Consider the following 144,179-nt stretch of genomic DNA (forward strand, 5'->3'; position numbering starts at 1 on the left):
GGTGAAACCAATGGAGCAACGGTGTGAGGTTGTCGGGCAAATTGAGAGGCCGCAAAGTCTGCCCTATGTGACAAACTTGTCATGTAGTTGCATAAAAAGGGTGGCCAACACATTTTTTTTAACGAGAATGGAGTCACCTCTTAGTGTCAGGTTCAAATAGAGGGAGCCACAGAGGCTAAACTCCTAAAGCGGTTATTCACCTAAGACAAAAAATTGTAACCCTTCCATGCATTTCTCAAGAGTTGCCACCACAGTTCGCCCAGAGACAATCTCTCCTTGTCATTCTAAAGTGGCAGAGAGAATGACAAACGTCCTCTAGTGGAAAATACGTTGGGTCTCTGATTTCACCATGAGGCGTATCGTAAGAAACCTGTCAGTCTTCCAGACAATGCTACTTGGGGCGGTATAGGGCGAGTAAGTGACAATAGCGGGCGATGCTGTCAGAGCTGACGGCTGTATTATTCACCTTGACTAATGTGTTTGAATAGGAAGAGGATAGGAAGTCATGGATCAAACCACCCATAATCCAACTGTGCCACTATAATCCTCATCCTCTCAAAAAGTGATGGACAAGTCCATTATGGCACTCCAGAGGCAGGGTCCCTTCGCTGAGTAAATTTGGCAGACGAGCTGGAATATGTGGGCTCATGCATAAGAGGAGAAGAGCTGCTCTTGACATGCCTGACATCAATTGTTAGAGCCGAGGGGGGGGGGGTGGGGTGGGGAGGGGGGGTTGGGAATCAGACGGTTGGAGAAATCACAACGACAGTGGCAGGAATAAACCATTTTACTTCTGCTACATTCCAAATAATGACCCCACATCCAGATAGACATTTATTCTTCGCAAATCACATGTCAACAACTGGCAAAAACAAAGTTCAATGACGTGAATGCATTTTAGTTATCTCAAGTAAAATAACATACTATTTTGTTTCCATAAAGCTGATATTATATAGCCTATATATATATATATATATATATATATATATATATATATATATATATATATATATATATATATATATATATATATATTAAGGGTGTCACGATTCTCCAAATCCTCGATTCGATTACATTTTCGATTTTAAAGTCGCGGTTCGATTCGATTCTCGATTTAAAAAAAAAAATGTGTTAATTGTTAATAATATTTTTAGTAGTCACTCCTTAACACTGATTGATTTCTTTATATTTGTTTTATTTATATCTGTTATTTGTTTTCATATACTGACTTATACATGTTTATGTATGTATGTTTATTTGTATATATATATATATATATATTCCTTTTTTTTTTTTTTTTTTTTTTTATATATCTCGTTCTTCAAAGTATGTACTGTGATACGTCCACCCAGTTACCTTTACATGCACACACGCACACACAAAAACGCACGCATCTGTCAGTTCCTGACTGTATTGGTTTTGCTTTGCTTGTTTGTTTGTTTGTTTATTTGTTTTCCCTGTTTGTGATCCCAATTTATGTACATCTTGCATATTCCAATAAAAAAAAAAAAAAAAAAAAAAAATTGAAAGCACAAGCTATGCCATTTTTAGACTTTTATGCAATAGCCTATAATAATATCTGACCTTTGTTCGCAATGTACCACACACTACATTGTCAAATTTAAAACGTTTATTTACAACATAATGTAACAATAACTTATATCTTAAGTCAATTGGAAACTTAAACAATATAACCTATTACCTATTATAGTCCCGGGGCTCCCTGGACTCCTCAGAGCAGTCACAGGCGAATAGCACGGCGTTTTAAATTGGGTTCCCACAGCGTTTGCAACGCAGTACGAGAGAACGTTCTCGTAAGGGAACGTACGTGCGTAACCTCGGTTCCCTTACGGTACGTTCACACGGGGCATCAGCGTCAACGCTTCCCATTGACTTTGAATGGGTGACGTCAAGCGTTGCCGAAAAGAATTACGGTACGTTCACACGGGGCGTCAGCGTCAACGCTTCCCATTGACTTTGAATGGGTGACGTCAAGCGTTGCCGAAAAGAATTGTGGATCCGTCGGCGGCGCTTCACTGGCGTTGCTCGCGGCAGAAGTTGAGAATTTTTCAACTTCTGCCGCGAGCAACGCCAGTGAAGCGCCGCCGACGGAAGCGTCAGCCAATCAGATCGCTCTATGCAAATACAGTAGCCAGGCGGCAGCCAATCACGTTCATCCTGTTCAACAGCAGCAAACTGAGGATAAATTTTAAAATGGAGGAGAAACTAATCATTGCGATGGGCAATCACCCGGTCCTTTATGACCATTGAATGACAATGAAGCTTGTTGTTGAGTTCCTGTCTAATTTCATTGGCTGACGCTGCTATGACCATGGCGTCAGTGCCAAACTTCAGCCACGCCTTCCGTCAAGCGTTGACGCTGACGCCCCGTGTGAACTCACCGTTATGGATCCGTCGGCGGCGCTTCACTGGCGTTGCTCGCGGCAGAAGTTGAGAATTTTTCAACTTCTGCTGCGAGCAACGCCAGTGAAGCGCCGCCGACGGAAGCGTCAGCCAATCAGATCGCTCTATGCAAATACAGTAGCCAGGCGGCAGCCAATCACGTTCATCCTGTTCAAGAGCAGCAAACTGAGGATAAATTTTAAAATGGAGGAGAAACTAATTATTGCGGTGGGCAATCACCCGGTCCTTTATGACCATTGAATGACAATGAAGCTTTTTGTTGAGTTCCTGTCTAATTTCATTGGCTGACGCTGCTATGACCATGGCGTCAGTGCCAAACTTTAGCCACGCCTTCCGTCAAGCGTTGACGCTGATGCCCCGTGTGAACGTACCGTTAGAGATAAGGGAACGAGTACTGCGTTGCCTTGCCGTGCTATTTCGCTCATACCAGGTACTTCGCTTCAGTCGATTTAAACCTAAAGTCCTTTGGCGAGTTTTCTCTGAATTTATACACTTCAGCCGTGTCCAAATTGGCGCGCTCGAGGTTGGCAGGGCGCCAAGCGCTCCCATTGGACCGCACGCCACTGCTAAGTCGCCATAGGTTCGTGCAGTTGCCGCAGCACAGCCAGGTCGCTCGCTCCTCAGACGAGCTATGATGCTCTCGCTGTGCAGCTGCAATGCGTTTTAAAATAAAGGCTTCAATATTCTCGAGAAAAGGAGTTTTACCTATTACAGGCAAGCCGAGCTGACGTAACATATGGGGCGTGGCAGCATCGACGATTCCATTTTTTGATTCGATGATCGAGATTGAGCATTCATTTTGATCGATTCCAATTTAAAATCGAAATCGTGACACCCTTAATATATATATATATATATATATATATATATATATATATATATATATATATATATATATATATATATATATATATATATATATAAAATTTAACATCAAATTAATTTCAAATGTATAATATATATTAGATCGATACATTTCCAAGTCTAAGGCTTATGTAAAATTGTCTGTTGAATCAAAGGAATGACTTAGGGAAATGGCATTTGATCCATGTCCACAGCTGAATATCTCAAGCATGATAAACAATCTTGACCTCTCCTTGAAAAACAAAATTGACCTCTCCTTGAAGACAGACAATCTCAAACATTTTGAGATCACAGACTAGAACGCACCATGAGTCTTCCACCACGCTCGAATCAAAGCCCTCAGACAAACCACACATAAAAAAAAAGAGACTTCATACACGAGTAGAAACCACAAAAGCCACAGACTTGAGTTCAGCTCAAGATCACTACTTCCCAGGAATATACTTCTGTCAGTTAAAATAAAACAAGGGGAATGGATGATGTGTTTTGTGGCCCTGTGGGTTCCCTGCATGCTGTTAGGATTCATTAGACTGAATAACCCCTATGGATTAGCTTTGCTTCAGGGTTCTGGCACCAGGCCTGCCACTCTGACAGGTCATTATTGCGCATCAAGCTGGGACCAACTGCGGAGCGAACCGCAGCGGCAAGGCCTTTGAATCGCATCCCGCTCTCTCTACCCACATTTCACAGGACCGCAGTGTTCCAAACGTCCTCTCACCTGCACCGTGGGGCTCTCGGTGGGACGGCAGTTCGCTACACCTGTCTTTAGGTGCCACTTGAAGAAGTACGGCTGACAAAAGCATGTGACGTCAGAATAGATGAGACGGAAACAAGGGGAACTCCTGATTATACATTAACAGCTGATTTCCCTGGACACAGATTAAGACTGGGATTGCATGATGCTGTCAATGGACAAACGCATCTAGATAAATAATAAATAAAATAAATATAAATATTGGTCATTAAAATCAAATACTGAATATTATATAAAAGTCAAAATCAAATGTATACAAAAACCATGTGTGTGTGTGTGTGTGTGTGTGTGTGTGTGTGTGTGTGTGTGTGTGTGTGTGTGTGTGTATGTGTGCCCTTGTTTATATTACATTGTGGGGACCAAATGTCCCCATAAGAATAGTAAAACCTGAGATCACCTACATTGTGGGGACCAGCCAGCGGTCCCCACTTTTCAAAAAGCTTATAAATCACACAGGATGAGTTGTTTTGAGAAAGTAAAAATGCAGAATGTTTCCTGTGATGGGTAGGTTTAGGGGCAGGGGCAGTGTAAGGGGATAGAATGTACAGTTTGTACGGTATAAAAACCATTACGTCTATGGAGAGTCCCCACAAAGATAGTGAACCAGACATGTGTGTGTGTGTAAGAAAGGACACCCTTTCTTTCTATGAATTCTATGGTTTTACGTATCGGTACATAATAAAAAAAAAATCATCTTAAAACTATGTAAAAACAACCTCAGATGAACCACAACACATGACATATTAAACTGTTATTTATTTAACAAAAACTAGGGCTAAATTATAGACGTCATGGGTGACAAACTAGGATTTGATTGCTTGTAGAGACACTTTTAGCAGCAATAACTTGAAAAGAATAAAAAGAATCATTTTCTGTATGACTTTATCAGTCTCTCACATCGTTCTGGAGGAATTTTGGCCCACTCTTCTTTACAACATTGCTTCAGTTCATTGAGGTTTGTGGGCGTTTCTTTATGCACAGCTCTTTTAAGGTCCCGCCGCAACATTTCAGTCGGGTTGAGGTCTGGACATTGACTGGGCCAATGCAACACCGTCATTATTTTCTCTTTCAGCCATTCTGTTGTAGATTTGCTGGTGTGCTTGTGATCATTGTTCTATCGCATGACCCAACTTCGGCCAAGCTTTATCTGTCGAACTGATGGTCCCACAATTGACTCTAGAATACTTTGAGTCGACCATGAAGTCGTCTGTCTGTATACCAAAGACTGCAAGATGCCCAGGCTGCAAAACAAACCCAAATCATCACCCCTCCACAAATGTGCTTGACAGTTGGTGTTTGTGCTGACATGCTGTGTTTAGTTTTCGCCTAACTTGGTGCTGTGCATTATGGCCGAACATCTCCACTTTGGTCTTGTTTGTCCGAAAGAAACTGTTCCAGAAGTCTTGTGGTTTGTTCAGATGCAACTTTGCAAACCTATGCAGTGCTGCCATGTCCTTTTTACAGAGAAGAAGCTTTCTCTAGGAAACCCTTTCAAAACATGCCATACTTGTCCGTCTTTTTCTAATTGTACTGCCATGAACTTTAGACTCAGAGTCTGAGGTATAGTTTTTTTGCGATTTCTCTGAGCACTGAACTGTCTGACCTTGGGGTGAATTTGCTGGGACGTCCACTCCTGGGAAGATTGGCAACTGCCTTGAATGTTTTCCACGTGTGAATAATCTTCCTCACTGTAGAATGATGGACTTCAATCTGGGAAGGGTTATATGGCCACTTCCAAACAATTTGATGGCAGCAACAATTGCTTCTCTAAGATCATTGCTTATGTCTTTCCTCCCTGGCATTGAGTTAACACGCACCTGAATGCTCCAGACCAGCAAACTGCCAAAACTTCTGCTTTTATAGAGGTGGTCACGCTTGCTAATGATCAATTAATCAAAGGCATTTGATTAGCAGTGCCTGACTGCTACTTACCTTCTTAATTCCTATTGAAAGCAGTAAGGGTGTACTTAGTTTGTCACCCACGGCTTCTCCATTTTAGCCCTAGTTTTTTGTTAAATAAATAATGACACGGTGTAATATGTCATGTGTTGTTGTTCATCTGAGGTTGTTTTTACCTAATTTTAAGACCTACCAAGGACCAGATGATTTTTTAGATGGTGTCCTTTCTTTTTCACATGATTGTATATACAATATACACTCGTCTGTGAGTGTCTATTTAGTACATTCTAATTTCTGTTCTGATACACTCCTCCAAGACACTGACCTTTTAAACTATTCAATATATGTTGTCAATAAATACTGGTATGCAAGAGTGCTTTTCAACAAAGCTGTACAGAAATTCCTTCAAGTAATCATTTTACAACCTGCAACTCCAGTTTGATATCTTCTTGTTGGCATATCTCATGCAGATAAAATCAGCCACTTCACAGGGTCAGAAGATACAGTGGCGGGAAAAACAGCACCAATAATAAATACCCAGATACACAGAAAATCAATAGGACTTTTGTGTGGGTTGATATTAACAATTGACAATGTCATAGAGCTGCATGCTGTGCTGAGGAGGTACATGAAGGCAGATGGTATTGATTTGTTCTCCTGTTTAAACAAAGCTCTGTAATGCAATTCTGAGGGTAACTGACAACCAAGGAAAAGCTATTATTTCTCAATATTGCAAAACAAATTGTAATTAGAGGATGGGGCCACAGACGATTGAGAAACGGCGTTTGCACGGAGCACTCCGAATCGATCAGCTCTTTTTCACTTGACCCCTCATAAACGGCTCAGATTAATACGGTTTAGATTATGAACCCTCCCTGCGCTGGGCGTTTGATTGGCAGTCTTTGCTGAGAGGGGCTGCAGATCTCCAGAAATGAAAAAGAGCTTAACCCAAAGACTGCTTTCAGGGGCCGCTCACCTCTAGAACGCACGCCTCCACTGCACTTGGCCCGGTTAGCAGAGACTTTAATAATAAAACAGTGGAGAGTGGGATTTATGAACAGGTCATTTAGAGTGCACCGGAAAAGTGCTCTCAATCACACAATATTGAGAGATGATTAACGATGACCTGTTTGAACTCGAAGAAATCCGTGATGAAGTCATCACAAGAAACACTCTCGTATTCATGGCTAATTAGCGTGCGGCCTGCCAATCAATCTGACAGCTCAAGTCATGTAAAGTCAAAAATTAGCTGGAATTCTAAACTCATAAAATTCCAGACTAAGTTTAGAAATAGTTTAGGAACAAACCTGTTGACAAACCAGGCAGAATGTGAATTACTTATTTGACTTTTTCCAGGTGCAAAAATACCTATAGTTTTTACTAAATTGCTCTTTGGTTGCACTTTGGTTACCGCCTCAGGTGAAAGTCTGTGAGTATATATTTAGTGCATTCTGATTTACCAAAACAATCTCCTGACAACTCACAATAATGAAAATGAAACTGTAACATAGCAGTACAACATGGCTTGTAGGAAAAAAGGTATTGAGTATCAGGTATAGTGTTTGAGTAAAAGGTTAGACTTTAATGATTAGGTTTATCATCTTTAATGATTATGGTTTAATGAAAGGTTAGACTTTAATGATAAGGTAGACTTTAATGATTTAGGTTTAATGATTAGGCACCATTTGTAAAGGTGCTGTATTTAATTTTTTTTTTTACTGTACTAAAGCATAATACCATAATATGTTTGTAGATACAGTATTTAGAAAACATGCTAATTTCACATTCCGTGTTGGAATGTCTGTTTTTGTTTTGGTCTACATGAATTTGCCCACTGGCAATTTACCCAATAGTATTTCGACAGCACGGGTTGCCAGTTGGCGGAAAACACAGCGTATTGCAGCCATGGACGCCAGTAAAAAAAAACTGGTTCAGAGATCGCAGATTCTACCCGACCTAAAAAGTCTAAGCATCCATCTAAAAATCTCTATGAACAGAAGCATATTAAAACGTGGATAAATCAACTTGTCAACGTAAGTCTCTTCGCCTTCGCCATTGTCAATAGCGTTCATTCCTGTTAATTCCTGGCAACCCATGTGAGCAACAGATGCCCAACTCTCTCTCTCTCTCTACAGAAACAACTTTCTAATATTTTTAATTTGGACTGCAGTACCCATTTCAACTGATAGCTGTCAATATTACATACTGCACCTTTAATTTCACAATTTTGAACAATTATGACTAGAGACTGGGTTGGACTTCAGTAGTTAATCATAGTAGTAGTAATAAAATGTTGGTATTGCAAGATAAAGAATAAATATTTTTGCAAACCTCTTGCCATTTAATATTTTGTTTAGTAACAATGTAATTAAACCCGTTGTTGAATTGCAGGAACTGTAGCAAATGCAATGTCATTTTCTAAAGTTTGATGTGGTATATTGTATTTTGACTGAATAAGATCAAAGGTCATGAACAGTCTTTCAGTGTATAGGTTGGCCCAGGCTGATTACTCCTCTTTGGCTCCATGTTAAACTCAACTGTTGATCCAGATTACTATGCCGATGGCGGAAAAAGTCAAATTCTTAATCTGGACGTACAGGGTCATCTCTCTCTGCATTACAATTTTAATTGTTCTTGATTTAAGGATTATATCTCAAAGACATTGGACTGCACACTTAATTCTTTTGATATTAACTTTGCCACACAGAAGACACGTGAAGGATTACATCAATTTCTGCAATTACTGTTTGGCTTATAGTTACTACACAATGCCTCTGAGTTTACTTGCAATTTGATTTCCAAGCCAATGTTCACTGTAGGAAAATCCCAGGATGCCTCCATAATCTGCAGCCAAAATTCTTTTTGACCGAGGCTGCACCACTGCCAGAAACTGTCTGAATCACTTGGGCCGCGGTTTTGCAGACTTAATGGTTATTTCGAGTGTACAAAACGCCCAATTCAATAAACGACTGTAATTCCACACATAAGTTGCAAATGGGCGATCGAGGAATCATTAACTAAAGGAATTCTTCAGACTTAGTGGCACTCTGAGTTCAAATGTCAGCCATCTTTTCAATCTAAACTTTGGAAATGACTGTGATGAATTTTACACTATGTCAGTTCAAATACAATTCTATCCTTATTACTTGGGTATCAATTTACTCCCTCTGCTCTTCCAGAGGATTCCACTGCTCATGTGAAGTGTTTTTCCAATAGTTGCCTCACGTAGTAATAGTCTCACACACACTGACACGCTCACACATATTCACATTCATTGGTATGCTAGATGTGATCTTACCAGCATCCTTTTGAGAAAACCTCCCACCTGCTTAAGGAGAATGATGAGACATTAGGAGACGTGTTCTGTTCAATAATTCATGTTATTAATAATGAAAGCTACAGACATATCAGTGGATGAGAAATATCGTTTCTGCTCAGTAATTTTATGAGGCTGTAACATATTGCCAACTGTGCCATATTGCTGCCTTGCCACATTTTCTAGCTTTTGACTTGAAATTAGCTGGGCATGAGATGCATTGATAATCTAAACCCTGTCCAAACAAAATGGATTAATTTGCACAACAGTTACGGTCTTCTAATTCAAATGGCCAAGCAGAGTTTAAATACTGATATTATTTAGTGGAACAGCAGGGACGCTTCACTCTCTGTATCACTCTGCATGGCTGTGTTGTTCACAGCATTTAAAGCAAGAATACGTGAGTGGAATAGCAACTGAAGTGCCTACTAGGATTGTGAAAATTCAGAATTAAAGAATTGGCTTTGAAATCATGAGTTTGAATTGAATTGGTAACACCCCACAGGAAGTTCAATTGGAGTGAAAGAAAGATACATTTATTGAATTGAAATTTGAAAAAACTTCACCACAGGTAATGCATTCAGGGAAATTGCTCCAAGTGTTCCTCCTCCTCCCTGGTTTGCAAACGTTAATTTAATAAAAATTATGACATTTATAAGCTGAATACAAATGTATATGGTGTTTCAAAACATTCAAGCAAGGCTTTGTCAAGCTAACATGTATTGCTATTGTAGTTAAAAATAGTTCAATTCATTATAACTCTACCTAGTCACATTTAAATGGCAATTCTGTATACTGTTTGTAACCTTTATTCAAATTCAGGACGTTCTCAATTCAGTTTTGAATTGTGCACAACATTGGTTGACAAACACTTGCTTAAGTATATTTTTGAACTTATAAACAGGTCATGAGCGTGAGTTAAAGTTATCATGCCATGCTTCACTGACAAAACCTCATTTTCAAAGTTCACCATCATTGATGCCATTCAAAAGTGCAATGGCTTTTGCTCTGGTATTTTGTGTGCAGTGTTAAGCCAATGACGAACAAGCGTTTCACAGCATGGCTCTGGGCAAACAGCCCAATAGATCCCTTTTCAGCAGCAAATATAGATCTTTGTGCCCCCATTCCATGTCCTTCTTTCACTCCTCCTGAGTGAAAACCCATCTGGGATTCTAACAACAAAAACCTGCACAGGATGTCTTACAGCGCACACAAGCTGACTAAGATTCAGTACTGAAGGCCAACATACAGCTGGGTAAGAATCCCACTGCAGTCATGTCAGCCCTGTTTGGCATTCAGCGAAGGAAGGGAGACGTATTAGTCACAAAGAGTCTCAGAGGGAATCGTTCTTACACATTCTGATCACTGTCCACCCCAATGGCCCTGAAAAAGCCAAAGCCAGGATTTATACATTTCTCTTAGATCGCCATAAATTCTTTACACCAACACAAATATGTCCGTCGGGAATAAGCAAGGTTACTGCAGATGAAATAAGTCGAAGATTCAGCTGGGCTTTCAGACAGCACAAAAAAACTAATGAGATGAAGACCAGCTCTGGCCTTCATTTTGTCAGCGCTAAGTTAACCTGAGCTATACTTTAAGATGTGATGTTTGGAGGAGGTAAAGCAGTGACTTTATGATTTCAAAGCACAAAAGCTCAAAACACACTACACATACACAGTACATAAGGTTATTTTACTTATTTGTAACTATTTGCTCGATATGCAGCTACATCCAAGCCAGGCAGCCGGGGCCCATTAGGGGGCCTTAGTAAACTTCCAGGGGAGTCCAACAAGTCATACAATTATTTAAATGAATTTATATTAACATAATTTGAATAAAAAATAAAATAAAAAAAAGAAGTACAGAAATACAAAATTAAACTCAAACTGATATCATATTTTTGAGTTTATTTGTTTTTATTGCAACAGAACTACTAGAGTTACATATCAGCCTAGATAGAGGGGCCTTCGAATGTACTTGGAGTCAAAAATATAATTTTGAGCACTGAATCATCCATTATAAAAGTTTCTCGTAATTACTGTGCAGGCCCTCTGAATGGATGACCCTGGGTAGTTGTCCCAGTACAGTGGCTCCAAATAGTATCTGGACACTTAAAAAAAGCTTTCAAAACGATATTTCAAAATAATTGCATTATATAACAAATATCAAAACAAGTGACAATTAATTTTAAAACTGATATATATATTTTTTTATCAAAAAGTTTTTTGGGTTTTAAATTATATATAAAAAAATTATATTGTTGAAAATGATAACAAAATGTTAATTTCTGTCATGACAACTTTGGGAGTGTTTGTCATGGTAATGAATATGACAATGTTGATATGTTTGGTCTTGGCGGAATAGATCTGCTACGCTGCTGCTGCAGAGCAAGTACAGGACTTGCTACTGCCAACACATACACAGAAATGCTGCTGTGAGCAAGCAAGGCCCCGATCACACCTGACGCGCTTTTTGCAGTGGGAGGCACCTTTTTTCAATTGTTTTCCCATGGCAGTGAGCGTTCTGCGCTCTGTTTATGTGCCTGCTGCACCGCGCGTTTTTGCAGTTGAAAAAAAAAGCAACTCCGAGCAGAAAAAGCGCCCGAAGTCATGGCGTTTTTTTTCCACTGTCCAATCGAATGAATGGAGAGGCGGGCCTTCCGTTGTAGTGATGAAAACTGCAGTTGCTTTGAACGCCCGGAAAGGGCGATGATGGAGGATAAACTTGTGGTGCTCTCGCGGGTTACCAGGAGCTTAACGACTTAACGAACCGTAATTACCACAATGTTAACAGAAAGTAAATAAAGTTAATAAAAGGCTGATTTGACGTTTACTTAGCTGTCCTGTCAGACGTTTCAGTGGTTGCCTAGCAACATAAAAAACGCAGCGTGCTCATTCTGTGTGATCGGGGCAGTGCTGTGCGGCTCGCGTTTTCGAACCTGAAAAACGCGTTAGGTGTGATCGGGGCCTAAGACATGCTGCTGCTGTGCAATAGCATACATGAATTACCCATAGCAGATCTATACAGGTGGAGCTGGGGAAGGTGGAGGGTTTCTGAAAGCGCGCTGCATTGCAAATAGGGCTGTCGCGGTGAAGGATTTTCCCTTGCGGTAATTTTGAGTGGCTCAATAGCGCGATATGCGGTTTTACCGCATTTATTAATTTATTTTGATTTATTTATATTTATTTGTTGCTATATAAATAATCAGCATGCACAAAAACGAGTACATTTTTAGTAACCAATAAACCGAAACTAAACAGCGTCTCTCCGCATTGAAAGCCTGTCACTCAGCGCGCAGTTGTTACGGCAACGGACTGTCTTTGAGTGAGTCATTAAACTATTCATTCAACAACACGTTCAAAAACGCTGATTGATTCATTAAAAGATAGTAATGAAACAAGGTTAATTATTTTTTAACTTTGAGCTCCACTTTTCAAGGCTCAGCTGACCAGCAATGCGTCGCACGGGTAACACTGAAGCAGAGCCCGTCTTATTAGACATTCTCTGACTGAAGCTTCACTTAATGGAGACAAATGGCATTGATTCAATGCGTGACTCACTGAGTTTTGTTTCCCGCGACCGCGAGTTCCTCGTGCTGTGGATGCTGACCAGCGCTGTCGCTGATGCCATTCATGGTAACCTTTATTTTAAACGTTAAAAGGATGACAGGACAAATATTTAACTTTCCTTGGACACGGCAACCTTTTCACGAATATATGACTTGACCTCAAAGACAGACGCAGGTAATCGCACGCACTCAGTCGATCACTCTCATTCACTGTCTGTTTAGGCAAATCCACGAAGCCTCAAATCACCATGATAAAACCATGATTGCCGCGTCTTATTATCATTATTAACTTATTTAACATTCAATACATGCACGAAGTTCAAAACAAGAAGGGTATAGCCTTATGAAAAAAGAAAACACGTGAATATCGCGGTTGCTGCGGTTACTTGAATTCCTCTGCGGTTGGCTTGTCAGTAGCGCGGTACTGCGATATTGCGGTTATCGCGACAGCCATAATTGCAAAGCCAAATGCTAACCAAGCATTTGAAGGTTGAGCACGCAAGCTCATTGGCTACTGATACAGCAGGAACCAATCAGATGTGCCCTATAGATAACGATGTGATTGCAAGCAGGTTGAGTTAAGGACCCATTAGCCTGCGCCATCTAGAGTTTCATGAAAGAACTATTTTGTACACTTTCCAGTTGTAAGGATACTGTTACTTGGTTTGATACTTTATCTAATGCAATGAAATTCATACATTTATGTCTGAGTATGTTTTTTTTCAAACAGAACAGACTGCGGAGATAGTCACGTGTAATTTAGTAAGCATTTTCTGACAGGGACAAGAGCTCATTACTGAAGTCTCAGGTTAGATTGAAATGGTGACCTTTGTGATGACTCTCATCAAAGACATTAAACATCTATTATTCAAATGAATTACTTCACCTTCTCTCCAAATCTTACTCATTCGGACAACGTCATGAAACTTTCAGGAGTTGCATGCATGAAATATTTACAGCGAAGCCATCACTCATTCCATAATGAATAAGCACACCTTGCCATTGACACATTTACTCTTGGAGCACGAAGAGAGAAAGCAAGTTGTGTCCTTCACCGGGCATCTTAATGCTCATCCTCCGCTTTATTCACCACAGCAAGCAAATTGTTGTTGGGACACACACTGATACTGTGACATCAGAGAAAGTGATATCATGCATTCTGTTTCCTACAATGACAGTTTAAAGCATACAAAAACAATAGCACAACTGTGCAACTACACAACGATAGACTTTTCGTCTATTTTTAGATCCACAGCTGTCACATTTACCCTGTTGACTCTCTAGTGCTTTACGTCACTGCAATCCACCTTTCCTTTCACAACATACCGGTCCCAGCAGCAGCTTGACGTGACCCTTTCCATAGGGATGGGCCACAGTCATTTTGTACATTTTGAAGACCATGAGAGCAGACAAGAGTCAGCATTCATGATGTTTGTTTGGCTCCTGCTGAAACAGTCAGTGTGCTTTAGTCTCGGAGAGGACAGCTCCTACCTGGACTCCTAGACTGGGTGGACGGATGCCCCAAACGCCCCATGACCTCTCCGGTTGTCATGGTTATTCACAAACACCAGGGCTGTGTCACAAGGCATAAATCTCCAGCACTCACTGAAACAAAAAGAAAATAACTTACATTTGAACAAATAGAAGAAAACTCACAAAAAGCATAAAGGGCAAGAATAAATTTATGTTGTGATGTGAAGAGAATCTATATTTATCATATGGAAAATGACAGCTGGTTTCTAGCTGGTCCAATAGGTCCATTTGCTGGTCAAACTGGTGTTTGGAAAATTCTTGTTGGTCTTAAAATAACATTCCTTACAACCCATCAGATTTTAGGGTTAGATTATCACATGGGTTAGAGCCTTAAGGATTTTGTATCAGTCTCTAATTTCCCTTTTATTATTACACAATATATTATAATAATATGAGATTTATGATATTGGCAATCACAAATACAAACATACATTTACATATGTACATTTATATCTATCCATCCATCCATTTATTTCCATCCACACAAACACATTACCACACCATACCCTACCTACACTATCAACAAACTAATAAAGTAATAATTTGCAAAGTAATAAATTACACACATACTATGCAAGTGTTGTAGATTTGAATTGCTAGTACTTACTGTTGTTGTTATTATTACTAATAATCACAAAGTATAAGTCAACAAATCCTGGTTGCATGCAACAGGTGTCATGAAGTTTGTTGAGCTAAAAAAGGCTCACTCACAGACCATTTCAAATTCGTCACAAGCTCGTTTTGATTCGAACCAAAAGTTGTGGTTTCTGAGTGGGTGAGTTATTTACTTTGAAACATAGTCTATCAATTTCCACCAGTCCAGTTCATCCCATCCAGTTTCCGATTCCGAGTCCGAACCAGTTGTGGAATTGACTGAGTTCACTCGAGCAAGAGGCACGGGCATTTTCGTGTTGACGCCAACGTTATTTTTTTACAGACTATGGTTGATGCCAATCAGGGTGAAGAAGAGAACATGCGGGCAATATTACATTAATAGGGTAATCAGCCAAACAATACGAAGTTGTTAACATGATAGGCGGGCATTATGGCAGTTACAGGTTATTGAGCCAATCGTAGCGCTCAGTTTCGCTATGAGTGTTTCTGAAATTTAAAATGAATTTTAAATACATATAGGCCTGGTTTCTCAGACAGGGTTTAGATCAAACTAGGAGTGGGCCTTAGTTCAATTAGGACATTTAAGTAGCTTTTATAAACGTGCCTTAGAAAAAAAAAAGATTAGGCTACTGGTGTACTTGAGACAAAACAATAGCACTGACATATTTTAAGATCTGTCAGTGCAAGTTGCTTTCTGTTAAAACATGAATTTTAGTCTGGCTAGGCTTAAGCCAAGTCTGTGAAACCGGGGGATAGAGTGCAATGTGACTTAAACCCACCTTCAGTAGCTTGCTAATGAAGATATCTTTGAGTGTCGGTCCTTTTCAATAATATTATTTACCAACCAAATGATATATGGCCTTGACCAGGGGTTTTAATACTTTTTATTTCCACGGACCCCTAAATATGATGCTCCATAATGATAATAATATATATTTTTTACATTATTCTCTGAACTTTTTCACAAACCCCCTAAGGCACCCTGGATGTCCTCGGCCATAGACTAAACCCTAGGGAATCCCTGTAGCTAAATTGAACCACCAAGAAAAATCCATATATAAATCAGGACTTGTCTCCACATATTTTATGTGGGTGGGCCACCTCTTCCTTTTGAGCATGGGACAGTTGTCCTGCCTAGGTTACGTCCCTGACAGAAATGATATTTATCTAAATGCAGATAACCTCATTAAAAATGTTCTCCTTGTATTAGAGCTCTGAAGCCCTTTGATAGCCTCATTGCGTTCCCGCTGTAGGTAGAAAAGCACAGCCATGTCCTTTGATGTGTCCTGCTAGGCAGTGTTGTGCTGTGGGCTCATGGTAATGAACCGATGCGGCTCCTGCAGGTGAAGATCTACACAGACGTTGTCATCAATCACACATGTGCATCGGGCGGAGGGGAGAAAAGGCACTCGACCTGCGGCTCGTACTTCAATGCCACCCGTGAGGAGTTCCCATCTGTGAGATACTCTGCCACTGACTTCAATGATGACAAATGCACCAGCTGCCATGGAAATATTGAGAATTACCAAGACATTTATCAGGTATAATTTCAAAAGTGATAAAAGGGCCCTTGTTGGGAATGCCATTGGACATAGACAGAAACTGGATTTTTTTATTCTCATCTAGGCGAAGCAATCAAGAGTATTTGAATATCAGATGGGCTTCATATGATCCACCACAATCATTTTCCATATGTTTACATCAAGGACGATAACTATAACATAAAGATATAAGCTGTGTTCCAAATGACGTACTATACACTATGCACTCTTTGTACTCAACCATCTAGTGCAGGGTTCACCAATCTCGGTCCTGGAGGGCCACTGTCCTGCAGAGTTTAGCTACAACCCCAATTAAACACACCTGAACCAGCTAATCAAGGTCTCACTAGGCATACTAGAAACTTTCAAACAGGTGTGTTAGAGCTGGTTGGAGCTAAACTCTTCAGGACAGCGGCCCTCCAGGACCGAGATTGGTGAACCCTGATCTAGTGTATGGTGTAGATGTATGGTGATTTTGTCATCCAGCATCAGAGTCTGTTAGTATTGTTAGTATTTGTTTCTGCAACAGACTTTTTTTCCTCGTGATTGCAAGTTTATATCTTACAATTCTGAGAAAAAAGTCAGAATTGCGAAATAAAATGTCACAATTACCGATTTAATTTTGTGAGGGAAACAAGTAGTTAGACCCTCCCCCTCTAGTATGTAAGTGCATATAGTGTGCAATAGTCTGGTTCGGGAAGTACACAGTCATGGCTTTTATCCAAAACATTTTTTATATATCCCTATGGGAGAAATAAATGGAAAAATACTTCCGGAACCAAAGCAGCTGAAAAAGGGGGTGGGCACTAAATGTACTCAATTAAAGGTGTGAAGGTTGAGTGTGTGGCTGTGTCTGAAATCGCATACTTACTATTTTGTAGGCAAAAAACAGTACAAGACAAAAGAAGTATGCCTGTCTGAATTCACAATATTCACATAAGAGTAGGCAAAAATTACCTAGATGAACTACTACTTCAGGTGAGATTCTGAAGTGTGCATATAATGGACACTTTACTGTCCCATGAGGCCACGGGAGAAGATTTGTGAATGGCAGTGAAGCGATGCAACTGATGCTGGTAGATCACATGAGAACAACATGGCAAATGTAGTACGTCCAGATTACTTTCATACTACACACATTCATACTATATAGAACATACTTAGCACTCGCAAAGTGTGTGCTTATTCAAAATAAGTCCCTACTCAAGAGATTATGCGCTTTCAGACGCAACATAAGAAGTGTCTAATATTTCACGCTTAATTTAAAAATGCATCATCCATTTCGTTCTTGTTGTTCAATTGGTCTTAAACTTACGAAGGGTTTTTTTTTGTTTTGTTTTTTTTATCCCATGGACAGTGGTTTAATATTTTAAAAGCAGAAAATCTCAAATCTCATGCAATGTCAAGAGCAACATGATTGATAATGAAAACCAATTAAACATTTGGAGTCCCAAAAATCAAACCTGGTGCAATGCATCTTGAGAATCTTAGATCTCAGAACTACAGTCTAAAGTACAATAAACAAATAACAGCTAATCTTCCGAGTCGAGCCAGCCCTGGTCACAGTCTTTCTTGTGTATTGTTTGTGTTTGTCTGAGCTCTGCTGTATTGACAGCACCATCTGTTGCTGTGCTGCTGGAAGATGAGCCGGCTGACTGATAGCGACTTTTAAATTTATTCCCCTTCACTTCAAAGGCACATGTTGTGCGTGCAAAACAATACTGGTACCATTAAACATCAGGATCCGACCTTTTGCAACCTTGAGCGCACAAACAACCCAGATTAATAACAATATTAGACATAAAAGTATATATAAACAACGTAGCTATGGTCTTGAAATTGGGCAGCAGTTTCAATGAAGATGCCAGATGGCAGTATTATTTCCTTTTATTTTACTGTATTGCAAGACATATCAACAAAATCAGTTCCTAAAAAAATAAAATAAAAATTACAATAGATGATGATGAACTTCAGCCCAACAGGACTCAACAGCTGCAGTCTGCAATACAATAGAAGGGGAAATATGTGAATAGTAATAAGATTTATGTGCGACAATGAATGAATTTTATTTTATGCTAAAGGACAGTGCTGAGGCAGAAAAACATTGCTTGACATTTGAAAGAATTCAGTTATTATTACCTATATATTTTTTGATAAAAGCAAGCAATTTAAATAACTCTTTTAAAGGATATTTTAAAGGATATGAAGTAAAGATGGAGCTCCCGTAGGCTCGTGACTGAGGTAATTTGACGCAACATCAACATCATCTTAAACAAATGGAAAAAAAAAATCAAGCTTAAAAATCTAGAAGCTATAATAATAAATATTCAGTACATTTTCACCAACCCACTCCAACTTACGGACAGCTTGAAAAATAAATACATATAGTGTTGATCTCAAAGTGATCCTTAACCCACCAGTTTAGTGTTTTTTCCCTCCTTTCTTTGAGTCAGCAGATTCCTGTTTAGGTTTTGCAGATCTGGCGAAGTGCTAAAGTTTAAGTTAAGGCATACTGTTATTTGACAGAAAAACATTTGTAATAATAAATCCTAGATGAACCTAGACAAAAACATTAATTCCAGCATGTCTAAAAACAGCTCAAGTGGATTTCTACATGAGTCTCTTCATCTATACATGTCTGTCAGATTGTGAATGCAGAGAATGGCTGAAAACAAAGGATACCACCACAAGAGGTCTGTCGTTGAGTATATATCCATTGGTTTCTTTTAAGGCCTTCTCCGCGCTTCTCTCGCTGGGGAGTTCGATGAATGCCTGACCTTTCATCCTCCCCTCTCTCATCAAAACAATACCAAACCTGACGGGAACAAGCACGCTTATACATCAGCACATGTTCATGAAGAACTCGCCTTTATTCATCGCTCCTGAGAACAATGTTTGCTTTTCATTGGCTTTGATAGTGATTCGAGGAGTTGAGGCCTCAGACAAGGGCCTGAGGCATTAGACAGTGGTGCTTACATGTTTCTCTCCTCCTCTGAGGAGATGTCGATATACCGGCCATAGATGAACTTCAGATCCTGTGGAAAAGATTGAGCTGGGTTATATATCTGGTACTAAAGTGAGAATTATGAGCTGTCAGGCTGTTCTAGACACATGCTGATGAAGTGGTATGTGATCTTAAGAATTTGCTATATATAGAATACAAATATATATGGTATATTTGGAGTATACTGTAATGATAAAGAGTAGTGATATCGGTTGCACTTTATTTTACAGTCCTGTTCCGCATGTACATACTATGTACTTATTATAGTTATACCATAACCATATTATTAATAATTATAGTTATACAATAACTGGGTAATAACTAGGTACTGACCCTGAACCTATCCTAAACCTAACCTTAACCCATGTAGTTACCTCATATTACCCAGTTCTTTCTTAGGTAAGATACATAAACGTGTATATATTTATATATATATTTATTTACAAGACTATTATCCAGATACTTACTTTTTCTTTAACTTGCTTTGCAATATTCTTAACGTAAAGCCTGCAGGTTGGTTCTCCGGGTTCGTAATTTTTAAACACAGACATTTTCTTTATCTCTGTAAATGTAAAAGAATCAATAACAAAATAAATCAATACAACAGACATACACAGTCATGTGAAAAGTAAATCTGAAACAAAGTTGTTAAAGGAATGACTGGCTGACTTAAAATAAATACCTGCCAGTAATCACTAGCAAACATCTGAAACATACAAACAGTCATATGACGACAGCCTGGTGTGCTATCAAATATTAATTTCCTCTTTAAAGACTGACTGCATCTTTCTTGTGAACACTCGAAGCTAAATTCTTTAGTAGAGCTTCTCAATTCTATTTGATGTTCGGTGTACTACAAAAAAGAGAGAGTTTTTGCGTGCACAATTTGAGAGTCTTTCACCGTCTCTGGAGAGTCTGCCTCTCTCTAGCTCTCTCCTAGAGATGAACTCCGAGGGGATGTCCTCATCTTCCTCCTTCTCTTCCTCCTGTCTGGGGACCTGAGCGCTTGGGTAGATCTTCCCGAACCCTTCTGAGGCTTCCTGAGCGGAAACCTCCTTCTCTGCCGTGTCTAGGAAGAAGTTGCATAAACATAATTAGAGCGTGTTTTGAACTGTCACGGTGCTCAATTTCAATCTGTTTGTGAAAGGCTGCCTGTTGCAGATTTCAATGATGACAAGTGAAAGGCGGCACCGAAGTCTTGTGTGAACAACACGCATCAAAACGACAAGCCTTTGACTCTTCAAAACAAACTAGAAAGCACAGGATTGTTTTCTTGTCATGCAGAATCAATACCTGTAATCAATAACAAAAGGCACGTAAATTCAGATAAAGTGGAAAATCCAAGCCAGAGGAAAAACAGGCGAGTGTATTAATCTCGGAGGGTGACACTGGTGTGTTTGCGGGGGGTCACGCTCCATGGGGTTTCCTTTCAGGTTCTTTCATAGCGCAGTTGGAGATGTCACCTGGCAGTTGGCAGTAAGCCGTAAGCAAAAGCGTATGAGGAATTATGGGAAGCAGCGAGGCTACACAAATCCTCTGGAAACTTGTCTGACAGATCTATAGTGCCTAAAGTGTACTAGAGCAGGAAGAGCTGATAAGTTCCCTCAGAGAGGTGGATTTCTTTGACGTTTCTCGTCATTTAAACATCAGTAGAAAGCGAGTATAATGAAAATAACTACCGGCCCTGTACTCGGTTTTTTTTTTTATAAAGAGGGTTAGGAAAGCTCTTTGACTTTGAATGGTTTTCATCTCCGTTTTTGGTCATAGACATTAATGGAAAACAAACAGGAAGATAAGTAAACAAAAGACCGGGAATCTCAATTTGAGAGCAGAGGATGACTTTTATTTGCTGTGTCTGCATGTGCCAACATTAAATAATTGCTAAGATGTATTCGCACCGAAAAGTTTAGTGTGCGTTTTATTTAAGAGTTCCGTCATTCATGATTCCTGAATTAGGTTTGCACAACAATATATCAAAATAGAACTGATATCATAATAAGGCTTAGTGCGATTATCAAATTACACAGGCTGCGATTTAATTAAGTAAATATATATGTGCCACCGGTTCAGAGTGAACCACATCATTTACACACGTGTAGTACATGAAACAGTGTCTCAGAACAGCTTGGTTCATTTACTGTGAATAAAGCTGTTCTGAGACGCTGTGAGCTGCATGCGTGGAAATGAACATACAGCGCATTCACTCTGAAACTGCCAGCACATTTGTTTATTTGTTGGCTACCCGTCAAATTAAAAGCTTTAAGGTATGCAGTTGAACAAATTAAGAAGTAAATACTAGTACTGTTTTTTTTATTAGATTTATTAATTTATTTTTTATTTTAAAGTACAATGGTACTATTACAATATAATTATTTTGTTTTGATTTATTTAATAATAAATCACAATAAAATAATTATGTGTGAATGTGGCCTGTGAAAACTCAAGTGGAAAGAGATTTTTTTTTTTTACTGTTAACTTTATGAGTTTATGATTTTGCAAAGAGTAAACACAAGTACATCCACATCATAATTATTTACTCTGAAGAATTTATTTATTTTATTTGTTTTCCATGCAGATGCACTCCCCAACAAAATCACCTAAATTATTCTAGAATTAATCATTCTTTCCAAATAGAGTTATTCAAGTCATCTGGTGAAACTTCCTATACTTGTTCATATTGCAGAAAAACTAAATATTGCTATTTTGACGATTTAATGAGTTTTCTTTCCAGTATCGTGCAGCCTTATCCCGAATAAAGTTTCAGGGTTATCCTGACACAGGGGAGGGTCTCGGCGCCTCATGGTGAGAGCAGCTCGGTCTACTGACAGCCCGATACATTAAATCTTCTCTCCAGCTGAGTCACTATTCTCAGGGCTAATTGCTGTGTTAATTGAGCAGGTCCGCTCAGGATGGATGGGTGAACCTGGGGCGCATTCGGTGATGCAGGCGGATAGATAAATGAATGATGGGATAGAAGGAGTGGCGGGGGACCTGCAGCCTTACCTTCAGTCGCATCTGCAAATTGCCGCTCTTGATTCTGTCCAGGCCCCTCGAGGATGGTGGACGACTCAGCCGATATATGGAACTCAATTTTCTTCTGTCCGAGCATCTGAGGTTGCTCGAACACGTCTGCTGGCTGCAGGGCTGGGCCTGAGGGTCTGAGAGATACAACATTGAGCTTTCAGCAAATCTCTTTGTATTATAAGGTGGTCTTTTGAAACTATAAGGCGTTGCTTAATTTTACTTAATTAATTATAAAGAAGCTTATGGTTGAGTGAAATGTAGCTGACAGTTTACCCGTGGGAATCCGGTTTGGGAATAAACAGGAAGTCTTTTAGTTTGGGTTTCTTTCTCTTGGAAGAAGTCTTTGCTCTCAGCGGTCTTTTGCATGGCTGGTTAACAAGGCCCATCAGTCTGATCATCCTTTGTGGAAGGCAGGGAGAAGAAGTGTGAAGCTATTAAACATGTATGGCTTTTGAAAGCAAGGCAAAATACAGCAATGAAACAAACAAACTGAACACTTTGCAGCTTTTAGCTGCTGCCATTCTGGAGGCTGACAATCTGTCATGAGAAAACATGCCAATGCTGATGATGCATAGTCAAAAATACTATCACATTTATTTTTAGGCATTTAGATTTTAGACATGTAGCAAGCACAATATTTGTTAGTAATCTGTCTGTCTGCAGGGAAAACGCCTATTAAGGCCAGAAAAATTTGGTTTGTTTATTATTGTTGATATTTTGATATTGAACATTTAATTGTACATGCTCATTTCTCATATTTTTACATTTAGGACTCTGGTTAAAATATCAATTTTAGCATTGAATAATACTGTTCAAAAGTTTAGGGTCAGTATGATTTTTAAATGTTTTTGAAAGAAGTCTCATAGTAAAACGAGTAATAGTGTGGAAATGCTACAATTTAAAATAACTTTTCTTTTTTAATATGTTTTAAATTTAATTTATTTATGTGATAAAGCTTAATTTTCAGCATCATTACTTGTCTGATGTCTGATGTACTTGACATTACTAGTTTTAAGTGTCACATGATCCTTCAGAAATCATTATTTTCTGCTCAGGAAACATTTGTTATTATTATCAGTGTTAAAACAGTTGTGCTGCTTAAAATTTCGTGACATAAATGTCTTTACTATCTTGATCAATGTTTTGATCAATTGAATGCATCCTTGCTGAAAAAGATCATGCAGGTTTGCTATTAACATGTTCACAGTTTCTGAGAAACACTGTTGATATTTGAAATGAACCCAAACAAACACACTCTCCCTTCTTTAAATCTCCCTCTTGCTCTCTCTCTCTCTCTCTCCTTCCCCATCATGAGTGTATAGGCCCCCTACTGCTGATTGGCTGTGTGATGTGGTACGTGCTCGGTTCAATCCACTTTCAACAGCGTTTCTCAGAAATCGCTTTAACTTTAACCAACTCTATAGCTATTTGACACATTCAACATACTGTACTATTGATTTTCGAATTCAGTTTGGATACATTTCAGAACACAACTTGCTTGCATACACTGCGCTTCAGACATCATTTTGATTGCACGCATCTACTAATTAATGTCAAACTAATTAAACAACTTGTAAATAAAATAGAAAGATGGAAAGCCGGCTACCTCTCTTTATCTTCCTCATCTCCACTCTCATACTCGGATTCTTCTTCACTGCCCGACGCCCCCTCCTCGTGCTCCGGCAGAGGAGGGTTCTGTGGGGGGAAGGGTGGGGGCATGGGCGGCAGTGGGCCTGGGGGCATCTCAAACTGAAACGGTGCAGATGAGTGGGTTACACCTTTGTGTAGCTCATCAATATTAGCATAGCACTTATATTGATGGGCTTCAGTGAAACGCAAAGCATCAGGGATGAGGTTGACTTTGAATTCAGACTTCAATTTAAGATAAGATAAACATTCACAAAAGCGCATATACCAACTCACCATTGGCGGACGAGGCGTCACCGGGCCGAATGGGCTGGGGAGGTTCATCTTATTCATCAAGTGAAGAACCTGTGGAGGAACATGTTCATCTGATGAAAAAGTGAGTGTGTGTGTGTGTGTGTGTGTTGTATTCACACACCTGGTGCTGCATATTTCTTGGGCACAAACATTAATTGTGACCCTGGCTCCATATGTAACCCAGATTGCTGCATTGGAATATATTTAGGCTCAGTGATGGCTCTAAAACGGAGCTCTGAGCAACAGATTTAATGTGATTAAAACACCAGCCTGTTAGAAGAAAGCTAGCGCCACCAAAAGGCAGGCCAGATTATATCATGCTGTTTCACAAAGTGGTGCGGTGTAGCTTAAGGGAAAATGTTAAATACATCACTCATCCCTCCCACATGAGCGCGATATTAATACCATCAGAATAATTCCCTCCAAATATTGTGGTTTGATGTTTTAGGGACTGGACTTGATTCAGAGAAATCACATTAGTGCCACTCTGAGAGCTGTGAGAACGCTTTCCTATCTTTTTGACCTGATATGACCTAAAAACCTGAAAGAGGGAGAGAGATGCTGGTACACAAGAGGTAATCATATAGATGTGCTTGTTTACACATTCCCAACATGAACTGATAAATAAAACAACAGAAAAAGACAGGGGGAAAAAATACTTTGTTGTCTCTACTCACTTGAACGTAGAACTTGGGTACGCTCAAAAGTGTGTGTGAAATGTTTGTCAAAATTCCACTCGAAGGAGGAGGGTATAAATATTTCAGCGTTGGATTTGTTTGAAATTTCAACCTGCGGGAGGAAAGAAAAAAAGCATACATGAAAAATTGCAAGTCGTTCCAGAAATGCTACCCATGACAAAATCCATGAACATAATGGTGAAGCATAAATATAAGAACAAGGTACAAATATTTGGCTGTGTTTGGTAAATGCCCACGCCTGCATTCAGGAACGGGTGAGCAGCTACCCTTAGTTAGCTACAGTTACAGCTACAAGTTACAAACAAAAAGTAACTTTTTTTTTTTGTGGCCAACATTTTATACCTACATTTTATATTTTATTTACCTACATTTTATATTTTTATGATTACAATCAGGTTATGCCAATTCTGTAAGAATTTACACACTCAAAGTAAGTTTGTACCATCATAACTTTTATTATACCACTACTCACCAATACTGAATATTAATACTGTAGTACTTAATTTAAGGCAATACTTAAAATATTCATAATGATTTTGCTGGTAATATAAAATTAAGCTTTTAATGTATTTAAGTCTCATAAAGTCGCCATTAAACTAATTTAATGATCGTTGCCAGTATGAGAGCAGTAAGATTTTAGCAAGATATTTAATTATAATATTTGTAATAATTACAATAAAAAAAAAAAACTAATTCCATTATGATTATTATTATTTATTAATAAGTTTGAAAATAATAATAAAAATGAAAATTTAAGTGTCTGCTATTAGATATAAATAAATAAATCAATTGTATATACTGTATACATATATATATATATATATATATATATGAAGAGTTCAGATGCAAAAGCATCTTTAAGTGAAATTACTGAACTTAAATATACGAGCTTGATAAAAATGATCATTCTAGAAGAAAATTTCAGATGGCACTTAGAGGCTTTTGCATCTGATCTCTTCATATATATACTGTATGAACATACACTGATGAGCCAAAACATTATGACCAATCACAGGTGAGTCACAAGGGCCAAATTGTTATGGCAAGGCAACTGGGTCAGAGTATCTGTGAAACTGCAAGGCCTGTGGGTTGCTCCTGGTCAGCAGCAGTGGTGAGAATTTACCAACAGTGGTCTGAGGAGGGACAAAGGAGGGACAAACCACAAACCGGCAACAGTGTGTTGGACGCCCATGGCTCATTGATGCACGAGGGCAACGAAGGCTGTCATCGAGTCAACAGAAGGTCTACTGTGGCAGAAGTCACACAAAATTTTAGTGATGGGAGGAATGTGTCACAACACACAGTGCATCACACTCTGCTGCGTAGTCGTAGACCAATCCTATGTGCCTATGATGACCCCTGTCCACCTTCGAAAGCCCCTACAATGGACACGTAAGGGTCTTAACTGGACCTTGGAGCAGTGGAAGAAGGTTGCCTGAACCGTTTTCTTTTACATTAAGTGGACGGCCATGTACATGAGCACGGTTTGTGATGGCACCAGGATGCACTGTGGGACGACGACAAGCCGGTGGAGGGAGTGTGATGATCTGATGATCTGTTCTGCTGGGAAACCCTGGGTACAGCCATTCATGTGGATGTAAATTTGGCACGTGCCACCTCCCTAAACATTGTTGTAGACCAGGTACACCCCTTCATGACAATGGTGGTCTCTGGTGGAAGTGGCCTCTTTCAGCAGGATAATGCATCCTGCCACACTGTACACATTGTTCAGGAATGGTTTGAGGAACATGATGAAGAGCCCTGGCCCACAAATTCCCCTGATCTCAATCCACTTGAGCATCTGTGGGATGTGCTAGACCAACAAGTTCAATCCACAGCAGCTCCAGCTTGCAACCTACTGGACTTGAAGAATCTGCTGCTAACGTCTTGGTGCCAGATAACACAGAACACACTGTTGGGTCATGTAGAGTCCATGGCTCAGCGGGTCAGCGCTGTTTTGGCAGCACGCAGAAGACCAACAGCATATTAGGCAGGTGGTCATAATGTTTTGGCTCATCTGTGTGTATGTGTATACATATATATATATATATATATATATATATATATATAACAAACACACACACACATATATATACTGTATATTTATTACAAACACATACACACCATCATTTTAAAAAAGCATATTTAAAATGTAAAAAGTAACATAGATACTGTGAAAAGAAAGTGCTACCCACAACTCCAACTCCAAGATCCAACTTTGTAACGTACTTTCCCTCGCAAGCCAAATGCTTTGAATGTCAAGACTCTTTCAAGTTGAATTTGATTGCATGTTCTATCATGGAAACGGTCTGCACCTCATTCAGAGCATCACAGCACTGAAAAACACGCTTTTCAAGCCACCCTGGTCTGTGCACGAGCTGCTCTGGTGGAATTAAATAAATAAAAATCTGTCACAGCTCCGCTCGTTAAGTGAGGGTGAAGTGCAGGCTCCTTGTGCAAAATTATATCTTAGCCCACGGTCTCTTTATCAAAGGCCACCTGGTGCTACCACATGGCAAGAGCAGACGGGCTGTCACCGCAGAACAGACACTCTGAGACATGGGCCTGTAATTGGACATGAGACGGATGGTGACAACCACTCGCCAACTTCCTCTCTCCCTCTTTCTCTATTCGCTATGGGCACTTCCTACAGGATTACCAGGGCCTGAACTACTGACACCAGGTACGGGATGTCAGCCGAGAGCGTTAGCCTGTCTCAAATCTCCAGTGACATCATAAACACAGTGACACAGTGAGATCGCGAATGTGAGAGGAAGTCAATGTGCTGATCAAACAAACACAGACACGCATGTGTACACCTACCCCAGACTGGGAGCAATGCTGTTGTCCATCATAGGAACATTGTGTTGTTGTTGTTGTTGTTGTTGTTTTTCTTTCTTCCCCTTTTCAGCTTTAGCACCAGCACCACTGAAACAGAAGGAAAACTATTATGGGGGGCGTTTTATTATAAATATAAGCAGTGTTGGGGGTAAGGCATTACAACTAACGCAAGCTACAAAATCAGATTATTTTAAGTAACTAGTGAAGTAACACTACTTTTACATTTACAACAAAATATCTAAATCACTTTTTCAAATAAGTAACACGGGTTACTTTGTTTTCCCATTTATTGACTGACACCTCTCCTGTCCCCATGTTAAGAGAAATTGGAAGCAAGTGCAGAGGCGTTGTGTGCACTGTGTGAACATGATGGTTATTATGGATCTACTAAATGTGAGAATGTATTTATCTCTATGCATCTCATTTGCATAAACAGATTCAGTATTCCTCAAAATGAATAAAAGTAGTGAAATGCAAAATCAGAATACGCAAACCTGCAATAATTAAATGTAAATAAAACAAATATACTTTATGCATTTAATCTCACTTGATGAATCAATGTTTTTGCTGCTGACATTCAATAATCCAATTCAAGCATGCCAATCAGTAAATATGGCTTTAGATAAACATCACATTTGTGTTTTATTTTTTTGTTTTTCCTATTTTTCTGCAACACAGAATGGTAGCACAGCTGAAAGGTTTGTCAGGCATGAATTTCATTCATCATTTCATTCAGTCTGATTTGCTGAAAATAGAACTTTTAGTTTTTATTATTATTATTACAAAACAAACAAGCAAACCCAGCCCAGGTGAGGAAAAAGTCATGCTAAAGTATAAAAAGTAACACAATTATTTACTTTTTTAGGGAGTAATGAAATATTGTGATGTATTGGACTTTTCCCCAACACTGAATATAAGGGTGTTTCTTCAAATATGGACTATTTTTGATCATGTGAACTTGTAGAAAATAAACTATCTTAAAACATATGTGTCATAAAAACTAGTTTAACTTGTCTACTAACGATGTTCAGCAGTGTATGTACATGCATTATGGGGAAATTTTAATTTTTCCTGAAACAACATGAAAATTTCCACATCATTTCTAATTATGAATTGTGTTTAATATGATTAGCCTATGTGTTGGAAATGATATTTTTAACATTTTTAAAATAAAATAGCAGACTATTATGTCTTGCTAAGGCTAATTTCATAGCTATAATTTTATGTATTCTTAGATCCTATAAATATTTTCACTATTGCTGTTATTTTTGGCATAAAAAAAACCCAGATTGATTAGAAATGACACACAACAAAAATATTTAACCTATATTTACCTCAATTTTTTTCTTCACACACTACAATTCTCATTTTACATTAAATAAACTGACAATTTTGTCGCAACTTTTAATAAAACTTTATTGACAAAATTGTTGGTCAGAAATTAAATGATGTGTAGTTTTGTAAACAATGTATATAATCTTTGTGAATATTATCAATGTTTTTAAAATATGTAAGTCAATTGACTTTTTCCTGAGACAAGGATCATGCAAATCTCTTCAAAAAAGGCATTTGAAAAGTAGCCAAAATAAATGATTTAAACCATGAACAAATAAATTCCAAGAGAGTTTTAATGTGAACTATATATAACTAAATTAAATATGCTTGTTTAAATCAACCCCTGTCACATAAAAGTGCCCATATTTGAAGAAGCATCCATAAACACACAGTAATGATAAAATATAGAAATGGACAGTTAGCAAATCAGAGACAGTGTGTATTAGAGGAGGGAAGGAATAGGAATAGCTGAAAGTCTATTGTTATGATTGATTTTGCCATTTACCTGTTAGACACAGGTGGGTCTTTCAAAACACTGGCATTGTCTTGATCTTTAGCAAACTCAACCACTAGTGTGTGACCAAGGATTCTCAGCTGATGAAGTCTGTTTAGCGCCTGTGGGTGGAGAAAAGCAATTTGGATTACTAACATGTCGAAGCCATCTCTTAAACCACAAGAGGAGCATGTGTATTTTAATTTTACCTTAGAGGCTGAGGTCTGACTGCTGAAAGTTGCAAATGCCATATGCTTCTGCAGACGACAATACAATCAGGTCAGCTGTATTTATTCATTGCATCATTTACCCACAGCAATTTGCAACTTTTGTACTTCCAAATCTTACGACTTACTAGTGGTCCCTTCTCTGACAGCGCTCTTACGGAGGAGGCACCAAAATATTTCAGAAGATCCTCTTTCTCATCTCTGTTGAATTCTCTGGGAAGATGCCGTACGATGAGGGTTTTGCTTTTCTTTGTTTGAACGTCGGCCTCGTCCGTCTCTGCCATGATTCTACATTCAAAGACAAACAATTAAGTCCATTAGTAACTTTGTTAGTTCATGATGCAAATGGCATGTGCGTCTTTAAAGCGAGCAGAGGGTAAAAAAGCATGTTTTCATTGTAGTTTAGTGAGCCAAAACAAAGACTTGCTGCATTATAAAAGTTACAAGTCACCTTAATTTTGATTTCATGTCCACAGCTTTCCCTTACATTGCACACCAAATTAATGTTTTTAACATCAATATAAATGCAATAATGTGCATGATACATTTTACCAAATGAATGTTCCCAATCTAAAATAAATAATAATAAATGTTTGCAACAAATGACAATTTTTTTTTTTTTTTTCTTGAAAAGCCATTATTTTATGGCAATTATGCTAATTTCCCACACCACATGCCAATACTACAACAGCTACATATATCAATCTTGCCCAGACTCATTAAAAATAGCTGGACTGTATAAAATCTCAACATTATAATATAAAAAAATAAGTATCATTATTTTTTGCATTGGAATAATAATAATAACATGTTTTCACATTAACGAGAACTTGCGAGGGACATAAATAAATACTGTTCATAATAATTGGCTTCAAACTGGATTCATCAAGACAGTTATTACCTTCATTATTATATATTATTAGTATATTAAGTACATATAAAAATTAAATAGAATGCATGGGTTAATGCATTTTAGTTCGTTTCAATACTATGACAGAGCAAACTTTCTGCATAATCCTGCAGCGTGTCTGTCCGGAACTGAAGCTAAGCATCTATTGTTGTTCAGGGGGAATGAAGTCCTGGAAACACAGTATCTGCACAGGCTAAAGAGGACTATTCTTATATCTGACCCTTATCAAAGACTGAAGGATACGTTGAATTTGCATTGAAGGAGTGGCAGGCTTAAGATTTTGTTCGTAAGTAACGTTAAACAGTTTAAAAATTAGCAAAAGCAAGTTGAGAGGTTTTGTTGTGAAGCGAGCCTGACAAAACATTAGCAGCAAGAAAACTCGAGTACAGATAAACGACCGTTTATGGTTAAAATAAAAATGAATAAATAAAGCATTGCGCTTCTAAAGAAATATAGAGCAGCATAAAGATAGTAGCAGCTAAATGATACAGTGATGGGTTAAGAGCGAGAGATATGAGACACACATACCCGGTTCAAATTCACCCTCTTCCGCACTAAGTTTGTGGGCGTGTCTAGTGAGGTCAAGGAAATCGGATACCTGATTGGTTGTTTGCGGGCCATTTCCTTCACTGATTGGTGCGCAATGGACATCAATCACAAACGGTCAACTTCCAGAAAATTCTTCTCTTTTTTTGGCCAGGAGATGGCACTGCTGATAACGGAATTAATCAGGATCAGCATTTTAGTCAGCATGTATTCAGTAAAGAGGTGCTTTAAAGGTAAAGACTATATTAAATGAGCTGTTTGATTTATGTATTCATTTAATTAGTAAAAAATGTAGTATTGTTTGTAAAGTTGCAAGATATATTTTTCTAATAATGTTGGTAACTGGATTGAATGGTTGAGCTTTGAATGCGGTCAACGTGTATTCGTGTCAGTGTGCCAAACACAAGCTGACTTTTATGAGTGCTAATGGCTTCACTCTACTGGTCTTTCTCTGTAATGCTCATACTATGTGGAGATCAGACAAATGTGTGTATGGCTGGCATATAACCAAGCCAAATCTTTGCCTCCCTTCTTCCTTCCTAGTCATACTGCCCCTCTGTCTCCTGAGTCCTACTTATTCAGAATTTTTTTTCCATGACACCCCCTTTTCACATTTTCTAGAATCCATATTCAATGAGCTTGAAAGATAAATGTATCGTGTGGTAAGTTGGCAACAGTTTATATTTGCCTAGGGTGGCCTAGCAGTTGCAGATCTGGATTGGTTGTCACCATTGTGCCTTATAAATACTTTTTTTTTGCCAAATTTCAGTCCCATGACATATTGTCTGTTAGTTTTTCATTTTTGAGTTATGAAAGGTAGCTGGAACCTCATTAGTATACAATTTCAAACTTGATGACAGGTTTTATGAGTTTGTGTTATACTCTGGTAACAGTCACAGAGAAGTGACCCTGGTTTAAAGGCCAACTTAACTTGGAGATCGTCCTCACCATTGTCAGACAGCCTCCAAATTCCAGTGCAAATGAAGTTTTTTTTTTTCTTTTTCTTTTTTTTTCTCCATTGCGGACAACACGGGCATTCCTTACGGGGGGAACAATGCCCCCTTTCAGTCTGGCCGGCTCTGAAATTTCACAGGTGAAGGGAGGAGCGGAAGGTATCTAATCCCTGGCCTGAACAGCCAGAGCCTGAGAGAGCAGGGAGCGGGACTGCCCGTCTCTGACCACCCTGTCAGCTGGCCCGGCTAGTGACAGAAACGTGTCAAGAAGGAAAGGTTTGTGCCCCATCAGCATTGCCTTGTGAAGCATAAATCATCTATCATGCTGACTACTTGTGGTCGGACATACTGTGAACTCTCTAGAAGCCTGTCGATCATTGTTTGATGGTGGTGACGGATATTAATGTAAAGTAGTTTGCAATAAAATATATTATAGACCTAATAACATGGTAAATGTTTATTATATTGTGTTTTTTGCAGTATGTTTAAATGGTCCTGTGATGTTATAAAAAAATTTTTTTAGATAAAGCATGCAGTCTCTCTCTCTAATTTTATTTATTTATTAATATTGTATATTTTGCAGCTTATTTAAATGGTCCTGCAGCATTACAAATTATTTTTTTGCAGGTAAACCATGTAGTCTGTCTTTCTTCAAAAAATATGAAATAAATAAAGAATTATTTGTTTAGTATTTTTTACAGCTGATTTAAATTAGCATGTGATGTTACAAATGAATTTTTGCAATTAACCATGTCTCTCTCTATAGGCTATTTATTTATTTATTTATTTCGTTTTTTTTTTTTTTGCAGCTTATTTAAATGGCCATGTGATGTTACAAATAGATTTTTGCAGATAATCCATGTAGTTTAAAAATAAATATTCAATATTGTATTTTCTGCAGCTCATTTAATTGGTTCTGTGGTTACAAATTAATCTTTGCAAGTAAACCATGTAGTATTTATATATATACAGTGCAATGCATAAGTGAATACACCCATGCTAAAGTTGACTAAAAAGAGGAATAAAAAATCATATTTTGGAAATTGAACTTAATGCCTTAATTTAAAAAATTAGGAAAAATCCAACCTTTAAGGACACCAATTTTCTTTGTGAATGAATAATGTATCGTAAATAAATAAATGTTCTTCCTTAAAATACATGGTGCATAAGTGAGTACACCCCTATGTTAAATTCCCATAGAGGCAGGCAGATTTTTATTTTTAAGTATTTAAAAAAAAAAAAAATTAGGATACTATGCATCCTGATAAAGTTCCCTTGGCCTTTGGAATTAAAATAGCCCCACATCATCACATAGCCTTCACCATACCTAGAGATTGGCATGGTTTTATTTCAGTTAGCCTAAAAGCTAGTTTGATTTGCATTGAGAGATGATCTTATGGAAAGTACCCCATGCCAATCTCTAGGTATGGTGAAGGCTATGTGATGATGTGGGGCTATTTTAATTCCAAAGGCCAAGGGAACTTTATCAGGATGCATAGTATCCTAAAAAAATTTTTTTAAAAATACTTAAAAATAAAAATCTGCCTGCCTCTATGGGAATTTAACATAGGGGTGTACTCACTTATGCACCATGTATTTTAAGGAAGAACATTTATTTATTTACGATACATTATTCATTCACAAAGTAAATTGGTGTCCTTAAAGGTTGGATTTTTCCTAATTTTTTAAATTAAGGCATTAAGTTCAATTTCCAAAATATGATTTTTTATTCCTCTTTTTAGTCAACTTTAGCATGGGTGTATTCACTTATGCATATATATATATATATATATATATTTTTTTTTTTTTTTTCTGATAATTAATTTAAATGGTAATGTGCTATATAATACAAGTGCTATATTCTATTTTATGGCGCTTATTTAAATGGTTCTGCAGCGTTACAAATTAATTTTTGCAGGTAAACCATGTAGTCTCTCTCTATTTTAAAACAAAGGGTAAAATTTTATAGAAATTAATAGATCAAATCAAAATGAATAGATTAGCAGTGGTTAGTGGACAGACATACAGTTGATTTTTATTGAATATTAATTTTTCTAATGAGCTAAATTAGAGAAAACAAACTGATTCAGAACGGAATCCATATAAGAGTTTGAAAGCCAGGATTGAACTGTACCGCTGTGACCATACGCACTGCAATGTGCCGTGGGCAGCACAGCAAGTCTGAGTTGTTTGCTAACAAACATTAATTTGGTGTGGGGGGCTTGAGATCAGTGTAACAGGCCTGTCTGCAGTAAAAGTGCTTTCTGGATCAACACAAGCAGAGACACTACATTCCTCTTGCTGTAATTTATATGACAGCTCTAAAACAAGCCTGCTGTCCTTGCTGGAGGCAAAGAATTCTTAATCCCAAATGTTCAGAAACAGCCGGAGTCCTATGTCTAAAGGAAAGTAAGTAAACAGATAAACAATCACAAATTTCCTGTTTATTCTCTTTGGGAATGTATCTGTGCTTTTCCCATTTTTCATGAATTCCTGGTTAAGACATTTTATCTGATTCAGCATAAAGGGAAGCAGAGGCATCACAGGCTGTTTATTATACAGTTATTTTAAGACGCTTATAAACTTTTATCCTGCCTCACATTCTTAAAGGGATGGTTCACCCAAAAATGACAATTCTATCATCATTTACTCACCCTCAGTTTGTTCCAAACCTGTATGAATTTCTTTGTTCTGCTGAACACAAAGGAAGATATTTTGAAGAATGTTGGTAACCAAACATTTGTGGGGAACCATTGACTTCCATGGGGCCATAGTCAATGGGGCCCATCAACTGTTTGGTTATCCGACAATCTTTAAAATATCTTTTTTTGTTCAGCTGAACAAAGAAACTCATTCAGGTTTGGAACACATTTAGGGTGAGTAAATGACAGAATTTTCATTTTTGAAAAGTGCGTGCATTCTGTTTCTTGCCTTCACCCAAACTTGCATTAAATATGGAATTTTGTGGATTTTAGTCCATGCTTTTTAGCATACTCCTAAACATATTCAAAATTGTTTTGTAGCGGATACAGCATGTGCATTTAAAATGTACAGTATTTTATGAAAAGTAAATAATAATATTGATGACTCATCATGCACCCACAGGTGTTTTTGTCATACAATTCTCCCTAAATGTCCCTGCCCCTAAAAAGAACTACTTCTGATCAGGAATAGCAAATTGCTAAATATTGTTCAAGTGTGATGTAAATTAAAGTTATTGACTAATTTAATTGAGGAAAAAGCATGCATGTCTTTGTTGAAAGTGTGTGGTTTAAGTTAGCAAAACAACTTTAATTACTTAGCACCTTTAAATCACATCGACAGTGAGGCTGACGCAGTTGCTTCCCTTTGCTGTCTTCCTGTCTTGAAAAGTGAAAGGAAAGATTTAATCAGAAATAATTTCACAGAGGAAGGAAGCTACATTCTGTCTAAGTAATTCCTTATGTCATTGTGTGCAAGCATGCATCAAGAAAACAGACGAGATCTACTCTGTGTACCACACTTTCAGGTCTCTCCTTCTAACCTCCTCTCTCTTTCTGTTTCTTTGACTTTCTCTCCAAAAGGCCTTCAGCACCTGCCAATGTCTAAACAACATGCTTTTGACACATAGTGCTTACTTGGGGGTTGTTTTGGATCTCAGTCAGGTTGTAATTACGACAGATGAAACACTGCGCCAGTGGAGTGGATTCGAGTTATCATTTCTTTAATTAGTCCCAGGACAACAGAAAATCAAGTCCATATGATGGTGATATCAGCACAAACCAGATTCCTGAGCAATGTGCCATGCAGATGTGAGTCCAATACAATGGGAACAACCTATCCTTTGTGATGCCTTGCTCTGGTTTTGATATGACAAAAGACGCTGAAGCTTGTGACAGAATGTGAAGCAGACAGATTTTCCATTTTGCAAGACAAAACTGCGAATGGTATTAAAACAAATTCTTTTGTAAAGCTGTGATCCTTTTTTTTTTTTTTTTTTTTTTTTTTCAGTTGGTAGGTTGATATACAGCAGATGTACATAATACCAGTGCTCCAGTGTTTTCAGACAGTGACTTTGCTCCAATGTTTAAAGTGATTGTTTTCTAATGTTTCCAGACAGTCACTGTTGTTGGCTATCCTGTGGTTTCAGATGGCACCTGTGCACCAGTTATTTCAGACAGTAAGCTACCATTATCCAAGTGTTTGTTTTCCAGTAAATTCAAACAGTGACTGTTCTTTTCAGTGACTATTTTGCCAGTGTGAATAGGAATTCTAAAATTCTAAGTAAAAACGTGTAATCTGAAGAAGAATTTCAAGTTTTTTTTCCTCCCTCTCTCTCTTTACCATCAATTAAGTGAGTTATAAGTCCTGTGGCATCATTCCCTTGATCACAAGAGCTTTGAACTATGTTGCTTTGACTGAGGTTATCATATAACTGTTTTGACAGATCAGCCAGGCTCAAAATGAGTCCTGCATTGACATGTAATATCAGATTAGAATCATTTGGGATGTTTTCAGAAAAGTCTTGCCTCATGCACACATTACTCGATGCGTTAAATGACTGACCTTATTCTCATGTTTCAGTGTCCCCTTGTGTAGGATTTGAGTCGAGTTTGTTAACAAGGAATTTGAGGCAGGGCGCTCCACACTTCAGAAAAAATGGGAGATTCACAAATCAAACCATGTCCTTTGGGCTGGGAGGAACCCAGTGTTTTACTCTAACCCAAAGGACTTTGCAGTTTTCATTTTGTGAAGTGGTTATACTCAGAATGCTCATAGACTAGAAGTGATGTACATAATTTGAATTAATAATTTAGATGGAAAGTCTGAACGAGGTTGAATTTACACAACAAAGAATGGCCTTGTTAGTTTTAGAATTAGACAAGACTGAATTATTAACAAGTAAGGAATACCCTTCGATGCCAAACCCTAACTGCAGCTAATTGCTATAGCAATGTCATTTATTACTCAACTTAGCAGTGCATAAAGCTTCAAGGTGACCACAATGTTCATGCATGCGGAGGACATGCTATTTTGGCTTTTGAGCCCCACTAATAAGAGATTTGCTGAGCAGTCTAGCTGCATATTTTCTTTTGATCTACGTTTCATGCACCTCGCCCAACGCATAGGCCCAACCAGGCAGCAATATCCCAGCTAGCAATTATCTCGGTGATGCTGCGCCCCACCCCACATGGACCACATGGCCATGAACACGTTCACCATAACCACTATAGCGGTCTCCTCCTTCACCCTGGTTATACCATTAATAATCACTTTGATGTTGCACACATGATTTTTTTCTCTTTTTTTTTCCTTCCTGAAAATGTCTTCATTCCTGAGTGGGCAGGCAATCTTGAAATTCTTGATGTGTAGACCACCTGCCCCACCTTTTATGGGATGTGTTTGCGCAGCCGTCATGTTCTATAGAGTGGGAACAATAATCAACCAATGCATTGGTTGCAAGATGCTCTGAATTTGATAAAATGCATTTACTGATGTATAGTCTGCAGGGCTGTAGCCTAGCTAGGCTATCCGGGGCCTTGGTGTGGGTTGTTTCTGTGGGCGCCCCTCGGTTGAAATCACATTTTCGTGAAACCAGTTTTCCCCTTCAGTCACTGCATGTCACATATGTCACTGCAAATAAGCTTTCCAACTTAAATCAATACAAGGATGCTAAAGACCTTAGTCTCTATAGCGTCAGTCACTAGTGCACTTCTTGAGGCCAGGGTAGTGAGCTTTACTTGCACAGATCTTACTAGCTGGCCACCGTTACACTAGTTTAGTTTGGATTTCAGTGTCATGCAACAGCATCCTGAAAAAAAGGGTCAAGATGATGACCAGTGAACAGACATTTCAGGAAAACTTGTCCATTAGCATTTAGCTAAACTGTAGCTATGTTGCCATCTCAACCTAGTTTGTGTTTCACACTACTGTACATGCATACTTATTTAGTGACTTATAGGTTTTATTTAGCTGCAGTTAAAACATATAACTATCATAAATGTATACTGCACTGAGGAACAGCCCTAAGGGATTTTAAAGCATCTGCACAGTGTAAGCTTTTACACTGGAAACTGACAAGCATAGACATGCTAGTGGTTCAAGTTTTTTGCAAGATGAGGGTCTGCCTCTTCACCTTTTAAACTGCCATACTTGTTGCTAAAGCCTTTAGTGATGAAAATGTCTGAAAGTTATGTTTCAAAGGGCTACTCCCCCTGTATTTGAAGCTGCTGGAACGTTGTGATTACTTCAATAGAGACATTTTCTTCCACGAGGGGTGTGTTTGAATGAGGGATGTGAATATTATCTCTATCTTTTTTGCCTTTTTTTACTCTTCAAACCACTCATTACCTTGTTAAGGGTCATAACTGTCTGCATGCACATGGCTCCATTCTTCAAAATCATGCTTTTTTTTTTTTTTTTTTTTATTTAAAGCTGAGCATATCTTCTCTGAAGCATTCAAATCATATAGGCTACATTATTACCTGTCAGCATACAATATGATTTTACATAATTTTGTTGAGAAAATGTCTGTCAATATGTACCAGTATAGTTACTCTGTGATTATTCATAAAAAATAGTTTAAATATGTGGCTACCTACAGAAGTGTTCATTTATAGTCTGCCTTACGAAAAGGTTTTGGGTTGAAGCTTTAGTCACTGTGCATCAGGTATTGTTTATTGTGTTATATGTTTAGTTGTTATTTGAGTTCAGACACTAAACTATTATTATTCATGTTTTCTGTCAGATATAAGGTTTCAATTTAATTGTGTGCTTAATTTTAGACAGTACATTTAAATTTTTTTGGTATATAGACAAAAAAAGAATACAAAGAAATTGTTTTTATATCGGAAATATAATATTGCATAAATATATATTATATGCATGTAATATACTGATTATGTACTAGTTTTTCTTAAGAGATGCTGGCTCAATGCAATAGGATGTTGTAGGTCGCCAGGTAGTTGCCATATGACTATATAGGCCATTTACAGTATATGTGGTTGCTAGGGTGATCTGGATGGTTGCTAGGTAGGTACTATATACTGGTTTTGTCGACAACAAAAAAAGCCTTTATGATATTCGTTTGCTCCAAAGTTATATTGAAAAGAGTGGTTATCAGCTGTGTCTTATTTAGTTAATTGTTATCTCCTTCATATACTCTCTGTTTTCTGTCCTCTGTCGGTTATTGTTTTTCGTGATGTGTTTATCTCCAGTCTATTCACCTACATTCATCATTAAAGTCAATTTTGGTTATTCATATCTTGTGTGTGTTGCCTGCTACACTGACACATTACAGATGTCAAAATGTACTTTCTTTTTTTCTTTTTTTTTTAGATAAGCTTTTAATAATTACCTTACAACTAGGTTCCTAACTTATGGGGTTTGTTGCAATTATCCACTTGTCTCTTGATATGGCTTAGATTACCTGATTAATCGCTAATTTTAGACTAATTATATAGTAATATAATTTGGTTTTGAGAGTGACGCAAACCAAAGCCTGCTTTTTTTGCACTGCACCTGCAAGAACTATAATCTCAGTGGTTAAATGTCTGACTGTGTTTGGCAGCGTCGGCTGGGGCTGGAAGTGGTCTGCAGTTGGTGGGGCATGACTGGGATAGGGCAGAGATCAGGCTGCTGGGAGAGGAAGGCAGTGCAGGTCTGAACAGAGCTGAGACAGGCTATGCAGTTAGACTAAGAGCGCGAGACTTGGATTGCCATGGGTCACAGCGTTTAGGTCATTTACGTCAAAGTCCCTTTATGGCAAGTCGACTTTTTTAAACTGACAGGAGGGTCTTCCAATCCTGCAGCCAGCATATTGAATGTTATGATTTTTTGCATAATTTGAACTATGCGTGGTCCTCTTCCTCCTACTATAAAATCTCTGCTGCAGTTCAATAATAAACCATGTTTGTTTTAATTCTATATTTGCAATAGATTTTTCTTTGCACAAGCATTTGTAATTAAGGAACTCTTAGAGTGCAATCGTGGAAAATGTTCTAGAGAGGGATAGTAATTTAAGAGACCGTGATTACAGCCACCCAGTGATCAGCATGTGAGATTTGTTTTTATTTTGGTGACTCTGAGAGGAAAGATGTCATTACTCTGTTGTCTTCACTTCCGTCATCCTGAATGTACAACATTTTATATATACATATGAATATATCTAAAATGTTTTGAAAAGAAAAAAGTAACCCATTTTCAAAAGTTTGCATTTTCAGGCACCCAAAGCACTGTTGTTGTGTAAGGGAACGGCCAAAATGCATAAAAAGTTTTACGTTTTTAGTTGAAAACGGTGTTGTGTAAACAGCCCCTTAAGCTGTTGAGGGTATAGGCAAGAGTTTCTCCCAGATGTTTCTTCTAAAGTATCTTAAGTTAAAGGGGTGGTATAATACCCTTTTCACAAGATGTAAAATAAGTCTTTGATGTCCCCAGAGAGTGTATGTGAAGTTTTAGCTCAAAATACCCCACAGATTTTTTATATAGCATGTTAAAGTTGTAAATTTTTGAGGGTGAGCAAAAACGCACCGTTTTTGTGTCTGTTCCTTTAAATGCAAATGAGCTGGTGCTCCAGCACAGGGGGCGGAGCTTCATCAGCTTGTGTCCTTTTACCTCACACAGACATGCACTGTAAATTTCAAAAACGTTTTGCCTTTTTATGTTCAAACCGAAGTCAGAAAGATGGAGAGACTCAAGAAGAAGTGACAACATGTAGACAACCTTTCTGAATGGTTAGTTGGTGAATTTATGTAACTTATGTGTAGTTATCTTCTAGTCATTGATACTCTGTCTTGATAATCTATAAATCATGTTCTCGGGGGCGGGGTTTATGTAAATTTTAGGGTTAGTGATGTCACTAATCCAGGAGGAAGCTTGTGTAGTCCCTACCAGCAGTAGTCCTTAAAAAGCAATATCTTTAAAATAAAATATCTCCATTTGCTTTGAACTTTGAGCTTTGTAACTTTGCAGATGTTGTTTATGCTCAAACAGCAGCATTACACACTAACTAAAGTTAAAAAAGTGAAATCATATTCAACCACACCTTTAAACGATATTAAACCAAGTGAATAAACCAAGTGAGAAGATTGTTGATGACACACAAAAGCGCAGGGCTATCAGATAAATTCAGGGTGAATAACTCAGATAATTTGGATTTGGACGAATCTGATGAGAAATAGTTAAGTTCATAGTGAGATCTTTGACTTTTGATTACAGACTTTGTTGTCTTGGTCAATCTAAGCACAGTTTGAGATATTGTTGAGGTCTCTTCTGAAACTACAAACATTTCTTCAAAAAAGATACATGTGAGCTAACTTTTTTTTCCTCAGAAAAAAAAAAAACATCTAAGAAGCAGGAGATTTGCTTGATGCTGAAACAACTGAGACATTAAAGAGATCGCTTTTGTGATATTTCTTATAGGGTTTTCTTGGAATCACTAACATCAGCAAGTCGGAGCCATGTGCATCACTCCAAGGCTGGGCAAATATCTCCTGGTGTGTCGGAGTGCTTTGTTGAATCAGTCTGGAGCTCCTGATGTGTTTGATCAGATGTTTCCTGTATCAGTGAGCTGTTGTTTTACCCTCCAGATGCTGCCAAAATGTTCAGTCAGGCTGAGTTTATCAAGCATGGAAATATAATTAGCTGTTGGAGTGGTCAGATACATTCAGAGTTGTTGTGTTATGCATAGGGAGAAGGGTGATAGACCACACCTATGTGTTTTTAACAGTGTTAAAACATGAAGTTTAACAGCAATGCTGCAGATATAGAGAAGATGTTCACTGAAGTTGATTTAAAGGAACACGCCACCGTTTTTTTAAATAGGGGTTATTCACCGTCTCCCCTACATTTAGATAGGTGGGCAAATGCATTTTTGTCTCAGTGCATGCATTGTCTTAGTGTGGCAGCACCGCCGCTAGCTTAGCTTAGCATAATGAATGGAATCCTTTGTTGCCGGATAGCATATCATGCGTAAAGGTGAAAAAACAAAACAAAAAACCCTCTCTGCGCCCAAGTAGCAGTGCTTCCCCCCAATATAGTCCCAAGTTAATATCTGCCTAGGAAATCGCCTAGTCTTAACCGCATAGCTATTTGTACTCGTTGTGAATACACAGGCCACAAGTGTTTTTTTAATTTATTTATTTTTATCACTTTTACTCACAACATGCTATCCGGCAACAAAGGATTCCATTCATTATGCTAAGCTAAGCTAGCGGTGGCGCTGCCAGACTAAGACAATGCATGCACTGAGACAAAAATGCGTTTGCCCACCTATCTAAATGTAGGGGAGACGGTGAATAACCCCGATTTCAAAAAACGGTGGCGTGTTCATTTAATACCACTGTATAAATAAATGGTAATTAAAATGACTTAATGGCTTAAGGGCTTTGATTCATTTATGATTGTCTTCTGGCTATGAGCTTTATGAGTCAGTCTCCCACATCATTTGACTTCTTAATCGATGAGCTGTAATTATATTAAGCAAACTTTTAACCGACTTCATGCAGCGTTCTCTTCAGATGATTGGGTTATTGCATTTGACAGCATCAGAGAGCATGAAATAATTGGCACAGCCACGGCAACTAAACATCATGCCCAGTGGCAGAGCTTGACTATGGTATGTGGCTGCTGAGAAAGGACTGGGTTAGATGCAATCTCCAGAAACTGGATATCAAAAAGAACATTAAAGATAGTATTATTAAAGATGGAATTATGTCTGTTTGTCTGTCTGTTTTTCCAGTTTTCGACCAGTCTGTCTGTCTGTCTGTCTGTCTGTCTGTCTGTTGGTCATATCAGTGTTTTATCAGTCTGTCTGTTTGTCTGTCTGACTGTCTGTCGCTCAGTCGTTCCAGTGTTTGACCAGTATGTCTATCTGTCTGTTTGTCGTTTTAGAGTTTGACCAGTCTGTCTGCCTGTCTGTCTTTTGGTTCCAGTTTTCTGTATGTCTATCTATCTATCTATCTATCTATCTATCTATCTATCTATCTATCTATCTATCTATCTATCTATCTATCTATCTATCTATCTATCTATCTATCTATCTATCTATCTATCTATCTATCTATCTATCTATCTATCTATCTATCAAACATAAAGAGGGAGAGGTTCTGTATGTCTTGGCACATACTGAAGAAATAAGACTCCCATGCTGTTATTGTCATCCTTGATCTTTATTTTTTGTGATTATAAAATGATGTTGAAAATTTTTTTGGGCCTGGGTAATCCTGTGTTGTAGAACTTGACTGTACTTTAAAATATACTTATAAGCATGCTGACAGATGATTATGAGTGTTGCTTACAAAAAAACGAATTCAATTAATGTTGGGATTTTAGGTTAGATTAGGCTATATGAAGACTGCCCAAGAAATGTAAATGCATTTCCACTACCCTGAGCCAGATGGGTATAGACAATGTGTGGTCCCCCTAAATGTTTACTGAGGAAGTTCTTTAAATAAGCGCTTGGAGACAGGCACACTTGTATATGTTTGGATAAATAAAACATAAAGTTTCCAGAGGCACTAAAGAGGCGTCTTCCTTTGTATGTTTGAATTATACACTTGTTAAACTTTATGGGACATATTTCTAAAGTGTATGAGTAAGCAGTGGAGAGAGTGACCGCAGAGAAAAGATGAGGTTAATGGGCTTTACTTAAGTCAGTAATGGAAGAGTAAGTGATCTGATCTTTCATACGATGTCTCTTTTGACTAATTCTAGAGGGTGATGCCAAGGCCCTGACGCCCTGACTCTGGCAGATCATATCGATGTCAAGACCATATTTCATGTTCCAAAAGGCCTGACGAATGGATCTTTCATGCGCTTGTCCATTTCGGCTACTTTCGGGGGTTGTGAATGCCCTCCTGCAGTGCCAGACCACCCATCTACTTTCCCTGGGACCTCATGTCCTGGACACAGGGTGCGTCCTGGTCACCTCACCCTTCCGGCAGTCCATCTGGGATCATTTGGTTTGACCCCCAATGACTGACTCACTGACCTTTTTACAGTTTTTTTTTTCACTCACCATACGTCCTTGGTGCTCCTCAACAACCCAGGAGTGTTGCACAGCTATGTAAAGCCTGGTGCGGCTTGTCTTTGCTGAAACCAAACTGCTTTTTAAATATAGTAGGTTTATGTATGTGTTCTTCATATGGTTTTAGAAGATTGCTGTTGCATACCTTGTTTTATTTTAAACACCATTGAGTCTGGAGTAATAGTCTACATCTGAAGTAATGGGCGTCACGCTTCCTTAGGTGTAGAATGCTTGCCCAGACAAAATGGCATTTGTGAGGAAGAGTGAATGAACTACTGTGAGATTTGACATCTACAACCCAGCTTTGAATAACTGTGAGGGCCCTGGGGTGAGTTTCCAACCACTGCTAAACATGAGCAGAGAGCCATTCCCTCCTGTAATGTAGTATGTTTGTGATCAAGGATCTAAGAACGACTTGAAAAGTGTGGTATATTAATGGAGATTTGCTACCTAGTTTGTGATCCACTTTGTTAGGTGTTAGGTAACTGAAACTTGACCTCCATCAACAATAAACTAAAGCTTTTGATCATGTGGAGGTGATTCATAGGTTTAGTTTGCACTTATATCAGGACCTGAGACTTACATTATATTTGTATCTGTAAATAAGAGGCTTTAAACACTATAAAAAGGAGTATAAATCAGCCATAGTCAATAATCAATGTATATGATTTCTTAAACTTTCAGCATGGGCTTTTTAAATGCTTAATGACACCACAACAAAGTTCTGCACATTTATGAACCTCTAACCAAAGCTATTTTGAGCTTGTGTTGGCTAATTATGTATATTTACTCAAATAAAGTTAGCAGCAGTCCCCTCCTTTGGCTTCCACTATGCACAATGTGGACATTACAGATGTAGACGCTCTTAAAATGGAAGCGATATTTAACCAGTATTCATTCTAGTACCAACCATGGTAGACCACAGTTAAAATAACCGGCTCACAATTCCAGAATGACAGTCCTACCACTGTCTAGAATTTTACCTCAGAGAGTAGTCTCAAACGTGCAGTTTGAGCATTTTCGATTGTTTCTCGTGTTTAAGTTCACTCCCCAGGTTGAGGGAATGTGTTCTGTGGGAGTTCTTTGTTGAACACAGAGCACAGGTTGTATGTTGAGTGACTGAACTCTCGGTCTGCTCTAGTCCTGAGCTGAGACAGAAAGAGCCCTTTATACTCCCTCAGGCTCTGTGTGTTTAGACTCTGATGGACAGAAGCTAGTGGCTGGATAGTGTGTGCCTGTGAAAAGTCTCCCCTTACGATTTCACTTAAGGTCAAATAATAATGCTGAAGGGACTAGTCATATCTAAAAAAAAATCGTAATGTTCTTCACATTAAAGGGATAGTTCACCCTAAAATGAAAATTGAGTCATCATTTACTCAACCTGGTGTTGTTCTAATGTCGCATGCCCTTCTTTTATGGAACACAGAAAGATAATTTTTTAAAAATGTCCTGCTCGCGTTCGTCCATATTATATAGAATAGCGACAGGCATCAAGCTTAGACTTAAAAGTTACACAGAATGATCCCATGTGGCATGTGACATAATATTCCAAGTGTCCTAGGGGTATATGATAGGGTTTAGTGAAAAAAAACTGAAATTAAATGTAATTTAGAACAACACCAAGGTGAGTAAATGATTACTTAATTTTCATTTTAAGGCAAACTTTCCCTTTAAGAAAAAATGTTCTTTTAAGAATTGTTAACTGAAAGTTAACTGTTCTTAAAATATTTTTTTTTTCTTAATGTGAAGAACATTTTAGGAATCTAAAGAACCCTTTTCCACTTTGTTCATTTTCATTCGTTGGTTTGTTTGTCTGTGGTCATACGATCATAAGATTTTGAACCATCTCCTGCAGAGTTCAGCCATGGACAGTCCTGGAACTGAACTGAATTTACTATTGTGAAGAGATCTAGACTGAGCCAAGTCATGTATAGTATCATTGAAGATAAAAATGCAAACACACTAAAAAGTTGCCTCTTAATGATCTTGCTCAAAGCATGCATAACTATCATTTTATATGACAGGAATATGAGAATCTGTTCTGCACACATCTTAACACATGTTCTTGGCAATGAGGAGCACTTTTTATGTTTTATTTATTAATGTATGTGATAACTTTGTGATTATCCACCGTGTTCACGCCAAATGCACACAATATGATAAATAGCCTATAAGAATGCCAAATTTGTTATATCAGAGCCATGTAACTGTCAGAATGTGTTTTGACCTTAGATCTCTGGCAGAGTCCATCAACACAGTGAAAGGTAAGTGAAAATTACTGCATGCAAAATTTTTTGAAATGCACTTCATCATAATCAATTAGTCAAAATATTCCGACAATGTAATCATGATCACAGGCGTTACTGCATGCAAATAATCTTAGGATCTGAAGATCTACTGTGCATGTTTCTGCAGACAGTTCACAGAGTGCAGTTCCAACTTGCCCTGAGGTGATGACATAATGCTTTGTTGTATTTATATGAAGATGAATTATCTCACTGATTTTGTATTAATCATTTTATTGATTTTGAATCTTAATGCAAAATGGCGCAGTCATTTGTTATTGTTTCTTTTTCTTTTATTCATTATTTAATCAATTCACAGAAGAGATCTGGCATGCTAACAAAAAATGATTTCTGGCATGGATCACGAGCTGGCCGCGTGCCATTTGTTTGTAGAGCCAGTTGTTCATTTTATTCATACTACATTTTAGAAGCGGAGCTAAACTAAATGATCATTTACAGGTTCATAAATTATATAATGTTGAGCAATTCCATTTCAATCTATCATGGTACTTACTTTACATGGCTATTTGAATCAGAACTAGAGACATTTTCTGAAATGACTATTGGAATTTCCTGCAAACCAAAGAGATGCCTTTTTTTTTACTGAATGAATGATAGCCCACTAAAAGAAGCATACCATAATTTTATTCATACTTTGATTTGTTTGTGTTTGACTCTGATTTTCAGTCATTATGAGGTTAACTAATTTCTTTACCTTCACGTTGCAGAGTGTGGAGGAATGAAACTGGGAAAAGTGATGGGCCGTCAGTCAAACTTAGCCCCTCCCACACAACCTCCACATGCACTCTTAGAAGAATTAAGGTCTGCTAAACATAAGGTGTTTTCATTTGATTACTTTCTTGTCTTTTATACTTTTTCCTGCTTATTGACATTCAAAGCCACACTGTAAAAAGTGATCAGTTGACTTAAAATTGAGTTAATAAACTTCATGCGTAACTGAAAAAAAATTAAGTTATGTGGAATTGTCAAGTTCACGTAACTTAACTTTTTCAATTCAATAGAAGTTTATTTACTTAAAAATTTTAAGGCAACAGGTTTTCTTACTTGTTTTAAGTTAAGTCAACTGAACACTTTTTACAGTGCAAGAGTTGACAAATTTCTCATGGATTTCATCAAAGTTTCTAAATAACCTTGATGAAATCCATAATAACAATAATAACAGTTGACGAAGGTATGTTAAATCCATCCAGTATGTTAGTTCTATTCAAAATTAATGCTAACTTAATGGACTCATCATAAAACATTACAACACAGCTCTCTGGAATACTTGATTCGGTAACTTTATTTTAAGGTGTTAATGTTACTTCATGCACTTACTATAGTAATAACAGTAAATTATGTATTATTACAAGTAAATAACCCTAAACCAGACCCTAACCCCAACCGTATAGTGTAGTTAATTAATTTTACTCAGTAGTTTTTCTTTACTCAGGACTTGTTTGAGTTAATACAATGTAACTACGTCACCTTAAAATAAAGGGTAACACTGTCATTATTACATATGTTACATGTAGTTACTATAGAAATAATTATAAAGTATGCATAATTACATAAAACAATATAGGCTACCTAAATTATCTGGTATAAACATATACTTGTTTGATATAGGCTACATTAATTATCTGGTAAGCATGCTTGTTTATGTTATCAGAAAAATGATATGGTTTCACCATTCTGTTGGTGATGCAAATATGCCTAATCCGAAAACGTACAAACATTGAAGAAATATGGAATTGCTTGCATGTTCTCTCTCTCTCTCTCTCTCTCTCTCTCTCTCTCTCTCTCTCTCTCTCTCTCTCTCATTCCCAGGCTACTCCATGGATTTTTTTTTACCGGCTTTCGTGGGGGACGCGCAAGAGTGCGACCAGGGGAGGCTTTGGAAAACTGATGGGTGGATCCCTAGCCAACTTTCAAGCCCCGTGATTTGCTAATCGGGGTATTTTTCCCTTGTCATTTTCCTGTAATCCAGGGTCTGGGTCCAGCCCTCTTGACGGTGAGGCGATCGAGCGCTCAGCGTCTCATTTTGATTAAAGCCCGATTCCCTTCAGTCTGAAGGCTGGGCGCATGGAAAGGAGGATCTAAGGGGGCCCGGCGAAACAAAATACCCTTCACATATGGCTGTTTAGAGCAGATCGGGCACATTTTGGGATTGTAGAAGGGAGATCATTTTCAAATAAGCAGAGGTCGCCCCGGGTTTTGTACACATTTGTGGGCGCCCCAACCATGGAGAGGCCAAGGTGGTCCCCAATGTGGAAAACGAAAAGGTGGCTTTTGGATTCCACTGTTTTCAAATTCATCACAGTTTCCCTCGTCCTGGTTCTGCAGGCTCCAAATGTCAGAGCAGGTAAGGAAAGATAGACTTCCAAACTTTTGATGAAGTTATAGGGACTGTCAGATAGGAGATGCGCATTTGCGCCCGCGGATTTTAACGCGTTTAATTTAGACAGGTGATCGTAGATCTGCATCCCATATGTGTGTGTGTGTGTGTGTGTGTGTGTGTTCTACAAGATAGAATAGGCTATCAGTGCATATGAAATCAAAAGACATTGTAATCATGAAATGAAGAAGACTGTATTCTTTGGAATTCGTTAAAATAAAGCCATCAGTTCCCCAAATGATTTCACAAGCGTTTAATACAATTAATAATGCAATTTCATGACACATGAGGTTCATAATGCTTAACTTATCTACAATATGTGCATTGCATGATTGGATCGTGATCACAATGTTAAACACGGAAAGGGTCTGAGTCTGTAATTTCAAATAGTAGTGAAAGTAGGCTATGTAACTACCTACAAGTAGACTTTTGCGCATGACTTTGTTTGTTCTGCCCTTTCAATTTGCATATACCCAACGTTTTGCGATTTTATTATATATTTATATGTTATAGTACACTCAATGAGAGGGTGAAGAGGAGGAATGTGTCAAGAAAGTGTCACGGAGAAACAGTTTAGGATTTACTTTGGGGCAAAAAAAGCTCTTTGTTTGAACCTGTGGTCCGTTAGGTGTGTGTGGACACGGTTAGCATGGTGGAATTCCTCAGGGTTTTACATCCATGCCTTACATTTAAGAAAATAAAATGGAAAAGTATCTTCTTGAATGGTGTGATTGTGGTTATGAAGTTGTGTGCCAAATTAAGTGCATTCAAAGAGAGGCGAATTAAAAGGAGATTATCTGTAATTGATATCAGGCTACTAATTTATGCTCTTAAGACTTCATTGTGAACAAGTGTTCTGGCCGCATTGACATGATTTTTGTGTGTGTGTGTGTGTGTGTGTGTGTTATGAGCTATCTCACAATCTTTGACTATGATAAGAATTTGATTTATAGTAACTGAGACCTGGGAGGTCCAATTTACAATGGGCGTGACTGATAATAAGAACTGCATCAAGTAATTTTTCTCTTTTCAGTTACAGAAATATGGAAATGTAAATAATGCACTTGTAATTTATATATGGTGTAAATGTAACAAATAAAATCTTTCCCTTTTGAAAGTTTTTTTTTGTTTATTTTTATTTTTTAGTCTTGTCCGCTTTACACTGTTCATTAGAGATTGCTGCGAGGTAATGAACTAGCGTTGAGCCCACAGTGGGCTATAGCCAAAATCACCCTTTCCCCATTCACCCCTAGCTCCAACGAAGCCCAAGTGGTGGCTTTCGCAACATTGTGACTCCCATGTCTCTCTAGGTCCACAAGATGAGTTTCCCAGTGGGAATGTTTCTCTACTAAGTGCCTTCCCGTTATTTGATGACTGTCCTCTCTGTCCATCCCTATTATTTTGGAGGCTTCAAAGGGCCCAGAGCCACCCAGGGGCCCCAGTCTGGCCTTATGATAGGTCTCACTCACCCTTACAGGAACAAAGTTCCTTGCAAAATTAAATTAGGCATTTATTTTGTTTGAAAATGACAAAGACAATGGATTGTTGTTGTTCTCTTATTTGCCACATTTATTAAGGCTGCTTAAAAATAACCTTAATCAAATTTTTTTTTTTTGCCTATCAAAATTGATAATAGATCTTATAATGTATTAATCCAATTGGACTTCTGAAGCAATGCATTATATCCTTTGCGGTTTGTGGCTTGTGAAGGCATTTCTACCGGGTGCCCTCTTGAGCTGGCAGTGTACTGACATGTTTTCTCAGCCCCTGGGGCTGAGGAACATCAGATGTGCATTCCTTCAAACAATGCACACATTTCAGAAATCTTTCCGTACTCTTATGGTAGATGGTGCTGACTAGGTATCAAGACCATTTGGGCTATCATTTGACCATTCACGAGTCATGCTTTTGCGAGTTAACTCTATGCATGTTTGTTGTGGTTCAGTCCATTTTTGAAGTAAATGTTACATTTTGATGTTACATATTTGCATGCGGTTCTCTCTGTTGCATCTTAAATGTACACTCTCAAAAATAAATGTTCCTAAAGGGGGTTTTCGCAACGATGCCATAGAAGAAACATTTGGGGTTTCCCAAAGAACGTTTCAGTGCACGGTTCTTCATTTTTATGTAAAGAACTTTATAATCTAAAAAACATTCTTCCACTATAAAGTGCAATGGAAAGGTTCCACGGAAGTTAAAGATTCTGCATGAAACCACAAATGCCAATTAAGAACCTTTTTTTAAAGAGATGTTCAGACAAAATAAACAATCCGTCATCATTTGCTCACCCTCAGGTCGTTCCAAACTTGTATGACTTTCTTCATTTCACAAAGGAGATATTTATGTTGTAGACAAAACACATACTGTACCTGTTCCCCATCTGTTTCACACTAGACCGAATGTGTTTGGAATGACATTAGAGAGAGTAAATGATGACACATTTTTAGCTGAACTGTCCCTGGAATATTAGGTGAACTGAACAGTGTTCTTGAGAAGCAGATGGCTGAAAGGCTTTATTGTTCTTTGATGTTTCTCTACAGTCGTGAGGGAAAAGAATTTTAGCAAAAAATTTCGTCAATGAGGTTGCCTCACGGAGAGCCTGTGGCATAATGCTTTCTTGTTCAAGCGGCACGCATGTGTCAAAGAGGGGAGAGCGAGGGGAGAAGGGGGAGATAGAGGATGAAAAAGGGAGAGAGAGAGAGATTCTGACTGAATTCATTATAAGAGTCTCAAGGAGCAGCAGGTAAAAAGGTCTTCCGTTAATATCATCCCAAAAGACGAAATTCTAAAAACGTTTCTGAATGTATTACATTGCATTCCCTTGACCAAATGAGAGCTCATCCATTGGAACATATGTTATTTTAGCACTACATTTGTGTCTTCCTGTTACCATAAAAGTGAATTTCATAATTAAATAATTTATGCAAATGACAAAAGAAGCCCCTCCCACTTTGTGGTGTCCCTTGGAATAGTAATAATGGCAGGTTTATGATCTTGATGTGCAACTCTCTCTCAGTTAGTACCTCCCTCCACATTCACACTCGATGTCTAATCAACCTTCTTTCCCACACACACAAGCCTGCCTAATGCAAAGAATGAATGAAAGTGAAACAGATCAGCGTGTGTGTTTGCACAGCAGCCTGGTTAAAATCGCACCCGGTCATCAGCTGCGCTCTCCGAAAGGCAGCACATTCTCAGTTGGTATTCTGAAGTATTTAGGAGTATTGACATTTTTCTTTGTCACTTGAATGACAAAAGGTCAGAGTCGAGCGACAGCACCACATCTGGATTATATGAGGCCTGAGGTTATGGAGAACGTCTCAAGAAGATCCCTCATTGTATTAGATGAATTTGAGCTTTTCCTTTTGTCTAGCTTGTATGTTCAGCATAAAGCTCGGTCTAAGTCTCTCAGATCGTGAGGGAGCATTCCACTCAACACAAAAAAACGGCAGAAGAATGGTGTGTCACCTTTTGCTTTTCAGACTTTTAAATGGGGTGGTAAATGTTTTCTCAGCACTGGGAATGCCTCAGCGTCTTTATTATAGCGGTTTAGACCTCCCAGTCCATCCTTTTGTGATGTAGTATGCCTTTATTGTTGGCGGTTTGAGCGTTCAGTTTTATGTGGTAGATGCCAAAAATTCACTCAAGTCCCAGAAGACACATATGGGACTGTTGGTAGATTCTAAAAAACACCCAGATGCCAAACATGTGCCCCTTCATGAAGACATCCTTCTCAATGGTGCTTTAAGGTTTTGAGTTCTTCCTCTCAGTGAAGTTTCAGGGTGATCCAGGGTAAACAGTGTTTATCTTTCATCTCGCTTCGTAAACCATAATGAAACCGTTGGTTCAAGTTTACTTAACCCAGCTGTAGCTGAAGTGTCTCCCAAAGAGTCGAAGGTGATATCGGGAATTTCACAAGGGTCAAATCTCATAGGAATGAAGACTAATGATTTGAGTTTTGATCATATATATAGCCAAGTAAAACAGACCGAATTTCAGACATTGGCCTCTTTTTTGTGGTTGTGTGGTTTTGTTGCAGTCACTCTGGTCATCATTAGGTTAGTTTAGTTCATTTGGCTGTGCAGCTTTCATTAAACTTACTGTCCACACACACGTATATAATCTGTTATATGACTAACCAATTATACAGTAAATATTATAGATACAAAAGTATTAAAATACAGTAGCTGTTTTATATGATTTGATCCTAGATTTGCACTTGATATTATAAAATAATTACAGTATACATATTTTAAAAATGGAATAAAATTGTGTAAATAAATAAATAATATGTAGATTATCCTAAATAAGTCTTCAAAAGCTGTTCTGTTGAAGTTTAAGTTAAAAACACATTTCTAATTTTTAGTTGCAAATTTTATATTGGAGGTTTCCTACAATAGATTTACATGCGTCAAAAAATTATCCTAATATACATTGCACATCACCGATCCAGAGGCTTCCTCAGCGCTTTTATACACAGTAACGATGGTGTTGGTTTTTCTGTATTTTTCCATCTTTTTGACATGTCGACAACACAAACCAACCAATTCCAGGCCTCAGCTACAGCTACAGTGTTTGAGGACGGGTCAAAGTAGACGTCGTTCGCTGTCAGCCAATGAAGACCATTATGTGGCATTATGCAAATGTGTTACATTGTTATGTACGTATATAACAGAAAGTGAGCCTGGAATTTCGAACGACTCGTTTCGGCAGTTCAGAATCTATTCTTTCTTTTAGGAGACAATAGCATTATCAAAGTCGTGGACTTTGATCTTTAAAACTTTGCAGACCTTTTACATTCACAAACAGCTATATTATACACTGCATGAAAGGTAATATTTTAAAAAGCATAATAAAAAAGCATTATTAAAAAACTTTTATCTGCTTAACTATGAATATTTCTAATGCATTCTCCTTCTTTATTCATTTATTTATTCATCTTTTTTGTGTATCTTCTCAACCCCATGCAGCAGAACCTGTGGATGTCCTTAAAGTATTAGATTTTCCCACTGTCCCAGAAGGAGTACAGAAAACTTCAGGATTTTGCACAAACAGAAGAGCATCACAGCCAGACACGGCCTACAAAATAGGCAAGAATGCCCAGATCAGTGCCCCAACCAAGCAGCTTTTCCCAGGTAAGCCGAACCCCATGAACATGTCTCCATATCCTGCCTACGTTTAGCTGCGTTTAAATGTGCCCTTTGTTGCGGTTGCCAAGGCTTTTGACATGAGATGCCATCTCTGATTGTGCAGGGCCATGTTTCACTCAGACGCTTGTATTGTTAAGCGGCAGGAGAACTTGGCTAAAATCTCTTGACCACAGCATGGCTCATCTGCTTAGTTGCATAAGAAATGAACAGAAACGTTTAAAGAGATAGATACAATGTCATTACACATGGCTTTCTTTCTCCCATGAAACAAAACAAAAAAGAAGATTTTTTGCAGAATGTCCAAGCTGCTCTTTTAACCAGGCAATCCCCCCCATACAACTTGTATTCAGTACTACATTCCAAATCCTCTGAATTTAAACGATAAGTTTGAGATGCATTATGTAATTGGAATGTGATCATAATTTTGCAGATGTTTCTTTATAATGTAAAAACAGATGCATGTTTATTGCCGGTTATTATTTCTTCAGCCCAGTTAATTCCATATATCTGATGTTTATTATCAAGGCTCTCGCATTTCCCCTTTTAAGTAGATATAAAGGATTACATCTGTGTTTAAAATGTCAAATCTTCTTCCAATGCTTTTCTCATTTATGGCCTTTTTTGTTAAACAATGTAAATGCACTAATATAACATTATAAAAGAATTAAAGCATGAATAAAACTGCTTCATGAAAGCCAGAACATAGACAGATTTAATTCAAAACAGTTAAATAATAAATCCCGTTTAAATTTGACAAATATATAGATATTTTAGTAAATGTCTTTTTTTATATTTAAAATGTTAATTAAATGTCACAATAAAATAAAATAAAAACACATGCAACTTTTAATCGCTAGCCAATCTGTTTACAGTATAATTTAGCCAGATTCATTTGAAATTAATAAATCAATTGATTCCTTTATTTTATTTTTAACTGGCACTCCTATTAGTCCTCCATAATGGCTGCAAATTCAACAAAGCAATTAGCTGGTTGGATGGACCTCAAAAACTCAATGAACTCTTCAGTGAACTTGTTTCCTGTTTGTGCTGTTTTCTAGATGGAGTTTTCCCTGAAGACTTTTCCATCCTAACCACCATCAAGCCCAAAGCTGGGATCCAGTCCTTCCTTTTGTCCATCTACGACGAGAAAGGCGTCCAACAACTAGGCGTCGAGGTGGGCCGCTCACCTGTCTTCCTGTACGAGGATCAGACAGGCAAGCCTGCCCCGGAGGATTACCCCCTGTTCCGCTCTCTCAACCTGGCTGATGGAAAGTAAGTCACAGACCACAAAGCCGAATGTACAGGGGCTTTTTTTAGACCTGTTTAGATCCATCCTCAAAGAGAAAGACCGAGACTGACTCCAGACAGGGTCAGACGGAGGTCAGTCATCAGCCTGTACCAGCATGAAGTCATTTGTTACCAGCCTAGACTTTACACTGTAGTCCTGATCCATTACATATATATATATGAAGACATTTCTGGGACCGTTTTAGAGTCTTTTCGGTTGACAAGCAGACAAATCAGAATTACAGGTGACTATTGAGGCGTTAGTTATGTGTGATTTCTTCTGCGAGGCAAGCCAGAGGAGATCTCGCTGTGACTCTGGATTGATGAAGTGAAGCGGACAGGGCTGCAGGTGATCTGACCTCCAGGGTTCTGTTGTTTTAGAAAGATGGAAAGTCTGATCCATTGGGGCTGAAGCTTGATCTTAATTAACCTTCTTGGTTACATCATCAGGAAGCTCTTACCAACATGAACAGGCGTTTTTGGAAGCTTGTTCCTGCCTCAAAGTAAAACATAAAAAAGGTTATTGTGAGATAAAATTTGAAATAAGACAAAAGCTCATTTTGAGGTATAATAGTTGCAGTTGCAAGAAACAAAGTCACAATTAAGAGATAAAAGGTTACATTGTGAGATATAGTCACAGTTGCGAGAAATAGTCACAGTTATGAGATAAAAATTCGCATTGTGAGATATAAATTAATAGTTGTGACAAATAATCACATTTACGAGATAAAGTCACATTGTGAGATTTTGTATAAAGTCACATGTGCAAGAAATAGACATAATTTCACGATTAAAAAATTCACATTTAGAGATAAATTCAGTTTTGAGAAATAGTCACTATTATGAGATATAAAGGCCAATTCACACCACACATACAAACACCATCAAATAAGTTGGACGTAGGATTTAGTATTTTGTGAAAAATAACTGTCATGTTCACACTTCCCCAACAGACACCAACAAACGCAATGCCAATTGGCCTTAAAATTCACAATAAACACAATTAAGGGAAAAATTCACATTGTGAGATATAAATTCATAGTTGACAAATAATCACAATTATGACTCACATTATGAGATACTGTATAGTCACATGTGCAAGAAACTGTCATAATTACGATAAAAAGTGTCATTGTGATATAAATTCACAGTTTCGAGAAATAGTCATAATTATGAGATAAAAAATCACATTGTGAGATGTCACATTTATGAGAACTAAAGTCACAATTACAAGATATAAAGTCACATTTACAAGAAATAAAGTCGCAATTTTTTGTAATCTGAGGTCAAAACATGCATCCTTAGATGTTATTATTATTAATGTTTTGCAATGATTATTTTTGCCTAGAAACCCTTTGAGTCTTATTTTGACACCCCCAAGTGCTAAAATGAATTGACAGAACAATGTAACTCAATGGATGTGCTTTGTCTTATTAAGTGTAAGAGGCTTTATTGTAGGTATCAGTTCAATGGGGTGTTTTGCTGCAAAAACAACACTATTTCTGTGAAGGATTAAAGCGCTTATGTTTCTGATAGGGATTTTGGGTTAAATGTACCGTGATTGTGCTAATTCTGTCATTCTTATTCCCTTGTGCTGGAAGAATTATAGTTGCAAGTGACTTTATAAAAATAATTTGTACAGCTAAACAGATTAGCATTACCATTTTAATATAAATTTCATCTGCTTTTGTGGTTTATATTTCTTAGAAACATAAAAATAATTGCTTTTTAGAACGTCATAATGATGGAAATTGTATCTTGAGTAAAGAATCTGATATGCATTTATGAGAAATGTGTAAAATGTGTTGCTCTACCATACAGTACTATAATCGGATAATGCAACAATGTGTTGCTTACATAATTTATGCATATGGTACATGGAAAGATAAATTACACCAGTGTACGTCCTTAGGGAAAATGGGTTATTTTTTATCTAAAAAATGTGTGACTTTAAATCATTGCATCTGGCAAGTCCAGGAATTAACTAAAGTTTTAGAATATTCATAGGATGTTTTTAATACCTTAAGGCATGAAGTACGAGACTGTGGTTTTACACCGTCACTCATCTATCAATCATTCGATAAATCTCTAAGTCTTAACCATGTAAATTGCCTCTTTTTATTCCGTTAACAGGTACTTTATCCAAAACATTGGTTTCTAGCCACAGTAAAGCTAGTTCAAGTTTGCCAAGTACTTTAAAGACACGAGCCAGAATAAAGGTTTTTCTTTCTAATGAAGTGGATTATGGGAAATTGATCACCCTCGAGGGTGCTATTGATACGCCTTTGAAATCTCGCTGTGGCTTCTTACCGCAAGCCCGTCCAACAGTTTCCCTCCCCAGCTCAATGTTTTGACTCTACAGTTCAGTTTCTCTGCTGTACCTTCCTGACACACACTTTCTACAATGTTCACAGTGTCTGTCATGCTGGATAACTCACAGGAGGGGATTTGGTCTAGGGTTTAATGAGTTTAATCCAGTGTTAAACAAGGCCAAAGTTTGAAGGCTGGAATGTGGTCCACTCAGGAATGTTATATCTCAAGAATGGAGGCGAATTGTCTAAGGTTTTAAAGTAAGACACGTCTCACGTGTGGCGGCCTTTAACCATTTGCTGGGTTTGTAATCGCCTACTCTTCTTGTTCCTCACAGGTGGCATCGTGTAGGCATCAGTGTTGAGAAGAAGACTGTGACCATCGTTGTCGACTGTAAGAAGAAGCTAACCAAGCCCTTGGGCAGGAGTGACCGTGCCATTATTGACACCAATGGTGTAACTGTTTTTGGCACCAGGATCCTGGATGAGGAAACCTTTGAGGTAAAGCTGTTTTCAGTGCAATAAAGCACGGATATCACTCTGAAGCCCTAACTTTGTGAGATGCTTGATCAAGTATATATTGATACGTATTTGAGGTGTTTAACATTATGAAAACAACATCTGTTCATTTGAGAACAGGAGAGTAAGCCAGAGTTGGAATTAATAGTCCATGCAGCTCCGGGGGGTTTCGCAAGCTCTGTTCAGCCCATTTAATGACAAATAAAACTAGCATGGGGTATAAATAAACTAGCCTGTAAATAAAAAAAGGTTCTTCTGAAAAGTTTTGGATTGAGAGTAAAATCTGGCTTTTCCTTTTGTCCATCTTTTGGATTGCAAAGCCTTGTATCCGTCACATCTAAAATATTTCACCTTCAAAAACCCACTGCAGCTTAATTTCATCACAATCAATTAAATAATACATGTTTTTCACTAAATATGTGTTAAATCTGCATACAACAACAGCTCAGGTTTTAAACTCTATCACACCAACAAGTTAAGCAGGAATATGTACATTTTGCTATATTCATTCATGCTTAATGTGGTGGCTGCCTATTGGTACCTTTGCTGAAGGTTCAAGATTGAAATGTTCAGGTATGAAATTTGCAAATAACTATTTGGCCTGTAACATTTTTCCTCAACGTGTTTTGTTCTAGATGAATGGCAACGCTTTGCAATTTTGGGGTTTCTGAGGGTTAAACAACTGCCTAGTTGCATAGTTAAGGACTATAAAAGGAGAGTTTCTTTGCAAATGTCACAAAAGTGAAGTTTGTGGCATTTTATGTAGGCCTATGCTTTGTGTTTTCCACAAGCTAACAGCTATTTGCATTAGCATCCCATTCATTGTTTTGTCTTTTATAGTTCCATGAGAAAGATCAGTGTTTACATCTCTATGGCAACCTGTCAGCATATATTTATGTAACTTTGTGGTAACATTGTTCTCTTTATCCTAATGCGGTACTTAATTGCACCTTAAGCAACTAAACTTCGGTTGTTTTAAAGACTATGAAAGTAAATGTAGCCCTTATTTCTCCACATATTAAAGACGCAATACTCAGATTTGACCAGTATTAGAGATCGGTTCCATAATGGCAAAGGTGAATATTTGTCCCTCTGGACTCTGGCTTACTCAGGATAACACAGACAGACCTTGTGTCACTGTTTACCTTTAAGCGGTCGGGTTTTCCCCTCGCTTCCTGTTATGAAGGCTTCTTTCACCTTGTAATTAAAGCTACTCAAAGCCAGAGGAGCCTCTTCATGGAAGAATTGCTCACTGCCTCAGCTGAGGCCTTCATTCGACATGGCTAATGTTGTGAATTTTCTTAAATAAAATTATAGTATCTGCACCATCGCACAATGCATTATAAAGATTAACCCGATTATATTCGTTTGGTGGTTTAAGCTATTAAAAAGTGTTTTTTGCCGAATTACTTCACACTGTACAATTTTTTGTGTGTGTGTGTGATTCAGACCATAGAGATTTCTGGAGGGGTGGCATATGCATGCATTAATTAGCAGACATGACAAGTTACAGGTTTAAAGGAAAGTCAGTAGCCCTGCCATCACCTCGATTAGAGCGGAAAACGCTAATTAATGCTAGTTATTAAAATATTTTCACAGTCATGTCTGCATGTGATACATTATGGCATATATAGATGTGCTCAGAAACTTGTTTCTGCACTTTTTATTCATGCATCTCACATATAAAGTTTGACTGGCAAACTTGTGTCTTTTAGGTATCTTGTTTCACAGTGTTATGTGTGTGTTTGTTCTCTTGCGTTCTTTTAAAAGTCACAATTGAGGCAGTGTGGAATGTGCAGGGTCAGAATGAGTTAAAGCTGTAAATAATGACATACAATGGGCCGATTGACAGGTGATATTAAAATGCAATTCTTCTTGTTAAAAAGGAGGGCTAGCTGAGGCCTTGTATGTATGTTTGCCTGTGTAACTGAGAACTTGCTTACTGGGGGATGGGAATTATTTCTTATTAGCCCATATTGTTGTTAAAATTGCTTTAATTGAAGTATTTTTAATTGGGAATTCTTGTTGTTAGTGTGTGGTGACATTATATATTTGCTTGACCCTTACCCTTGAGGTTTTGCACTATTGTGAATCTTGTTTATGTTACCGTAATTCCTCAAGCATTGTTTCAAAACCTATTTTATGAGAAGATGATGTTGACTGTCAGGTGTTCCACAAATCTATGATGGCTGTGATCATATATGTCAAACTTTAATACTCAGTATTTGATATTTATCTATGACTAGCAGGGGAAAAACAAGATATCATGATCAAAATTAAGAATTCATTCACAGACCGTATTAATTCATGTGCAAGGCTCAGTATATGTGCAACTTCTTTTTAATTATTATTGTGTATATTTTTGCAATATAATATTTAAACTTATTGGGCTTTTGTCCATAAAAGTAGTCAAATGTTTAGAGGGTTGTGATAAAGGTCATTTGGAAGTGGTCTCATACAGTTTACCTGACAGTTTAGAGAGTTTCATCCTAGATATAATCTTAATTTTTTACCTCTTGCAGCATATATAGAAAAGCTATGAGAGGTATGCCCAGTATTTAGATTTGGTGTGTCATCTGGGATTTGTATGGATGGAAACACAGAGTTCTCTGTGTGAGAGCATGAACACCATGACTGTTCCCACTGTATGGCTACTTCTGAAGTGTATTTTGGGAAATATGGGGGAAATACCTGGTCAGACCCGTAGGAACAACATCCCTAGCCCTGGATGAATCGACACTTTGTAGGGCCTGTAGAGAAGCCTTTGATTTTTTGCAGATTCTACATGAGCGTACAATGCAGGATAGTGGTCCAAAAACAGATATAAGTTAAAATATAGAGTTTATTTTTTTTACTGCACTTAGTTCCACAAGTCTAATATCTGTCTCATATTGAATAAGAACCTTTCTTTAAACTACCAGGGTTATTATTGTTAATTAAAACTAAAACCAATAAAAAAACACCTTTGTTACTTGAAATAAAGTAAATGTTAACTGAAATAAAATAAAATGCTAAAAAAAAAGGCTTTTTTTAATTTCAGCTTGTTGCCAAGGTATAATTTCTTCTTTTCAATTAGTTTCCAGTTAGATGATCAATGTTTATATGGTAAAAAAGAAAAGGAAAAAAAAAAGCTTAAACTAAATCTGTTCTTCTAATAAAGTGATCTTGTCTTTTCAGATGACTAGGATTAAAACGCTCAATTTCATATTACAATCTCTTTATAAATGTTTTGAAGCGTCAGATTTTTGGTTGAATAGACTTTCAATGGAGGGACAGAAATCTCTCAGGTTTGATAAAAAATATCTTCATTTGTGTTCCGAAGAGTAATGAAAATCTTATGGATTTGGAACGGCATAAGAGTGAGTAATTGAAGAAAGAAAACTATCCCTTTAATAATAAATAAATGAATAAATAAATATGACAAAAACACACAGCTAAATTATTAATGAATATTTAACTAAAATTAAGATTAACACAAATCTCTTGGATTTGGAATGTAATTGACGGAGTATTGATGACAGAATTTTAATTTTTGGGTGAACTACACTGTAAAAAAATATTGTTGGTTTAACTTAAAAAAGTAAGTAACCTGTTTGCCTTAAAATAAGGTCATTGAAATAAAATAAAAAAATTGAGTTAATAAAAAAGAGATTAGTTTTATCAACAGAAACCGAAAATATTATGTTATCTGAACCACATAAATTATCTAAGTTGATTTGACAAAAGAAAAAATGTGATAAATACAGTGTTTTTTTTTTACAGTGTATGCCTAAATATGACAAAACACACAGCCAAATTAATAAAACTAACTCAAATTAAAGTGAAAATATAAAAATGAAAATTATTAGTAAAGGATATTTCCTGAGTGAATTGTTGCATTGATCATTGACATTTGAATGACAGTTCAGAAACCTATCCACACTTTTTCATGAATGGCCAGGTTGTTCTCTTAATTACTATTGTCTGTGAGGTGAGGAAATAGCGTTGACCGCAGCTAATAGCGTTGGGTGTGTTGCCAGGCCGCTGAGTTCACGGCTCTAGGCTTGCATACATCAAAGTTCACTGCTCCTTTTGTTTCCGATTTGGTGTTCGCCACCATTGGCTCCCTCTAGTTCTGTAATTAGAGCAGTTAAGCACAATTAAATGACTGAGGAAAATTGACCAAATTCTCTCATGTTGTAAAGCTGAGGCATTATGGCACTTAATGAAAGGTTTCCTACTGTGCTATGTTGCTATTTGAACAGTTTACTGTATACTCATGCTGGGGGTCTGCATCTTAAATAGTTTTTCACACACTGGGCCTTACAGACAAACAAGCTTTTTAGTACAAAGCTGAGATGTTTACGAATGACTCATGGGTCATTAGTGGAAAGCTGTTGAGTGATGCTATTGGTTCATGTTATTTCTGCTTAGATTTTCCCTTAAGATTTTACCTAGGTTACATCGTTCTATGGATTGCACTTTATATTGTATGTGACAATAGAGAGAAAGCTGCTGTAAAATGTTTTACAGTTACCAAACAAACATCTTTTACGATATACATTGCAAGCCAGCATTAAAGTCGGCATGAAATGGAAGTTGCGATAGTCTTTTCTTTCCTATTGTGACCTATATCACAGTGAAATTGTTTCTCGAACAAGAAAAAATTGAATTGATTGATGTTTGTGGTATAATAAATACTGCAATATTCCATAAAAAAAACAAGAATTGTCCATTTTGATTTCATGGTGACTTTAACATAAACCACTGGGTGGGCTTGATGTTTCTATAGTTTGCTTAAGTTTGTTTGAACTGATTCAGTGCTAGTCTTAGACCAGGCTTTCATGCATATCTTATTCAGAATAAGCTCTGCAGGGTCCAGGGAGTTGTTAAGGTGCATGGGTTTCAAATGAGGTAATACGTGTCACTTTTATTCAGCCGTTGGCTTGATCTCCCTGTTTTCCCCTCCATCTTGGCACCAGGCTCTAATGCCAAGCCTGGCTTTTGGGGCCAATCCTGGCTTTCATGGTCTGGTAAATGTACTGTATGCTACTGGGCCAACAGGTGATTAATGCAAATACTGCTTGGATTTACTTGACTACAGATTAGTAGTGTGATTTGACTATTGATATTGATTGTTTTTTTAATGAATTATACAACGATTCGTCCACGTTCTACTTCTCTCGTGAACTGTCATGAGTTCGGATCTAGGGTGATTTTCAAGATTTTCACTGAAAAATACTAGTAAAACTAAAGGTAGGATAGGCAATTTTCAGAGAGGCTAGCAATAGCGAGTTAGCTTTGAAAGAATAATATCCGACTCTCTCTTCTCCAAAGCCACGCCTCCTTCAAAACATAAACTTGTGCAGCAGGGAGCAAACAAAAACATCATGAGGGACTGCGTTAAAGTACCTCATGTCTCAAAGCACATAACATTACAATAATAATGAATATAAACAGCTTAAATAGCACTGACCTGTACCAACTGACTGCTGCAGATTCATTTCGGCATTGATTGTGTTGCTAAAACGCATAAATTAGAGTCACGAAGCGCTCCGAGAATATAACATCATGGGTTTCCATCTTTTCCAAATCACAAAAGTTATGGTGTAAACGCAGCATAAGCTTGTTGTTTTGGTTCAGAGGAACTGTAAAAGGTGGCTGCTCTTTCGGTTACGGTGTTCAATGATTGACGTTTGTCTAACTCTGCATAGCATGAAACGCGCTGATGACGTGTGATGTCTGCGCAAGCAGATGCAAATTTAAGTGAGGAATGGAAATACACAGGTTGACAGGCTTGTAGGACATTCGGTCCGAATGCAATGATTGGACGAACATTTTATGGTCCTACGCCTTACGATATACATATAAATACATTTAGACCACTTAACGTAGTGATTGCCATCACGATGTCAAGAGACTTTCAACCTGCTTAACAAAAAAAAAAAAATCTGGAACAAATAACCTACCCTGCCTTTAAATTTCAATCTGTTCTTCACACAAAGCCACCAGATGACTTCATAAGTTGTTAATTTCAACCACTTGTTAATTGGAAGCTTTAAAACCCCTTTTCTCATTCACTTTCATTATTTTAAATGATTGTGTTGGATGTTATTCAAAAATTCACATTTTGTATCCTTCTGAAGAAAGTAAGTCATGTGATGGTGGATTTATAAGTGCAGATAAACTATTCCCTTAGTGTCTTATTTGCGTTAATTAAATAATAATATTAAGAGCTGGTATTTTGTTCAAATAAGGAGGTCAAACACACCTCTATTTTTACTATGGGCACACCTGAGCATTTTGCTGTTTATACAGTTGAGTTTACAGAGAGCGGTATAAAAATACACAGACACACATGCCCCTAACAAGTCCAAGCCTGCTGTTTTTCTTTTTTTTTTTCAGTGGTTGCCTTGCTGCTAAATCGCACAGTCTCTCTCTCTCTCTCTCTCTTTGTGACAGTGCCAAGGAGAGACCTCAGGTTCGAACACATCCCCCAGATCTACTTGTGGAGTACTCACTGTAGAAGTCATGTGTGTTCCTCAACAGACCCTGGTCATACTGAACCAATCTAAAGCCAGCAGCTGAACTGAATGATCTGAATCAGTTACAGCCTATGAGAGACATGTGGCCTTAAAATGGACAAAAATAATCACTTAAATCCAAACCTCATACAGTAAATGATGTTTTTAATCAGTAGGTTGTTGATCATAATGCAGGATGAATGTATGCTATTGTTTCTGACCAGAATAGGGCAAGAAACAGATTTCACTCATTTGGAAGAAAGACGATGTTCGGATTCTTTATAAATGTGTGTTTAATGTGTTGAACAGAAGGTTTTATGAACTGTTGTCTAACCATTGTTGGAGGTCGCATTTTATATGAGAGGAAACTTCCTGTCTGGGTTTCCGTTACCAGGTGTTTCGTGGTGAAACACGTTTTATTTACCTGCTTATAAAACAGCAATTTCCTGAACCATCTGACCGCATTCCTCATTGTGAAAGTGGTTGATGATTTGTTATTGTTGCCTTGACATTCCATCATTCCCTGCATTTCCTGCTATCCAAAAGTGGTATTTTTGTTCTGTTTTGACCAACCACAACCTTCAAAAATAAAGGTGGGATTTTTTACAATGATGCCATAGAAGAACCATTTTTGGTTCCCCAAAGAACCTTTCAGAGAACAGTTCTTAAAAGAACCAATTTTTCTTAGTGTGGAAAACATACCTTTTATAAAGAACCTTTTAGTCTAAAGAACCTTTATAGCTTCCCACTATAACGAACCTTGTGTGGAATGGAAAGGTTCCACCAATGTTAAAGGTTCTTCAAGGAACCATAGATGCCAATGCCAACCATTTCAACCACGATTCCATCAGTATTACGTATAACAATAGAGGTATTTTTGGTAAATGAGCACATGTATCTCATGTATCTTTCTGTCATTTGTTCCCTCAGGGTGATATCCAACAACTGCTGATTGTGTCCGACCCTAAAGCAGCTTACGATTACTGTGAACACTACAGCCCAGACTGTGACGTCCCCCACAAGGACACACTGCAAGCACAAGAGCCCGGGGAGGAGGTTAGTATAGACCATAAGCCTTCCAGAAGGCCAAACGTTTCTGGAAGTCTGACACGTCGTTGATACTTTTGACACTACCGCTCAAACGATTGAACACACAGACTTAGACTTTGTCGTTGTTTTCCACATGTTAGAATTAGAGGGAAGTCATCAAAATTATGAAATAACATTGAAGAACAGGAAGTGACCAAAAAAGTTAATTAAAATCATACTTCGACACATTATTATTCTTATTCTTATAAAGTATGGCAAACTACAAATTTCATATTTTCTTTTTTTAAACATGTCATAGTGAGGAATGATCATTATGGCAGGAATTTTTCTCTCATGCCACAAAGATAATAGATCAAATACATTTTAGATATATATATTTTACACTACCGTTCAAAAAATATTAATCATACCTAAATTGATAAAAAATTCCAGTAAAAGCAGTAATGAAATATTTTTACAATTTAAAATAGCTGTTTTCTATTACAGTATATTTTAAAATGTAATTTATTCCTGTGATGGCAAAGCTGGATTTTCAGCAGTTTTCAGTGTCACACGATCCTTCAGAAATCATTCTAATACGCTTAAGAAACGTTTCTTATTATTATCAATGCTGCTTAATTTTTTTGTTGAGGATTCTTTGTTAAAAAGAAATATCCGAAACAGCGCTTTTTTTTTTAATTGCATTTTTTTGTTGTCACTTTTGATCAATTTGACATGTCTTCGCTAAAATAAGGTTTTAATTTCTTTAAAAAAAAAATTGGACAGTAGTGTATATATTATAAAAACATATCACAGGTCAAAGGTCAGCCTCACCTTGACACTTCTGACCTCTGTGATGGCTCCTGTAAGCACAGACACCATATGTCATTTTAACCCATTATATCCTGCTGAAACAGGGAGAGGGTCGTTTCCTGAATGTGAGAAATCAATAACCCTGAGATGCTCTGCTCATAAATCATCCTGGGCCAGGCTGAATGGGGTCCAATCAATGCTGAGTGATCACCAGCCGTGGAAGAGGGCCTGATCATCAGCGCAGTGTTTTATGAGCTCTTATGCTGTATGAGAATTAACATATACTTATGTTTGATGGATGAAGCCCTGGAGAGCCCGACTCAGTGGTTTTATTGGCTTTTCTGCTCCTTTAACAGCCGTTATTTGTGTTGAAGAAGCAGAAACAGAGAAACTGCTACACAAACATAAGCAAAATATTTATTAAACCATCCATTCATTAATTAAAAATGTGTCATAATTGATGAATGCATATAGAAATTCCCTTTTATTATAGCCAAATCTAACATTTTTCATTAACATTAAACTTAATATTCTAAACGTAACACTTAACATTTATTTAATGACAATTATAAAGTCTAGAAATTCATTTAAAACTTTGTACCAGACACAGGAAGTTTTATAGCTATTAGGACTTTTGAAATCAGAGATGACTCTTTCTATAGGTCTGAACCTTTAATCTGCCTTTGCTTTAGAAGGCAGATGGGATTTTACACTCATATAAAGATGAGAAAGAATAAAAAAGGGGGTTCACTGTGAAAACAACCAACATGTGGCTGTTCATCTTCTGCTTCAGACATGCAGGGCCTTTTTATAGGCTTTTAAACACCCACCTGTAAATCAGAATAAGTGCATCACATGTTATACATTAAAGTAATTAATGCAGTATGTTCATATATATACTGAACTCTCACACAATCCAGTAACACAAACGCAGTAGTTTTGCTTTCTTTTTAGGATTCTGAGATTGTTTTGATCATGACTTACATGTAGCACTCTAACGTGGCTTATTTTCATTGGACGCATTAGCAAACATGAAAATATGCTGTAACAGGATTGCTGTTTCTAATTCATCTGTACTGTATAAAACCAGATATACAGTATACCTAACCATCAAGTATGTAATGCACCCAAGGGTAGATTGCATTCTAAATAAATGTTGTATGCTTTGCTAACCTCTCTCTCATCCTCTCCCTGTGTGCAGTACACAACTGGTGTTGAATATGGGGATTTTTTTGATTATTATGAGGGAGCGACCCCCACAGCGACAGATGAATATTCTGAGCCGCAGGTAAATAATGCAGGAAATGTGTGATGTGTTTATGTCAATCATGAGGTAGCCACACCCCCTTTCATTGTCCTATTTACAGTATATTACATAGGCACAAGTATGTGGTGTGGGCTGACCGGTGTATGGGTCTGTCAAGTTGTTCCACAGTGGTTTCTTGGTGGCGTCCTGTGATGCTGACAAGTCATCGAGCAGTTTGGTACACCCTGTACTACTGGAAATGTTTGTTTAAGGAGATTATATGGCTGTATGCTAGACTTTTACTCTTTTTTTAACTGTAGTGATTTACACTACAGTTCAAACGTTTGTGGTCGGTAAGATGCTTTAATGTTTTTGAAAGAAGTCTCTTATGCTCACCAAGGCTACATTTATTCAATCAACAATACAGTAAAAACAGTAATATTGTGAAATATTGGTATAATTTAAAATAACTCCTTTCTATTTTAATATATTTTAAATTGTAATTTATGTATGTGATGGAAAAGCTGGAAAAGAAGTCTTCAGTATCACATGATCCATCAGAAATCATTAAAATATGCTTTTTTGTGCTCAAGAAACACAAATAAACAGATTTCTATGAAAATCACAGAATTGTTTTTGTAACAGTATCACTCTACTGTCACTTTTTAGCAATCTAACGTGTAACATTACTTATAATTATCAATATTATTAAACATTTTTGATACATTTTTACTTTCAGGATTCTTTGATGAATTCAAAGTTCAAAAGAACAGCATTTATTTGAAATATATAAAGCATGTAAAAGCCACTTTTGATCAATGTAATACACCCTTGCAGAATAAAAGTATTATTTTCTTTCAAAAACAATACACTGTAAAAAAAATTGTAACCCTCCCAAATCAAACATTTTAAGTGACCGATAACATCTAAATTTTTCAATTGGCGAAAGTGAAATTCTGTAAATTTCAATTGGCCCAAGTGAAAATCTGTAAATTTAATTTTATAATTTACAGAATTTCACTTGGGCCAATTGAAAAATTTAGATGTTATCGGTCACTTGAAATTTTTGATTTGGGAGGGTTAGAAATTTTTTTACAGTGTAATAATCTTACTGACCCCGAACTTTTGAATTGTAGTGTATCCCAAGTTATCTTGAAGCTATCCAAGTAAGCCACATTTGAAGAATAATAACTGGATCTTATTTACCTTCTAACATGGATGCCTTGATGTGTTGTGTCTTCTTCCCTTCACCGTAACCTTTTTCCAGAGAGTGAAACGTAGTGTCTCCGTGAAAACGAAGAGGACGAGAAAGTCCCCTAAGTCTTTTTCCAAACCCTATAAGTACCAGGAGCAAAAACAGGCTAAAAAGTTAGCCCCTAAGAAGAAGAGAGATGGATACCTACCAAGAAGCGTCATTCTAGGGGTAACAGTACAAGTGTAGTTCGTGTCAGAACCCATCAAGATCTCTCTTTCAGTGAGGGAAATCTCTGATGATAGTCTGAGCGTGCCGTCCGCTACTTTTCCCTAGATGCCGTCCTTGCGGATCCAGCCTGTAACGCTTGTGGAACTGCTTGAACTGTGTTAATTCCTCCTTTCTTATCTTCTTCCTCTTTTTTTCTCACTTTGAAACTGCTATAGCTTAACAATGTAGATGGGGAGTACTATACAGACAGTGAACTTGACTACGGAACAGTAGATGCTTCCAAAACTCGGTCTCCTGTCGCAACCACTGGACCAAACCAGGTAATCATTCGATTATATACTTTGACAGTAGGGGTGAGGGTCTCTAAAATGTGGGACAGAAAGAGGAATATTCCAGGCACACGTCTTATAAGGAAGTATTTGATTGAAATGACAAACAATTCGTGGCAATTGTTTTGTGTTTTTTGACTCCGGAACTGTCACTGCAAGGGAACTGTTTTATCCAACAACATAAAAGCTGATATTCACCATGAAACCGCCAAGTTCTAAATTTAGCCAATCCACTTCCTGTCATGTCTGAAACTTTGGACATGTCTAGAATATCAAGTATGTTTCTCAGTGGATTGACTTTTAGTTGGTTTTCAGCTTTCTGTTGTGGATGTCAGTGATGTTTAAGGCTGGATTCAAGAAAAAACAGCAATCAACCATCCTATCTAAATCTAATGCAGTGATATCTATGTTTGACTTAGAATTGATTGCTAAAATATTGACAGGTTGCCAATTTTCTAGCCCTGAATATCATTGAGAAGATGGCACATCCCATTCAAAACAGTTCCCTTAGTAAGTGACCCAAAGAGGGCTGATGTTGTTGAAGCGTCCACATGCTAATATGTGGACCTCTGATGAAGTAACAAAACATCATAGCATTAGTCCCTGTTGTAGTCTGGTTGGATAGTTCTGGCACTAGTTAGCAGAACTATATTCAACAGAATCCAGCTCTTTCACAGCCATTTAGATGTACGTATATACAGATGTTTATCTTTGATATTGCATATCTTATAATAAGCGTGAGTGTGTTTTTCTCAAATAAAAAGCAGTAAGAAATTGTCCCATGTGCTAAGTACATTTTTAGGACAAAAAAAATACCTGTTGTAATCAAATGCAGATTTCAGAGACATGCTTTTAGTTGATAAGTTCATTTAAATATGATCTTTTCCTGCATTTGATCACACAATTAACATTCATAAACACTGCAGTGTGATTTATTTCTGTCTTCTTTTTTCACCTCTAAACATAATTCCATTTTACCATTATGTTTATTGTGGACAAAAGACAGGAATATCCTAAAGTCTGTCATAGACTTGTATGTGTGATTATTAAATTAGTAAATATCATAATGTTTTTTATATAATTAACACTTCGTCTGTCTCTCGGCTAATAACACACAAAAATGCCCCCAAAATTTAAACATGCACGTTACTGATTATCCCTGTCCATTACTGTAACCTATGCAATTTGTCATTTACACATCCACAAATAATTTGTGCCATAAATTCTCATCAATTGATCAAAATCCTTTTATACAATCCAAATCATCCCAAATATTTCCATTGAACGGGACAAAGAATGTAACCCCAGCTAACAGGGAATATTCTCCAAACTTTAGCTTCATAATGTTAATAGAATGTTTATTTAAAGTTATCTGGTCATTAATAATGTTCTCAAAACGCTAACACAAAAACATTATTTATTCGTCGTTCATGGAACTTCATGAAATCTTTTAGTTGGACGTTCGTCTAACATTTTATAAATGTTACTACTTGTTAAAGAATGTTCAAAGAACATTTAAAAGTAACAATCCCATAATGTTTGGAAATGATCAAATGGAATGTTCCATTAACATTTGCATAACCAAGAAACATTTTTTTTAAAACATTTTGAACGTTCAGAGAACATTAACTTGAACGTTCTTAAAAACATATTTCTTTTAGCTGGGACCTTGTTGCTGCCAAACATTGATGTGATATTCTTAGTAAATATCTCTCATGCAATTCATTTTGCTTTTGCTTTGCACACAGTAGTAGATTAGATACAGTAGTATTTGCTTTAACTGCTTAAACTAACATCCATCTTCCCTCGAACTCCCTTCCCCTCGACCCGGCCGCATTGCTTGGGTATAATAAGGCTGTGGAAGAGGAAGTTTTCGGTGACTATGTCACTGAGACGTCCCAGGCTGGTCTGGATGCGACCGCTGTCCCGGAGGCCGTGCTGCCCAGCGGCACCGTCGACCCCGTCGGAGTGGACGAGTATGACTTTAAGGAGTATGATCTTAAGGAATATGATGTGACTGGGCTTGACAAAAATCAGTATGAGTACGGGGCGTATGATGAGTTTGGCAATGCGGCTCCGAACCCTACGTCCACTTATGAGGACAGTTTTGGGCCAGGGGTCGCCGCCGAAACCGACATCGCTGAAACAGAAGTGACGTCGGACGTAAGTATTCCCCGCCCCCAAAATGAGGGTGTCGTCCTGCAATCGGGAGTGTTGGATGTGGGAATCTAGCATGCATTGTTGGCTTTGTAGTGCACCATTTTGCATGGGGTCCATTCATTTTTCTGTTCAGTGCGTTTGTTCATACTAATTTCTGTCCACTGGATGTTATTAGCACACAGACCACTGCACTTTTTCCTCACTTGTCTGTATTAGTTTCGTATTATAGATCACATTGATTCACAGATCACTTACATTCACACTCTCATACCTGAGACCCATGGAGCTGCTGTAGATTACACTCCCTGACTGTCAGCACCTCATCTCCCATATTGCCCCAGGACACAACAATTACCCCATACCACAGACCCAGCTGTCTGCTCAGACACACCCTTCTCCTAAAGAAGCTTATTCTTCCCCTCCGTCAAACACTCCATTACCTGTATCTTATCTATCGTTCTATCTATCTATCGTTCTATCATTATATCGTTCTATCATTATATGGTTCTATCTGTCATATGTAACCTCTCTTGTATGTTTGCAGTTGGGTAGAGGTGCTGATCTGGGTCAGAAAGGAGAGAAGGGAGAGCCTGCAGTAATTGAGCCAGTGAGTGAGCGGGAAATTCTGGAATTTTTTTTTCAATCGCTTTGGTATATTTTTCAAAATAAATACAAATGTATTTATCCAGTATTGCTGTAGCTGCTGTTGTTTAGGGTTGTGATGTTCCTCCATGTTCAAAAATGGTAGTGAATGTGCTGGGCAAACTCCATATATAGATATGATTCCAAACTTGATTGGTTGATTGGCAAGATTGGGATTCCTATTACAGTGGTAGGCCATTTGCCAATTTAGCAGACATTACAAACATTCCTTGTCAGATATTTATGGAATATACATGCATGTCTGACAGATTTTGATAACTGAATGGTTCATTTTGCATGTGATGGAAAAAAAGCTGTGAAGACCTTTGACAGTTTCGCTGAGAATCAACTCATCAGTTTTGAGCAAGCCATGTGCATTTAGTTATTTTTCAAATTGTAGACAATTGTGCATTACTCTTTTGCTCACATCTTCCAAAACACATGCGATTTACTTCAATCAATAAGAAATTCAAATCTGATGTGAACAAGAAACTAAATGTTCAGAGATCTGAACTTACTGAGAGACAAAAATCTAATTCGAGAAATGAGCCAAAGTTAATGGATATTCATTTATTAATTTGATGTTGCAATCAGTTTTTGATTGTAATTCTGATTTTGTTGTCTGATTCATAGGGCATGCTGATTGAGGGACCTTCTGGACCACCTGGGCCTGCTGTAAGTTACTTGCATTTTTACCTGCATCAGTTATAATATGAAATATTCAACCGATGTGTTCTAGCGAGTTTTATGAACAACAACATGATCTAAATTATTTTGGTAATTGGGTTATCATTGTGATCAGATCTGTCTGTGTTTATTTCTGTTTTCTTTTTGTCTTTAGGGTCTTCCAGGCCCTCCAGGTTTACAAGGCCCCCCTGGTTCGGCCGGAGATTCTGGTGACAGGGTAAGAATTTGTTCCAGTTTCCGAATCCAGGCTATGTTTACATATGATGATCACAGTTATTTTCAGGATTTTAACAAGGCTTGGTTAACGTTTAGGTCTCCAACTTTTTCTATCATATTTTGGATTTTGTTTTACAGAAATTGAATTAGTCTTTGACAAGAAATGAGGCACTGATTAAGTGACCAAAGAAGCATGTCAAATGAAATGTGTGATGAACAGCTGCGACACAAATAGAAACGCTTAAGCCTGATAGGGGTTTGCTGGAGACTAAGTAAGAAATGCTTAGAAAAACAATCTTTCTGTAGTAAACTGCAAAGACCCCTTGTGTCAGTAAACAGTACATAATGCTAATTTATTCTGAACGGGGTCATGGAAGATTCCTGACCCTAAGGCCACATTTACACCCTCTCTGACATATTAGGTTTCAGATGTGAAACTCTGAGCTTCTTTTTTAGACACACAAATTAGAGCAAGATAGTAATAGTGAATACAGTGAGTACATCAGAGCGAGTAGCTCAGTGGGTACATCGGGACAACATTTCTGGTTAAATGCACTACAAAACTCTATCAATTTCTCTATGCATAATACATCTATTGCTCACAATCTTCTGTTTTAAACTGTTTGAGAATAATTATCATTAGACATTTCCAACCAACTCCAAAGTCTGTCTGGTAGTCAAATGTTAGGTTTGTGTTTTGGGTATTACACATCTACGTAAAAACACACTCTATTGAAAAGCACACACACAAGAATGATAATGATGAAACTCACTTGCATCTGAGTATAGCCTACTTAAGTTGTAGACAGATACAGTTAGTAGTTTACAAGTAGCCTAAATAAAGGAAAGAGCATTACAATAGAGGATTTCTAAACAACTAAATGCAAAAATGCAAATCAATAAAATGTGGGACTGAAATGAACATTATGTAGGTCTTGAGTACTTCCTGTTAAGATTTTGTCCATAATGCAAAAACAAACTAAGAATGTGTTTTTGCTGTTAAAACTGTTAGATGCAGGTTGGTTACCCTGTGGACCTTGCCAAGTAAGACATGTTCCTGGATCAACATACTTTGTTGATAGAGAAACAACATTCCTGTCTGAAGTTTTAGTCCTAACCCTGTCCCACCTATAAACCCAAACCTACCCATAACTTATCCCTAACATCAGAGGGAAATAATAGGTGAATAACACTGATGTAGAAGCACTTAACCCTGGTTTTAAGCCTAAACTTGACATAAACTGTCAATTTGTCTCTCAAATCTGATTGGTTGATTGGTTGATTGGAATGTTGTTCCAGGATCAACAAAGATGTTGATCCAGAAACATGTTGTACTTGGTGAAATCACTTTTACCGACACTGGTCAGTAGAATGGAAAAAAGTGCAAGACTCGTTTTTTAAAATGTTTAACTTCTTTTAACTTGAGCACCGTGTTTTTAGAATGCTGTGTTATGCGCGAGATGCTGCAAAGTACCGTGAGTGCATCGGTTAAAGACGTTCATCTAGTGCTATTAAAACAATGGAAAAGTAAAGCGCAGTGGAAGGGAAAATAACATTGTGTTTGACTTTTCAAAATGTGAAATTACTTTTAATATCCTTTATTAGTGTTATTTACCATCTGCCCAAGCTAAACCTGTTGCAAAAGTAAAAGCCTTTCTTAGTTTGTTGTAATTAGACGTGTTGGAGACAACATGGAACCATCTGGACGGGGAATATGAAGTGCCATTTAGGCAAAAGTAATTGTTATAGTGTGTCACCCCTGTGCTCATGAGCTTGGAAATAAAACCAATCAGTATCTTTAAAATGGGCAACTTCACTTAAGGGTAATGGAAGTGAGAGGTCTCTCTCTCTCTATCGCTCTTTGATCTTCCTCCCTTTCTCATTCCTCTCTTGGCATTCTCTTACCTGGGTGTTGTCAAGTCAAGAAGTGTCAAGTTACTGATTTATCCCATCTCTCTCTCTCTCTCTCTCTCTCTCTCTCTCTCTCTCTCTCTCTCTCTCTCTCTCTCTCTCTCTCTTCCTGCTTCCTCAGGGTCCTCCCGGCCGTGCTGGTCTTCCCGGAGCGGATGGCATGCCAGGACCCCCTGGTACTATGCTGATGTTGCCAGTAAGACCCCTTAATCCTCCAAAAAACCTTCTGCTGCACAAGTTTCATGCATGCATTCAGCAATAATTCATACATTAAAAGAATAATAGGATACTTATTTAGAATATATGATTTTGTAGTAGTTCTTAAAAGTAATTAAAACCCCTCTAAATATTAATTTAGCTGCTTTTTCATATATGTGACCCTGGACCACAAAGCCAGTCACATGGGTCAATTTAGTGAAATTGAGATTTATACATCACCTGAAAGCTGAATTAATAAACTTTTGATTGATGTATGGTTTGTTAGGATAGGACAATATTTGGCCGAGATACAACTATTTGAATATCTGGAATCTGAGGGTGCAAAAATATCTAAACATTGAGTTAAATAAATGTTTTAAATATTTACGGTAGGAAATTTACAAAATATCTTCATGGAACATGATCTTTACTTAATATCCTAATGATTTTTTTCATAAAAGAAAAATCGATAATTTTGACCCATACAATGTATTGTTGGCTTTTGCCACAAATATTCCCTTGCGACTTGTGACTGGTTTTATGATCCAGGGTCACATATAAGTTGAAAATCATTGAAATGGATAATGCTTTTTATATTTGAATGACTTACATTATAGTATAGTATGTAGAGTTATAGGCTACATAATGATACATAAATGCAAATAATGACTGCATACTTTAGAACATATTGTTGTTTTCAAAATGTTTTGAAAATCATCTTAATCCTAATTAAATACTCATAATGTTGCTTTTCATGTTTGATTGACTTAATATTTATAGTATAGTATACAACTGAATTAAGTGTTATATGTAATGATGATAGGCTAAATTCCATCTAAATCCTTATTAAATATTCATAATATTTATTTTTGTATTTGATTAAGTTGGATTGCACAGTATAATATAATATAGTATAAAATGTTGCAATTGCAAGATATGAAAATAATTACTGCATACTTCATTTTAGAAAATATTTTTGTGATTTTAGTAATATTTTTATATTTCTATGTTAGTAGTAGATTTTTAAATATTGAAAACCATCTAAATCCTAATTAAATATTCTTAATTTAGCTTCTTGTATTTGATTAGCCTAGAATTTACAATATATTACAGCATAAAATGTTATAGATAATCAGGACACATAGTGTTATATGTAATGATGGTGACACAAAAATGAAAATAATGACTGCATACTTTTATAAATATTTTTGTGATTTTCGAATTTTATATTAAAAATTGTATATGTTAGAGTAGATTTTAAAGTATTAAAAACCATCTAAATCCCAATTAAATATTCATAATTTAGCTTCTCGTATTTGATTAACCTGGAATTAAAATATATTACAGTATAAAATGTTATAGATAATCAGGACACATATCAAATAATGACAGCATACTTCACTTCTTTAGAGCATATTGTTTAGTAGTTTTCAAACGTATTGAAAATGCCACCTAATAATCCTCATTAAATATTCATAATGTTGCTTTTAGTGTTTGATTGACTTAATATTCATAGTATAGTATATGATGGTGTGAAATGTTTTTTCTAAATGAAAATGATCATTAATACTCTGCTGGTGTTTGACAGTTCCGTTTTGGCGGAGATGGGGAAAAGGGTCCGGTGGTGTCGGCTCAGGAGGCCCAGGCTCAGGCCATTCTGTCCCAGGCCAGGGTGAGTACGAGACCAGGGCCAGGCGAGCAGAATTAAAGGGCCAAATGGCCCCGGAGCTCCAGCCAGCTGTTTGCTAATGGGGGAGGTGGGGGGCTGTTGACTGTTTGTTGGGAAGAGGTGGAGCGATGGGTCAAATGGTGGAGAGGGGATTTGCTCCGGCCTTGTTTGCGCTAAAACAAGAGTGAAATGGAGCAGCACAGGCTGCTTTGACTCATGCGGAGACACTAGTTAAAAATACTAGCAAGGTTCACGACCCGCAGGAGGCCGACCCTGACAGGTGTTGCAGATTAGGGTGAGCGCTCAGATCTGTCCTTGACAAATGCACACACGGCTCCACCTCCTCTGGGTAAAGAGAGTAGATGTTCGCCAGTCGTGATTGATGATTTTGATTTTTTGGTTTGTGTCCGCAGCTCGCCATGAGAGGTCCATCAGGTCCAATGGGTCTCACTGGAAGATCTGGCCCAGTGGTGAGTTTCAATGACCTCATGACCTCTGCAGAAGTCTCACCCAATCAGCCTGCGAATGACCATTTGACAGACTGAAAATATAAGCAATGCAAATTCATGTAATGATTCAAAGTACATCACCACTAATTATATGCAGAACACAATCACTGTCCCATTCATTACACAGCCCTGCATATTCCCAAAAATAATATCAATATGCTGAAAAATATCAGTTTTTCACAAATTAAGAATGAAGATTTTTCCGTTTTATATATACTGTATGTATCAGCTTTAATGCACTTATCAAAAAAAAAAAATTAACAAGGAAGTCAAATGTCAATATTTTAATTGCAAAAAGAATTCAAAATGTGTCTTTTAACTTACAATACTGAAAAGAGTGGAACAATATGTTCAAATGCTTAATTGCAAATACCTTTACATAAACATAAGGATATAAATAAGCTTTTTTCATTAAATATGTAATTTTCTGTCGCTGTTTGCATTTTCTTCAGTCACTGGCCATAATTCTAACCTTGAAATCAGGATCAGGCATAAAATAATGTCATATACAGTATGTGAAAATGGACTGAGAATTGAACAAATAGTTCTTATCCTGGCTTAGAGAAAAATAGGATTCATGTCTTTCAATGTATAATAAAAGACTTCTTCACAGTACGAATGGTTGTCAAAAGCAAAAATGCAATGAAATAAATTTTTTTGAGAAAGTGTGATGTGCTAGAGTGATACAAATCTTGGATTTCATTCAGCAAATATGATATATAATTTTTACAACTCAGATCATCCCACCAAGGTGGACAATGTCCTTGCACAATATCACAATATCTTTTCTTTTACTGCTTATTCAATGAGTAGAGAGGCCAGGTAACCAGATTAATGAACTGTCTGACCTGTTGAAACACGATGGGCCAGTGAGCTCAAGCCTAACCACTTCAGGCGTGAAATGATCCTGCTCAGATAGAACAAAACTAATGACAAAAAACCTAAAATAAGCATGAAAACCACAGTCATGTCATACTTATCCTGCATAACTGACTGAGACTTTGAAAATCACAAGAACTGTTAATGGCTAGTTGCGAATCCTCAGATGTGTCATTTGAAAAGCAGACAAATGAGAATCTTTGAGTTTCCAAATGATTCTGTATGGTAGGGTACAATTTTAGGAATAAACTCTTAAATTATCTTTTAAATTAGCCATAAAAAAACTAGGACTGTCTGTCTGGGATAGCAGCTATTTTAAAATCATCACCAGATGCATGTGGTGCGGTGCTAAGAAAAACAGCAGAACTACTATTTTAACTTCTGTACTTTTATTTTGGGCTTATTTGTATGCTCTAGGAGCGTGCAGAATAATGTGGAATTGTTTATGCTGTGAAAGATTGCCATCTGCTGTTTGGTTGTATATAGTGCAGGCATTTCAATCTTTCTGTAACTGTGTTAAAAATGTGTTGGTTTGGTCTAGTCTTGGTCTAATGCATCTCTCTAATGTCAAACACATTCAGGGTCTTCCAGGTCCTTCTGGACTGAAGGGAGAGAGTGGAGACCCTGGTCCTCAGGTAAGACACAGCGTTGCTCACCACCCATCACCATACAGTCCATAACTACAGAAATACTTACCTAAATAATCATGTATCTTTCCGTCATAGGGTCCAAGGGGTATCCAAGGCCCACCAGGGCAAATGGGAAAATCTGGCAAGAGAGTGAGAGATTTCTCTTTATCTTTCACACACACATATGCATTTCTTAAATTTTGGCCAGTGGATAGATACATTATGGTTCCCAGTAGTATATAATCTCTGATCTCTGTGACAGGGGCGTGCTGGAACCGACGGGGCCCGTGGAATGCCTGGAGAATCTGGATCTAAGGTACAAGAAATATTCTCATCCACATTTATGCCATACTATGCTATTAGAGACAGTATTGTGCCGTTATACAGTATATATATATATATATATTGCTTGACTGTTTTATCTGGTCTTCTTCACAGGGTGACAGAGGTTTTGATGGGCTTCCAGGTCTGCCTGGTGAAAAGGGACACAGGGTGAGTATGAACACATACAGAACAATTCAATAGTACATCAGAGTAAATGATCAGGGTTGTATAGAGGGGGTTGTAAAAAGTAGACGAAGAGGTTCACAACAATTGTCCAGCTTTTGCTAATTTCTGTATTATCTCTTAGGTGCAACTTTGTGGTAACTTTGTATATTGTGTTAAAATAAAATCAGGAAAAAAAATGTATACAATATGCCACAAACAAGTTAGTTTCTTCATATTGCATCATCTCTACTTAGGCTTTGATTTAGCTCAATTATGGGCTTAAATACATTAATTCAAGCTGAATTCTGAATGATTATATTGCCCAATTTGTTTAACTCCCATTTTTGGTAATTTCCCATCCATCCTCACTATAATTTTTCTAAACTTGCTTCCAAACAGGCATATAACACAGCTTATTTTTATCAAAGTATTTTGCGGATTATTATCATAATGCTATTGATTGGCATTTTTATATTTCGCTAAATTTATATTAGCAAAATTGTATATTTCTTTACAATAAATGGCATGTTTTTTAAACAAAAAGTAACAATAATTAAAGGTACATAAGAGCTACATAATTCAATAATTCATCATTATTTTGGTGCATAAAAACTGATTCAGTAATAAGCACCAACAAACAAAAATTCACCTTTATAATAAATATATGGTACTGAGAAGAAGTAGAAAGAGCCTCCTACTTAGGAAACCCTGCAGTAGGGTATTTCCATCCTGTTCCCATCTCAACAAAGGTAATAATTATAGGGATCCAAAATGGCTCCCTAGATCACTTGCAAGCAAAGGTGAAAAGATTATATATTAAGTTAGATGTAATAAAGTTTGATGTCTCTTTATGACAGGGTGAGAATGGTCCTCCTGGTCCCCATGGACCTACCGGAGAAGACGGACCAAGAGTAAGTGCTTTTCTGAATTTTCATCATTTTCATCATTTCATTGGTTCAGCCGTTAGAATTACCATATTCACTTCTTCCTCCTTTTCAGGGAGAAGATGGAGAGATTGGACCAAGAGGACTTGCTGGTGAGAGCGTAAGTGTGTACTTTTTTTTTTTTTTTTAGAAGAAGAAGAAGAAATGTTTTATTTCTAGTTTGCCACCAGGGGGCAGAGACACCCAACATCCTATTATGATTCCTATTAAAATTCAGATGAGAATACTTGCCCTTTTAAATCAGGACCTTTTTATCACTTTTTATCTCAGGGGCCGCGAGGTCTGCTCGGCCCTCGAGGCCCTCCTGGACCTCCTGGACAACCTGTAAGTGATTGAACTTTTAAATTTATAATCTTGTGGATCTCATGCTGATTGCTCGCTTCTAATCTTTCACTATTGATTTCTTCAGGGCATTGCTGGTGTTGATGGTCCACATGGTCCCAAAGGAAACATGGTAAGAGACATGGATCTTGTAAACCTGGCATTTTGTAGATAAAATCAGAGGAGCATGCTGATAATATTGAGTAAATCTCTGTGGGTTTTGAATGTGTTGTGGCCTTGTTGAATCTATAGGCCTAAGACAGACTACTGTGAAGTTTAAATCGCATTACTTACTGCCACAGTAACAACGCTGGTGGATGAATAAACCTTGTGTAACAAAATAGCTCTACATTTAGCGTATCAAATCCGAAACATCTTTTGTTTTTCAGAAACCAAATTATGATGACTAATGAAAACAGCTAATTCAGGATAAATGCTAAGTCATGACCCCTCAGATATATTCTCAGAACTAAACTGATATGCCATGAAAAAGAAGCTACTCTGATGGCAGTTAATCTTGTACAGTAACTAAACACACTTTAAAACTTCGGGTGAACGTACTGTCAAATATGAGAATAGTTTAATCATAAGTAGGCCTACTAGCATTCTCCCAGCTAACAGGGAGTTATAAGCAAACATTCTTCCAGTAACATTAATAGAATGTTCAGTCAGAGTTATTTGGTCTTTAATAATGTTATCAAAATGTTAGCACAAAACTGGACGTAACATTCAGAGGACTTTCAGAAATAATGTTTTCATAACTTAATGGGAATGTTAGCAAAATGTTCTTAAAACATATCCTATTTGTTAGCTGGCCTGAAGCTTACATGGTATAATGGCCTGCCACCTTTAATAATAATAATCATTTTGTCAGCATCGTGTTCACCATATTAATGTTTTAGCATCATATTTGCATTAGAAATATATAGACCAGGGTCATATAGCAAATAAAGCTCACATGTCAACACAAACAGAAATATATTAAACATTGCTGGATATCTGACATATTCAGGGTGCAGTTGACGCAAAGCATCTTTTTCTCTTGAACAGGGACCCCAGGGAGAGCCGGGCCCTCCTGGACAGCAGGGAATCCCAGGAACACAGGTGAGTACAAACACACACTTCAGACACACAACCTTGCAGGTTCTACTAGCATTGAGTATTGAGTATTGAGAATTGAGCAAGATCCAGTTTGGTTGACTTTGGATCACTGCAATTTATTTTTTTATTTTGTTCCCAAGGTCCTGGAAATGTCACCGAAATTAATCAAACCTTAAAGGTCATTAAAAAGTCATGGGGATTACATTTTTTTTTGTCTAAATTATATCTTAGGAGCAATCCCTCTAATATCTTAATATTTTGAAAAGAAAGTATGGTCTTTTGTGTTAAATTAAAAGAAAAAAAAAACAGTAAAGTAAAAAAGTGTAAAAAATAATATATATATTAGTATATAGAAAATATATATTATTATATATTAAAATAAATATGTTTCATTAAATCTTTATTTATACACTAAATTACATATATTAATTGCCACACAAACATGCTAGTTTCGTCATATTTCATTCTCTCTACATTTAAACTCTACATTCTTACAAAGAAACGGTAAGTAACACTGAATTAAACCGGAAATTTTGAAGTGGAAAATGCACTCTAGCAATCTGTTTAATTTATAACTTCAAAAAATATTTTTTTGCAGTGTACGATGGCTTTGATTTTGCTCAATTATGGGCTGAGTTCTGAATTATTATTCAGCCCAATTCATGAAACTTTTTTTTTTTATCATTTCTCATCACCATCATAATTTTTCAATCTTACTTCCGAATGGCTTTGTCGCACTGAATCTCAGAGGGCACGATGAAATGATCTGAAATATTTCTGTAAGCCTCTGCTCGGCCCAGAGGAAGTGGCCAGCTGAAAGCGTCTCATTCATAACGCCCCACCTGCAGCGGTCCAATCAGAGCAGGGAGATCAAATTTCCCTGGACAGCACACACACTCTTACATTCACAAATACACAGAATCAGACACTGTAAACACACACATAGTAATCACGTGTGTACGCACACACTCTTCAAGCACAACTGTGCAAACACGATTGACCCTGCCAACACACACACAGGGACAATACAATACGTCTATTATTGGGTGTAAGTCATTGGAAAAGACTCCTCTTTACCACACACCTATCCCTCTATCCCCCCCCCCCCCCTCCCCGCTGCCATGGCAACAAAGCTTGACGTTTGCTGTCTGTTTTCTGTTGTACAGGGTCTTCCAGGTCCGCAAGGCCCTATCGGACCGCCTGGAGAAAAAGTATGTTTTCTATCATTTTCATGCATATCGTTCTCAAGAGAAAAGAATGAGACCAAAAAGAAAGATTATCCAACATATCATGGTGATATAAAGCTTTAGATAATATTGTTGGTTCTTTATTACTTATCCCTTATATTTGTTTTTGTTTTTTTGCTCCTTTGCTTTGGATAAATGAATAAATGCAAATGTTAAATGTAGCTTCAGTGCAGGATAGATCATACATCATTGGAACATGCATTTACTTCTGTAGCATTCATTTTCGAGCGTACTTCCTTTTTCATAAGACAGATGGATCATGATTCAGAGGATGTTTTTTCCTGTAGGGCATCTGTGAAATCCTTCTTAATCCAATCGAAGTTCTTTTTCTCTGTCTCTTCATTCAGGGTCCTCATGGAAGGTCTGGTTTGCCTGGATTGCCTGGTGCAGATGGACCTCCTGTAAGTATCAGTGATACTAATATACCAAGTGATTCATGCCTACTAAACTACTGATAGGAGATGATTGAAATACATTTCACAGTATCATTACTTTAAAAGTAATGTGCTACAATATTGCATTACTTCCTTAAAAAGTAACTAATTATAAGTAGTTAACTAAGTAGTTACTTGTTATGGAAAGTAATAAGTTACGTTACATTTGTGTTACTTTTTCTCACCTGGGCTAGGCTTGCTTGTTTTGTTTTTTAATAATAGACATAAAAAGTTACATTTTTTGGCAAATGTAAAGACCCTTTTACACCCAAAGTGAAATAAATAAAGCTGATGGAAATGCAAATTCACTCCTGTACAGTAGAGGGCGCAGCTCAGACAAACCTTTCAGCTGTGCTGCCATTTTAGATTGCTGAACAATATGACACAGGAAAGAAAGTTCAACTGCACTCTGATTTCATTTTGAGGAATTCTGAATCTGTTTTTGTGCTAGCGAAATGAGTAAATGCAGATTACAATAACCATCATGTTTACACAGCGCACACAACGCCTCTGCACTTACTCCTGATTTCTCTCAACAAGAGGACAGGAGAGGTGTCAGTCAATAAATGAGAAAACAAAGTATTCAGTACTCAGTAGTAACTCAGAATATTTTGTTGTACATTTAAAAGTAATGCATTACTTTACTAGTTACTTGAAAAAAAGTAATCTGATTATGTAACTTGAGTTACTTGTAATATGTTGTCTACAAAACTGAGCATCATAGCAGAGAAAATGTGTTTTGTGACTCTTTATAGCAATCTTTGAGAACTACTAGACACTAAACAGTCAGCTGTCACTTTATAATAAATATCTGTCTTTATTCTACAGGGACATCCTGGTAAAGAGGGCCCACCTGGAGAGAAAGGAGCTTTGGTAAGCTAACACATTTTTTGGGAGTATTTACACTAAATATGTCTTGATCAATTGGATTAATTTTTTTATATATATTTTTTTTTACTATCAGTTTATTATCAGTTAGCTATCAGACCAGTAAAACTGCAAAAGTGAACAAATAATAATTTTTTGATTGAGTATGTTTTTTGTTAACTGCCTTTATTATACATTATACATTTAGTGTCAATTAGGAAGTTTGAATGCTTAATTCAATTTCAGTTTAAGAAGTCAGTGTTTGAAAGTTTTTGATCTGTGTTTAGCTATAAACCTCTTGCAAGGTTACTTCAGGCATGGATTTTCATTCCTCGCCACACACATTTTATAATTTTTCAATGTTGTCATTTTCAGGGCCAGCCTGGTCCCCAGGGCCCCATCGGCTATCCTGGCCCTCGCGGTGTGAAGGTAAAGCAGTTTTTGTGTTTGATAGAGATTTATTGGTGTGCGATGAGTTCGTGAGCTTTGCTTGATCACATGCTATCGGTCTTATAGGGTGCTGACGGCGTTCGTGGTCTGAAGGGAGGCAAAGGAGAGAAGGTATGCATAAATCCACATCTTCTCTAAAAGAAGATAGGCGTCATGCTGTACCCTCAGCTTGACGTTATAACTTGTATTAAGAATCACTGCAATGACATACTGGTCAGTAAATCTGCATAAAAAGAGTTCAATAGCTACTACACATTCTGTCCACTTAAACATCACATCATAAGTGCTGTTTAATCATGCAGAGAGAGTGTCATAACACTTATTCAAGACACAAAATCACTCCATCACCATTAAGTACATCCAGATCCACACACACCTCTTCTTTCCCCTTTTCAAAAGCCATCAACACATTTCGAAATGAATGCTAATCAGATTGCAGTCTCAAATGTTTGACAATGATACTCAATTGACGGTTGAGTTGCAGTGCCATCATGACAAAAACTGAGTGTGTCCATATCCACATAAATAAAGCATGAGTTGAGTTGACAATGCAGGTAATGTGGTCACAAAGTTGCATCTTGCAAATGAATGTGAAAGATTCAGGCTGAAGCTTAGTGACAGAAAATGAGAATTCAATCATAAATCATAACAATTAGCATACTTTTCTCCATATTCACATTATTGTTCCTTCCAGACTGAATACAAGTAATTGATAGTGTTGCTGTACTGCTTTGTTGTCAGCAGATGGGGGTCTAGTACAACTCCAAAGAATTGATTGTTGTATTTATATGCAGAAACTATGGCTTCATCACTATATGTTTTCCATAATGTATTTTCTTCTCATCCTACTTTTCAGGGTGAGGATGGTTTCCCGGGTTTCAAGGGAGACATGGGTCTCAAAGGCGACAGGGTAAATAAACAGCCTCTAGCCTTGCTGGCTTCCAGCCCAAGCTAATTTTACCCTATGAAGGGCTGCACTGATTGGGTTATTTTCTGTGTATGTTCAGGGTGAACTTGGATTGGCTGGACCCCGAGGTGAGGATGGACCGGAGGGCCCGAAGGGTCGTTCGGGCCCCAACGGTGAATCTGGACCCCTAGGACCTGCTGGAGAAAAGGTACACTGCTTGTTGATTTCGGTTTACTGTGATTAGTTGATTAGAGAGGCGTGGAGAATCAGGGAGTGATGCGGAGTTTGTGTTTTGAATATTAATATTAAATTAGATTTTTGTTTGTCCAAAGATGTTTCTGCACTAATGATCTTTGACTTGTTTTCCTCCAGGGCAAACTTGGTGTTCCGGGATTGCCTGGCTATCCAGGACGTCAAGGGCCAAAGGTATGCACTTATATTGAACATGACACCTGTTTGTGCATCACGATTGTTTCACTTATGAGCTAAACAACAACTTGGCTCATTAGCATGAACTAATGCCCACCTGAGAATGCATTATGCATGCTGCTCCGAGTAAGGCTCTTTTAAAATGAGCAGCTCATGCCAGGATTGTTCCCTGTGCTGTTGTGGATGCTGGTCACGCAGGCAGCGAGGAGAACTCTGAGCACAGATGCATGTGTCAGACCTCGGTGCCTTTCATCAACAACAGCATCAGCTGTAACAGCAGTACCCAATCTGGTTCAAGCCAGCCCCAAATTAGACCTTAAGTGGTCTTGGAGGTCTGGAAACCTTCTATAATGTTGACGTCATTACAGGCAGCTAGTTGGTAAAATGGAAAGACTGAGTTTTAGTTCACAATATTGTGCATTGCTTGGTAAATCTGTAAGTGCATTGTACATGTATGGTCATTTTTCATTAATAATCAGTTATTTTTGTCAATCAAAAATATCTAAACATCCTAAAACTAAGTAGCAAAACTGCACAAGATAAAAAGCTGCTTTAAGGTAATGACTTGTTTTCTGAGAATATTCAATTTTTTAAATATGTTCTAAATGTCAATTACTCAAGCCTCATGTCGTTCCAAACCTGTAAGACTTTTGTTTTTCTCCAAAACACAAATAAAGATATTTTTAATTAAATCTGAGTGATTTCTGTCATATGCAACTCACACTTTCTCGCTTCAAAAAGTTCACGAAGAGATATGATTTGGGCGGTTAAGTCCAAATTTTCTGAAGACTTGATCATTTAATATGATGAACAAATTGAATTTAGGCTTTTATTCATATGTAAATATTGACCAGCAAACATAAACAAGCTCAATCGTACTAGCTTGATGTGCGAGAACAAACCTCACTGGTTCTTGTAGAAGCTCAAATGTGCTGCCTAATGAGAATGAACCTCATTGGTTCTTTCACGTCAAGCGAACATGCTTTAGCTTTGGTTTACCACAACTGATGTGTGCGTAAATTAATGTTTATATGTGAATAAAAGCCTAAATTAAATTCGTTCATCATATAAAGCGATCATGTCTCTTCAGAAAATTTTGACTAAATCGCTCAATTCATACGGATTAGTTTTACAATCTCTTTATGAACTTTTTGAAGTGTCAAAGTGGTAGTTGCGTAGCTGTCAATGGAGGGACAGAAAGCTCTCAGATTTGATTAAAATACTTCATTTGTGTTTCAAAGATGAACAAAAGCCTATACGGGTTTGGAACGAAATGAGGGTGAGTAAATGATGACAGAATCCTAATTTTTGGGTGAACTAACCTTTGAGCCACTGACTTTTATTATAGTTTTTTTGTGAATTCATGTGCCAAACATGCTTCTGCATGCAGATGTGTCTGCCATCTTAAAAAGATATTATAAAGACAACAGTATCAAGATTTGTAAATATTAACATTTATGTAATATTTATTAACATGAATGATTTTTTTTTTTTTTTTGAAAAAAAAAATTCCCAGTTTTTTGTTTTTTTTTCTGAACTTTTCAGCAGACCACTCCATTTAACATACTATATTATAAAATGTTACTATGCTACTCTATCAAAACCTCACTCTGTAAGTTTGCATGTCCCGATTTACTCGACAGTCTCAACCAGTGGCGTGAGGTTCTGTTTCTCAGTCTTATGGCAGAGTGTTCGGGAAACCTAATTCACTATTTTTGCAGTTCCTTTTGGTGCCGATAGTAGAGTAGAAATTACACCTTTAATGCTTATCTTGAATTGACTGGAATAATATGGAAAAAAGCCCAGTCCTAGCAGTCTCGTAAATCCGCTTCTATTTAGCAGCATTAACGAACGACAGACAAGTGATGTGATTACAAGCACTTTGACATGCCATCATCTCTGGAATGGATTCAAACAGTCTGCCAACTCTCAAATTATCATGAAGTGCACTTTTGAAGACCAGCCATCACTGTCTGAGTGGTTACTCGCTTCAGAGTTGTGGCATTGTTTTATAGAGTGTCATTGCTTATTCGTCAGTGTCTCACCTTTACAGTTTCATAATATCTTTTATGGTAAATCAAACCTGATTTCTGCAGGGCAGAGGAAATAGAAATGTATGTGTATACCAGTGTATTGATTTTCTTTCTTGAATGCTTATACTGCTGCCAGGATTGAGGAACGTGGGTAAGCTGTTTTTAATTTACTGCACTGAGAATGAGAGAAAGAAACTGACAGGTAGTGAGAATGAGAGCGATTAAGACTCATGACTCTTAATCTTAACTATGTTTGGTTGTTTATCTGACTGAGTGGCCATTTGTTTTCGTCCAACAACTGTTGTTTTGGTTGATTATATCGTCCTTCATCCTTGGTGAACCCTGTTGTATTTCCAAACTGACAAGCGATCCCTTCCCGAGCTCTCCTGTCTTGTGCAAACAAAACAAGGAAACTGATAATCGAGATCGACCTTGTTTATCTTACGCATTCAAATCTACCGCTCGCTGAATTATGATTCTTAGAAAAAAGCTTGCCTACAGTTGGGACAAAGCAGTCTCACAGCTATTTAAAACTCTACAGTGGAAGTAGCAAAGCCAAAGATGCTAATGCTAACAGATTGTAATGGCATTTAACTGTCGGAATCAGTAGGAGAGTCGGGACTCTTGGAGTTCATCCCTCATTAATATGCAGGTCTTGCTGCCTTCCCTTCCTCCCTTAAGTCTTTTTCTTTGATTTGCAGGGTTCGACCGGTTTCCCCGGATTCCCAGGAGCCAACGGAGAGAAAGGAGCCAGGGTGAGATGAATTCTTCCAACCTGCTTTGTGTGAAGTGCACACTGCATTATAACAAACACATGAAAAAGGCTGATTGATTCCTTTTATGAAAGGATTTGTATGATGACTTTGTACAAAAACATGGACACGAATCAATACCTGACAACAAAAGATGCTAGAATGATTGTGTTCTTCACATGATTTAACGATGATCACGCATCTGGAAAACTATTCACTTTCAGAAAGTATGCAAAAGTTCATGAATCCATTAAGTCAAAGGTCATCTCTGAATTCTCCTTTACATTTACTTTTACATGTAGGCTATAGTTACTTTTTCTGTTCATGTTTACCTTTACATTTGCCTTTGCATTTACCTTCACACTTACCATAAATTTACCTTGCACTAGTATGCACTATGCAGTAAAATCGAAGTAGTTTCATTAAAATTTGTTTCCACCTGTTAAATTGAGTCCAGATAAATTCCACTGACTGAAACTATTCAGTGCCTGATTAGAAATCTTATAAAGTCACTTTATGATGTACAGGTATGTTGTCTAAACTATATTATTATGGCCATTAATGACATTTAAATTATATTTAGCTTATAACAGTAAATAACCAGAGCTGTAGATTAAATTAAATGTTGTTTTGGTTTTTTAGTTAGCTTTTCTTTTTTCAAGCTACCGCTCAGTCTACCAGCTTAGCATACTAGGCCGACTAACCTACAAGCTTAGCTTATCCCCTATGCAAATTATGTTTTTAAATTACATTTTATTTTGTTTTGTTTTATTGGCTATCACTTTCAACACTAAAAAATGACCCCATTAAGAGAGTTAGCAATGTTGTGCTAAAGAGAGCCTGTGGTTTACTGTGTAAAATTCCACTTACATTTAAATGCATTTTGTTTATCAAAGCAATGGATAAGTGTATACTTCTATATTTCTTAAGCAGTATGCTGAGTAAGTATTTAATGTAAACCTGAAGCACTAACAAGAGCGAAATACCTGTACCAATACAGCGGCATTGCTTGATATTAGTTAAATAGATGGAAACTATTGTTGACTGAAATTGCATATACAGAAAAAAAACACTGACTCTGTGTACAGTACATCACGCTCTGCAAGCCCATATATGGTATAGAAAGGGTAAATGGTGGTGACCACCGGGGAAAACTAATCAAGTATTTCCTTTGAGAGATTCTCATCTATTATTGTAGTGGGAAATGCTCTCAATTGGAAACAAATTCATGGGAAACCTCTCAGTGAAAAAGCAATGTGCTTTAAGCATTTATGATTATTCATAATTAAATGTCAAGTTAGCTGCAATTTTTCAGAGTGTTTAGATCGTGTGCAAAATGCCAGTGTATTTGTGTATGTTTGTGTGCTTTTACTACACCTCATCTGATACAAATATTGCTGTGGCTCCCAGAAATCCTAGGGGAAAGTTTCCAATGCTTGTTTTCCCCTGTACACACTGCCATCTCATCTTGGCAAAAAAGAACGGCAGCAGCTGCAGCGATTGGATTTGCTTTGTGTAGCTATTGAATTCACTCTCAATTTTTACCACACTCATTTTTCTTTCTTTTCAAAGGGGGTGGCAGGGAAATCTGGTCCAAGAGGGCAAAGAGGTCCGACGGTATGTACCGCTTCAGCACTTACCCAATCACCTTCCATTTCCACTTAAATTTGCATTACAATAATAAGCGTTTATGCTGAATTTAATTATGCAAGTCACCAAGTCCTAATTGTTCTGAATTTTTAGGGTCCCCGTGGCTCGCGCGGTGCCAGAGGCCCAACGGGAAAACCAGGCCCTAAGGTAGGCTACTACTTCCTTCAGACTGTGCTTGTGTCAATCACTTTCATTGCACAGTCCTTATGCTTCACCTCTCTTATTATCCCACAGGGCACAGCAGGCAACGACGGTCCACCTGGTCCACCCGGAGAGAGAGTAAGTGCCACCAAAAAAGCAATGCAGCAGAAAACATTGTCCTCCCATCATTCTATCTCCAGTGAGATGGTGTACGGCTTGAAGCGCTCTGAGAGGGTGCTTTTGCAGGAAGCACAGTGAGGATTAGCTCAGCATGTGGGTGCACTCCAGATAAGAGGACTTACCACTAGACCTATGTTTTCGTCTGGAAGCTATTATAGATTTATGAAGATCTCTTGAGCATTAGACCACTGGAAGGCTGTTGTCCAAGGCTCACATCATTTGAAATCTGATGTTGTACTGTGTATATCCGCTGTGTAATCCTGTTTTCGTTTTTTCCTCTATTTTTTCAGTGTTTTCCTCTTTATTTATTCCAGTTTTCAGTCTGAATCTGTAGGATTTTTTAAGCTTGTCAAAAGCCTGTTGACTGTACCTACATTGTACTTTCAACATAGTTTCAACTTATAATATTTTATTGATGCTTTCAAATATGAGTTTTTATAAATGTTGCTGAGTTTATAAAACAAATGATCAGGTCAGATAAACATTCACTTCTAGCACACATTTCTGATTCTGATAACCTTCTTTATACAGTATATAGATATTCTGAAACATGTTCAAACAATCTGTCCTACTTTATTAAGTAAGACCAAGGAAAGGAGTAGGCTTTTCACCAAATATACTTATTTTGTATGGTCTGTTCCAGGGACCTCAAGGGCCCCAGGGTCCCGTTGGTTTCTCAGGACCAAAGGGCCCCCCTGTAAGTATCTGTTTTTGCTACAGTATTATCCATGCTGTTTTATATGCTAATAAGTGTAATTTACAATATACCACCACATTTTGTATTTTAGGGACCACCTGGAAAGGATGGGCTGCCCGGTCACCCTGGCCAGCGGGGAGAAACTGTAAGTGTTTCCAATCAATCACGTTTATAGATCTGCTGCCCAAATAGCAGTATCTAAATGATAACCTATAGCAGACATCACTGATCAGGTGCTCGAGCATCTGGGAAGAGAGGCTAAGCATGTTAAAAGAAGCAACTAGGAACTGAATGAGCGTTCTTCCTCTGAGTTATGTGTAAACCTGAAGGAGTTATGGAGATTCTGTCTGATCCAGCCAGAGGCTTTATTAATAACTACGTGACCCAGTGGGAGATGTTTATCACATTTAAGAGCAATAAACCTGTGAAGGACTGCAGCTACATATTTTGCCCAGGAAATTCTGTCATATAAATTATTGTTGTACTTGATGGTCCATTGACGATAGATGGATGGATGGATGAATATATATGTATATATCTATATATATCTATATATATAGATATGTAGATAGATAGATTTATTGCTGTGATTTTTCCCCCTAGGGTTTCCAAGGCAAAACTGGCCCGCCAGGACCTGGAGGTGTTGTTGGACCACAGGTAGGCGTTCATGTTTTCACAGCATTTATTACTGTATTCTCATTTGAGCTAAGCAGGAAGACCATGCCTTTCAATATCACTCAAATATATCTGTAATGGCCTGAAAGGGTCCAACAGGAGAAACCGGCCCTATTGGTGAGAGAGGACATCCTGGACCCCCTGGTCCTCCCGGAGAGCAAGGTCTCCCAGGCGCTGGTGGGAAAGAAGGTGCAAAGGTAAATTACTTTCATGTTTACATGACTTTTAGCCGAACTGGCATACAGAATTTAGAGAATCAGAAAATATTTTGGAATCTCAATAGCTCAGCTATTATTCAGCCCCTTCTTATTGGAAAACTATTAAAACTAATAACAAAAGCAAAGTGCCTAGCAAACAAGTAACGTCAAATGAACTAAAAATGATTGATTATGACCCACATTTATTTTTTCTTTGACAAAAAAAAAGAGCCAGTAAACATCAATTTGTTGACCAAAAACCCGATCTGTCCAAGTGCATCCAAGTTTACCAGCTCTATAGCATCAGTACTGTGGAAAATTGTTGAATTTCCTTTCTAAATAGAGTCTAAATTGTTAGTAGGAGACGTGGCTTCTAAAAGCTAAACTCAACTTCTCTGAGGTGTCCAGCCTTCCTGTCTCGGTTTCAATTCCTGTCACTCCTCAACGGAGACACTTTAATCAGCTTGATCGGCTCACTTTAGACAGTCTGTCAGACATGAGTGAACAGCCCAGAGGCAGAGTATGCTGCTGAAGTCTGAGTGGTCAGACTCACGGTCCTTTGGTCATTTTCCTGATTTTGCTCTTTTGTTTCCTCTTCTTATTAGACATATGACACTTTCAGTGGTCCAATCAAAATGCAGAGACGCTGAGGTCAAGTGGAGATTGTCTTTCAAAGGGCTAAAACTGTAAAACTCAAAATTCACTCTTGAGCCTCACTCAGGCAGGCACGTATGATTGCAGTTTACTGCATTTGCCGGCCCCTTAAGACACATTTATTATTGTTATTACTTTTTTAGGCAGGCTTGCATTAATTGTGCTGAAATATTACCTACCACCGCTAGGGCTTCATGAACAGAAGTTTATTTTGAGCTATTAATAATGTAATGTACTGTATAAAAGTTTTGGGTCATCATGTTTTTTATGAAATAAGTTAATATTTTATTATGCAATGACACATTTAATTAATCAACAGTGACAGTGAAGAAATTTATGTTCCAAAGGATTTCTATTTCAAATAAATGCTGTTCTTTTGAAATTGTAAAAACATTTCACAATATTACTTTTTCTGTATTATATAACTATCCCACCATCCCCAAACTTTTGAATAGTAGTGTATGAAATTGTCTTTTAGTTGAAATTTTACCAGCATCAGTTAGACATATCAACATATTTATGTTTAAATGTTCTTTTCATTATATTTTAAAGTTCAAGTGTGTTTTCTGGTGTTTAAATACTCATTCCTATTCCAGCCTGTTTCCTCAAAAAATGTGGTGTAAAAACGTTTTCAACAGGCCAATGTTTCATTATATAAAATTTACACACTTCAGTTTTAATCACGCTGTGAAGTCAGAAGCATTAATTGAATCGACCTGCCAGTGCTAGCGACGGTGGATTTGAAGCTAGCAATAATTCTGAATAATTTCATCAGTTCAAAGCTCATTAGCATCAGCTGAAAATTCATTTGGTTTAAATTTCCTGTTCATTATATTTGAAGTTCAATAAAATATTCAATTGCCAACTGTCTGTCCACAGGGAGATCCAGGTCCTCAGGGCAGTCCAGGAAAAGACGGTCCTCCAGGACTGAGAGGGTTCCCGGGAGAAAGAGGTCTTCCCGGAGTGACGGTAGGACTGTGCTCCTGTAGCGAATAAATCACTGCAATAAATCCTCCTAATCTTAGAGGTAGACAGAGGGTTAGACAGCAGCCTTGGCTCATTACAGCCACAGAATTGGACTTCAATACACTCCACCAAGACTTTAATAGGGCAGAGAACCTCTAAAAGGGCTAACTTTGCATTGTTTAATGCAAAGGTACATTATGCTAATTTGGCTGCGGCTCACATTTACCACCTTTTGAAGCGGCTGGGTTGTTGTCTTTTATATGTATTATCTGGCCAGAGAATGATTTAATTGGAAATGTTGCCAATTAGATTTTTGGGGATGAGGTTGTTTGTTCATTGTTGATGTCTGATCTCAAGGTCAGTGGCGGAGGCTGGCTCTCCATGCGCTGCCTGATTATTTTCTACTGGGGTGATTTTTTTTACCCCTCTTAGGACAGCAACAGTCATTACTGAGACCACTGTGTGTGTCTGCCCTTTAGAGAGGCAATCTCAAGCCCTCACACACATACGCACACGAAACACCACGGCACCTCCATGAACACTGACACACACACACACACACACACACACACACACACACACACACACACACACACACACACACACACACACACGAGAGCTCTTGTCAGCTCTTTGATTTTTACTGTGCCCCTGATGACAACTGTCCTGTGAGAGAAAAAGAGGCCAGTAAATATCAATCGTGTGGAAGCAGAACCAGCAGGCAGTCGAGTTCTGTGGATTTCTCTCTCAAACTGAGATTAATGAAACACAGTCAGAAGAGACCAAACCCACTGTCACTTTGCGCTGTAGTTTGTGCAAGTAGAAAAATGAGTTTAGAAGCAGTAGAACTCAATGGTCTGTAATGACATGGGTATGTGTATGATTCTCACTTCCTCATTTACTTTTGCTCATTGTTAAAAAAGAATTCACTCAAAAATACAATTTTGTCATCATTTACTCATGTAATACCAAACCTGTATGATGTTAGTTTTTCTGTGGAACAGAAAATACAACTGCAAAAGCTCCATACAAGTTTCCATACAACTACAAAAGCTCCATAAAGGACCATAAAGATGCCATATAAGTGGTCCATATAACATGTGCACTATAAGAAATCATATGCTAGCACTTTTGATGAACAAACTAAAATGTATATCATTATCGACTTCTGACTGGTGAAACAAATATGGTGTCCACTGTCCATTGCACAGGTTGAATGTCAGTAACATCAAAGGTCATTGGTATTTAAGACTTGGAATAAAGCATACGTATGGTCACGTGTCATATGGACTATGTTTATGGTGCTTTTATAGTGTGTTTGTGTACCTTTTTCTATCTATGTAAAGATTCTTTGAAAATATGTGTTTGTAGCAACATTAGGGTAAGTATATAGTTTTGGGCTAGCTATTCCTTTTAATAAAAAGCTTAATAATCTGTTGATGAAATCTGAGAGCTTCATGAGATCACTATATCTCTGGATTTATTTATGGAATTGCAGAATAGTTCATAAGAATTCATTAGAGTAGTATCCTCTCAGGATTTTGTATCTCCCACAGTGTTCCTGGTAATTTTTGAAGCATTTAAGTCGATGAGAAAAACATCACAGAAATAGAATAATTTTGATCCTGGGCTGAAAGTAATAATTAGTCTAAAAATGATAAATAGAAAGTTTGTTATCTTAATCATCATTTACCGTCATGTTGTTTCAATCTTGTATGTTTCTTTTTGTTTTGTTTAATATATAAGGAGAATTTTTCAAAATGTTTGTGGTTACACTTCAATTCCATTGTCCACTTCAGACATTTTACAAACTAAAAGTAACTTTGCAACTACATGTCTGTCACGGGTGGCTGTAGAAGTAACACGCAAAGATGAAGAACTAGGTCACACATGCTGAACTAAAGGGCAATGAAACTAAACCAAAACAGAGCATACATGTCACAATGTCTCATTAGAGTATTAGTAGACTGTTAGGTTACTGTAGGTGTTAGGGTTTGGGTTAGTAGAATAAGTTGAATGTAGTTGCAAAGTTACTTATAGTCAGTGAATTTCAGTTGGGGTGGGGGGGGGGGATCAAAATAAAGTGTTTGCAGATATTAAGCAGACAGTCTACTAATACTCGAATTATAGTTATAGTTAGAATGCTTAGTGGACCATCGAAATAAAGTGTTACCGTTTACGCTGCTCCTTTCTAAACAAAAGCATACAGTGACAAAGCTCCGAAAAACCCAATATGACTTGTGCACTATATTCCAAGTTATCTGAAGCCATATGATAGCTTTGTGTTACAACAATCCGACATTTAAGCCGTAGTTCTCAAATCTCTTTCACACTTTCATAGATTCAAACTGAGTATGAAAGATGTGTAGAACTAGGTTAAATGTCAATAATTAAGGCAAACGCCACAGGTTTTTTGTACATCGTTTTTGGTCACGACACATTTGCAAGAACCAAAGTTTGAAAAAGAACAACCATGAGCACTTTCAGTGTGGATTCTCAAAAGCTTTCACATGAAATCTCCATTATGAGTTCTTTTCTGTGTTATCTCAGTTATGAGCTGGAGGTAGACTTGTTTGCTCAGATATGATGCACTAAAACATGCAGTACATGTTTATATATGGCTTTGAGCATCAATAGATGATGTGTTGGATAATGTTCAAGAGAAAATAGCCAATGCTGACACGTTGATATGAAGCTGTTTGTTAGACCTATTTACTCACCCATATTTTGTTCTTCTTTCTCTTTTGCCCTCTGCAGGGTCCACCTGGTTTGAAAGGAGCTGAGGGCCCTCAGGGCCCCCCTGGTCCTGTTGTAAGTACTCTGTTTCCATGGTTTCCCTTCATTCAACGTGAAAAGCTCATTCTCACAAAAGCGGCATTCAATATTTAGGAGTCTGAGAGGGTTGAGGGACTGGTCAGGAAGATCTAAGGCTCAAAAACACCATTAAGGATTTCTTCGCCACCGAACACACGCGCAAACAAAGAAGAGTGCGCAGCTGATTCATACTCTTTCTAAATGAGAGATACCGAATCGGACACAGTAGGATCCATGTCTCCCGCAGTGCCTCTTAAAAGACCATGCAGTGGCATTAGTTAACACTAGAGGGTGTGATGGTGACCACCACAGTGTCTTGAGATAAATTCACAGCACTACTTCATAATTACCTCCTCTTGACATTTTATACCATAGCTGTTTCATTAGATTTTATGTGATGGGCATGACGTTGAATGTCCTCAAGCTTCTTTAATTAAAATCAAATTCTTTTCTTCACCGATTCATTTCTCTTTAGGAAAAAAAATAGACAAGTATTGTCACCCTATAATTGCTCTTTTTCAGGCCTTGACAGTGCACTGCAAGATTAGAATAGATGGATGAAAAGTCATTGAGGAGTTTTAAATTCAACTGTGTAAGTCCGATAAAGGATACATTTGCATTTGTATGAAGATGCGGGGGTCTACAAATTAAACCACATTTAGAAAGCGAGATAAGGAGTCTAAGGGCATGTTCGCCCACTAGTAAGAGTACATTTGGCGCCGAACCGAAAGTTTTACGGTCCTTGAACAGCTCCCCTCAGAGCTGTCTGTGTTGTTCTGATCGTTTGATTCCGTCCGCACCACGCTGTAGTTAATTGCACTCGCTAGTCGCAAAGCGTTGCACGGGACCGCACACGCATCCACTGGGATGTTTAGGCCATTTGAAGACCCTCTGTACTGACCCTGTGCAATGATTTATTTAGCATTGCTTGCAAAGGCAAAGATCACTGTCCGGTGCAATTTGGTGCATAAAATGTCCCACATGAACATGACGTGATACCACAAATTTATTGTTGGGAAATGGTGTGGGACTAAAGATTTTAAATGGATGCTAAATCCCATAGACTTTGATTAAGAAAGCTCAGAACACCTTACCAACCACATAAAAAAATCGCCTACCATCCACATGGTAACATGTTAAAAACACTGAGAACAACTGTATAGCAACACCCTAAAATTAGCATAGCAATGTTAAAAATACTCAGAATGCCTTAGCAACCACATAGCAACACCCTAACATCAGCATAAGAACATTACACATTAATAACTGCATAGCAACACCCTAACATCAGCTTAGCGATGTTAAAACACTCAGAATGCCTTAGCAACCACATAGCAACACCCTAACATCAGCATAAGAACATTACACATTAATAACTGCATAGCAACACCCTACCATCAGCTTAGCGATGTTAAAACACTCAGAATGCCTTAGCAACCACATAGCAACACCCTAACATCAGCATAAGAACATTACACATTAATAACTGCATAGCAACACCCTAACATCAGCTTAGCGATGTTAAAACACTCAGAATGCCTTAGCAACCACATAGCAACACCCTAACATCAGCATAAGAACATTACACATTAGTAATTGCATTGCAACACCCTAACACCAGCATAGCAATGTTAAAACACTCAGAATGCCTTAGCAACTGCATAGCAACACCCTAACACCAAAACGTCTGAAATGGTTTGGGTTTTGTGGCTAGAGCATAATCATTCAAAAGCTAAAGCTCCCCATTTGGATTTTCTGCACTAAAAGTACATCCTTGAAAGGAAGTTGTCGCTTGGGAGAATCTGTTTTAATCCTTTATACATGACTAATGAGTGAGGTACGGGAGATCTTTACAAGCCTATTAATTCAGTACAGGGGTTTTCAAAGTCAAAGACAGTGGGCTTCCCTTCTAACACAAAATAGACAATGCACACCCCCCCAACCCCCATTTTAACTTTATAGTCTGCATTGTATGATTTATACACAGATTTGAAAGCTTTGAAAGATATAAGCGCTGTGAATGATTTTTTTTTTCTTTTGTTGTTTGATTAACATTAACGATATAGACAGCAGGAGGTATGCCTATGTGAGACTGCTGTCACTTTAAGACCTTATGCATGGATCTAATAATCATTTAGGCAAACTGCGCATTAAGCCGCAAAAGTAAACTAAATTCAGCACTCGTGCACGTCGGGTGTGCTACAGAAAGTCGCCTGTCAGTACCGAATTCAGTTCTTTTTCGCAGTTTTTTGTGCTTTTACTGCTCTAACGTGTTTAAGTAGTCCTGCACTGCTGATAAATTTACATACAGAAAAGCTATATAGAAAAACTCAATCAACTGACATCGTCGTATCGCTCAGCCCTAGCCTCCCATGACATGCTCTCGCCCCCTGGGGAGGTGCGCCCTACACTTTAAAAAACCCTGATGTAGTATATGCTTCAGTAAATCAGACTTGTCAATAGTGTGTATATGTCTATGGTGTATCTCAGTGTCAAATATGTTTAATCGTTTTGCCCGTGATGGTTATAGGGTTCCCCTGGTGAGAGAGGAGCAGCAGGACCTGCTGGCCCCATTGGCTTGTCTGGACGTACTGGACCTCAGGGACCCCCGGGACCTGCTGGAGAGAAGGGTGCACCGGTAATCTCACTTATTAGATATGAAGATTATCAATATGTGTTTCTTATTTTGCATTTGTTAGTGAAAGTTTAAGGTTGCTTACAGCACAGTGACTGCATACCGTCTAACTTACTGTAGCACATGCATCTCAGCAAATGGAAAAAAATAGATTTCAATTCAGAATGTAATTTGTCACGAACTGAAAAATCTGTGTCTTTGTTCAGGGAGAGAGAGGTCCTTCAGGTCCAGCCGGTCGGGATGGAGTTCAAGGTCCAGTTGGTCTGCCGGGTCCAGCAGGACCTCAGGGTCCACCTGGAGAAGATGGTGACAAGGTTAATTGCAGTTTTAATTGACATTAATAAACTTAGACAGTAGAGAGAATGTGCATTACATTACCAAGCATTACATTACCAAATTACATTAATACAATGCTTCTATTGATGTGTCCGTTCCTGCAGCCAATTCACAGTCGCCACAAAAGGACAGTAACGGATTTCACTTCATCTTAACTCGTGTACAGATTTAATGGAAGAAAGTTTTGTTCCAATGCATCAAAAGTTACTTTAACAGGCTTACACCGCAGAAAAATCTCAGTATGTCAGTACATCAATATATCTTTTCTTATCCCAACTATCCCATAAATCTCACTAAATTGCCCTCGCTTTGTACTTAAAACAAGATAAAAAACGAATTTTTAATCAAGAAAACTTAATTCTAGATAAAAGTCTTCTGCAAATTTGCTTCTCAAGTAATTTTCTTGTTTTAAATATTTTGAAATATTTGTACTAGAAAACAAGAAAATGATTTCTCTCCTATCACCCTAGCATATCTCACAACTCTTCCCAGAATTCCTCGCCCTCACTTTTTGGACAGCGATCATTCTTCATCATCACAAACACACACTGTACGAACATCTGAAACGCACGCCTATCTCTCAGTCGCTCTCCCCTGCCGCCAATCCATCATCATCAGCAAAGGCAGCCCATAATCAAATTAGCGCAGGGTACCATAAACGTTGTCTCTCCATCAGTATCCTCTAACCAACTTCATGGCTTACGTGCCAAGAATATGTTGTAGCAAAGCTTTATCTGGCCATGTCTGTTAGTTCAGAGACAATATTTGTCATTTCATTTACATTAAAACTCTATGCAGGTCATTGCCAATGTCATATTTTTTACTGCACAGTAAATGGTTTTCTTCAACATTACTTCAACAGAGTTTCTTTCATTTAAAATCACATTTATGCATAATATAGTTTTTTAAAAGACAAAATGGATATTGCATGACTGATTTTAAACTTCTTTCCAGGGAGAAGTTGGCGAACCAGGACAGAAGGGAAGTAAAGGCGACAAAGGTGAACATGTGAGTAAATTCTGCCGTAAAATCCTTATTTATACAAACAGTAGGATTTGAATGCAGAACCGATTCTACTTACAAACCATAACCTTTTGACCTTTTGACCATAAAGGACATTTTTTTAGCATCTGTGCTCTTTCACTGATTCCACACACAAAAAAAAACATTAATTGGCCTTCTTTTGTGTTGTCCTTGCTTGTTGTTGCATGCAACAAAAAACATACACAACCAGTATAGTCCGATTTACTAATTAATAAGTCTTATTAACCAGTTCCTTTAATAAATTGATCTAAAAGAGTCATAAATCAGTCTTCATGAATTACACAACTGAATTGTCAATCACTGAATTCACTCGAGGTCGATCAATTGAAATCACTTAAGCGGTTCTTGACTTGCTCAAGTCCTTACTATCATGTCCAACTCCAACAAGTGATTTCCTCAAAAGTAATTAAAAGAGCCATTCATTAAATCTTTGAGTAACCAGAATCATTCAATTCCTTATGATTCCCATCATAGTTCTGATCACCTTCTTTATTGTGTTGCCCACTAGGGTCCTCCAGGTCCACCTGGTCTTCAGGGAACTACTGGAGCTCCTGGACCGGCTGTACGTCTTGACTGCACATTCAGAATTACCTTAGTTATTATTTCAGTCATTTTTACATTAACTCAGTCAGAATACATTGAGACTCTGACTAATGCTTATTTCAGGGAGCTGATGGTGAGCCAGGTCCTCGCGGACAGCAGGGTATGTTTGGACAGAAGGGAGATGAAGGATCCCGGGGCTTCCCTGGACCTCCTGGTCCCATCGGTCTGCAGGTGAGTCCCACAGTGCCGTTCACGAGCTAACATTTTTCTTTTGTTTAGCACTGAGTCGCCAGTCCCATGGTAACCCAGACTAATGCAGCACAAACAACATTAGCTGGTGGCCCTGGGCAGTAGATGCAGTAGAGGTGTTTGAGAGTGATTTCCTTTTGATTCCACTTCTGCTGGAATTGTTCTAGTAAATATGTAGACACTCTCTACAGACATGTAGGGTCCATTACATGAACAGTTCAAATTTTGGTTTGCTGGTGGTATGATTACAACTGATTTATTTAATCTACTAATTAGCGGAATAATTAAAGAGAGAAGACAAAAGGAGAAATTAAGAGAATTAAAGAAAATTGAATTTATAAAAGTTTTTTTTGCACAATATCAGTCCCAACGAAATCATTGTCTATTTATATATATATATATAAATGTTTTAATAAAAAATAAAAAAAACTCTGTCACTGAATATATTTGGTTGCCCTGTTGCGAACCATAAAAATCAGCAGTCATTTCATGTTTGTGTAGTAAACACACTGTATTTATAGAAGATTTATTTTAATCATCTCATCTCTCTCTTTCTATTTGATCATATTATGATCTGAAGCCTCAAGGTTCTGCCATTCCTCTATCAATCAATTAGCTGATTCCTCTGAAGGCGAGTCATCGCGGTAATGGAGTAACATCGACTGCTCCTGTAGTCCTCTTACGCCACCAAATCTCTGAGCCATTTGATTCAATTGAGTTTTAATTGGGCGTAATGCACTTCCATTTGGATTTTATTAATTGCATTTAGTGACCCGGTCCAATAGACATTAGGACAGTGCACACACACCCTTCAGTGTGTAATGAGTGTTTATGTTAATGGTCTCTGACTAAGGGCTTCTGCCCTGATGAGATCTCTTACCAGCACGAGAATCAGCGTGTCGGTCTGCCAAGTCTACAGGTCAGGTGGGTATTGGGCGAGTAAATACCAGACAAAATTAGACTTTAGATGTCGTCGCTCCTGACATGTAACGGATGACGAAGAAACGCCTTTGAATGAGCAGCCTCCGAAGTCGCCACTCGGTGAGGCAATTAGGGAGTAAATGTCAAGGATCAAACACGCATGATACCGGGGTCACATGCCTAGCGTGTTTATTCGCCAATGCAGGTGTGTTTTGATCCGAGATCTCTGATGTTATAGTATTTTGGACTTCTTTAAAACACAAATGCTTCCCTGGTTACTCTCACTGATTGATGTTTTACCTTTCCTGCTGGGGAAAACATTTAATTGGCTATTAATTAAGCTGAAAATCGGCATGAATTTTTCAGCTTTAGCCCCTAAGCGGAGAGCAGCGACAAATGAAATGAAGTGCCTGCTGCTGGCCATCTAACTTCTTTTTGGTTGCCTGTTTTATTCCTCCAATGTTCTGAATTTAAAATGGGGTTCTCTTAAGTCCTAGGCGCATTTTTAGGGCATAATAATGGGTAAGACGAGGGACATGTTCTCCCCCGAATGTTCAAATGAATCCTGTGCCGCTCTGGGGAAATATATTTGGCAAATGTGCATAGATGAGTTTCTGTGCCGGGTAAAATAGCTTTCATATTGTGCTTAGCGTTGAAAGTCCACCCCTCGCTTTTTGCCAGCTATGAAAAGGTGACAAATAATATAGTGTTCGCTGAACATGAGCTAAAAATCTGACAAAGGATATTAGCTGCTCTCTTAGATTTCAAGATGACAGATACTAAAACTCAATAAACACTCCCGCACTCCGCCTCTGCCTCTTCTATTTGCCATATGGCCCTTTTGCCTTTCTCCGCCAATTCTGAAATGAAGCATTATTGCTGTCCTCTGGTAACTGCGTCTGGGCCAGATTCTTTTTCTCTTTTCTTCAGAGGGTCTTTTTTGTGACTCACAGCTTTACACATCTTTGCACAGTCAGTGACATCAGTGTACTATAGTATGTGCATGTATGGACATTTATATATTGAAGATGCATATAAATACAACAATATCTATTTATTTTTAAAGGGTCTTCCTGGGCCACCTGGTGAAAAAGGAGAAAATGGAGACGTTGGTCCTATGGTAAGATGTTTTAACCATTTTTTTTCCCTAACGAAATGCCTTTGACATGTCACTCCCCAATGCTCTATTTAAAAGCCAAATATGAATACAGGACAGAAAATTCTGCTCAGAAATGCCTTTTAATTTCTTTAAAAGTGTCTTTCTTTAAGGGTTCTGTTTATTATTGTGTTATTTAGCATTTCATTTAATTTTGCCTTATTTTATTTTGCTTTTGACAACTATTAGTAAAATCTCATTTGTCTCTCTTCTTGTTTCTCCACAGGGGCCCCCTGGCCCACCTGGTCCCAGAGGTCCTCAAGGCCCTTCTGGTGCTGATGTAAGAGCATCTCTCAACATTGAACATTTTATCCAATCAGCAAATCCATAAAATTACACCACTTTAACTAAATGGCTTCAGTGTTAATGGTTTTCACGTATGCCTCTTAACAAATTGACATAATCTCTTAACATATTGAAGGGTCCACAAGGTCCTCCTGGTGGAATAGGAGGAATGGGATCCGTGGGTGAGAAGGTAAGAGTATTCCTATCTCCAGTGTTTATTCCCAAAAATATCAGGGCCAAATACCTATTTCAAGTCTCTTTTGAAGACTTCATTGATTTATTATTCGTGTCATCCTTTTGTCTGAATTAGTATAACAAAACGATTAATGCCTACATTACTGCAGTTCTGATAAAACCCCTCCATTTCACTGCTATTTGCAGGCCCACAGGCCATCAATATTTAATGCTTTGGCTGGCTGTGGAGATGAATTTAGAATATGTAACAGGTCACCATGATGTTCCATCCATTAGTAGTTGAGTATTATGTCCACTACTGTCCAGACTAGTTAATTAAGCTACTGCTAAGAAACATAATGCAGCTTTATTTAGATATTATTTCTGATTCATTCTATTCAAAAGTCAAATGTGCCATATTCTTACTTGGTATCTCTGATCTTCAAAAGGTGTTTCATTTTTCAAAGCATGGAGGATAAAATGACAATGGTACAGTTAGATTTGCTGGTGTTTGTCAAATAAACTTTTGAAATTGGAATTTGGAAGTTTCCAAAATGGAAGTTTGACAGCTGGAAATCATATGGTATGGTGCTATAGCTTATAACTAGTAATATCCTTCACAGGGTGAACAAGGAGAAGCTGGCAACCCTGGACCTCCTGGCGAGCCTGGGCCTGGGGTAAGTTAAGTTCTCAGGAGAGATCTGTGTGATGGTGCGAGTAATCACTTCCTGTAAGCTTTTCAGGCTTTATTGATTGTCTTGAATTAAGTGGCCACACTAAGTGAGTCGCTAAATTGCAGGAATGATTCCAATAAAGGTCTTTACTCTCATCATACAAAGAATAGCTTAATACAGTGACATTTGTACTAAAATATCACTCAGTTAACTTTACAGGGGTCAAATCATGAGGAATCAAAATGTCACTTTTAGAACATTTAGAATAAAGGTGTGCATGAAAAATAACTGTAAAGATATACTCAAAACATCCCTTCATTTGAAACTAAACTGGAAAAGCAGTTTCTTGGATTTCTGACACCAGAATATCTGGTTGGCATTCAGAAACTGCACCTTTTTGCCACAAAAACCTTGAGTAACATTTCTAGTGGACCTCTGGGGAAAAATGAACTGAATAAAGCTAAAATGTTAACTTTGTTATTAACGGAATATATGTATTACAGATGGAAATGCAGCCTGTCAAAATTCTAGCCTGTCAATACTGACATGAATGGTTGATTAACTCTTTTGAATTGCTATATCAGGATGTAGAGCGTGGCTGCACTCATTGTTCTCAGGGTTCTTTTGTTCATGGAGTGCCTCAGGGCTCTTTATTCAGCCCTTTCGTCTTTGTTATAAATTCTGCAGGGCCCAAAAGGTGAGAGAGGAGAGAAAGGTGAAGCTGGTCCCTCTGGTGCTGCTGGACCTCCAGGTCCCAAAGGACCCCCTGGAGATGATGGACCCAAGGGTAACCCTGTAAGTGTGACACAACTGACATTCATTTAGTTTAGTAGGTCCTAATATTTGTTAAGGATGAATTCAGTTTAAAGTTATTGATATGTAACTGTGTTAAACCTGTTTTCAATCTGTTACTATAGGGCCCTGTTGGTTTTCCTGGAGACCCTGGTCCACCTGGTGAGCCAGGTGTTGCTGTAAGTAGCAAAATGTAATTTGCAGGGTTAATATTCTGCAAGGTGTTTGCATGTTTTGTCAATTGTCAGTTTATCTGTCTCTAAAATTTTGTCTATAACATTATCAGGGAATAGATGGAGGCCCAGGAGAAAAAGGAGAGGATGGAGAGTCTGGTCAACCTGTGAGTATTAATAATATTTAGGTGCAATACCTTTGAATATAGTTTTTATAAACTGCATTTATAATTTCCTGCTGTATGCATACTTTGTCATTTTATTCAGGCAATGATTACTCAAAATATGATGATTTAAATTGCAGAGCACTGTGTTTTTCTTTTGCATAGGTATATATACAGTACAAATAGATTAATAAACTGTAATTGGATATACTGAAGTCAAACATAATTGTCTGAGCAGTGACAGCCCATAAACTGAAGTCCTTTTTAACATAGTAATTTGGATTTTCCAGTGCAGGAAAATTGGTTAATTTACCATTAAATTCAATGTATCTGAATCTCTAGGTTTACTAATGTGAATGTCTAGCCTTGAGAGTCTTTGTGCGAGGCCCATTTATAAGCTACAGTTCTATGAAAGTTTAATGAGGGGAGGTTTGTTTTGAGCAACACACTTTCACAAAAATGCACACAGCTTCTGATTAGAAGTTTATCATTTTAAAATCAAATAATCACACAGCTGAATAATTTCACTAAATTGTATCCATCCTATGTCTGTGTGCTTTTGAAACCCCTGTGTTTCTTAATTGTGTTCAGTTAATTTCACAAAATTGGTTAAGGTTGGCAAGACAAAAGAAAGTTTAGTTATAAACCTAAAGTCAATTATCTAAAATAGGTTGGTTCAGTTGTTTTCTGTTTTTGATTCATTTTCTTCCTCCACTCTATTTTAGGGACCTCCTGGTCCTTCTGGAGAAGCTGGCCCACCAGGACCTCCTGGCAAAAGAGTATGTATAGTCGTCATCACTATTATACTTTAAGCAGTGCCAGTTTATCTCTGGCAAGAATAACAAAGAAAAAAAAATTCTCACTGAGAATGGAACACATACTAAAACTGCTATTTATTAATTGAATGAAGATTCTGACCTGTGTAAAACAGTCACCATTTTTTATTAAAGACTGGTCCTCATCAGCACGGATGATCAGTTGTTTTTCACCCAGGGTCATATCGCTCAACGGCAAAGAGAAAAAACAAAGTCCTTCACAGGGTGATGAATAGCGCATACTAAATCATCAGTCTGAAATCGAAAACAGCGTTTAAATGGCATCAGAGCCAGAACTCATTTCCTCCACTGTAGTCCTACATCTCTCTCAGGATGAAAGAAGAAAATCAGTCAAGACGTTATATTGATCCTGGGCCTGTTTGAGTGACAGTGATGAGGGGACGGCGGTGTAAAGGATGTTACGGAGTAAGAGGAAATATAACTGTCACATTCGGGACAGGAATTGGAGATCCTCTCCCACTGCCACATCAAAAGAAATTTGTTCAGCCAAATGAAACCTCATCGCCTTGCAGAAAATAGTGTTGTTTCACTGGTCACGAAAATAACTCATAATTTTTCAGAAGAGGGTAAAAGTTAACTTTTTCAATTTATATTGAATTGAGGGAGGTTCCATTGAACTACCAAGCGAAATATAATTTCATTTTGTCTTTTGCACTAGATCAGTTTTGCTGCGTTTACACTGATCATTTGTGATCTTCATTGATTGAACATATTATGTCATATAATTGAACATTTGGACAATGAAACATTTAACTTAAGATTCTTAACCTTAGTTTTAGCTAAAGTTAACGTATTTTGTGTAATCGGCAATGGTTGATTGACATGTTAGTAGGTGGCTCTTCACTGTGGCCACATGTTTCTGATGTTTTGGACCTTGTATTTATTTAGTGTACCAATTTTGACCAGATCACATGGGACAGATGTTAATACCAGGTGTAAACAACTGCTGGAGCCCCTCTAGTACCTTTTTGGAGCCCCTCGGGGCCACAAACTGTCCTGCTATAAGGGAAGCAGTCCTGGTTGAATTTTAGAAGCCAGCCCAAGCAACACTGTGCTTTCCCATTATTCCTCCATAAAGTTTTATGGCATCTCTTTGCATAGACATCCATTATTCATGCAAAATGTGGAGAAAACACCACTCGCTTTCCCAATATGCTTGATGGAGCTCTCCCAGGGAAAATTATACACCCTATCAGCATACACGGATAGCAATGGCTGACGAACTGCGGATAGAGAAACTGCCATTTCATCAGCAAAGGTGTTTTAATCCTGCGAGAGGAAGACGGTCGCAGGAAGACTGATCTCGTGGAATTAAGTCTCCTGCATCAATAATTCTGGCTGGAGCTTATTTTGCATCAAACACAGAGACGTTCTGCTTTCTCAGCAGTTTACAGACCGCAGTTGGAAATGAATATGGAGATTCTCTTTCTCTGTTTATTTCTTGGACTCTGTTCAGTCTTGGACCCGTGAGACAGTCCCTAGACTATTAAGCATCTTGGGAATTATTTAATTTGGTGAAGCTTCCAACTGTCATTAGTTGATTTCTTCCTGCTCTTCATTAAATTTACATATGAAAAATTATGCAGTGGAGATGGAGGTAAATTGTCACACAGGTTTTATCTTGGAGACGAAAGTTAAATTACACAAATGCATATTTTATCTAGTTGGTTCTCTATATTGTCTATATGTTGGTATCAAACATCTAGTCCGAACCCTCTTAAATAACTAAAGTTCAAATATTTTTCCAAATCTGACATACATTCAAAGGTTCAAATGTAATATAATGAAGGTAGATTTTAACTGAAACATTGAACTCTGTTGCAAGAGCAAGGATATTTTTCATAAATGTTAGGGTGGGGCAAGTTGTCACATGTTGTATTGTCTTGAACATTTTTGCTGTTTCATCATGAATTGTTTTGGGTTTTTTTCTTGATATTATAGTTTTCAAAAAATCTAAAAAATGTCAATAGGCAATGTTTTAAGGAAATATTCACTGGAGTAAAAAATTTGACAACCAGCCGCAGTCACTTTTACGAATATCAATGAATGCTCACACAAAAGACCTTCGAAAAATGCAAGTGGATCCATTCACCTTATCACCTATTAATAGCCATCAAGCAAGTTCCCCCAAGTGCTACCATGATGTCTCACTGTGACCTTTTCCCCATTTGTTTTTTAGCCCAGCAGAGAAAAATGCTCAAATATAATGTCCTTTTCTCTGTCCGCAGGGACCCCCGGGGACCGCTGGAGCTGAAGGCAGACAAGGAGAGAAGGGCGCCAAGGTAACGTATCATTCCAAATCAATTCAACCCAGGCACATACTGCAGCCTCCACTGCCATAATTAAAGCACAGCGAGCCATGGGAGGAAGAACATCTCTGACAGAGTGACTCACTGTTAATACATGTGGATACATTGTCACTGTGGGATTGAAGTGTGTAGGTTGTTTTAGCTTTAGTTCATCAACTGAACCCCTGTGATCTAAATTGCGTAAGCATACAGAAATTTATAATGTAATGTTGTTAAGGGTTGTTATTATATTATATTATATTATATTATATTATATTATATTATTTTATATTATATTATATTATATTATATTATATTATATTATATTATATTATATTATATTATGGCTGTGCAACTATTAATTGCATCCAAAATAAAAGTTTGTGTTTACATAATATATGTGTGTGTGTGTGTGTGTATATATATATATATATGTGTGTGTGTGTGTGTACAGTATATACATGCAAATATTTCTCAAATATATACATACATGTGTGTGTATTTATATATACAAAATAATTATACACAGTACACACACAAATATTTTGTAAACACAATCTTTTATTTTGGACGTGATTAATCGTTGCACAGCCCTGATTATATTATATTATATTATATTATATTATATTATATTATATTATATTATATTATATTATATTATAACATTTTAAAAGTTATTTTATGTTTTTTTAAAAAGTCTCTTATGCGTACCAAGGCTGATTTGATTAAAAATACAGTAAAAACTTTTCTTCTTTTTTTTTTACGGTGAGCATTGCATAATGCTCTTTATGCTTTATATAAACTTTATGCATTATATTATAATTTCTATAATCCTCTCTTCTCCTTATTTTTAGGGTGAGGCAGGATCTGAGGGTCCACCAGGTAAAACTGGACCAGTTGGCCCTCAGGGTCCCGCTGGAAAGCCTGGTCCTGAAGGTCTACGAGGAATCCCCGGTCCTGTGGTGGGTCCCCATGTCACTCATAACCCTAATAATTCCACCATTATACATACACATAAATACAATGGCCCCAAATAGTTTTAGAACACTTATGATACACTCAAAGTACTGTGAATTTGAAACCAGGTAGCATCTGCAAACAATTGATGCTTGACCTTTTCTCTAAACTTTCTCTAGCTTTGCTCATGAATATTAATTATGTGACATGGCATTTGCCCAGTAGTTCTAACAGATTACTACTCGCCACTGCCAATGCTTGGTGCTTTTGCGTGGTCTTAAAGTTATTTGTGAAACGATGATTCTTTCCGTTGCAACGGCATTCATACACTTTTAACTATTCAAATAATGTGTATGGCCATTGAATATCTTAAATACACACACACACACACACACACACACACACACACACACACAGGGATAGAATTATATGAAACACCTCAATTCACAGAATAATAAATCACCTATCTGCATCTTTCTCTTGTATATTTCTTGTCTATTTGATAATACTTTTTAGTATCTGGGCTATTAATCATTGTCCAGCCCAGAGTAAATCAATGGCAGACCATAAGCAAAAAACAATGCAATAATGGCTTTTGTAATTGGATGGATTTTCACAGGGTGAACAAGGACTTCCTGGTGCTGCTGGACAAGACGGCCCTCCCGGACCAATGGTAAGAGGAGAGACCCCATTCCCTTTGCTCGTTCTTTCTGTCAACCTTTTATCCTCTCTCTCTTTTCTGTGTGTGCTTGTACATGTGGGTATATGTGCGCAAATTGAATTCTCACTGTTGGTTCTCTGATATTTAGGGACCTCCTGGTCTCCCTGGCCTGAAAGGAGACCCCGGCTCTAAGGGTGAGAAGGTGAGTGACATTCTATTTCTTTTCCTGACATTTTTATTAATGTGCTTTCAAAGAAGCTCAAGGTCAAAGATAAAGACTAGACTAGGTCACTCCATTCCAGGAAGCCAAGGGAAAAGTTTCAGTATAATATACATTTTATTTTTTTAGACATTGTGCATTTAATCATATTTATAAAAAAATATAAATTCTTTTTGTGTCAAAATTTGTGGTTATATTATATATAACCACAAATTTTGACACAAAAATTAAAAAAAATTGAAACTAAACTGCATGAATATTATTTTAAATAAATAAATTTTCATGGCAAAAATAAATAAATAAATATATATATATATATATATATATATATATATATATATATATATATATATATTTTTTTTTTTTTTTTTTTTTTTTTTTGCCATGAAAATTTATTTATTTAAATAATTTATATAATATTCATGCAGTTTAGTTCCAGGTTTTTCATGTTATTTTAGTTTTTGTTATTTATTTAGTTGTTTTTTTTTACATTTTAGTTTTCATTTAATTGAATTAACCTTAAGGCCCATTCACACGAAGAACGATAACTATAACAATAATTATATTAGCGTCCACACCAGCGGACGATAACATTCTGTTTATTTTTAAGTGCGCACTGAGTTCTGTCGTCTGCCGCTTTAAATGCTTGAGCTCTTTAAAGCAGGATGGATTCTGATTGGCTGTCAATGTGTTTATCGTTCATCAGCTGGGAATAATCGTTCTAAAAGTGATTCCATCGATATTGTTTCTCTCTGCTGTTATCGTTATAGTTATGGTGTGGACTCTGCTATTCTTTTATATTTTGATTTTTTTTTTATTATTATATCTTTATCATTATAGTTATCGTACTTGGTGTGAACGGTCCTCTAGTATAATGTAAATTGATATTCTTTGATGGTTTGGTTATGCTTATATAAACATTAATTCTTTGTGCATTTCGAATATCAACTGATGTTCTGATCTGTGACATCCGCTATAATACGCATTTTTCTCCCAGGGTCACCCCGGCCTCATCGGCCTCATCGGACCCCCCGGTGAGCAGGGAGAGAAGGGAGATCGGGGTTTGCCCGGTCCTCAGGGATCTGCTGGCAGCAAGGGTGATTCTGTGAGTCACTAATGATTTATTTGTCCTTTACCCCACCACACAACAAATGTCGTACCTCCAGCAGCGCACCTATCAGGATTTCTCCTCCTGTAATGCTTGCAAATTAAAGTAACGACCGACTGAAACAATAACGTCTGCACTTATTGCATCTGTGTACATCATCATAATCGTGTTATGGATGAAGCTGTCATGAAAGGTTCTCGGAGCCAGCAGTAATTCTATTACACCAGACGTTCCCATCAAACACCAGTGCGATTACATTTTTTCACAGTCAAACTGCGAAATGTTTGTCTTTCTTTGCCTCGTTGAAGAACCATGCAACACATATCCAGTGTAATCAGCAAATATATAGAAAACCTTTCAAAGTTGATTGAATAATCAATTAGAATTTGTATTGGCCTTTGCTATGGCCCTTGCTCAGTTGTTTAAAGCAATGCAGCTTTAAACGTATTACGATTTAGCTTAATGAAATTGTAGTCTCCCCTTCTGTGAGTTTGGAAAAAAAAATCGAAAACGATCCCATCTCACTAACGTTTCCCACTGGACAGATTTGCGATCTGTTGCTGAGTTTAGTAACAGAGGCTGAATTTCTCCCCACAGAATTAACTCAAAAGTCCTTGACGCTAATGAAGTGTAATGATCAGTGTGTATACAAACTAGAGGAATATATGATTAGGAAGAGTCGTTTTCATCTCTCTAGCAAAAGAATTGTAATTGTTTTTAAAGACAAATCTTAGAGAGAATATCAAACTCATCACCTCACACATTTGTTTGAATTTCTGCTAACCAACATCTTTACATATCAGTCAAAGGAAGTTCTGCTTTCTAACCATCTGCTCTTTAAACTGCAGGGTATCAGTGGTTCTGCTGGTCCGCTTGGTCCACCTGGTCCTCCTGGATTGCCTGTGAGTCTTTCTCGGTTGCTTGCATCTTTCATTCAGTGTTGTGTTATCGTCAAGGTCAAACTATACATGGCACCACATATTTTTAAGAGAACTATTTTGAGAGATCTTACAAAAAAATAACTTAGCATTAAAAGTAGTCAGTTTTAAACGCATCAAATGTCTTTCCCCTTTTAAAATGATGATTTTGGTCTGCCCCACCTCAGCGGTCTTGCCAATTTTAACTGTATCCACTATTTAAATATATACAAGTGTCATAGTTTTGACATACACTACCGTACAAAAGATTTAAAAACACACATGTATAGAAAATTATAATACCAAGGACAAATTAAATTGGTTAAAAGTGACAGTAAAGACATTTATAATGTTACAGAAGATTTATATTTAAAATAAATGCGGCTCTTTTGAAGTTTCTCTGAAGAATTAATAATAAGAAATGTTTCTTGAGCATCAAATCAGCATATTAGAATGATCATGTAGGATTCTGTAGGATCATGTGTCACTGAATACTGGAATAATGTTGCTGAAAATTAAGCATTCTCATCACAGGGTTAAATTTTATCTTAAAATATATTACAATAGAAAACAATTATGTAACATTGCAAAAAAATTCACAATATTACTGTTTTTGCTGTATTTTAATCAAATAAATGCAGCTATGTAGAGACTTCTTTAAAAATAAAAAAAATCGTACAGACCACAAACTTTTGGATGATAGTGTATGTTGAACTGATGTTAGTTTTATTTTAGAAAAATAAATTCTCATTCGGTTTTCTAAAATTCGAAAACGCTATATTTACCAAGCTCAATTTTAATCCTATTTTGTAAGTCAGTTTTCACAGAATGCATTTCCACTTTCCTTTAGGGTCCACAAGGGCCAAAGGGATCCAAGGGTTCGTCTGTAAGTACCACTTTAGCGTCGATCAATTTGATACGCTTGTAATAATATTGCCAGAAAACGCGCTCATGATTTTTAAATCATCTTCCTGCAGGGTCCCGCTGGTCAAAAGGGAGACACTGGCTCGTCCGGACCTCCTGGTCCTCCCGTGAGTGAACTTTTGCAAGCCTCGAGGAGCATTTTATATATTATATATTATATAAAATGCAAGAGGCTCATAGATGCACACTCATTTTCTCATTCCGTAGGGTCCTCCTGGTGAGATCATCCAGCCTCTGCCTATGCACATGCCCAAGAAGTCCCGTCGCTCCATCGACATGCAAGCGGACGAAGCCGGCACCATGCTGGACTACGGAGAGGGCATGGAGGACATCTTCAGCTCTTTGAATAATCTCAAACAGGACATCGAGCGCATGAAGTACCCCATGGGCACGCAACACAACCCCGCACGAAGCTGTAAAGACCTTCAGCTCGCTCACCCAGAATTCCCAGATGGTAAGTGAGCAAGGTGGGAGGTAAAGGAGACAGTCTTGAACAGATAAATCTGGAAAACATGCAACGTTCGCTGCTTTCCGAGCCACTCAGTAGGTATTGGCTGTGCTTCTAAAATTCCAAACCCGTCACTCGGGAGGATTTGAATAACAACAGCAGCCGCAGACGGCTAATTGGGAAGATGTTTAGTATTCTGCGGACTCCAGCGGGAGCTAACCTCTCCCTCCCAAATCATGGCTTACAAAATGCCAGCTCTTACACTGACCTTTCAGAGCTGCTTTTACCGCAATAGCATTAGCCTGCTATTTTATTTACACAAGGCATTGCCTCTGCTGATGCCCATGAAGAGTGTTTTTTTTAGCTGAAGAAAGGAATAAAAAGATAGACAAAGCTGCGGAGATATCTTCATTTATCTAAATGATTTCTTGAAGTTTATACTGTATCTGTCATTATTCTAGAGCCTGATGTCTGATGGGTTTATTTCTCCCTCAGGTGAATACTACATCGATCCCAACCAGGGATGCTCCGGGGACTCCTTTAAAGTGTACTGCAACTTCACAGCGGGAGGCGAGACCTGCATCTTCCCTGATAAAAAGTCAAATGGAGTGAGTGGCATTCTGAAACCCCCTATGGAAGAACTAGCCAATAACAGCCAGACGTGATCACAACATCTTACCTCTGTCACATACAATAGGTTTCTCATAAAGACCATATGAAAATCAAGTAGTCACTTCAAAGAGATGTTTTCTTATTGTGATTGTTGGTTACTGGAGGTGTGATATTTATATATATATATAAATAGACTAATTATACATCAAAATAGACTATATTAAAGTTGTTTTCAACAATAGTGACAATAAAGCACATTTCCCCCAAATTCTTTTTATTGTAAAGAGTCCATAAGTTTTACTTTTGAATTTGTTTGTCATTTTCAGTATTTTCAATTTCAGCTATGATCCTTAGATTTAAAAAATAAAATAGTGAAACAATAATAAAAAAAAAATATATATAATATATATATATATATATATATATATATATATATATATATATATATATATATATATATATATATATATATATATATTTCTAATTCATTATAACAAGCAATAAAACAGATACTACTACAATATATAAATACTTTACAATTTAAATATACGTCATCATAATATATATATATATATATATTAGGGCTGTCAAACGATTAATCGCGATTAATCGCATCCAAAATAAAAGTTTGTTTTTACATAATATATGTGTGTGTATGGTGTATAATTATTTTCTATATATAAATACACACACATGCATGTATATATTTAAGAAATATTTGCATGTATATACTGTGTATATATATTTATATTATATATAATTTATATTATATATAAATATTTTATATATAAATAACACATTTTTCTTAAATATATATGCATGTGTGTGTATTTATATATAGAAAATAATTATACACCATACACACACATATATTATGTAAAAACAAACTTTTATTTTGGATGCGATTAATCGCGATTAATCGTTTGACAGCCCTAATATATATATATGTATTTTCATATTACACCAGTGACAATACAGTGGGGGGAAATGTCCATAATTTACAAAAAATACCACAAAAGTACTGTAAAACAACTATATGAGGTCTTTTGACTTTGGAGTAAAATATGAGTCCAGGACATATTTTCCAAAAGACTGTTTGAGTGTCTTTCCAACACTATCACTATGTTTATTTGTGCTCTCAAATCCAAAAGATTAGAAAAATACTCATAATTAGATCACATTTGAGTGGAAACCTCATTCTCAAGATTAAAATAATCTGCTTTTCTCATGCTGTGTTAAACAGAGCAGTAATGTCAGTGAGAGAGATTTCATTCCAGTTGTTGGAACAGATGCTGTATGAAAAATAGGGTTTCATTCATTTTATTTCATTTTCTGCTGAAGCAAGTTTGCTTTTCATTCAAAACTATTCACACAGCAAGTCTTTTTCCGTTTTCTTTGTGTCGTCTTTAAGGTGAGACTATCTTCATGGCCCAAAGAAGTTCCCGGCTCCTGGTTCAGTGAATTTAAGCGTGGCAAAATAGTAAGTGCACTTTCTCATCCTTCTTTCATCTACCCCTTTATGAAAAACATTTTGTCCTTCGAAACTAAGAGAACCTGAGTGTTTTGCCTCATCTTCTTTCTTTACTCAACCACTGGGCAGACACCAGTAAGAGCTCGGCTTTTAAAAGATGCTGTCACCGCAGCCCTGGATCCATCAACAAGCCGAGCAAACCCACAAACACTCGTACAACAAACACAACTGAGCACATACATACACACCGCATTTATATTTGATGCAGTGGAGAGTTATGAAGGCCTCGCTGCACCTCTGTGAAACGAAACGGCTTTGTGTTTCTGTTGTCTGTTCCGACTGTTTTCTATTTTGTCAGAGGCGATAGTTTTTCTATTATTCATAGTTCCAACTTTACCAGTTTTAAATCCATTTATTGGTGCCTGTGAAAAGTGACTTGCTTTATCACTTACACACACTTTATCATTTAACACTTACACAAATCAAGAACTCGAGTAAAAGTAATAAAAAAAAAACTTAATAAAATACAACCGGAGTAATTTTCCATATAAAATTATTTTCAACCATATAATTTTCCATTTTACTTGAGTAAAAGTACTTGATTTTTGTATTCAAAATATAAAGCACTAATCATTGAACCATGTTTATTGTATATTCTATCCAGTACGCATTGCATTTCTTTTATTACCAAAACTTATTATACATCAAAACATTGACACAAGTAAAATATCACAAACCTGAACAAGTAAAAAAAAAAAATATATATATATATATATATATATATCATATAGTATTTTAAAAATGATGTAAAAACTAAATTTGTGCAAATATGTGGTGAAAAAATTAATAAAAATACTATTTACAGATGTCATGTGGTGCAAAATGAGTTATGCAAACATACTAGTTTTATATCATTTAAAATTTCTACAGCAGTGGGGTAGATGCATGGGCATTCTTTGCATAATTTTAAGCTTGAAAACCAAACATAACATTAAACGCATGGATAATATTTCATTATTTTTTCCTAATCTTATGAGAGCTGATTACAAATAAAATTGCAACTTAACACAACAAACCTGGACATATTATATTATATTATATTATATTATATTATATTATATTATATTATATTATATTATATTATATTATATTATATTATGTTATATTATATTATGTTATATTATATTATATTATATTATATTATATTATATTATATTATGTTTGCTTACAGTAACAAAAACAATGTTACTGGAATGGATAATCACCTTTTAAAAAAAGTCATGCCAATTTTGTGGTAAAATCATTAATAGGGATAAAGTAAATATAATATCTGCCTACTTGAATAGGTCAGAGAAACTTTATTCTTTTTTGTGAAGAAAGATTACTGCTGAATGAAAAAAATAGAATTCTTCTTCTTATTACCGTATACTTATATATATATCATTTTTGCTTTCACCCTCAAGCTTTCATACGTGGACGCAGAAGGCAACCCGATAAACATGGTCCAGATGACGTTCCTCAAACTACTGACAGCCTCCGCCAGGCAAAACTTGACCTACAACTGCCACCAGTCGGCCGCCTGGCACGACGCCACTACGGACAGCTACGACAAGGCACTACGCTTCCTCGGCTCCAATGACGAGGAGATGTCATACGACAACAACCCCTTCATCACGGCCCTGTCAGACGGCTGTGCGGTAAGACCTCCGTCGTAGATCTGTACAAATCAATTAGTCATTTAAACATGCGAACACACAGTTCTGATGGTCTTGTTGTCGTCCTACAGGCGAGGAAGGGCTACGGAAAGACAGTTCTGGAGATCAACACTCCCAAAATCGATCAGGTTCCGATCGTCGATGTGATGTTCACTGACTTTGGGGATCCCAACCAGAAATTTGGATTCGAAGTTGGTCCAGTCTGCTTCCTTGGCTAAAAAACACAGACAAAGAACAAAAAATACCAATAACTTGGCAGGGGTAGGACGGGTTAGCGCACGAGTCAAGACTTTTTTCTTGACGTCATCAAACCATCGAGCCCGTTCCTGCCACATGCAAGTTTTGAATTTTAAAAAATGGGGTAGCGAACACGTCTTGCCATTTATGTATGTATTACCCAGGAAAATACTTGTTGCCCTTGTAGGGCAAGGATCACATGACATGATACCTGTTATGGAACGAAAAGGTGAAGGACAACGTCAAGCCAAGGCAAACGGTGAACCTGGGAGGTCCACGAGTCGGAGAAAGGGAGGACCTCTCATCCGGAGTCTATCGGTGCAGTGCAAACAAATAAATTAAAAAAAGAAAAAAAAAGACGACAACAATGGTGCTTGTTCAAAATAGAAAAAAAGAGGTGCTATGAGGAAGAAGATGTATTTTAATAAAACTGTAATTATTATTTTGTACATTGTTGATGTTTCTGAATCCACTTTCAAAACTTGCATGTGTATCACAATTACATCTGGCTCTTAAATTCCAAATCCCTCACAAACGTTTATAAGTTATAGAACTGAATAAATAAAGAATTAAATAATGATATTTTGTGGATGAATACTGTGTACTTATTATTAAACAAATAAAAGACAGCATTCAAACAGTTCCCTATTATTAATTGTAATGTAAGTCCTTTGTATATATTGAGCATCCCGAAATCGCTCGCAGTTCGGCCCACTGGACACCTATAGAGGAACATTCAACAGCACATGCAACCCGTGCTTGATTTAAGTAATCTTGCCATTCGCTTTAATTTAATTTTTGTTTGTTATTTGTTTGTTTTTTCAGTTGTAGGTCGGTCGTATACCTCAATCTCTCTTGAAAAAAACCATACCGATGCAAGTATGGTGTGCCCTGTATATACCTTGGTTATACAGTTAAATTTATATATTTTGGGTGGGGATTTTTTTTATTTTTTTTTTTTTATTAATGGGAAAAATACATATCTGTTAGGCCTCTTTTTGTTCAAAACCTTCTGTGAATTCAATGATAAGGCCTTTTAGGTGACCCATTTTTGTAACTAAAATGAGAAATTGTTTTAAATGTGCTTTTTATGGTTCATTTCATTATTAAAAACTGGATTCCAACCAACCATGAAACTGAGGTGTGGATTGTTTGTTTGCTTTGTCAGGTCACATGGTTTTATTGTCTGTTCGTTCACCGTGTGTGATTTTAGGTTTTAAATGACATTGTGCATTGCGTCTGACTGATACCTTCAGTTTAAAACATGGCATTATAACGGGATAGTTCACCCAAAAATGAAAATTCTGTCATCATTTACTCACCCTCAAGTTGTTCCAAACCTATACGAATTTCTTTCTTCTGTTGAACACATAAGAAGATATTTTGAAGAATGTTGGTAACCCAGACAGTTGACGGTAGCCATTGACTTTCATAGTTGAAAAAAAAAAATACTATGGAAGTCAATGGCTACCATCAACTGTCTGGTTACTAACATTCTTCAAAATATCTTCTTATCTTCTTCTTAGAAACAAACTCATACAATTTGGAACAGTTTGAGGGTGAGTAAATGACAGAATTTTCATTTTTGGGTGAACTGTCCTTTTTAATGCCAATAAGTGTGCTGTTATCCCAAAAATGCACTAGTTAAAATAAATGTTTGCTAACTCATGCATAACACGTTGTTTAATTAATTACTTCCTCGTATCATTTATCATGCATTACAGCTCATTAGCAGGTCATCTGGGATGTCTGAACAGGATGAGAACAGCGTGTTTACTTTAGAAAAACTTTCATACTCATTTCATACAGGTCCCTGTGGCTCCTTTCCTAATCGAGCGCTGGAAGCTACACAATCTGATGGCACCTACACATGGAGTCTCATTAGACATTGTGTTTAATATGAAAGCCCCGTCTCCATTTCAGCCTCTATATAGTTGGAATAAAAGCTCTCTCTATCTGCTCTTTGATGTATGTGTATCCTCACCGGTAAGATCAGCAATGAAGTCTCTGCATTATTGGACATCTCTATTCAAGCTTTCAAAGGAATGCCAATTTGATATTTTTCTTTAGGCAAAGACTTTGAGTTTGCCATTTCACCATGAGCCTTTGTGGCAGGCATTCTCTGCTTAGCATTTAAAAAGATTTTCAAAGGATTTGACTCTCGAATGGACTCCATTTGAGCCAGGATTTCAGTTTCTTCAAGAATTCTTCTGCATGATAAGACTTCAAACTACTAATATATATATATATATATATATATATATATATATATATATATATATATATATATATATATATATATATATATATATATATATATGAGGTACGGTGTTGCATTTGCAACAGTGAACGAAAAATATAGGCAAACATTAAGGAGAGAGAGGTGTTTAAATTGGTAGTCTTGGAGGCTCGTTGCCCAATCAAAGACTGGTAACCTCTTTATAGTCGAAATAAAAGTAAATTGGTTAGCCTACAATACATGCTTGGTCAACTTCACAAACCTAAAGCGGAAAATGAATAAAAGACCATGTGCCTGTGTGTGTTTTTGTTCTTAAACAGCACAAGAGCCAACGCAAATATTCATGTTTGAAGCTTAAAAATCAGTTCACGCTGTCAAAGTCAGATGTGGACAGTAACAAAGTACATTTACTTGAGTACTGTACTTAAGTACATTTACTTGAGTACTGTGCTTAAGTACACTTTTTGAGTATCTGTACTTTACTTGAGTATTATTTTTTCTGGAAACCTTTTACTTTCAGTAATCAGTGTATTTTTGTCAGTCAGGGGATGATTTTTGTTGCAAGGGGTTGCATTTTGGTTGGAAATGAAAGTCGGATTGACGTCAGAACCCGACGTCGGATTGACGTCAACATCCAACATCAGACAGACGTTGGATTTTGGTTGGAAATGAAAGTCGGGTTGATGTCAATCTGACGTTGGGTTCTGACATAAACCTGATTTTCATTTTCAACGTTGGGTTTGGTCTTCTAAATGCAAATTTTGTCATTGTTTTGGAGCACACTAGCTTATAGATAACAGTAAGGCTAACATATTCTTTCTAAAAGCCAAAAAACTTTAAATAGGGCACTATTTGAGGGAACCATCGTGGACGTTATTGAGTGCACTTATACAATCTCACATTCAATCCCACTACTGGAACTGTGTTCTAAATAAATTTGATATTGATATGAGTGTAGGCAGGCATATTTGTAGTATCTGTACTTTCACTCAAGGAAGTTGTGTACTTTGTCCACCTCTGGTCATAGTGGAGCATAACTTCTCTATATTATTGTTTCTGGTGCATCCCAAGCAGACAGCCAAGACAAACACTGGAAGGCTTTTTCCCACAAAACTTATATCTATTGGGGAGAAAACCTAAACAAAATGGTTGAATGCTTCACATATCAGTCTAATGATAATACATTTTTCAAGTATCTGCACTTTATCAGTGTATTTTCATTTTGGAAATATTTACTTCACTACATTCCAAAGCATAATATTTGACTTTGTACTTAAAAAAAAAAAAAATTCACTCTTTTTTATTTTTAAGTGACGAGATCAAGACCTATAACATTGTCCTTTTGAGATGATTCTTTTGAGCTGATTTCTTTTAAAAAGTTTGAACCACTTCACTAAATTATTCATTTGTGAATTAGAACAATCTGATTGCAATGCTTAAATGGATAGTTCAGCTAAGAATGAAAATTCTGTCATTAATTACTCACCCTCACGTCGTTCCAAACCCTCTAAGACTTTCATTCATCTTTGGAACACAAATGAAGATGTTTCTGATGAAATCTGAGCGATTCCTGTCCCTCCATTGACAGCCTATGCAACTATCACTTTGACGCTTCAAAAGGTTTGTAAAACTAATCCATATGCATTGAGTGGTTTAGTCACTTGATGTGATGTGCATGGATAAATCATTTCTAACAATTACATGCAATAAGAAAATAGCATATAAAATTAAAACAAAATTAAAAAAACTATTTCTGGTCATGTCCGATTTGAAACGCTCTCCAACAGAACTCCACTGTCTGACACGTGTATCATCCAATCACGAGATGATGTGACTATAAGCCCCACCCCCCATCACCTGCATTGCTCTGCTGGGTGCATGGACACTTGAAGGATGAAATTTTTCTAACCTGTTCCAAAAGATAAACCATAAGTGAGGTGTTTGCCTGTGTTTCATCTCTTCACACTGTCAGTAATTACCTGAGCTGTCCATAAATAAAAAATGTTAAACTAATTCTCTGCATGTGCTGTCTTTTGCGCCATTATTGTGAAAGGGGGGGAGGGGAAGAACACCCACACATCTCTCTTCAGGGACCGTGTGGGACCTGCCCTTCTCTTCTCCGTCTTCTCAAAGGCAGATGGACAAAGATCAAACACACTGGCCAATGGCATTAACTTTGAATATTCAAGCTGCATGGGTACAGAGAGATGCCACATAACTGCCAGCCCATAATTCCCTCAAAAGGAACGCTAAGCCTCAAATCATAAAACAGCCACCCTTTTTGAGAAATAAAAAGCAGGAGAGTTTCCGTTGCTGTCAGTCAAGGCAATCCTCAAAGAGAAAAGCTGAAAGAAAAGCACCAGATATTCTGAATTGCTAAACTAAAAGGTAGCTGTGCATTAAAAGACTCTAAAGCAAACTTAATGAGAAATTCAGCATAACTGAGATGTTTAACTACTGCAATGAGGATATGAAGCTCTATGCAGGTAATTAAGTCTGGCTATTAGAAAATGCACAAGTGGAGAGGTGTTGTAAAAGCAACACTGATTATGATGGGAAGTACAGCAGGTGGTGTACGGATTTGATGCCATTTACAGAAACGAGCATTTAACGCCTGGTGGGCGAATGTAATTGTATACATAACCTTCAGAACTTCATGGCCACTAACATCTCGTCGCTGTGAGAGATATTAGATCTCTGTATATAATGGTGGTTGGGCTTTATTACTGGAGGCCTGACACTGGAAATACAATATAATATAATCCTTTTATACTTGAGGGTAAGGTATCAGAATTCACACGCATTTTCACAAAGAGTCTGTGTATAAAAGAACAATAGGATGAAAACGATGCTATTACTATTGTAAAAGAGACTGGGGCTAGTTGTCACAGAACTCATTAACCATGAGGTTTTAAGTATAATGTCTTATTCAAGCTTGTCTAGTTCAAATTCCAATATACGACTTTTTGCAATTGATGTTTGGTAAAAAGGTGAACACTACTGCGATCTTACACCACCGATTAAGTAGACTTGCATTTTAGACAGAATATTGACAGTTACTTTGCTTTGTTCTGTCAATGAAAATAGTTTCAAACTAAAGCTACTGCCGAACCATTGCAGCAGTGAATTAAACAGTGTTCTGAATCATTCAGTTGAGTAAATGATTCAACGGCTCATTCATAAAAGTCACTTGTTTCGTTTTTAAAAAAAATCTGTTTTTGAACGAATCGGTTGAGTGATTGATTCAAATGAATCACTCATTGCGATGGTTACTTGTCGCCACCTACTGGCGCAACAATGTAACTTGCAGAAAGAATCACTGAAAAAATCCCCAACTGAAACTGAAATGGTTTTACTGTTAAAATATACTTATATTTTTAATATTGCTATTTAAATGTAAATATTGAAAAGCTAATAAATATTTATAATGCATTTCATATTAATATAAGTTAGTAAATAAACTATATAATGAAGAAAATAGTAAATAAATTTAAAAGAAAAAAAAAACCTTTGAGAAAAGATAGGTTGCATGTTATATACTCATGGAGTAAATAAAAATCTTTGTGCAATTTCCATGACAACTACTTTGTATTTTCCAATGTTTAAAATGATAAATATCTCTTATGTAAACATTTAACAATCTAATCTTTTTTATTTAAATACATGATATGCTAAAAGCTTTATATATAGGCCTACTTTTCAGTGTAAATGTGAAGGATCGATCTGAACATAAATGGTACACACACACACACAAAAAACAGCCACATTCTGATGAGTCTGCTGTAACATCCAGATACAAGCACAACTGGTCTGCTATTTATTGATCGTGTGATTTGAGCCCGTTAAGGGTCAGGGCAGCAAAGCTAAGAGACTGCGAGTGTGAGTGGGAGGACCAGCCAATGGCTTTAGTTTAGTGTGAAAGACTTGCTAATCTTTTTCACCTGCCCTGTGTTCTCATGTGGACAACGAATGAGTTTAATGGATGGAAAAGCATTCATTATAGCAGAGGCATCGACTAATGAGCCGTTACAGCTCACAAGTGTCATTAAGATCCAAGACAGCATCTGATCTTTGAACCCCACTGTAATCACAGCTTTTGTGTACATGTGAGAGTGTGTGATAGCAATGGTGTCCGTGTTTGTGCATGGCTGCGTCCAGTGATGTCTTAAACCTGGTCTTTTTTGATGCAATAACTGTCCTGGCACACTTGGTGCACTTTTTGTCAATTTTTAAATAGTTATGTTTTTAAAAAAACAACAAATAAATAAAGCAAAATTGCAGCTGTACTAAAATGTAAAGAGGAACGTAATGTAAAATGTACACCTTCAATGAAATGTATGCTCTAAAGTGCATAAAAGTAAATATGCCACTGCTGTTAATTGCTCTCTAAATTAACTGGCCAATAAAAATTTGATAAATTAGACAAATTGATTATGTGTGATTAAGTGAGCATATACATATATGTATTAGACTCAACTATATAAGACAAACACTTCCGAATTTTTTTCTTTACACATATATATTTTTGCACTGTATTTTTTTTAATTTATGAACTAATAAAAAGAAATTGTGGATCAACTGAAGTGAGTTAAAAAAATCATGGATGGATTAAATAATTTATAAATACAATAATAAAATATAAATGAAAATGACATAAATACATACAATTACATATTTGTCAGTTTAGACCAGCACCATTTATTTTTTTATTTTTTTTTGCCTCCAATAATCTACAAAAATGCACATGAATATAGCTGTTAAGGGGCCAAGCACAAATGAACCATAATGATGAGTTATCAGACTGCAATAATGAGTACTTAAAGACGGTTTTAGATTATTTTTCAGCAAAACGTCTGAAAATCATAAATACAACAACTCTTTCTCAGCCAGCATTTAAAAAAAAAAAAGTTACCAGCCACAGCCAGCGTTTTTGATAAATGTCATGGCCCCCAGGATATTTTGTTTTATGAATATCTGAACATGCAATATATAAAAAGAAAAAGACCAAGCCTCTGTTTTTTATCAACACTCAAATGTGAAAAGTTTCCAACATTTTGAACATTTTGAAAAAGCTGAGAAAATCACTACAACGTGCATAAGCAATTCTTTTATCGATTGTTTATCGAACAATGAAAACATGGAAAATTCTGTCAATGGCGGGAAAGCGTTGTCTCATAAATGATGGAAAATTCAGTCAATGGCAGGGAAAGAGTTAATATTATTTAATTATTCAGCACTTTTGACCAATAGGTGGCACTGTTACCAGACTGATGTTGGTCAGTGTGAGGTAACAGTGACACAAACAAAGTTTAGAGTAAATAATATGCCAAAGAGTTGCAGATTTAAAGCCTCAGAATCAGCTTGGCGTCGTGCCTTTAATTGTTGATGCGGTATATCCAAGAATGGTTTGGTCAATCAAAAAGCTTTTAATAGCTTCTTGCCGGCATTGTCTAAAGATGATATGAGCCAATTTTGGTGAAAATCGGACCAACGGTCTAAGAGGAGTTTGAAAAAATAAGAATTCAAAAAAATTCTAATTTTGACTGACTATGGCATAATTGATATCAATTTCCTCTGTATGACTCAAGGTATCTATCAACACATGTTTAATTAAAATAGACAAAATCTCACAACTTTTTGAGTGTGTTCAGGGCATGGCACTGCTGACACATACTGAGTATCAATGTGCTAATGCGTTTGTAAAATACAGCGTTTTAGGACAAAATTAAAAATGGCAGAAATGGCCAATATGGAAAAACTGTATCATTCGGCTTGGTATGCTGAACTGAATCAAAAGAGACCAGTTGTATGGTTTTTAAGCAAACCGTTCATAAGTTATAACCAAAAATAGCCACTTTTCAATTCTCCAGACCAGTAGGTGACGCTGTGCTGAAACTCTGCAAATTGCCTCACATCTTCCCTTTTTCTAAAGTCGTCTTTTCCAAATTTGACATCTCTGCAAAGTGTTGTCTGCACTCTCTCAACTCAACTACCATGAGTACTCAAGGATGTCAAGTTTGAAGAGCAAGGAAGATGCTGGTACTGACGTGAATCTGGCAGAAAGTGAGCCTTCATCCCTTTCATAGCGCGCACGGACTTCAAGGGACGAGCTGAGACAAGAGGAGAGGTGATCAGAGAAAGAAGAAAAGCGATGCTGAACAGGGCCCGAGGCGCTCCGCAAGGTCTCCCTCTCTTAGAGACCTGAGAGACTGTCAACATGGAGCCCCACTGGGCCGCCCTACAAAGCCTCCCATCCACCCTCTTCAAAGACACCCCAGCATTTGAATAAGTTCAATCAGGTCCTGCTGCCATGGACTGTAACGTGATGCAGCAGAGTGTCGAGGCCAATTACACTCAAACCCCTAGGCTCATCCAGCTCAATCCTAGTGGCTTTTAGAAGATGGTCAGCAGCACCAGCGGGACAGGTCGAGTGCTGGGCACGCAAAGGACAGGTGAGCAGATTGTGTTCGCCCAGCGAGGAGCCGTATCACCTGACAACTCTGATCAAAGGACGAATAAAAAGATCGGAACTGAGAGCCCATGTAGGAGGATTCTGAATGCAAAGTGGCTCTCATCATAGATTATTCTGTGAAAGGATGTTTCAAGGATGTCCTCTTAAGGCTGACTTCTATTTGATACAGTGTCAGTCTTTACAAAATTACACTCACCCAGAACTTCGATTTTTCAGATGTTCCAGAAACCTTATTATGGTTTAGATCCTATTTGGGAGAAAATAACCCCCATATTCCAGGTTGGTTTGGAGCCAATAGAGGAAAAATTGACGTCTGGCCCTCGGCCAGCAGTCAATACATAACATTAAAGTTACATTAAACCCGTATCAACGGTCTGAAGATGAATTAGTGGCTAGTTTTAGACTGGATGACTGTTGAAGTTAAGACTTGCATTAAACAATTGCACAAAAAGATCTAACATGCCGTGCCGTGGAGAGTGTTATCGCGTCGTCTCAGAGTTGTTAAGCCAGAATCCAGCAGTTTTTTGACACTGTGAGAGGGAGCCACGCTTCATAGACCAGTATAAATCTTTTGCCGAGATGCTGCTATCCAAGTGCTGTTGGAATTGATTGGCTGAATTATTGATGACCATGGAAGGCTGTGTTTAGATGGCTTAGTAATTACTGCTATTTGTATTAAGAATTAAACATGACTCTGCTCAGTGTCATTAGCTAAAATTGTTCTTTGGAAGTTGATTACTTCACAGTAAACACAAACAGTTTAAGTCAACATGAAACGCCATCTGCAACCCATTTTACTTTCTGGAAAAAAGCACAAGTCCCAAAAATATGGAGCCTGCACATAACATGCAGACAAAAATATATATCATGGTCACGAATTAGGAATTTGTTCACTCGTTTTAGTTAAATCGTCACCACAAATTAAGAATTAGTTCCATTAACTTATTAATTTGTTACTGCGTATGGCCATGATTTACTATGAGGAAACAAAGTGAAACGTCATTCGTGGCCAAGATATGGTGCATCGCTCACTCGTAAGCTGCGCGTACATGGCGACTGAGTCGATTTCCATACCGAGAAAAGAGATCCTCTGCACGGGGGAGAGTTTGCTCTTTTCCAGTTGACCCGAAGGCCCAGACGGGCAAGGTGCCAGAGCACCAGGTCACTGTGTTTGCAAATCTGCTCTCAAGAGTGTGCTAGAATCAGCTAGAATCGAGATAGTTCAGGATGCGAACCCCGTGTTGCCTGAGTGGCACAAGGGCTGCCTCGACGACCTTCGTGAAGACGCGAGGAGACAGGGCTAACCCGAATGGGAGTACCATGTACTGATATGCCTGCCCCTCAAAAGCAAACCGTAGAAACGGTCTGTGTCGAGGAAGAATGGAGACATGAAAGTACGCGTCTTTCAGGTCGATCGCTGCAAACCAATCCAACAGACGAACACATTCAAAAATGCGTTTGGCTGTCAATATCTTGAATGGAAGCCTGTGATGGGTTCAGGTCCAGGTCCAGGATTGTCGTAACCCACCGCTCGTCTTGGGTACAATGAAGTAGGGGCTGTAGAAGCCGGACCTCATCTCGGCTGGAGGGACGGTCTCGATCACACCCTTCGCCAGTAGGGCGGTGACCTCTGCACACATGACAAGGGCATTGCCACCCATCAAGGTATAGCGGACTACCCGGAAGTGACCAGAGGAGACCATGCAAACTGAATCGCATAGCTGAGCCTGATCGTTCGCGCAAGCCAGCGGGACAGATTGGGAAGCTCTAGCCAGGCTCCCAAAAACTGAACCAGCAGCGTCATTGGAACTACAGGCGCACTCATGATGGGGCAGCGATGCGGAACGACCGGCCCATACATGGGAGGCATAGCGTCCCGGTGTGGGGGCATGGTCAAGTTCAGCGTCCTGACAGAGGAGGCCAGGGAAGGACAAGCGTTCTGACAGGGGTGTGGCGACAGAGGGGGACGAGAGTGGCGAGGCATAGCATCGCACACTGCCATCCGCGGCCTCTTGGGGCTCAGAGGAAGGGGAGTCAGTTCTTTCTTTAACAGTTTTAGGGTGCCGCCGACCGTGAGGCCAGCAGCGGGGGAAGGAGAACAAAAGATTCTCCCCCAGGGCAAAGTGTGCTCCTGCTACCAGCACCTGGAAAGAACTGTGCCCTAGCTCTGAGCTGCCCATCTCAGGAGTGCCGCTTAGCCTGGTGTTTGGCAGGCTTGGGGCGGAGACAGGGTGTGCCGCCTTCCTGTCACCACCTCCTTGCTTCGTCCCTGGTGAAGGCTGCTGCTTGGGCCGAGCAGGAGGGGCGGGAGCCGCAGGAGTGCGGCCTCGGCAGGAAACAGACTGAGGGGGCTGCACCGACGGCTGGGTGGAGGCAGCAGCTGGCCATCAGGGCAGGATATGCTTTATCGCCTCAGTCTGCTTCTTGGTGGCCGAGAACTGTTGGGCGAATTCCTCAACCGCATCGCCGAAGAGCCCAGCCTGGGATATGGGGGAGTTGAGAAAACGCGTTCTCTCTGCCTCCCACATATCAGCCAGGTTGAGCCACAGATGACGTCCCTGGACCACACAGGTGGACATCACCTGACCCAGGGATCGCGCAGTGACCTTCATCGCCCGTAGAGAAAAGTCGGTGGCAGTGCGCAGCTCTTGCATGAGCCCCGGGTCAGCCCTGCCCTCGTGCATGTCCCTGAGCACCTTCGCTTGATGGACTTGAAGGATGGGCATGGTATGCAGGTCAGAGGCGGCCTTCCCCGCAGCTCTGTAGGCTTTCGCCACGAGAGTGGCGGAGAACCTACAGGCCTTGGAGGGGTGCTTTAGGTTGCCGTGGTGGATGCACTCTGAGGACACAGTTGCATCGCCACAGAGCGCTCCCCCGGGGGGACCCCAGTGTACCCTTTGGCCGCCGCGCCAGGTGGTTCCGCCCCCAGGAACTAATCATCCAGCCTTGAGAGCTCGGGGGAGGGCGGCGGGCGCCACTCCAACCCGATGCTCTCAGCTGCCCGGGCAAGCATGGCCGTCAGCTCTGGATCCGACTCGGACAACGCTGGCACTCCCGAGGGAGGCAACGCAGCCGAATCCTCATCCCCAGAGGAATTGATGCTGTGAGTGACATGGCATCATCCACGGGAGCCCCGATTGAGACACTGGGTCCCCGAAAGGAACCAGGCTCACCCGGAAGCTCCACGGCTTGCGATGTGGAGGGGAGCGTGGTCCGAGGAAGACTCGTCGGGTTGTTCCACACTGTAACCCTCAGATCACTCTGGCCACCAGCCAAAGTATCCCCTCTCGAGGAAGAGATAGATTGGGGTGTGGCAGAGGGGACTCTACCCCCACGGAGGTCATTGAGTCTTGATCTAAGCACCGCGATCGCCATGTTCCCGCAATGAGAACATGACTCATCCACGACCACTGCCTGAGCGTGATTAAAGCCCAAACAAGCTGGGCATCACTCGTGACAGTCAGGCGCATGGACCATGCGCCCACAACCAGAAACACAAGGGAGAGACATCTTTAAAAAGACTTGCCCGTCCAGCTCTTTTGGAAAGAAAAAGCTCTTTTAGTAGTGCTAAAGCGCCCAGGGGAGAGCCACTGCAGAGACCAGCAGCAGGATTGTGAATCCGCTGAAACGCGCCGTCATACCAACACCGACTGAAGAGCATTCGTTGCTTTGAAGAAGGCGCAGGAGAAGCACATACACACTTCGGCTCCGAAGCAAAAACATAATGCGAGATTGTACTCGTGGCTCCTTTTATACCTACGCGGTGGGTATTTTCATACCATTGGCTCGTTTTCTAATACTCGAAGGTGATAGGGCTCTCTAGCGAAACCCCCATTCCGTCAGTCACTGACGTAACTCGTAGTGACTGACTGAAAGGGAACAAAGAAATTTTTAAAGTTTGGAACAACTTGAGGGTGAGTAAATGATGACAGAATTTTCATTTTGATGTTGTTGTTGTTGTGTGTTGTTGTTTTTTTTTTACAAATACCATGAATTATAAAGTTTATCAAAATATATTTAATTTAATTTAATTTAATTTAATTTAATTTAAAACATGCTCTTGATCTTGAAAAGGGATCTGCAAGATTTGGATTTGTAACATATTTTTGAATAAATAATTTGATTGGACAAAAAAGCGTTCCATCATTGACACTCATATCAATACATGTAACCTAGATGCTATCAGTTTCAGTCATTTTAGAGGCAAAGGTAGCAGTTTCATTTCAATGAAATGTTACAGACAAACTATTTTTTTTCTTTGGATAAACATGCACAATAAAGTGTATAGGGTCAAATTTAATTTTAAATACACGAGACATTGCAGAAAGCTATTTGAAATCTCTGTTGTCTTCTCACTCATGTGAAGGTCTCTCGGTTTTGAAACTAAAATTTAAATTATTACTTTCAAGATAGAGAGAAATAGTGTTTTCAAACTCATTTTCAAGAATGAGGAAATTATACTGACCTCATATAAAGTAGTTTGCAAATGCGCAAGGTCTTTTGCACTGAATGATGAGCATTTGCATGATTTTATATTTATGTTAATGTGCACATGTGGTATTTGTGTGAATACCAAACCGCAGGAGCCACACGAGAGTCTTTCTCAACTTTAACCACGACAATCACAGGGCATCTTCCAGCCCAGCTGCAGCTCCCTGCTCATGTTAAAAAGATTAGATGAGACATCCCAGACACAGTTATGTCTAAGGAGGCAAGCAACATAAAAACAAAAAATCAATCAGCTGTGTATCGCAAACTGTCTGGAATATTTTATAGGTTTGTGTATGAATTACTCCCACTGCCTCGATTTAAATGTAACACTGTCTAAACTGCAAGCAATATGACATAACTAGATTGCTCTATTAAAATCAACAATGCGGTCAACGTCACAATGCTTGCAGCTTGATTATATTGGGAGCAATATAGGCATACCAATTTGCATACTTTTACTATGCACTGAAAGTAGTAAAAAACATTATTTATTTTTTTACAAATCAAAAAAATACAAAACCAAAACTTCCTAAGTCAAAAGCTAAACTCTTCTTTTCTAATATCATGGCTAGCATATCACACCCTTTTGGAGTAAAAATCTCAACACACGTACAGTAATAACCCGTAATATCAAAATGTAAACCTTCAACCAGCTATGAATAACCCCCTATATTTCCACACATTTTTATAGAGCTGGTAAGTCCCGCCCCTTCCGCTAACCCCACTGGACCTCTAGGTTGAAAAATCGTCAATGCAAGTGAATGGGAGAAAATAATTATTTTCTGGTCCCGTTTGAATTTTGCCATGAATGTGAACATATGTTGTCAGTGAATTTTATAATTTTTCGTGTAAAGAATGCTACAATTTAGCTGGTAGAAGTTTGATACGGTTAGACTTTGTGTGAGAGCACTTTGTGGACTACAACTCTTCGCTGCTTTCGACAGGAATCTGAAGAAAGAACAGCCGATTTGGTTTGAATGGTGACATTTTGGGTACTAAACACACAGGCATCTCGATCTGTCTCCATAGATTATCGCAGCATTAGCACCGTGATTTGACAAGTGGAGGGAAAATGTGTTATGGGGTAACGTCACATAGGCGACATGTAGTCTTTCTCGTTATGTCTTTTCCACAACTGCTAGCCAAAGAATCATACAATATACTGTCAAACTCGTAACATGAAAAATTATATAAAAAATTCACATACAACATATGTTCACATTCATGGCACAATTCAAACGGGATCAGAAAATAATTATTTTCTCCCATTCACTTGCATTGACGATTTTTCAACCTAGAGGTCCACTTGGGGTTTTACGGATGGGCGGGACTTACCAGCTCTATAGCCCTAGTGAGTAAACCGATCAAACTCGCTCTGATTTGGCAAACACAAATTGGTAAAATAAAGAAATAAATAATACTGTAGATTTTCCAACAAAAAAATACTGGCAACTGTGGTTGAACAGAATAATTCTTTAAAACTGTAATTTACAAATAAATAAATAAACGTTTAAAAACCGGTAAATCCAACAGCTTTTTTCTGTTGCAAAAACACACAAAGTTCACATAAACACAGTTGGTTATGTTTGTGAACGTAAACAGCAAGTAAAGAAATCATATGTGTATATTAGATCTGTGTATTAAAGTGAAAGCAGTGTAATATACAGTACCTACTGCTATATATGCTGTTAATATGAATCAAACAACAAAAGAAAAACAGAAAATCACTCACTGCTCTTGATTTATGATGATTTATGCTGCTGTTAAATGCTCTGGCGAGGAGATGAACATGGCGGACTGTTTACAGCTCACTCAGGGCGGGGTCTATCCTAATAGGGCAGAGTCTGTCAGCAGTGGTGGGCGGGGCCTACGCATTTGTGAAGTCACAAAAGCTACAATCTGCAAACAGCTTGTTCTAAAACACTGCTTATGATTTATGGGGATTTAAAAAAGAGGAGTGGGTGGATTTTTACCATTATAGGGTGGTTGTGCACACGCTACCGATACACATTTATGTTCAAACACCATGTAAAAGTGAATTTTGCAGGTCCCCTTTAAAATGAAAAAACATTAAAATTACATGAAATGTCAGGTTAGATCTATTACCGTTTTCCCCCTGTATATAGTAAAGTAACTAACTGTTTCACCAATTAACAGTTTTTTACTGTAAATTTGACATGCTTTTACAGTTAAAATTACAATCATTTTTCATTTTGACACACCAATTCTCACATACTTTAATTAGTGCTCAGAATATGAATTGTGTACAGTTTGATTTGAAAGTTTTTTTAAAATGACTTTGCAATTGACATTTGTTATGGGAAGTAGTTCATGTGTTCAGCTATAGAGACAGAAATGTATCCCGCTGTCTGTCTCCTCACTCTATTGAACCGTTGTTGTTTTCTGTTTCTGTTGGCTCCCGGGATGCCATTTGTAGTGAGCATCTCTATTTGATTCAACATTTAATTGATGATGTTGGTGGAAGGATTTTGTATACATCAGTGGGGAAAAAAAAAACTAAGAAACAAATGTTTAAATGGTTTGAAGTCTGGGGCAATTATAGCCTATTGCCCAGTCATTCCAGCGCTTACTAAGATATGAATGTGCTTTTTCTTTTGCCCTCTGGGATTTTTGCAGAAGACATTACTTTTTTCTCTCTCTCAAGACTGCCACTATATCACATTATGTGCACACTGCAAGCGAACGACTAATGATATTGTGAAATTAATGATAATTTAGTTTTTGAAATATTTCAGTCTGGCAATGAACAGCTCAAATAACATCCCAAACTATGAAATAGTTAGCCATCATCACTAACAAATGGATCCGATATTCACCAGAAGACACACACTCAGAGACTAGAACATCTATCACAGCTTTTTGTATTTTTATACAACCCACAACATCAAGATTTCATTCATATTTCCCATAAAGTTGCTAATAAACGGAATTGTGTATGACTACTCATCAGTTGTGGAAGGAACCTCAATTGTTTGGCTCTAACAGGCTTCATTTGCTACCATATGTTCATTTGTTGGGCAGAAGCTTTCTCTGCCCATCCACAGCAAGCTGGAAACTGTGGAAACAATAGCAGCTAAACTGGCGTGACTGTGTTTCCAGAAGTCTGTCGATGACAGCTCCTGTGGCTGCAACACTCAGACTGCATATAGTTAGTCAATTAGACCTTGTTATTTCCAATTTGAGGAAACGTAGTTTTGTACTTCGACAGAAGCTGACGACATGGAAAGTAACAGGATTATATGGATTTTATGCGACTCCCCAGGCTAGAGTCACTCCGCTTAGCATATTTCATTAAATATTATATGCTGAAGTCACCTCAGGTCTGATATGAATTAGCGTCTTACATCCTGGGATGTTGTAACACAAAGAGTGGCAAAAACCCACGTTTAGGAACCCACACAAAATGATTTGAGTGCAAATATAATTAGATTTCACTTTAAAGCTGAGATTTGGTTTGTTAGTTTTAGTTTGCAAGTGTTATTTTGGCTTCAGAAAAAAACCGAAAAACCTTTATATTTAAGATTAAAAATCTCTGATTTAACCTATGAAGTGACGTCATATTTTCTAGCATTATTTTTGTTATTATCATAAGGCGCAATTAGACAAAGGTTGTGAGGTAAAACAGTTGTAATTTAGTTTTTTATGTCACTTTTCACTTTATCTGACCATTAGAATTCTCTCATGTTTTTGTTTTTATTTTATTTATGTCTTAAAGACTTTGGTTACAACATATTTGGTCACATTTTATATTAGGTGTCTTTAACTACTGTGTACTTACATAAAACAATAAGTACAATTTACTTATTGTGTTCATATTGTATTGCAAAACACTTTTGTTGCTGAGGTGGTACTAAGGTTAGGGACAGGTTTGGTGGTATGGGTAGGTTTAAGGCTGGGTTAATGGTAAGGGAAAGATCAACAGTGTATATGGATGTAATTACAGAAATTAATTACAGCTGTAATTACATGCAGGTATTTGTTAAATATAAGTACAATGGAACATATTTAAATGTTAGTGCATTAGTAGTTAAGGACACCTAATATAAAGCGAGACCCTTTATTTTGATGGTCCCCTTTAGACTTTCTGTTGACTATATAACGTTGCACCTACATATCAACTAACTCTTATTAGAGCCTTAGTTAATTATTAGTTGACTGTTAGTTAGGGTTAGTAGAATAAGGGGTTAGGGCTAGTAGAATATATTGATATGTACTTGCAAAGTTATTTTATTATAGTCAGTAGCATCAAAATAAAGTGTTAGCAGACATTAAGCAGTTGATTAGAGTTGGTTGACATACTTATTCAACTTATTAACAGAATGTCTAAAGGGGACCATTAAAATAAAGTGTTACCAAGACTTTGTTGTGTTTGAAATGATCAGGAACCCTGTAAAATAGCTAAATAGCTCAATTTTAAAAAAGCTAATAAATAAACTTGTCACACATTTTACTCTGCCATGTAAAGAACTGCCAAATAAACTCTACTATATTGTATAGCAAAAACCTATATGTTCTATAGATAGCAATGCTATTTTTTCTTTTTATTAGCATATGCTGCTGGCAGGAAATGGAAGAAAAATACACTAAAATGCTCTTTGCAATTGAGTAGCAACATCCTCAACCTGAGCACAAGCTCTACTCTTCAGGATAATAACCACTGAAATTTCAAAGCGTTTCGAAACCATTATGATGAAATGAAGCCTTGTTTACTAAAAATGGCGTGGCCTTTTGCAGTTTGATACAGATTGATCCCGTTTTGAAAAGGCTTTGAAGCTTCACGAAAAAACCCCAATAAATAATTGAATAGCTATTGATAATTTAATGTGTTTTTAAGTTTTTAAATCTTTTTAATATTAAGAAATTAAGAAATAAGTTCACAGTACTCAAAAACATTGTTCACAATACTCAATAAATAAGTTAAAATATCTTGTTGTGTTTCACAGTGTATCTTTCTCTCTCTCTTGGATGACCTGCACAGCAGTCTGTAAATCTACAATCTGGCAATAGATTAACTTAAATTCCAATCGATGCTACTCAAACAACTTCAGTTGTTTCGAGAGACTCCAGTTCGAGAGAGTCTGGCTGTACCCAACTACGGTCAGAATCCAATTGTACAAACTGAGTTTCTGACTCCAGTACATGATTAGACTCAAAGCCTGCACTAAAACAAAGACGCACTTGGGTTTTGTGCAATGAAGAACATTTACAGTTCTGAAGTTCAGAACTCTAGAAAACTTTAGTTCAGCTCAAATTCTAAAAAAAATGGTCTGTATTTTATGTAAGATCAAACATGACCTTTCTGGATCTGTTACAGAAAGTCGTACTCTGAGCCCAGGGGGAGGGGGAAATGAAAGAGAAACTTTTTTAAAATAAGTCTTCGTAAAAATGAGAGATTGTGTGAGAAGAACTCTGATTCCACTGGGGGCGAGAGTAGAGGGGGGATGAGAAAAAAAAACAGGAAGGAGGAAATAGGGAACAAAGGGATTGTTGGAATCCCCATTGGAACCATGAAGCAGCACCTCGACAACAGAAACAGGATGCCTCGGTCTGATGGGCCGTGAGACAGATCACTCCTTCAGCCATTTTTTGTTGGAGCGGGGAGCTGTGAAGCAGACGCACAGGAAAGCCTGTAGAATTCAACACGGGTTGTGAGGAAGATCAACCATGTCTTCCTCATCCCTGCAGGCAGACAGTGATGTAAGGAGGCATTTGGATGCATTGCACCATGCGGGGGGTGGGGGGTGGGGGTGGGTTTGTGGGTGTTAAACGAAAGTACCCATGAGAGCCATTTCTCCCCGATGTGCTCCGCCGACACTTTGTTTAAACTAATCAGCACAGGATAATGACGGGAATGATTGAGATGTGCATCATGGGATGGGCTGGACAAACGCTGTGTTGGAATAAACTGTCGTTATTCATGTTCTGCAGAGGTGAGAGAGAGAGAGAGAGAGAGAGAGAGAGAGAGAGAGAGAGAGAGAGAGAGAGAGAGAGAGAGAGAGAGAGAGAGAGAGAGAGAGAGAGAGAAAAGGAGAGACAGTGGAAATCAGTTTAACAGCTCACTGGCTGCAACATAATTCGATAACTGCTACTATGCACTACAATTACATACTTAGCTGGTAAATAGAAAGTACATAGTTTGGAGTAAGTATGGCAGTAATGGGACATACCACATAATAAAACAGAAATCTTGATATCACATATGCTTTATACAGTATGTAAGAGTTACAGCATGTCATGTTCAAATTTCAAAGTTTATTTTAACTTACCATTGAGGGCAATATTACTTACAAATAACAAAACTTACAAAACTACATGAATAAATAAGATGGATGGATGGATGGATAGATATTTGCTTTTTAAAAATTTGCTTTTAACCGAGTGTGACCGAGTGTGAATCTGTCTTTCCGAAGTGGAAATAAAGTGCCTAACATGTATTTAATAGTGGGAATAAAGTGTTTAATGGGTAGGGTAGGAGTAGGTGTAGGGGAGGTAATGTCCAAATATACGAGTATTGACCCAATAAAGCAGCATCCATTTATGATTTTAATAAATATAATCATATACACTAAATGTTGTTATTATTGAATACTGTTTTATAATATACTACAATACACTAAGGAGCAAATATTATCTGATCCTATTTCCACTATAGCAGAGGTGGACAGTAACAAAGTACATTTACTTGAGTACTGTACTTAAGTACACTTTCTGAGTCTCTGTTCTTTACTTGAGTATTATGTTTTCTGGAAACTTTTTACTTTAACTTCACTACATTTGAAAGACAAATATCGTTCTTTTTACTCAACTACATTTCTGTCAAGGTCCTTAAGTAGAAAGTAGTAACGTCAGTCAGGGGATGATTTTGGTTGCAGGGGTTGCATTTTGGTTGGAAAATAAAGTTGGGTTGACGTCAGAACCCGACGTCAGTTTGACATCAGCATCCGACGTTGGATTTTGGTTGGAAATGAAAGTTGGGTTGACGTCAGAACTGGACTGATGTTGGTTTCTGACGTCAACCCGATTTTCATTTTCAACCACAATACAACGTCTATCCAACGTTGGAGATTAACATCAATCTGGCGTTGGATTCTGACATCAACCCGATTTTCATTTTCAACATTGGGTTTGGTCTTCTGAATGCGAATTTTGTCATTGTTTTGGAGCTTATAGATAACAGTAAGCTTAACATAACAGTAAGGTTATCTAACTTATAGATAACAGTACGGCTAACCTATTCATACTGAAAGCCACAAAACTTTAAATAGGGCACTATTTGAGGGATCAGCCAATTGGGTGTCCAAAACCATTGTGGACATTATTGAGCGCATTTATTCAATCTCACATTCAATCCCACTACTGGAACTGTGTTCGAGAAATAAATTTGATATTGATATGAGGGTATAGGCAGGCATAGATTCAAAGGCACAAGTTATTGTAAGTATTACATACAACAATGCAACAATAATAAAACAATGCATTGACATTTACTTTTACTTTTGATACTTAAGTACTTTTAAAAACAAGTACTTCTTTACTTTTACTGAAGTAAAAATCGGTCTTTACAACTTTTACTTGTAACGGTGTAATATTTGACCAGTAGTATCTGTACTTTCACTCAAGTTGTGTACTTTGTCCACCTCTGCACTATAGTATAAATAGCATCTAACAACTATTTACAAAGAAAATAATGTTATTTTCACTTAATCTATGGCTATTTGCAACTAGAATTTGTGCATACTTTGAAAATGAACCTGAAATAATTCTCCATTCGGTCACCTTTGGCATAGGCATACTACTTTCAAAATAATATGATTTAGGATTCAAATACTTAAAATCTAACTTACTATAGTAAATATTAATAAAGCAAAATTACACACTTCACCTTGAACTTCCTTCTCTCCATTCCATCCACATTTTGTCTTGGTCTCTCACTTCTGCTGATACCGTCGGTCTGCAACACATTCCTGTCCCTTAGACAAAACTGAGTGTTGTGATAAGGCTAAAATTTGATTATTATAGAACATCGACTGTTGCAGAACCCCTCCAGCGCTTCAAGTGCTTTGTAATACGGAGCTGTTATTTGTTCAGCTGTAATGGAAAAGAGGTTTTCAGTGATTCATGGGAGGAAAAGTACCGTAGCTGCTTCTGTTTTCTGCATTTCTTGGGATTTGTATCATTGTTTCAGATCAGTATGTGCTACTGCAGATAGCTATGACTGCACAAGATTACATCTAAATGCAATGCCACTAATAAATACACACGCTTTCAAATACCGCACTCTATTAATATCTCAAATACTACAGAAACCACAGTCCCACTCCTCCAGTGTCATTTATCTCTATTCAAGTCATCTTTTTCCGATATTAAACAGTGAAAAATCCCAAATTAAACCTGCATAACTGAAGGAAAAAAAAAATGAATACCAAGATCAACTACAAACAAACTTGCTTTTAAAATCCAGAATAACTTTGGAAGCGCTGATCCAAAATGGTTATTTCAGGCAATCATTTATATCTGGACACACTGCTAAACTATGCTCTGTTACTAGAGAATGGATCACGCAGGGGACAAATTGTTTTTGCTGCATTGGGTTCCTCCTGCGACTCGCTGCGGTAATTAGTCCAGTGCCACTTGAGCTTCTGTGGTTTAATAAACTTTAGTTTATCAGTTTCCAAAAGCCACTAGTGCAGCATATAGCATATGTTTCCAGACAGTTTCCAGTAGAGATTAATATATAATATACAACAATTATTCATGTGCAATGGAAATATGAATCTCAAGAGTTTTTTGTGGATGCATGTGAAGCAGTTTTTGTTATTTTCCAAGCAGTCACTGTACTGCTAAATTGTGGTCCATTACTGGAGAATGACTCAGCCAGGAAAAAATAAAAATAATGTTCCTTGGTTGAGCTGCACATTAGAATCCTCTTATTGAAACCTGCAGTAATTAAACATCAAAGTAATCTAAAACTTTACATTTACATGTAAGGGAAGAATTTGATTGTGAGTGACGTAAATGAGTACATACTGCACATCAAAGAGGCCATATTATGCCCTTTTACAAAGTCTTGTTTTTGAGGCCTACTAGAAGAAGCTTTCATGCAAAACACATTATTTTTCACATATTTTACATTATTGCAGCACCTCTCTTCCCAGTCTGTCAGTAACGCTTTGTTTAGTTCTTGTCTCTATGAAGCCCCTCCTTCCGAAAAGCACAATGCACTCTGATTGGTCGGCTGGACCAGTGTGTTGTGATTGGTCGACCACTTCGAGCATGTTTTGTAAATATCCCTCCCCTTTAGCCTGGTTAAAACCAGACCCTTCTCAGTTGAAACTGAGTGTAGGGTCTGGAGAAGCTATGTAGACAAATCATTTCCAAAGGGGCGTCACCAACCGACGTAGCTCAGCTTGATTGACAGGTGATCTGACCAATCATACTTCGCCATCCGCCATTTTGTCCGACAAAGCAGTCAGGAGAGTAGATTAACATAGGAGGATTTGAAAAACGGAGTGTACTGACGCCTTTCCGTGGTTAAAACAACATTCCTTCTTAAATTGTTCATGTTTATTTGAGGCTATAAATTAACTAGAAGGAAGAGATGATCGGTTCACAAGAACAGCTTTAACTGATGCTCTACAGCGATCTGTCACGGCACATTAAAGAGCAACAAAACGGTATTTATTGTTTAAATTTCTTTTAAAAAATTACCAAACTTGAAAGCTGAGGCTTTGTTTAATATGTTTAATATCAAACGTAACCGAAAAGTAGCCTGCTCTGTCCTGTCTGCCAGCGTGTTGTCAGTCTCCTCTCTGCTCCGCAATGTATTTTTCACTGCGTGAGAACTCCTTCAGCGTCGCTGCGCTGTCGTCATCATGTAAATCCCTCCCCAAACGTTTCTGATTGGTGCCGCGATTTCGGCGGCACAGAAATTACTTTGAATGGGCTCTTCTCCAGACTATCCTGACCTGGAGAGAGAATTAAAATTCGCCGGAAGTAGTCTGGGTTTTCCCAGGCTACCTCCCCTTTGCATAACAGCGAGTTTCAGCTTTAAACACTAATGCACTTCCCTCACTAACTTCCATCCGAAAATTATAATAATACAATAAACTATGACTGTGTAAAAAGTATTATGCGTTTAAATGTGAAAATAACTCATATAGAGTCGTGTGGGGGTAAATTAAGCGCGATCAGCTGTGACGTCACAATCGTGCTGCATTGTGGTCTATGGATCTGAGTACATATTGAGCAGACTCGCTCCCTCTGTCAAAATCGATGAGTAGAGGGTCTGTCCAAATAAACTTCCCGCACACACTTGACGAAGTTGAACGCACTTCAAAATGGTGGGGATTCCTCTGAGGTGAAGTGCTAAGGGAAGTTTGTGAGAGTATGTCTAAAAGTGGAGTTAAACACAGACAAAACTCAACCAGGCATCGCCCCTTTTTAGTGCTGCCTTGGCCAACTATTTAAATTGAGAATATTGAGGAATATTGTGAGTGTGACATAATGTTTCCTGGATGAAAACTCAAGACTACAATTGAGGCTTTTGAGGGAGTTCAGAAACGGTTCACAGTCACACTGAAATAGAGAATAATAACTCCCTTTGGAGTGGATTTGTGCTTTGTAACTTTGCAAACCATTTGCATGAACAAAAAGAAAGCCTACACACTAAAGACAGTGTAAAAAAAAAAGCACTGTTGTGGTCATTGAAGCCACAAGATGAAGACGAGGGTAACTACAGTTTTTATTGAAACTAACACAGGCAGGACAGACACAAGAACCGACAAGGGACTGAACAGAAATACAAAGGAGAAAATGAGGAAACTAACAAGACACAGGTGGAGAAAGGTAAACTAATCAGGGACTAACAAGAACAGGTGCAGACTAGACAGAACATAATTGTGACAAATATGGATCATTGTAATGAACCACCAGACAAGACAATGCCTTTAAGCTTTTAGTAAAACAAAATACTAAGAAACTCACAAATGTCGGAGCCATCAGCAGGTGTTGCTGAGCAACTGAACTCTTGAGTAAAGCAATAAGAAATAAGAAAGAGAAAAGAAGATGCCATGCCAAGTCACATGGAAAGGAGAATGGGTGAGCAAGAGAAGATTGAGGAGGGCAAGTGAGATTAATGCGATGGTGAGGTGGTGTGGGAAGCTCAGGTGCTCGATGGCTCATTAACACTTGACTACTACAAAACATGCACACCTACTCTCAAAAAACACCACAAACACACATTCGCAAGAGAAATGCAGACCAGGAGAACCGACATCCTAGCCTTATTAGTATGAGAGTGTACAAAAGTAAGGAGGTGAATTTGTAAGTAACAATACCATCTCCTGATCATTAGCAAAAGTAAAGAGTCCTCTGATAGACTCATGAATAATGCAAGTGAAATATGAAAGGGCGAATTACAATATATTTTACATAAACATGCAGAGAAAGATTCAACAAAAGCTCATTTTCAAACACTTGACTTTGTTTCCTCACAGAAGGCTGTGCGTAAAAAATAAACACCGGATGAGAATTTCTCCAATTTACCATCCTCAAACAAGACCCTCTTCCAGAGATGAACTCAAATTGTTTGCCGAGCATAATTTGCCCGTGATGAGGATTTGCTGTGTGTGAACAAAATCATCTGACAACCATTACCATGTACGGCTGCAAAACTTTCATAACTTTAATTTGTATTATTTCATTAACTAGAGAAACAATAACTTTTCATAAGATAATACCGCTCAGGATATGAGCCTGAAAGCAAATCAACACTCTTCACATAAGCTCTCAACTATTAGCTTGAATTGGGGCTGCTGTCTTACCCAAGCTGCTAACACTCATGGAAGGCTTTTACATGCTCTACATGAGACCAGACTATAAGGACTAATTATGCTGTTGGCTGTATAATTAACTGATGAGTCTAAAATTTGCACACACAAAAAGTGAGTGAAATGAAGGTGGTTAAAAACTATATTCATCTAAAAAAGAAAGGAAGTAGTAGTTATCTGTATGACCAGGTCTTTAAAGAATACCCACTGTGTCATACTGAAAAAAATATCTTGGCAGTAGGTGTGTTGAGCAACCACCTTTGCCTCAATGAATCTCATGTATACTTCCCTCATGGATATCAGTTCAACAGATGTGGGTGGTTTGGGAAGGTGTTTAGTATCTATTTTGCATGCAT

The 144,179-nt window shown here is 37.7% G+C and overlaps 3 protein-coding genes across 4 annotated transcripts in view; 2 read left to right on the forward strand and 1 right to left on the reverse strand.

The window, feature by feature from the left end:
• Positions 1-18,386: 18,386 nt before the first annotated feature.
• Positions 18,387-31,567, reverse strand: rnpc3 (RNA-binding region (RNP1, RRM) containing 3). 2 transcript variants are annotated; one of them, XM_079862703.1, is made up of 16 exons: positions 31,519-31,567; positions 30,209-30,368; positions 30,063-30,110; positions 29,866-29,975; positions 28,008-28,112; positions 25,164-25,275; positions 24,469-24,537; positions 24,152-24,294; positions 22,819-22,944; positions 22,525-22,679; positions 20,423-20,590; positions 19,989-20,083; positions 19,494-19,552; positions 19,200-19,332; positions 18,935-19,007; positions 18,387-18,516 (listed from the first exon to the last, which is right to left on the reverse strand). In XM_079862703.1, exons 2-15 carry the CDS (start codon positions 30,362-30,364, stop codon positions 18,939-18,941), a joined length of 1,548 nt encoding a protein of 515 aa, XP_079718829.1. In that variant the 5' UTR covers positions 30,365-30,368; positions 31,519-31,567; the 3' UTR covers positions 18,387-18,516; positions 18,935-18,938. The 2 variants fall into 2 exon arrangements, with proteins under 2 accessions (XP_079718829.1, XP_079718828.1); XM_079862702.1 differs by having other exon boundaries at positions 18,387-18,784; positions 31,519-31,555.
• Positions 31,568-48,824: 17,257 nt separating this feature from the next.
• col11a1a (collagen, type XI, alpha 1a) lies at positions 48,825-119,905 on the forward strand. The gene is made up of 67 exons (XM_079863264.1): positions 48,825-49,143; positions 54,147-54,311; positions 55,385-55,598; positions 58,261-58,423; positions 65,875-66,000; positions 67,988-68,074; positions 69,671-69,775; positions 71,639-71,947; positions 72,489-72,551; positions 73,220-73,261; positions 73,428-73,490; positions 75,522-75,596; positions 77,187-77,270; positions 77,681-77,737; positions 79,237-79,290; positions 79,381-79,434; positions 79,547-79,600; positions 79,723-79,776; positions 80,631-80,684; positions 80,773-80,817; positions 80,988-81,041; positions 81,127-81,171; positions 82,089-82,142; positions 83,306-83,350; positions 83,734-83,787; positions 84,649-84,693; positions 85,063-85,116; positions 85,204-85,248; positions 85,994-86,047; positions 86,145-86,252; positions 86,417-86,470; positions 89,208-89,261; positions 90,831-90,875; positions 91,002-91,055; positions 91,143-91,187; positions 91,873-91,926; positions 92,018-92,071; positions 92,530-92,583; positions 92,691-92,798; positions 94,332-94,421; positions 97,176-97,229; positions 99,763-99,870; positions 100,074-100,181; positions 101,158-101,211; positions 101,756-101,809; positions 101,914-102,021; positions 104,027-104,080; positions 104,343-104,396; positions 104,538-104,591; positions 105,199-105,252; positions 105,937-106,044; positions 106,167-106,220; positions 106,328-106,381; positions 107,104-107,157; positions 109,443-109,496; positions 110,357-110,464; positions 111,079-111,132; positions 111,269-111,322; positions 112,338-112,445; positions 113,297-113,350; positions 114,216-114,251; positions 114,343-114,396; positions 114,497-114,743; positions 115,233-115,345; positions 116,761-116,829; positions 118,284-118,517; positions 118,607-119,905. The coding sequence occupies exons 1-67, from the start codon at positions 49,023-49,025 to the stop codon at positions 118,751-118,753; spliced, it is 5,463 nt and encodes a 1,820-aa protein (XP_079719390.1). The 5' UTR covers positions 48,825-49,022; the 3' UTR covers positions 118,754-119,905.
• A 23,070-nt stretch (positions 119,906-142,975) lies between these two features.
• olfm3a (olfactomedin 3a) overlaps positions 142,976-144,179 on the forward strand; it is a 14,455-nt gene continuing 13,251 nt past the window's right edge. The window contains exon 1 of the mRNA XM_079862950.1: positions 142,976-143,092. Coding sequence (XP_079719076.1) covers positions 143,060-143,092 — 33 coding nt within the window. The 5' untranslated portion in view covers positions 142,976-143,059. The remainder of the gene's footprint in view (positions 143,093-144,179) is intronic.

The sequence above is a fragment of the Squalius cephalus genome, assembly GCF_949319135.1.
Source record: "Squalius cephalus genome assembly, chromosome: 25".
NCBI classification, from domain to species: domain Eukaryota; kingdom Metazoa; phylum Chordata; class Actinopteri; order Cypriniformes; family Leuciscidae; genus Squalius; species Squalius cephalus.

Bases quoted from the DNA above. Each gene is read 5' to 3' on its own strand.
- rnpc3 (XM_079862703.1), bottom strand. From the start codon at position 30,364: ATGGCAGAGACGGACGAGGCCGACGTTCAAACAAAGAAAAGCAAAACC. The intron at 30,111-30,208 runs GTAAGTCGTAAG...TGTCGTCTGCAG, and splicing joins TGTCAGAGAAGGGACCACTA to AAGCATATGGCATTTGCAAC. The intron at 19,333-19,493 runs GTAAGCACCACT...TGTTCCCGTCAG, and splicing joins TCAGAGGAGGAGAGAAACAT to GTTTGGTATTGTTTTGATGA.
- col11a1a (XM_079863264.1), top strand. From the start codon at position 49,023: ATGGAGAGGCCAAGGTGGTCCCCAATGTGGAAAACGAAAAGGTGGCTT. The intron at 102,022-104,026 runs GTGAGTCCCACA...TTATTTTTAAAG, and splicing joins CTGGTCCCATCGGTCTGCAG to GGTCTTCCTGGGCCACCTGG. The intron at 107,158-109,442 runs GTATGTATAGTC...CTCTGTCCGCAG, and splicing joins CAGGACCTCCTGGCAAAAGA to GGACCCCCGGGGACCGCTGG.